The following is a 144179-nucleotide window of genomic DNA, read 5'->3' on the forward strand; positions in this document are numbered from 1 at the left end:
ACTCATTTGTTTGTTGTTGTTATACCCGAGTGATCATTCATGTCATTTTGATGCATATTTTATGACTAGTATATGTTTGACCTTATTATTTTGGTTATTGTATCGTATATTATATTTTTGCAGTTTTCCTTTGATTATTATATTATTATACACAAATGTTTACACATTTGTTCCCCAAGGAGGGAAGAATGTAGGAAAACTGGTTTTTGTTCAGCCAAATTACTTACCTCAATTAACTTTACATCTTTATACTTAATAATTATTGGTTTACACTTAATTAATTTGGTACTAATAAATCATATTCAACTTAAACACAACGCGAAGTTAAACACATCTTACCCGGTTCTCCATTTGTAAACAATATTTGTCACTTCCTGTATTGTGTATTCACATACCTTTGTAAAGTCCGCTCTGATTAGCTAATCGGCGTTATGTGAATCCAATAGTTCAGTTTGATATAAACTTATCGATTCATTGATTTTCTATTGTTCAATAAAGTATAAAAGGGCTGTCTTGTCCTTTTCTTACTGGAGTCGTCCGGCAGAACACTCCGTACAGGTACTGTTTCAGCACCTCACCTGGAAAAACCCCTACATAAACAAATACATGGGCGCAGACATTTTGGACACCCAATGTTGTGCGGAGGAGAACATGCTAGCTGGCGCGTGATTGCTCAATAAGAGAAAAGACTTGTTATGTTTTTGACAAGTGAAATAAAGTTGATAAAAATCTCATGTCAAGACTTGGGTTTCTCTGAGGTATATAGGAGTTACAGGTAAAAATTTGAAGGGAGGGATGCACTTTGGTTAGAGATTTTCATTTGGTGTCAAACGCACCTAGTTGTAAACAAATGGAAATTGAAAGTAAAATTGCAACGGCACGGTATATTTTTTCTGGCATATTTTGTTTTCCAATATCTCGAACTTTCACGACAAAAAGGTCATTTGCCCGAAATTCAATACATGTATCAGTGAGAGGGGCTAAATTTTGTATGGAAGTCTATGGGAAAACATTTGGTGCTGTTTATCCACCTTTTCTCTGCTACTTTCACTTTGAAACGTATTTTGATAACTGAGCCCTTGACTCATTCGGAATTTATTTCCTAAAAAGTTTATTTTTGGACATCAATTAAATTTCTTATTTAAAGTAAATATTTTTGTATTATCTTTCTTCTAAAATTAATAAGATATTTTTTGAAGTATTTTTCAACTAAAACTTGAATTTAGGAGAACTGGGAAAATTATTTATTAATTCATTAATAATAATTCATTTATTAATTTATTTCTGGAAAATATTTATATTTTCCAATTTAATTTATTTTGGTACTTTTTGATAAAGTATTCATATTTTTGAGATTATTTTTGTATAGATATTTCATATAATATATTTTTCCTTTGATGGAGTTTGTTGTTTCAATTTCATGTTCATTATTCCCATTTTCTCTCATTGTTGTTACCGGTAATTCATCTTATCATTTTTGTTATCATCTCTCAATATTCGATAATCTTGTGATGTATATTCAAAATCTTGTGATGTATGTTCGAAATCTTGTGATGTATATTCAAAATCTTGTGATGTATATTCAAAATCTTGTGATGTATGTTCGAAATCTTGTGATGTATATTCAAAATCTTGTGATGTATATTCAAAATCTTGTGATGTATGTTCGAAATCTTGTGATGTATATTCAAAATCTTGTGATGTATATTCAAAATCTTGTGATGTATGCTCAAAATCTTGTGATGTATATTCAATATCTTGTGATGTATATTCTTAAACTTGTGATGTATATTCTATAATCTTGTGATGTATGTTCGAAATCTTGTGATGTATATTCGAAATCTTGTGATGTATGTTTGATAATCTTGTGATGTATATTCGAAATCTTGTGATGTATGTTCGATATCTTGTGATGTATATTCGAAATCTTGTGATGTATATTCTATAATCTTGTGATGTATGTTCGAAATCTTGTGATGTATATTCGAAATCTTGTGATGTATATTCTATAATCTTGTGATGTATATTCAATATCTTGTGATGTATGTTCAAAATCTTGTGATGTATATTCAATATCTTGTGATGTATATTCGAAATCTTGTGATGTATATTCTATAATCTTGTGATGTATGTTCGAAATCTTGTGATGTATATTCGAAATCTTGTGATGTATGTTTGATAATCTTGTGATGTATATTCGAAATCTTGTGATGCATGTTCGATAATCTTGTGATGTATATTCGAAATCTTGTGATGTGTGTTCTACAATTCAGTGATGCGTGCAATAAAATTGCATGACGCAACAGAAAAGTAAGGACAATTTTCATTGGTTAGAAATAACGAAAGTAGCTGAAGCGTCGGGAAAACCATGCAGGTGAGAAAAAACACATCAGTTTGTTTATTGCAGCACTAATTACGAGATGCACGAGTGTTGTTCCTGGTGACATGATGGAGATATTTCGGCCTGCTAGGGAAAAAACTCAGTAAACGTAGATGTATTGACAAAATTTGTAGGTACTTGTAACGATATGTCACGATGCTGCATTGTCAGATACAGTATTTATACATGCATGCTAAAAAGTTAAATCTCGTAGTAATCAATATAGCAGAAGAATAATGAAGAGTACATACTACAAAAACTGTGCAATTTGTAGCAAGATTAATTTTTGTTTAACAGCTGTTTTTATGACATTTTATTTCGTATTATTACTACCAAATACTGTTACCGTTTGTTAATGTTTAATCCGAGATTCCTCTGACTCTAACCCCCGCTTTTATATTGTGACTTGTGCGCACAAGTCACAATATAAAAGCGGGGGTTAGAGTCAGAGGAATCTCGGATTAGTTAATGTTATGCACATGGTTATCTTGTACTTGCAAGTAAATGTAACATTTAAAAAAAAAAATAATGAAAAAATAAGTCATTTAGGCTATTTGATAATAACATGCTAAATGAACATGTTTTGCTTTTTAATTCTCCTTCACTCAGTCTTTGTATAATGTATATTTTTAGATGAGCTGATCGCCAACCAGGAGATCAGAATGATCGCATCTGCTCCTGCCACTTTAAGGATGGTAAGAAGGAGGGGGACCCTGCATATTTTGCATGGAATGAAGGAAAGGCCATGGATTTCTCTGATCCTGAATGTACAAAAAGGTGAAATTATTTTTCAAAATATGACCGACATCTTGTTTTTGGATGGTGGGTGGGTGGAGTTTAATTGAGAATATTTTACTAAAAATCTTTAAAAGGGTACATGTATAAACAGAGTAGCTTACAACTGAATAAAAAAATAATTCAAGTTTAATTATTTTACAAAGGAGGAAAAAACTCAAAAGTGAGGAGTCCCTGTCATCTTCACAGATGGACCAGTTGCAGATTCCACAAGCACCAAAATGTCAATATCAAGAAAAAGTAAAGCTCATTTAAAACACCAATGATGACAAATGACCAACACTGAAACATTTTCAATAATTTTTAATAATATATAAAGTTCTTTTAACTGTACATGATTTACAATATATTTTCAGTTGATATCAGAGCACAACTACTCAGCATCCTGCACATTTAACTGTACTCAAGAAATGCAGCGCCTCTCAACAGAAATACAACTGGAAAAGGAATTGCTTGCCCTAAAAATAGAGTCTAGTAAAAGGAAGCCAATATCAATCCACGATATTAAATACAACGAAGAGAAGGTACATTTAAAGGAATTCCAATTGTGATTTCCTATTTCCTAACAATTTCAGTTACTGTAATAAAAACTTGTTGCCATTGAGGGATGAACATCTTAGATTGACTGTTATGTTAACATATTTTGTTATTATTTGGGAGTTTAGGTCTCTGATCAGCAGGGGCATTTTCTCTATATAAGAAGAAAATGGAGACTCCCTACCCACCCGATGTATTTTGTCGGACAGTTTTCTGTACATTGCAGGTAAAAATTTTATTTATTAACTTTCCAGCCTCTTATTGTAAAGTACATTTTGGGTTCAGTTTTTGCTTTTCTTTAATTTTTAAAAAAAATTATTTAAATTCTCCTTTTCTTAGAATAAAATTCAAAAAGTAGCTTCTGATTGTAATGTATAAGACTACAGACATTGAACTTTGATTTGTTATCAAAAGGATTGATTTAAACTTGTCTAAATTAATTGTAAACAAAAATAAAAGGGGGCACCTGCTATTTCTTTAAGTGTTTTTCACTGGGGGGTGGGGAAACTTTTTTGTACATACTTAAGCAATAGGAGGGATTAGATAAGAATCAATTAGTATATCAGAGTCTTAAAAAATATACTTTGCATAAGCATAAAAAAATTCTATATCAGTCTTTTTAAAACCTTTGAATTTTGCTTAATTAACTATGATTTATCCAATTTTGGAGCTTTTTACCTAATTCTGGGTAGAATCCACCCTTATGAAATTATTGACTCAATTTTGACTTAATATCACTTTATTAACATCAAAGCACAAAAACAATTCATTGTACAAATATTTTATTTATTACAGTCACCAATATATCCAAATATCATCACCGGCCCAGACGTCATTCACTCCTTTGAATTGTGCTGGTAGCAGTAAGGTGTCATCATTTGAGATGGTCACAGTATCCAATACACTGAAGTCACAGGACTCAAATTTCATACATGTTCACAGGTAGGTGTATAGTCTTTGAAATTACCACAATTGACTAATTCTGGGACAGGTAAGTATGTAAGTATAGGAATGAGAGCACCAAATCCCCGGATGCACACATGGCTTTGTTTGTTATGGAACATTAAACCGAATACTGAATGGGTAGGCGTTACGCCATTGGCTGAAATCAGGTATTTAATTGTTTTCATTTTAAAGTAAAATTAATGACCTTTGAAATAAATGATGGGATGAGGGAATATTACAGAAACTATAGAAATGCCAGGGAAGATTTTAGGAGTGGGGGTTAATTTTTTATGCCGCGTGTTATTTACTGCGAATCTCTATAAGTTGAAAATAACTGCAATTTTGACCTATAAACGCCATGGGACCATATATTTTTTTCAGTATTTTTTGTTAGGGCTTAGAACAAAGTTTGAAATGATGCTAAAGATTTTTCTGAAATTGTCATAGTAAAGTACTGAGAGGGCCTAAGGTTTGTATGGAGTTCTATGGGAAAATAATTAGTGGTCTTTTCCCTATACAAGATGCTGTCTGATGGCGTAGTGTAGAATGTAGCGTAGAATGTTTTCCAAGTCGGCTTAAATGCAAAGGTTTGTTTTAAAATTTATCATAATGACTTGCAAAAATTTAATGCAGTTAAATTTATTGTATTCTTGAAAGATTGACTGTAACACAATTTTTTTACACAATTACAAATAATCAAATTAATTTTTTTCCAACTTTTTTTCAGGGTCTCTGCCAAAATCTTTTGAGGATTTTTCCTCTGCTAGAGCATCCATGGATGCAAATGAAACAACCCAGGACATCCCAACACATATGGATAATCAGGCCATGGCCTACAGTATGTACAAAAGTTGCCATACTTTTAAAGCAGTAACTTGCGTGCCTCCAAATGGTGCACTTACATTTTGCTCCATGCTGTACCCAGGTTCTACTTCTGATGTAGCTATTGTACGTCACAGCCAAGTTTTACGAAAGTTCAAAGCTGGAGACCTTATTTTGGTGGTCAAAGGTTTCACCATTCATGACCAGTTGCCCCAGGGTGTCTGCTTAATTATAAAAGCTCTTTTATCGACACGAGGCCAGTTTACCATACAAGAAGCAGCACTGTTACAAGATTGCTAAAGCACTTATTCATGTGGAAAGAGCCAACGAGAGGATAAAGAATTACGAGATTCTCCGTCACATACCATCTACTTACAGACCAATCTCAACAAAAATATTTCAACTCTGTTCTTGTCTTGTAAACTTGCAAGCTCCACTTTTGAAAGAAATTACTTAAAGATACATGTACTTATTATAAATTTGCATTGGCGTGTGACAGTATACACTAAACAGTGAAGATATTCATACCAAAGTGCAAGGGATAAGCAAATTTTGATTTGTTATCAATGTCAATGGTTATATTTGTTAACTTTGTAGTATGTTGTAATACATGTACTTCAGAAAATGAAAATCCCTTTTGTTTAGCATGGATTTATTACAAGAATGTTTGGCAATTCGATTCTTCATTTGACAATATAATTTGGAAGAGGGTTTACTTATAATTTTAAATCTCTAGTTTAAAGTATATTTACCTTTAAAGCACAACTCAACAAATTCATGTTTTCAACAATTTATCTATTAAGAAAGACAAAAATGTTACATTTTCACTTTGAGAATAACATCTTCAATTCATTAATAAAATGATTCTAAATTTTGATATTCTTTTTTTATGTAGTACATAGATTTTATTAATCATCATTGCTATTTAAAATAGTCTTATAAGCCAGAAGTTTTATGATGGATTCATTGGATTGTGACATATCATATCATACATTTATGAGACTTGGGAACATTCAACACATTTAACATGATTACCCATTTTCCATTGTTAGAAAATTCTAGAGGTACAAAACTAAGTGTCAAGAAGTTCAAACCAGAACTCAGTTTTCCATCAGTGCTGGAATGAAAATGTTAATGTAGAAATCTATCAGCTTTGGAACATTTGCTGTCCATTCAATGTCTTTTACTATTCTAATCACAATGCAGTCTACTCTTGTCCACACAATTAAGTCGCAGAATGTTTTGTTACATATGTGTAGCTGGCCTTGAATTTGATGATAGTACGGGTGACTGGTTTTCAGGCACAGGGTATCTTGTTTAAGATCTAAAAAAAAATCAAAAAACACTTAAGTTGTGTCATACCAGTACATATCCCCTCCTTTTTCAATATCTTCATACCATATTGAACAGCTGCACTTGTAAATTAATACATGTTTTGAAATCATTTACTCAAAGTGCAAGGGATGAAATGAAAACCTACAAGATTTTTAATTTCAAAGTACTGGACAATACAGATTTTTAATGTTATTTACCTATGAAAAATCCTTCAAATTTTGTGCCCCATCTGCTACTGTTGAAGACGATGCTGTATATGGACACTTCACCTCTACAATATCAGGAATGGCGTCTTTGGCTTCTGGAGTTTGATAAAATACACTGCATGTTGGTGGTCGAACAACTAAGCCATCAGGTGAAGCTCCCAACACTCCGGATTCATGCAACCATATCCTTTCCAGAAAAAATTATAATACTACTGAATGCAAACAAACCATAATACAATTGATTTTGTAATGCAAACAAAGTCTAAGTAGAGCTTTTATAATCCTTCTACTTCAAAAAGCAAATTTTCTGGAATATGTTGGTAACTATATTTATGCCCCGCCATGAAAATATGGCCGGGGCATATAGTGTTTGTCATGTCTTTTACTATTCTAATCACAATCTGTCTACTTTGTCCACACAATTAAGTCGCAGAATGTTTTGTTACATATGTGTAGTGGCCTTGACTTTGTGTTTAGCTCTGTTCAAAGCTAAGTTTCAAAAAAACTATCCAAGATATTTTCATCAAACTTTCATATGCTGCATAAATTAATATTGAAATCATGAGAGCTATGCAAGATTTTTAATTTCTGCATGGACAATACATTTTTTGACCTTGAAAAACCTTTCAAATTTTTGACCTTGCTACCTGACTGTATATGGACACTTCACCTCTACAATATCAGGAATGGTCTTTGGCTTTGGAGTTTGATAAAATACACTGCATGTTTTAAACAACTAAGCCATCATTCAACACTCCGGATTCATGCAACCATATCCTTTCCAGAAAAAATTATAATACTACTGAATGCAAACAAACCATAATACAATTGATTTTGTAATGCAAACAAAGTCTAAGTAGAGCTTTTATAATCCTTCTACTTCAAAAAGCAAATTTTCTGGAATATGTTGGTAACTGAATATTTATGCCCCGCCATGAATATGGCCGGGGCATATAGTGTTTGTCATGTCCGTCTTCTGTCCTTCTGTTTCCGTCCCACTTTGTGTTTAGCTCTGTTCAAAGCTAAGTTTCAAAGAAACTATCCAAGATATTTTCATCAAACTTCATATGCTGATAGATATTGATGAGAGCTATGCAACTGCATCAACATTTTTTGACCTTGACCTTTCCTTTGACCTTGACCTGACTTTTCTTAAATAGTGTTTAGCTCTGTTTTAAACATACCATTCAAGATGGTGTTATCAAACTTTACATGTTGATACAAACTTGCATAGATGATGCATCTAGAGATGAACACTATCGGACTTGCTTCGGATGCTGGATCTGACCTAAATTTTCCAGATGAGTGACCAAATTAAAGTTTTTGGAGCAGGTCCATTCTTAAGGAACTATAAGCCCTACTTAGACCAAACTTGCTTGGATGATGCATCTAAGGATGGACACTACCAGACTTGCTTCGGATGCTGGATCTGACCTACATTTTCCAGATGAGTGACCAGGTTGAAGTTTTTGGAGCAGATTTATTCCTAAGGAACTATCAGCCCTACTTAGACCAAACTTGCATGGATGATGCATCTAGGGATGGACACTACCAGACTTGCTTCGGATGCTGGATCTGACTCACATTTTCATTCCCAAGTAACTATAAGCCCTACCTAAACCAAACTTGCATGGATGATGCAGCTAGGGATGGACACTACCAGACTTGCTTCGGATGCTGGATCTGACCTATATTTTCATTCCCAAGTAACTATAAACCCTACCTGAACCAAACTTGCATGGATGATGTATCTAGGGATGGACACTACCAGACTTGCTTTGGATGCTGGACCTACATTTTTATTCCCAACTAACTATAAGCCCTGCCTGAACCAAACTGATCAAATTTTATACATGTACAAATTTCATGTTGCTTTACTAATATATCCTCGGCGGGGCATTCATGTCCTATGGACATATTTCTAGTTTTTTTTTTACAATTAGACTTCAGTAATTGATTTCTGTTTTTTTACCAGGATAAGTCCTGTTATTTGTTTTGACACATTGAATGTTAACATGTCAGAGGTTGAATGAATGTTATTTTGTGCTGTATACCTGACTGCTCTACAGCTGCATCAAAGTCCTTTTCATACTTTCTCAAAGCATCATCTTCATGAGTGATACCCCATGCAACAGCCTTGATGGACTCCAGATTGTAAGCCGACATCAGCTGTTTCTTCAGTGACAATGTCAATCTGGAGAAGAAAATATGATTTTTGGTTATTAATCTTATATTTCCTGCATCTTTATGTACAAATATCTAGTCATTACAGTCGAACCTCATTATCTCAAACTCAATGAGACCAAGAAAAATGTTGGAAATATCCGTGGATTCAAGAATAATACATAAAGAGTTATCAAGAATAAAATGTCCCAGTCTTTTATAAATGGTTTGGACTTCAAAATTACTTTGACATATCCATGAAATATGAGATAATGGGTTTGAGATAACAAAGTTTGACTGTAATTTTAAAAGTCTATTTCGCAAAAATTTAATCACACGTCTTACCGCCTTTGCTTAGAACTGAGAACTGCACCAAAGTTGGAAGCTGATATGCTATGTTTCCTTACAATCGACCACATTGGGTTGTTTCATTGCCAATGCAGCTCTTTTAATGGATTCAGGGATAATGCATGCTGTAACCATACCATAGGGGTATCAGAATGAACATACTCTGGTGATGTTAACAGGTCTTCAATGAGAGGTACAGGTGGACCAGGTTCACATGGCTCTGGTTCAAGAATCCAATTCAATGCTGAAAAATTTCATTACTTGTGTCATTCTCAAAAATATCATCCATAATATCCATATCACATATACCAAGTATTTATATAAGAGTCCATACATTTCATTTTAGTGAACACTGTCATGGGTTTTTGTAATGTATGCATTACATATCAAATTTACAACTCACTTGCATATATTTGTTCAGAATTGTTCCTGTATATAATTTTGCACGTGGCATTCTTAGTGTGAAAATGCCATGTAAAAATTGGTGCAAATGTACAATTAATATTTACTTAATTATTAACAAGGTTTCATAATGACAGAGTATTTAAATAATAGAAGAATGATCTGATAATTCGCAAGAATATGAAACAAAATATTTTTTTTAATGCAATTGAATAATTTATTTTTCCTTTCAAAAATGTATGCTCATGTACAAAAATGCTATCATATTTATAATATTGTCTTTCCAATTATTCAAAGGTTGTTATTAATATTTATTACATAGTATGTTCAAAAATTGGGCATTATACATAGCCAACTATATTATACTCCTCATCTTTGTACATTTGTTCACAATTAAAATTAACCATCGGTCAGTAACAAAATAACAGTTTCATAATACTCGTAATATAAAAATCGAATCAAACTTAAATAACAACAATAGTAACACCAAAATCATAACTTCCTTCTTATATTTTACCAATAAACCTTCCAAGGTGCAAAAAACACTGGTCACTTTCATCAGAGGGTCGGTTTAAGGCACTTCAAATATGAAGCAAATTTTTTAACAACTGATTTATTTATATTTAATGATTGATCATTTTTAAAAAAAAAAAAAAAACAAGAGGCCCATGGGCCACATCGCTCACCTGAGCACTGTGGCTAGGAAAAAGTAAAAATTGGTTTTTTATTGAAAAGTTTAAATCCAAAAGTAGTCCCTTGACCAATCATGGCTTTGCTTTTCTTGAGAAGGTTATTTTTAAAGAATTTTCCTATATATTTCTATATAAAATTTGATCATCCTTTGTGGCCCCGTCCTACCCCCGAGGACATGATTTGAACAAACTTGAATCTACACTACCTAAGGATGCTTCCATATAAATATGATCAATCAGGGTTTTGCTGTTCTTGAGAAGAAGATTTTTAAAGATTTTTCCTTTATATTTCTATGTAAAACTTTGATCTTCCATTGTGGCCCCGCCCTACCCCGGGGGTTATGATTTGAACAAACTTGAATCGACACTACCTGAGGATGCTTCCATATAAATAGGATCAATTATGGCTTTGTCATTCTTGAGAAGAAGATTTTTAAAGAATTTTCCTATATATATTTTTATGTTAAACTTTGGTCAGCCATTGTGGCTCCGCCCTCCCCCCGGTGGTCATGATTTGAACAAATTTAAATCTACACTACCTGAGGATGTTTCTCCATAAGTTTCATTTTTCCTGGCACAGTGGTTCTTGAGAACAAGATTTTTAAAACATACCATCAAATTTACATTCATTCCCAATTATCTCCCCTTGAATGAGGGTGTGGCCCTTTATTTGAACAAACTTGAATCCCCTTCACTCAAGGATGCTTTGTGGCAAGTTTGGTTGAAATTGGTCCATGGGTTCTAGAGAAGAAGTCGAAAATATGAAAAGTTTACAGACAGACAGATGGACAGACAGACAGACAAACAGCTAGATAGACAAAATGTGATCAGAAAAGAGCTAGAAATGAAACATTCCTCACCACAAAAGCCAGAAGAATATAGGGACCACCACCAGTAACATGTTTCTGGGAAGAACCAAACCAAGCAGAGATAAATATCAATAGTCCTGAATCTTCGATGCAGGACCAAGTACGAGAATTGCTACAAACACTACTCCGGAGACTTACCTATTATCCTATGATGTAACATACTTTGTCCACTGCAGCTGGTTCCCTCATAAGCTGGTAGCGAAGACAGTTCAGGATGTCCTGTCAACTTTGTTCCTCAACTTCCTGTCTTGGACAGAAAAGCAATAAGTGGAAATCTTTAGTGTTGCCTAGTGACTTTGAATTAAAAAGAAAGTTGCAAGATTGTGAGGGGGGGGGGGGGGGGGGGTTCTGATGCTGTGCATTTTAATTAAATGTACGAAATCTGTATTTCACAGTTTAATGCATTCATGTATTTTGTGAATTGTCTTAGGATTCGTGTAATAATTGTTGCTATGTATTATTAAGCACTAAATCTATTCAACTGCATGTGTAAATGGGGAAAATGTGAATATGTAAATGATGTATAATTGCAATGTGTAAAATGTGACATTTTCTTATATGAGGGAGTCAGTGTTCATGTAATTTTTTTTTCATTAATTATTTTATTTATCTTGATAAAATTATTTCAATTAACAATATTGTTTTTCTTACCAGTCTGATGAACTCAACAAAGGTTACAGAGGTGAATGGTAGAAATATGGGTATTACAGGTGTCAAAACTCTTCGTTGAAGACCAGACTGCATGCCGCACTGTAAAATCACCATTTTTGATCTTTAAAAGGGGAGGCTACTCCTGAAATCAAAGAAATTGTCATAAAAATGAGTAACCTGATTTTCTTTAGGTCTCACACAAGGAAATAATTTCACTATATGTTACTATATAGCTTTAATTAAATAAATTAATTAACTAGACTCTCAGCAGATAATTCATGAATGAGAAAAAAGATTAATGCTTAGACAAAATTTGAGATCAGAAAAAATATACCCCTTATGCGGCTTTTAAGAAAGAAAATTGAGACTAAACATACCTATACCCCGAAATACACATGGGCAAACAGCCAACACACCATCGAGGAAGTTACATCGATCATGCGTACCTAAAAAAAAAGAGTTCCCTTTGATTCAGTGGCACAATTCTGCTGATATGATATTCCTAGTGCATGAGTCCAAAATTAAAACTGTAGACCTACGTAAAGTTCCTGAAAATGAAAAAAGAAAAGAAATATTATTCTCTATATACTATTGTCTCTATATACATCATACATAGAACTACATTTGTTCATTTTAATTAGCTATCTCCTTGCATAAGACCTTTAAGGGTAATTTTATGCTATTTACCATGTGCACTGATTGCCATAAAACTAAAGAAAAAATACCAGCCTTACAAAGTCACTTAACCATGACCTTTGACATACCTTACTAAGAATACCCTGGACAATTTGGTTTAACTTAAGACTTCTGAATTTTTAAATGCAGGTTTTGATAAATTAACCATTTAATATACTTATGAGCTCATAAAACTGTTCTTTAAAACTGTATGATAAAGAGTGTAAAAACTTTGAAACATGTTTGGAAAGTATTATCACACATGTGATATTATGGGATAAATTATCACCACAGAAAGATCAAAGAAAATCACTGCAGATATGCAACAATAATTCTTATCATTGTTTATTGTATGTCAAGTCTAGAATATGATATATCATTACAAATATTATGATTTTTAGCCGGGCACATTGCTCGTAGAGCAATGCTCAGCTATTGCGACGGTGAGCAACAGAAAATGCTGCTTCTTCACCGCCAAATTGAGTTTACGAGTAAAAGTATGGTACGTGCACCAGCCGCTGTTGAGAAAACAAAATCCATTCAACACCTTAAGAAATAGTAAATCGAATGTTTTTATCAAATTATTAAATTGTTTAATATTTTTCCTGGCTCCTTTGACTAATATTTTACAAAGTATAATTCAACGGGTGCGAAAGGTTTTCACCAGGTATCCCTGTCTGCATCATATTCTATAAACAATATAATTAAAATTAGATGTTAGATCTGCTCGCATACTCGCCACACTAACATCTAACAAGTCATCCCATTGAGGGTCACGTAAGAGGTTAAATTCGGAACGCCTCAAGATTTATTCGCTTCAACAATATATGATGATTTTGCCAGCTGCGATTTGATTAATTGATAGAATTTGACCTCTGACGTGACCCTCAACGGGATGTTGTTAGATGTTAGTGTAGCGAGTATGCAAGCGGATCTAACATCTAATTTGAATTAGATTGATTCTATAAATAAAGGTTGTACTATCAGGCTAACACAAATGCAGGGAACATCATTAATGACTTAATGCAAATCTCCCCGCTGAGGACACATCAGTGCAGAGACGTTTGACCTTAATCTTGCTGCATCGGTGTTTATTTACTTCTGTTTGTATATAAAGCCGGATTACCCCGACACAATACGTGATAAATATTTTTCGCTGTTAATTTCTAGCTATATTTTATTTTATTTTTAAAACTATTTAATATTATACATGCCATTGAGATATTTTTGTGTGTATTACATATTCTCTAAACGTCTGAACGTGATTTTAAACTGTCACCACAGTCCTTGTTCATTATCCTGTAAATGAGCCCGGCTCAATACATTTACTATAAAAATAATTGGACAAATTTGTGAATGACAATATTCAATGATGCATAGCAATTAATCTTTTCCAGACATTCCCCTTCTCCTAAAAATTTGTCGTGTTATTTATTTATTTATTGCAAAGTCGTCCCTGGACTAGGGCTACGGTCAATGCAGCTGCAATGGGCCATGCAATTTCGAACCCTGCGTGGTGAGAGTTTGTCCCGAGACACAGTTAGATTATTCTAACTAGCACCAATATAGAATAAATCATACCGATTAATCAACATCACTACAATATGAGGACGTAAAAATAGGATAAAACATCCTTTAGCTGTTTAGTCCAGCAATAAGCCACTAAATTGTTTTTGATGTACCTTCAAACAAATCAAATTAATGTTCTTGATTCCCACTTTTCACGTTATGACTGACTTAGTGCTTCTTGATACCAAAACAATTTTTCTATTACCTATAATTTTGACTTTAGGTTGAATTCGTCAATTTCATGCTTGCGAAGTTGTGTCAATGTGTGCATTACGACCGCTCCGGCTACTTTCGTTATTTCTAACCAATGAAAATTGTCCTTACTTTTCTGTTGCGTCATGCAATTTTATTGCACGCATCACTGAATTGTAGAACACACATCACAAGATTTCGAATATACATCACAAGATTATCGAACATACATCACAAGATTTCGAATATACATCACAAGATTATCAAACATACATCACAAGATTTCGAATATACATCACAAGATTTCGAACATACATCACAAGATTATAGAATATACATCACAAGATTTCGAATATACATCACAAGATATTGAATATACATCACAAGATTTTGAACATACATCACAAGATATTGAATATACATCACAAGATTATAGAATATACATCACAAGATTTCGAATATACATCACAAGATTTCGAACATACATCACAAGATTATAGAATATACATCACAAGATTTCGAATATACATCACAAGATATCGAACATACATCACAAGATTTCGAATATACATCACAAGATTATCAAACATACATCACAAGATTTCGAATATACATCACAAGATTTCGAACATACATCACAAGATTATAGAATATACATCACAAGTTTAAGAATATACATCACAAGATATTGAATATACATCACAAGATTTTGAACATACATCACAAGATTTTGAATATACATCACAAGATTTCGAACATACATCACAAGATTTTGAATATACATCACAAGATTTTGAATATACATCACAAGATTTCGAACATACATCACAAGATTTTGAATATACATCACAAGATTTTGAATATACATCACAAGATTTCGAACATACATCACAAGATTTTGAATATACATCACAAGATTATCAAATATTGCAACGTTTGACATGCCTAATAGAATCAGATGAGATGGTGACCACTTCTGTACTCGTTGACTCCAGTCTTGATAATGCATCTGCTGCTGCGTTCTTCTTCCCTGGTCTGTATTTTATGTCGAAATTGTAGGCGGATAATGCTGCAACCCATCTGTGAACTGTCGCGTCTTATTTGGCATTGGAAAGGATGTAGGTTAATGGGTTGTTGTCTGTAATGGCAGTACATTTGGATCCGTATAAATAATCTTTGAACTTCTCGGTGATGGACCATTTCAAGGCTAGGAACTCAAGCTTATGGGCCGGGTAGATCCGTTCTGCAGGTATAAGTCCTCTGCTCGCATATCCAATGACTCGCTTCATCCCGTGCTGTTCTTGGTAAAGAATGGCACCGAGTCCTCTGGAGCTTGCATCGGTGTGAAGTTCAAATGGCAATGTCATATCTGGATAGCCAAGTATTGGTGGTGATATCAAATGCTGGCGTAGAACATCAAAAGCCTCTTGTTGATCTTTACCTCATTTCCAGTCGACTGTTGACTGTTGTTTTCCTCTTTTCTTTGATGATTGTGGACAAGGTGTTAAGTCTGTTAGAGGTCTGGCAATCTTTGAAAAGTTCTTTATAAATTTAAGGTAGTAACCAATGAATCCTAAAAAATTGCATACTTCTTCGGGTGTTCTTGGTACTGGCCATGACTTCACTTTATCCACTTTGTCAGGGTCTGGTGATAATCCCTCCGCTGACATAATATGTCCAACATATTTAACCTTAGTCTGGAAGAACTGGCATTTAGATGGAGAAAGTTTCAATCCAGAATTCCGTATTCTTTGTTAAACTTTGTCTAGCCTCTCGAGATGTTCCTAAAATGTCCTTGAAAACACGATGATGTCGTCCAAGTAGACCAGGCAAATACTAAGGTTAAGGTCTGAAAATATGTCCTCCATCATTCGTTGATAGGTGGCGGGGGCATTGGCTAATCCAAATGGCATCCGCTCATACTCAAAGAATCCAAGTGGACCCACGGTAAAGGCTGTGCGCTGCTTGTGCTTTTCCTCTATCTCTATTTGATGATAACCACTCTTCATGTCAAGGACGGTGAAGTATTTGTTTCCATGAAGAGAATCTAAGATGTCATCAATTCTAGGAGGACCATACGCATTCTTTACTGTCCTTTGGTTTAATTGCCTGTAGTCAATGCACACCCTAAGCTGCCCATTCTTCTTTCTAACTAAAACCACATTACTGGCCCATGGCGACTTTGACCTCCTGATAACTCCGCTTGTAAGAAGTTGCTGTATGTGGTTCCTCACTTCATCAATCATGTTGATGGGAATTTTTCTATGGCGTTGTTTAAATGGCACTGTATTGGTAAGTTCTATCTGATGTTTCACTCTGGCTGTAAGTCCAATTTCCTCATCATTCTTGGAAAATATATCATTGTAGGACTTAATGAACTGAACGTTTGTATTTAAAGTTGATATGCTAACAGTCTCAAGTTTTTTAAATCTGTGAGACTATAATCACCCCTACTAATGTCATTGTGATTTAAATTCACGACACGTGGTTTAGGTTGATCTATTCAAAGGTTATAGGGTAGAACCGGTTTTATAAATAAAATTGGCAGTAAACAGGATATTGCTATAGTCTGTTTCTTTTGAAAAACATGTCCTGTAATAAATGTTTCCAGACCTTTCTGGAAGACTTTCATGATTTTTCAACAGAAAAGGGATGGCTAAAGGAGGGGGTGTTAAAATGACAATATATCTTATACTTTTTGGCGAAAATTAGAGCTCCCTAGTGAAAGATTCGCTGGTAAAAATGTGTATTATCATCTACACTGACAAACCCTTGTTTGCCTTACTAGTATATGGCTATTATTATAAATGCGCACAGAGGATATCTTACAACGAGCAACTGACCAATCGTTAAATGAATAGCAACGTTGACGCCAAATACATGTTTTCATTTTACTTCGAACACGTGGTTCAGGTCAATCTATGATCATGTCAATGGACTGCAAAATAAAAATGTTCTTACGAACAAAATACAAAGATAAGAAACTATGAAAGATGTTACGGGCATTTTTAATTTGTTGTTAATTGGAAAAAAAAGGTTTAATAAAATATAGTTTGTGTCTAGTTCAGAAAACCAGTGCTTTTAGGGTAAGGAAAACGAGCAGCATCTCATGCATTTAAATGGACAAAACTTTGTTTACGTTCGTTATCAAGTGTTCGGCCAGGGAATCTACCTGGCCATTGTATTCACCGATAGTACAACAAAGGAATTAATACAGACGCAAACCGCTTTTGAAGTATAACTCTCAGATAACTAGACTTCCACCGTTTATTTAACAAATGAATTGTTTGTCATTATAAGCATGAAAATGATATTTTTTAAAAGCTTTACATTTACAAAAAGATTTTCCATTTCTTTCAAGCGTAAAATCCCTGTAGTATTCGTAGTAACCCATAATGCAATACTCATTCAGCTGATTGGTCAGTTAAATTCATGCTGATGCCTCATTTGCTAATCTGACGCCAAAAAATATAGTCCCGGTTCCCATGCAAAAATATTTGTCCAAAAAGAAATTTTAATTCATGAATGCAGAAAATTGCATTATTTAGAATACTTATTTAAGATTGAATGAATGTAAGAGAGATCGATTGATTGAAGTACATTTCTACAGCTAGACATTAATTATCAGCTGATTCTAGGGTGGTGAAAAATGAAACGCAACATAACTTTTCTGTTTACCATTTCTCCACGTGCAAGTCACTTCCTAGCCACATTTCCGTGAATAATTTACCCCTATCTCGCTGAAATCTCGCGAACTCTCGCCAGAGCCAATGCCAGAGCTACTCTGAACTCATCGGGTTTTATAATTTGCAGAACACCGAAAAATAAAAGGTTCCGAACACATTAGTAGGGGTGATAATGCTTTATGCGAATCGGTTTTTTAGACCTTGTTTCAAATCCCTATTGTCGTTAAAATCAGTGTTTATTTTTAAATGTTATCTAAAAGATGTAAAGCTTGTCATCTAAGTGCATGATTGTACTTTTTTGAAATACATGTATATGTATAGTATTCGCTAACAAAACCAAGTCGGAGAATGAATTTGTTTTTCTCTAATTTGCCTATGAAACCTTGATAAATTTACAATAATAAAAACTTGGTAGCTTTAATTAAAGTGAAAACTTTGGAACTTTGATTTAATTTAGTGAAAATTTTGATTTACTACACTTCTAATGTAATATCTTTGGTCATTTGATTCACTATTGTAAAATCTTTGGCATTTTGATTTACTATACTAAAATCTTGGAACTCTCATTTTAGTTAAAACTTTGGAACTTTGATTTACTGTAGTAAAATTGTTTGAAACAATGACTGAATAAAGTTAAAACTTTGATTAAGTATGATAAAACTCGCCAGGTGGAACAATGTTTTTTATTTTCATTTTTTACATTCCATGATATTTTAAGCTAAAGATCTTTGGGTAAAGTTTGTCTATTGCGCTGATAATATTCAACTCTGTCTATTATTTTCTATTTAATTTCACACAGAAGTAACGTAAGTCTTATTTATGAAAAAATAAGATTTGCTTCATTTGCAAATATCTGCTTAATCAACTTCAATCAACATGTTTTTTATTTACTAATCTTAATGTTAATATTGTATTTTAATTAACTACTTTGTTAATCTAAAATTAAAATGTGCACATAGAATAACCAAAAATATCTCTACATCAATCCCTTTAACAGGTCGGAGAGAATACTCGAAATCGGGTATTATCCTTGAAATCGCGTATAATACTATATATTAGGGTATCGTTGAATCCGCGAAATCGGGTATTCCGTGCAACTTTCTATAAAAACTAAAGAATAAAGCAACGACGCATTATGCCAGTTACTGTTACTTGTACATCAGTATCTTGTGGATTTATTTTTATTAAACCTAATTTATACGGTTGTCAAGTAAGCTTAAAATCACACGACAAACACTGCTTGGGTAACAAAGAGGACACAATGGCGTTATTATTTTTCAATATAATTTCTAAAAACAAATAAATACACTTCGTTTGTCTTTATTTCCCATTAAAGTATTCCAAATACTTAATTTTCTAATTTGTGCACTGTTCACAAAATGTTAAACTTTAAAGAAATTAAACGACTAACGCCGTGTTATGTAGTAGTTATACAATAGGTTTTAGTTGGTTATGTACAGAAGGACGAAGGTGGGGAAAAAATGTTACGAGGACGCGCAGCGTCCGAGTGACATTTTTGCCGCGCCTTCGTCCTTCTGTACATAACCAGTTAAAAACCTATTGTTTAAGTCATATGTATCAAAGCCATGCGAGGTATCTTTCACGTGCACAAAAATAATTTCGGTGCTTCATTTCCCGCTTCTGTCATTTGATGCGGACGGCGATAAAGCAGTGAAATGGAAATGGACGATACGTGCCAGGGTTTATTTCATTTGGGGAGCCTTTGGGACACGACAATTGACGACATTACTCTTTCGGAAGCAACTGAGCAGCTATGTGAAACTACAATTGACGACATTACTCTCTCGCAAGCAACTGAGCAGATAGAAAAGGAGATCGAGTGCGAAAATTTGCTAGAGAACATCACCTTATCTCAGGCGATCAACTTGTACAACCCTGGCCATGATGACATGGAATTGGACTACACGGTTGATTTTGATCTGCTCCCAAAAAAGAAGGGAGGATCTAAGATGCCGGTTGGTCGTTATGAACATTTTGTAAATGACAGTGATTTAAAAGAGTTGCACAATTCGACAGAAAGCAAGAACACCCGCAAGAACACAAATTGGTCTGTAACTACGTTAAACGACTGGCGTTCCGCTCGGATGTTGAATGTTGACAACGGGCGACCAGATTCCGGATATTCTGTCTTTCTCTGCAGAGGAACTTCATTTTTGGTTGTCAAGATTTGTTGTTGAAACGCGACGCGAAGATGGCAAAGCGTACCCTCCCAAAACACTTTACATGCTTTGCACTGGACTTTTAAGACATTTACGAGAAAACGGTGTGCATTTGAATTTTCTTGATGAAAAGAATTCCCAATTTTACGAATTCCGGAAGACTCTTAGCGCAAGAATAGCAGAACTTTTTACCGCACAAGGAGTGGGGACGTCTACAAAGCAGGCCGAGCCGATTTCTGAAGAGGCAGAAAACGTTCTTTGGGAAAAGGGTCTCCTCGGCAACAATACGGGAGAATCTATGTTAAATACTGTCTTTTTCTACAATTGCAAACTGTTCGGACTGAGGGCGGTGGACGAGCACAAAACATTATCTGTTGACCAGTTTGAGTTAGGTGAGGACCAGAAGGGCAAGTTTATAAATTTCACAGGAAGGGCAAATAAGACATACAAAGGTAAGTTGATTTACTTATTAAAAAACACTACAAATTGGTTAGGCCTATCAGGTTTGTAAATGCATGGACCGCAAATTTGCTGAAAAATGGTTAAATAAATCCCTGTATCGATCTGTTAATTTGTATTTTGACCTTGTATAGAATTTATATCAATAATCAAAAACAACCGACAAATACATATTTGTGGGAAAAAAACTATCGATAGAAGTAAACTGTGTAATTTTTTTTAGGAAAGTTATAATTTGAATGTACAGTCCTTGTTTGTATATTTTTTGAAGGTGGATTGTATCAAAGACACGTGAGCGCGAAATAGATAAGACATCACTTTCAGGTTGAAAAAGTCTACAATATCTACCAGGAATACTTCAATCTGGTGGTGATTAATTCAGAAAATAACCGATTTTACCGGTGACCATTGGCAAATGGAGAGAACAACGAAGTCCGTTTCAGTGTACAACCCATCGGAATCAACAAATTATCTACAATTATGAAAATTATGTGTGACAAAGCCGGAATTCCCGGATTCTTTTCTAATCATTCCGGTAAGCGCACTTGCGCAACCGCTCTCTACCAAGCCGGGGTACCGAAACCGGAAATCATGGAACGTACAGGCCACATATCTATTGAGAGTGTCCGCAAATACAAGCGTCCGAGTGAGGAGATGCTACGTGATATTTCCAATGCGTTGGAACCAGATGAACCGGTCAGCAAAACGGCAAAATCCTTGGACAAAATTGAAAATCCAAAGCATGGAGATTGCGAGTGTAAAAACACATTTAACAACTGTCAAGTATTTTTCAACCGTTGAAAAGGATGTTGTTTTAAATGTTGAGATGAAGTATTAATTTTTCATTTTATTTCGTGGAGTGGAATAAAAGTGTATGTGAATTTTGTTAATTAATGTTCAGGAAAATGTACCTTTTCAATGATTATTAAAATGGGAAATTTATGCAAATGATTTACGTCATTTTTTTGTAGCAGTTTTACCACGCCCATTGGGTATCAGTGGTTATGTATAGATACCCACAGTTAAGATCAAAAGAAAATTACCGCTGCTAGGTACATGTATTTTTACTGTAAAATGTATGGCGTCCCTTTCACGTGAAATATGAATTATTCCTAACAATTAGAGAGTACAGTATAAGCGAGTCATAATTGTATATCTCTGCCATAAAAGAATACCAACCATATTATAAAGAGGAAAATAAAATAAGATTAAATAAATAACCACTGGAAAACAGGATGAAAATAGCTAATTGAAGGTGAGTATGTTTTTTATGTCAATTTAGCATGAAAAATTTTATTTAAAGACACCATAAATTTGTTGGTTGCATTTTATCGATACAAGATATGCTATTTTACCTTTATTTAATGCATTTGTTTGAAAATTGAGAGCGAGAAGACATGTGAAGAGGATTTTCTTGTTTTTTTTAGGGGGGGGGGGATAAAAGTCAAATGATGAGTTATAATACATCATCTTCGCTAGCCAAGGGTTTTCGGTCCGAAACGCTCCCCATAAACCCTTGGCCGATATGCATTGAAAAACGCCGGTCAATTTTGATTGGAGAGTTGTAGCCGACCGTGGACCAATGAAAAAATTGTTTTCAATTTACGGCCTACGCCTTTTGAGAAGTTTTCGACAAAATTATAACACATGTGTAAACCTGTTTTCGTTCCTATGAACACACCACGTCTATCCGTTAAGGCATATATCGCTTCTCGTTGGAAAGAATTTAAATTTTTGTACTCCAAATGTTGTTTTAATAGAAGTCGCCATATTCTGTATCATTTTCTACCAAAACGTACATAAAAGCTATCATTTCATTGGCTATTTGCTTCAACCAGGATTACCGTTCTTTCTGAAAATTTACAGATGGCGCTATGTGTGACCGGCGTTTTTCAATGCATATCGGCCAAGGGTTTTTGGGGGAGCGTTGCGGACCGAAAACCCATGGCTAGCGAAGATGTAATACATTGACTTTCTCAATATAGATCGAGGTACAGTCATATTAGAATATGAATTAAGTGTATAGTCAAGTATTCACATTTTTTATAGTTTTTACGTTTATGAAGATGTTAATGAACAAACTCAAATAATGGAGTGATCAATTGCGCCTTGGAACTCTTGTCTTACTATTTTGGAATATAAATCCTCATCGGACATTAAAATTTCATAAAAATTGTAGCCACTTTCTGTATTATACTAAATGATAGTCAGGGTAAATTTTACCTTCTGTTGTCTATTTTACGCAATTTTTTAATATCGCTCTCTTTGAACTGCATTATAATATGCTATACAACTCAATATATGATTGGTTGTAAACAATATGTCACACTTTTCTATTAGTTATTTTATCTATGATAATTATTTCTAATGGCAATAATTTTCCCAATATTAATACTCTATAATGAACAAAATGTGTTAAGAAAGTAAAGATGAATTCTAGTAACGTGTAGTATCATATTGTGTTAGAAAATAACAGGTTGCTTTTTGTTTACCTACTGAGTATATGATATTTATTTGATGAACAAATCTTTCCCTACAATTAAAAATATATAAGCGAGTTTAACCGACCGTGACATTCAAAGACAAGTCTCTTGGACACATGCAGAAGACAGTCGAGGTTGTTTTGTAAGAGGTGGTCAAGAGGTCTCTTTAGCCCCCCCCCTTTTTTTTAAATCGTCAAGAAATGGTAAAATATTGATGACTTTGGGAAATTAAACGATCGACAGTTATGTCATAAGCTGTATTCCTGAAACTATCAATGATATTCTGCAAATATGTATGAATGATAAAAATAAAAGATTTTAAAAAGAGAGAGAGGGGGGTTTTAGCCGAAATTTTAGACATTTTTATCATTATTTTATTTATACATTCATAAATAAATTTGATTTTATGCACAAGATAAATGTGAAAGTAATTAATGACGCATAATTAGATGCGACAGACAATCCCTAGTTGATACATGGCATTATATCTTGTGTGTGAAATGTGTTTCCGTATAATTTCTTTTATTTACAAATTGTTCATGTTTGTCGTGTTGATGTGGAATTATTATAGATTCCCGAATTCTGATACTTTACAATTCTGTTGTTTAGGGAATGAAGATGAGGGAGATGCATATACTTTCAACATTATGAAAAATATAAAGCAAAGCGAACGCCATTTTGTGTGCAGATCATGACATGTACTGAGCTCCACGGGTATTTGTTGTCCTGAGCGCATTTATCTTGACGTCCAAATTCTTACTTGGCTAGTTATACCTTTAGAAAGCATGTGTATCTAGATGAAAGTTAACTCGGCAACATGCGCCATCCCATTGTTTAAGTTTTATTAGGTGATTACACCTCCTATACCCGATTTCACGGATTCAACGATACCCTAATATCGAGTATTATACGCGATTTCACGGATAATACCCGATTTCGAGTATTCTCTCCGACCTGTTTAAAACGTCTAATAATCAAAAACAAATTAAATTACGTAAGACGTTAAACTAATGAAAAAACTTACAACTTTGATTTACTATAATGATCAAGAAAACTTTAATTAACTAAAGTGAAAACGTTGGAGCATCGATTTACTATAATGTAGTAAAATATCGGAAACTCTACTTTACTAATTTATTTTTGGGAAGAACCATTCAAATGGTATTTAAAAAATGGGGGAAGATAATTCTATTTTCATTATAAACAAATTCTAATGGTGTTACAAATTCTGAATAATTATTTTTCTAGTACATTGGCAAGACATTATTTTTATATGTATCTTTTGTTCATTGCGAAATTACGTTTTATGCACAGTTGGATTATCCAGATGATAGACAGTGTATTCGTTTGTTGTTTAACTGCCCTCTCAAAATTTGTTTTACTCATACGGAAACACTACCACTTGCTGGTGATGGGCTGTAGATTTTTATATATTCTCGACTCTCAGGGATAATGAAAAGTGAGTCTTTGTTTTTTTTTCGTGCGAGCATCTACTGTCACACAGGACCACGTTTTATTCGGTTTTATCAGAAGGACCTGTCTGTACATCCCACAGTGGGAATTCGAACTGCGACGTAAGAATAAAGTCCTGACTCATCGATTCTAAAGCAGACGATCTAACCACTGCGTCACGTCATAGACAATGCTTGACAGTTAAATCTAAAAATTGACCCATATAAAAAATCAAACAAAACAAAATTAACCTTGGTAATAACCATTGAATAGTTAGTGTGTGGGCTTCTGTTGCTCGTATGATTTTTAGACAGTTATTTCCTTTTTGTAACAACAATATCCATCTCTTGACCGTAGGGTTTGACCGACATTTTAATAACGTCGATTTCTACAGAAAAAAATGCGATGGTATCAGTGCGTTGCAAATATGTTTTACATGTAACTTGTTAAATTAAGAAATGGTTATATTTCATGGAAAACTTATGGAAAACTTATTATGTTGTATATTTTCAGTTCAACATCACGAATACAAATCGGACACAAGATGCTTGCTGTACTGTATACTTCTTGTTGACGAGTATACACTACATATCGATGAAGATACATATAGAGTGACGCTAAACAGGCTAAGAGAAAGATACTTTAACGAATATGTCAAGTCTGATGTCATAATGACTACAGACATCCCTGATGGAATCATACATAAACTGGACAATAAGATAACCTTTGCATCAGATTCAATCCGACATGACGTCATGTATGCCTTTGTTACGGAATGTTTGTTGGATAACAGTGATCTGGAGTTTTTCCTGACCACGGCGTCCCGTGACGTGATATCAGAATACTGCAGGTCCTGGGAATATGAGAGGAGGGAAGGAGAGAGATGTCTTTTTGTACCCAACATACCAGAAAATATGTACGACCTCTTCATAGACAAACTACAGCTTGACATCATCACACACTGTACCGTGTCTGACCAAAATATCCATGGCAGGATCAATAAACACTGTAATTATAATGCTTTCTAATTTTAATATGGTGTATTTTGGTCAAGACTTGATTAATTATCAAAGTTTTTAAGCTTGTTTTGTGCCAGAATTAACAAATGAATAGCGGGTATCTGTTTTGTAATTTATATAAAAACTATAGTAAATTCACTTTCTAATTCGAGTTCTCTCACCTGTAAACTGCTACTGTTATTTGCAATTTTTATTTAAACAAAGCCTTGGTTAAAAGATATTTACGCATTGAAGTACTACTTACTCAAAGTTGGCATTTTCTCAATGGTACTGTTATACACCATATTGAGTTTTTATTCTCGTTCTATATAGTTGGTGTACCTAGTGAAGTATTGCAATGGGACCGGGAGGCAAGAGAGCGATACGTAGGGTACATAAAGAGAGGAACACAGACAGTCCACCATGCCCGGGGGATGATCGTAGGATGTGCTGGGGCGGGCAAAACCACGCTACTTCAACGTTTACTAAATCCAGAAGAAAAGGAGATACCGAAAGTGAGAACAACAGTAGGCCTAGAAGTACATGAGGAAATATTCGAAATTTGTGATGGAAAATTAAAAGGTTAACAAGTACATTGTTGGCTAATACACATGTTTAAATTGGAAAATGTAATTGAAAACAATGTAATTAATACGTGTATACTATTATTGCTCTGGTCATTTTTAAGTTTTTCAATATCTTTTCCTATATACTTGTAAATCTAATAGAAAAAATTCAGCGCGAGGAAGGACATGAGGTGTTTGTAATACAGCTTCGGGTTTGACGTTTTGCTAAAGTTAAAAATGTTAATTTTTATTAAATGCACAAGAGGAATATTACCTTAATTTATGCACAAACCCATGTGAGCTTTTAAATGCAGGGAGCTGTAGATCTGTACGGTTTGAATTACGATAATAGACTACTTTCACATTTACACACGTTATTCCCCTTTTTGGGGTCAATCTGGGGTCAAGCGGCGTAAGACGCTGTTTTCATTCTATAACCTTATCAACTTTATGGGTCAGTATCCTAGAAATAAATTCGTTATGAATATGCTCATTATGATTTTCATGCTGTGTCATACTCTGGCAATACAGGTACAGATCGAAATTGTCCTATAAAGTTTGAATTTTAAAAATATTAACAGGTAACTTACAAAAGGACAAAGTGGGGAAAACGAGGTTTTGGCGACAACGGGAGAAAACTCTTAAGAATGTGAAATTCGTCTATGAACTTTGAACTATTACCATGGATAGAGGAAGCTATATTTTGATAATTCAGAGACATTCTTTTGAATATTTTCAATAACTTTACGTCAAGTCTTACTTTGAAGGTTTTCATATCTCCCTTTTCTTTATTTTTACAATTACAGTTAAATCAAGCACAGACAAGCATATTTCCGAAAACAAGAAGAGGCCGGGAGATTCAAATCATTCTTTGGAAGAGGAAATAACCAAAACAGTCAGTTTTTTTGACTTTGGGGGACAATGTGCGTACTACGCCTGTCACCAGATATACCTGACCAGGAGAGCTTTCTACATACTGGTAGTAGATGCCTCCAAAGATCTATACAAAGAAGTGGATAAGAATGCATGCGACCAGGGTGATACTGTTTTTAATGGTTGGACATACAAAGGTTTGTTTCTCGTACACACAGGGTATATATTCAAAATCGTGTATGAAAAGGTAATTATGCTGAATTCATTCAATGTCTAAATTTTGAATACAGTAATACGTATGCCACGCAAATCTAGAAAATTATTTCACCTTAGGACACAGGAATGCATAAAAAAGTTCTTGTTATCAAATAAGCTGTCCATTAAAGCTAAAAAAATGTTTTTATGTTCAACAGATTACTTTGAATTCTGGTTGAAGTCGATTCACACGTACTGTTCGCAGCCAACTGAAAAAGATGAGAATATTGATGTAATTACAGTTGTGACGCATTGGGAAAAGCGAGTTGACCAGGTACAGTGCACCAAAGTAAAGTGTATTTTTGAACATAGATATTTAAAATTTTAAAACACAAAAATTATTACCTCAACATTTTAAGAGGCCGTGTCAGTAACCATTGAGATTTACATGGAAAGTCAAAAATTTTGAATTGGGCAAAAACCACCCTAAAACATTTGAAGAACAACAAAAAACACATTTAAGACAAATTTTACAAATTTATTCATCATCATTGGTTTCCATGGCAACAAATGTGATTTGCATAGTAAATTCTCAATGAAACATTGTAAAATAATACAAATTTAGACATATTTAAATGCAGAGGGGGGAACAATTGGAATGTCTAAATTTGTTTTCTTATACTGAAATAATGAAAGATGCATCAGAAGAAAATATCTTTATGTCTGTAAGTATTTTAAAAAATTTTGATATGGTTGCTATGGCAACCGAAAAATGACAAGGTTTTCATGATGGGAATATCCGTGGAAAATTAAGTTTTTCAAAAGTTGAATACATAAAAACGCAACAACCGTAGATATTGTATGTCATACAAAGTTAAAGATATATCCCAATACTTTGAAATAATAAAATAAAAATTGGTAGTCGGATGTCCCAATTTTTTTTTTCAGAAATCAAAATTTGCATTTTTTTCAAAACACTTTCAGTGGATTTTCGCATGTTTTGGCAATTTTTTTTTAATATTACAACAGATATTTAACAGTTAGATGCCATATCTACAGAAACATAGTACTTTAGAAAAACCTCCATAAAATGTACGACTTTTTTACAAAACAATAGGAAAAGAAATCTCCATAGCAACGGAATTTATACCCTAGCAACTGACTTGACTAGGATCGGCAAAACATGAAACATATACCCAGGAAATTAAAGCCTTGTAGCAACCTCTAATGATAAAACGCCGCTTAATGATACAAATAGCATTAAGCGTTGCAATAGCAACGCTTAATGCCATAAATTATTGCATTAATAGCTGACATCATTAACCGCTAATGCTAAATCGCCGCTTAATGAGAAAATTATATCATTAAGCGTCACAAATGCAGTGCAACACCGACGCTTAATGAAACAAGCAAATATCGACATATTCGACGCTTAATGATACACACTTGTGTATCATTAAGCGTTGCAGTTTCAACCCTTAATGATATAAAATTTAGAAATCGCTCGTAATATCTAAGAGAAACACACATCCACCTTTCCTGAACAATGAGATATCACTTGTAAAAATATCTATATATGACCTTGTGCTATATTAATGGTAATTATAGAAGTTTTACTGTGTTTTCTATTTAGTCAAGGAAACATCTTTAAGCCCCGGATGTTTAAGAGACAGACAGTCAGATAGCTGGAAGAAAGAGATACAAACAAAGGGATAAATAAAATGATATTCAAATCCTTTAAAAGAACCATTTTTTTACTGAAAATACAGAAGCAAACAAGCAATAAAATTCTTTTTAATTTGATACAATGATTTGAATAGTCAAACTGAAATGTATACACATATATAATATTTGAATACTTTTATCGAAACTTTGTATTTTAAATTTGATACAGGTTAACACATGTCACTGTTAACGTTTCAGATATACGTATCGAGATTTTCACTAAAGTGTTTTTAATCTGCTTCGTTTCTCCAAATTCCGAAAAAGAGAGACATCATAGTCACATCAATATTAACAACTTATGTTTAAGGATATATTACAAAGAAAACAAGTAATACATAGAATAATATATATTGTGTTGAAAAAAAGATTCATTTATGCTTTATTTGTGAACAGTGTTACTTGAATACATCACCGTTGCATCACTGCATGATTATTTTAAAATAAATTTTGAATTCTAGTATGTATCAAATTACAATATACATACAGACTGAGGTTGAAGAGTTTTTTTTTATTTTTAAATTCTAAATGACGCATATTTCATTTGTAGTATTTTTTTCTTTCGATATATTAGACTAAGTTTACATCTGACTAATATTAAAATGAAATAGATTAAAATTTATAGTTCTTTTTTCGGTACAAGAGAGACCCTCTCTATTAATACTAGTATTCATCAGAAGTATTTCGCTCACTGCGAATGGGTATTAAAAGGTCGCATGAAAGGTCCGACTATGCTTTTCTTGCATTGGTTAATTAGTACTTTAATGAGCTACAAAATATTCTCGTCTCATGCAACTACGGCTAGAATTGGAGAGGATCGTACGTTTTGACCGTGGTTTGCGACGTTCCAAAGTTTCACTATAGCAAATCAAAGATCCAAAGTTTTTACTTTGCTTCTCTAGTCAATTATATTAAACTATAGTAAACTATATAGTTTTCTATAGTATTATTTTTTGTTAGGGATTTTCCGCTATTTAACGTCAGCCGTGAGTGAAAAAAACTGTCTAAATTTCAGACTTAAAAGCAGAACCGACTAAAAGGCGAGTATAAATGATACATGTATACCGAAATAGATCACTATTTACTGACAATTGCGGTGGAGACAGACTGAAATCTTTCTAGTTAGCTAAGCATATAATTAACCACTTTTGAATAATATAAGAAATCATTGTTTCTAATTATTACAAACATAAAGTACAATGCTTTGATATGCTTGACTTTTGGTATTTAAGGCATGGCATTCTTGGCGCTATATAATTAGATTTTAAATTGATTCCACTTGGTTACTAGCTCATCTGATTCTATAGCTCATCTGATTCTATACATATAAAGTAGCACAAATGTAAGGAAAGAAAGAAACACAGAAGTCTTTCTGTGTGCTGTCTAAATGGCAAAAATAAGCATGAGTTAGAGTTCTCATTGCAATGACATTTATTTAATTTCCTTTTTTTTTTCGATATAAAAAAAACAATTCTTTCATTTCTTTGATAAAATAATGCATCAGTTTTTAATTTCAATGTTGTCATGGTTACTAAAAAAAAATTTTCTGTGAAATTCCTTTAAAACGCTACTTCTTCTACAGTTTTGGTTTGATGACAAAGGCTTCATTTCTCATCCTTTGTTATAAGTACAAACCAGTAGAGCTACAGTCTCGAGATAGACTTCTGGTTTAATGTTAAGGTCAGATGACACGTTCCTCAAAAATATATATACGAGGGTTGTCCCAAAAAGTCGTAGACAGGTAAAAGAGTTATGTTTCTCTTTGCTTTATTAAATTTCTTTCCTTCTCATAGCAAAGAGTAACATTTTAAGATCACGCACTTCAAGTTTCATGATGATATCACATCTTATAAGAAAATTATGAAAAAATAATTTAATTTTAGTTGTAACGCATCATTTGATTGGATAATAAATTTATCTAAATTGTATAATCTTGTTTGCTTACGTCACAATGACTTACGTCAAAATCGTATCAATCCGCTTGACGTTACGTTTAAAAAATGAACAATCTGAAGGCGTTTTAAAGAGAGAAATTGTCTTGTTTTATATTCTTAATGATTGAAAATTAAATTATAAGGAATGATTTAAATAGCAACCAAAATTATACTGCTATAACCTGGGTTGGAGCAGTTTACGCTTTTTTAGCTCACCTGAGCCAAAGGCTCAAGTGAGCTTTTCTGATCACAATTTGTCCGTTGTCTGTCGTTGTTGTCGTCGTTGTCGTCGTTGTCGTCGTCGTCGTCGTTGTAAACTTTTCACATTTTCATCTTCTTCTCAAGAACCACTGGGCCAATTTCAACCAAACTTGGCACAAAGCATCCTTGGGTGAAGGGGATTCAAGTTTGTTCAAATGAAGGGCAACACCCTTTTCCAAGGGGAGATAATCATGAATTTGTTAAAAATTAATGGCATTTTTAAAAAATCTTCTTCTCCAGAACCGCTGGGCCAGGAAAGATGAAACTCATGTGGAATCATCCTCAGGTAGTGCAGATTCAAGTTTGTTCAAATCATGACCCCCGGGGCAAGGGTGGGGCCAAAATGGCCGACCCAAGTTTTACATAGGAATATATAGGAAAAATCTTTAAAAATCTTCTTCTCCAGAACCACTGGGCCAGGAAAGATGAAACTCATGTGGAATCATCCTCAGGTAGTGTAGATTCAAGTTTGTTCAAATCATGACCCCCGGGGCTAGGGTGGGGCCAAAATGGCCGACCAAGTTTTACATAGGAATATATTAGAAAAATCTTTAAAAATCTTCTTCTCCAGAACAACTGGGCCAGGAAAGATGAAACTCATGTGGAATCATCCTCAGGTAGTGCAGATTCAAGTTTGTTCAAATTGTGACCCCCGGGGCAAGGTTTGGGACCAAAATGGCCGACCCAAGTTTTACATAGGAATATATAGGAAAAATCTTTAAAAATCTTCTTCTCCAGAACCACTGGGCCAGGAAAGATGAAACTCATATGGAATCATCCTCAGGTAGTGTAGATTCAAGTTTGTTCAAATCATGACCCCCGGGGCTAGGATGGGGCCAAAATGGCCGACCCAAGTTTTACATAGGAATATATTAGAAAAATCTTTAAAAATCTTCTTCTCCAGAACCACAGGGCCAGGAAAGATGAAACTCATATGGAATCATCCTCAGGTAGTGCAGATTCAAGTTTGTTCAAATCATGACCCCCGGGTCTAGGGTGGGGCCAAAATGGCCGACCAAAGTTTTACATAAGGATATACAGGGAAACCTTTTAAAATCTTCTTTTCAAGTATTTCAAAGCTATGATTAGTGATATTTATATGGAATCATCTTCAGGTAGTGCAGATTTTAGTTTGTTCAAATGTTGACCGCCTGGAGGGGGGGGGGGGAGTAAATTCAAGCTCGACGTGCTCAGGTGAGCGCTGTGGCCCCTGGGCCTCTTGTTATAAACCGCTTTGGGTTGCTTTTTAATTCATTCCTTAAATAATGAAGGAATATAAGTGTACACCGGCGCACGAAAGCAAGCGTAAATTACGTCTCTTATAACGTCATGATCTCTTTGTCTGCTTCAATAGCAGGTATTAACATTCAATATTTTTTTTAAGTGAAAGACCACTCTTGATTAACGGACATATTTAAATTCACTACTGTCCGTTTGTTTTTACTTGTTTTTTTTTTTTAAAGCAGATTTAAATTTTAGTAGAAATTTAGTCGAAAGATCGCCTTACATTGTAGGCAACATAGAATACAAATTGTTTGACGTCGTCCGAGGTCCAGATTTTTCCAAATTGCCTGCGTTTATCAAACAGTACTCTACTTCTTACATGCCGTAATTAACTATTTTCAAAACAGAAGAAAAACTCTCATTGAATAACGTGCAATTTAAAAATAACTTCTTTATTAAAATCTGGCGTGTAATGTCACTTCTGTACTGTTTTTTCCCATCTCTGATGCATATAAACAATATCCAACACAATATATGACATCTCCGTGCGCCGACTACGCGTTTGACGACGTCATTTTCATCAAACTAAATTTCAACGATACTATGAAAAATCAAGACACCAATCGTCTGTTTCTAATGCTATTTATATGAAATTTTGACATAATATTAAGTTTTTTATTCTGGTTTCAGTGTTTAATTTCGAGTTCAATGTATTATATACATGCAGTACGAAAGAATTAAAAGCAAATGTAATAATTATATGCTTAAATTATTCCGAATTTTGTCCGTGCGCCGACAGGCCTTATCGGCCTTCATATAAATCGTTCTTATATTATTAATATAAAAGATATAAATTTAAAAATTCACAATTTTAAAGAACATTGACTATATTATGTCTTTGCAAAATTTGGTGAGTATTGGTTGCATGATTAAAAAATTATTAACATTGTCTACGACTTTTTGGGACAACCCTCGTATATATATATTTTTTAAAGAGATTGTCATTGAAGAATAGGTACTTAAACAAAATTCCTCGCAAAAAATAAGGGTACCTTAACAGCCATTTGGACAAGATACCAAAAGGTTCATATTTCTTATATAACCCTTATAGGTAATCTTTCTGAACGGCCTATCTCACTATTTTTTGTGTACCTATATTTAAAAACATTTTTAAAAAACAATGTTGAAATCAGAAAAGAATGCCAAATATGAATATTTTTTTATCTTATTCCAAGAGATACAAAACATATTATTCAGGAACGTGTCGTCTGACCTTAATGTCAATTATGTCTCATTACTTCTCCCTTAATTGAAAACCTCTATTAACAACAGTGTAATTTGATCTGCTTTTTGTTTTATTTCGATGAGAAAGTCTGTGATATTACATTGGACGACAAAATGAAATTTAGAGGGTTTTTTTTTCACGACTGGTGTAAAAAAAAATAAGGTGGTATATTTAGGACACGCAGTTATTTTTTTTAAATACCAAGGAAAAAAAATTATCTTGTAAAACCGACATAATTATCTTGTGAAAACGATATAATATCTTCTGAAAACGACATAATATCTTGTGAAAACGACATAATATCTTGTGAAAACGAGAAATTATCTTGTGAAGACAAGAAATTACCTTGTGAAAACGAGAAATTATCTTGTGAAAACGACATAATATCTTGTGAAAAACGACATATTATCTTGAAAAAACGAGATAATATCTTGTGAAAATGAGATATTATCTTTGAAAACGAGATATTACATGTTTCACATGATAATATCTCTTTTTCACAAGATAATAAATCGTTTTCATCAGATAATATCTCGTTTTCACAAGATACTAGTAATAAGTCGTTTTCACAAGATATTTATATCTCGTTTTTCACAAGATAATATCTCGTTTTCACAAGATAGAAAGTCGTTTTCACAAGATAATATCTCGTTTTCACAAGATAATAAGTCGTTTTCACACGATAATAATGTCGTTTTTCACAAGACAACTTTTTTCCAGTATTTCTAAAAAAAATTATTGTTTGTCCTAAATATACCAACGTAAAAACGAACATATCCTTTAAAAGATACTATAGTTAACTATAATACTAAAGTACCAAAGTAAACATTTAGAAACTTAAATTTACTATTTATAGTGAAAACTTTTGAACTTTGATTTGCTATTGTAAAAACTTTGAAACATTGATTTACAACCGTTAAAACTTTGGAACTTAATAAACACTAGTAAAGTCCCAGAAACTTTGATGTAGTGATGTTTTGATTCCTATTCTTAATATTTTAATATATTTCAAGGTTAAGATTCAGAAAAGGGTGGACAACATTTTTTTAGGAACTGGACCATTTCTCTTAATGAATAATGTAAAAGGAATGAATACTAGGGTCTCTCTTGGACCGAAAAAAACTATTCATTTAAATCTATTTCATTTTAATATTAGTCAGATGTAAACTTATTTTTATATATCGAAAGAAAAAAATATATCTCTGTCGAGACTGTAGCTCTAATCGTTTGTACTTACTTATAATAAAGGAAGAAAAAAGTAGCAGTAATGTTGGTGCTTAAAACTTTACCTTAACAAAAGCAATAAAAAGAATGACGGTCCTTAATTAAGTCTATTTTTATGGCAAGATTGCAATAAAACTACAACTGTAACAATAGCTTTCAATAAAATTTTACAGAATTTCCAATTTTAGTTACCATGACAACATCAATCAACAAAATCAAAATAATAGTGTATGCCTGTATAGTCTACTTGCATGCCAAATTATATAACAATCTGACTAAAACTGTAGGAGAATAAGCATATTGAAAGTATTTCAAAGAAATTTCTATTTTAGTAACCACGGCAACACCGTTCATCGAAATCAAAAACCGATATCTTAAAGTTTAGTCTACATGTGAGCTTAGTTATTTTGAAATCAGACAAAACATGTTGGATAAGTAGCATTTTATTATATCATTTTAGTAACTAACGCAACACCGTTCACAGAAATCGAAAATCGATACAGAAATTAAGAATCTTAGTGTAGTCTATTTGTGTGCCAAGTTGTATTGAAATCAGACCAAAGCTGCAGGAGGAGTAGCATTTTGAAAAACTGTTTACAGACAGACAGGCAAATATATTACAAAATGAAGTATGTAAACTTCTTTCGACGTGATTTTTATAATTTGGTAACTATATATATGTACTAGTTTTCAAAATAGATTCTAAAATAATCATACCACAGTAATGTTTTCACGTTTAACAGAGTACAAATAAAGGATAAATGAACCTTTTTCTCAAAATGATATATTATTCAATATATTGCATTCATTTGTATTCTTTGTGTTTTATATACTTAAACATAATTTTGTCAATATTGATGTCTCTCCTTTTCGAAATTTGAAGAAACAAAGCAGATTAAAAATACAATTATAGTGAAAATAAATTTATTTCTCAATACGTACATGTATATCTGAAACGTTAACAATGACATGTGTTAACCTGTATCAAATCTAAAATACAAAGTTGGGTATATTTAAATATATTCTATATATTTAAGGGTTGAGTAATAAAATCATTGTATCGAATTAAAAGAAATTTAATTGCTTGTTTGCTTTTGTATTTTCAGTAAAAATGGTTCTTTTAAAATGATTTGAATATCATTTTATTTATTCCTTTGTTTGTATCTCTTTCTTCCAGCTATCTGACTGTCTGTCTCTTAAGCATCCCTGGCTTAAAGACGTTCCCTTGACTAGATAGAAAACACAGTAAAACTTCTTTAATTACAATTTATATAGCACGAGGGCATATATAAATATTTAGACAAGTGATATCTCATTGTTCAGGAAAGGTGGATGTGTGTTTCTCTTAGATATTACAAGCGATTTCTAAATTTTATATCATTTAGGGTTGCAACTGCAACGCTTAATGATACACAAGTGTGTATCATTAAGCGTCGAATATGTCGATAGTTGCTTGTTTCATTAAGCGTCGGTGTTGCACTGCATTTGTGACGCTTAATGATATAATTCTGTCATTAAGCGGCAATTTAGCATTAGCGGTTGATGATGTCAGCTATTAATGCAATAATTTATGGCATTAAGCGTTGCAATTGCAACGCTTAACGCTATTTGTATCATTAAGCGGCGTTTTATCATTAGAGGTTGCTACAAAGCCTCTCAAGTGGAATATTTGGGTCATGGCATCCCAATCAACTGTCAACCCTGTTGAACTTACCCCATCATATAAGTAATAATAAGTACCATTGCTCTACAATGTCTAATAGTTATACAATATAGTCAGAATGTGGACCAAATACGCAAAAACTTGACCATATATGACATAACAAAAGCCGAAGTTATATGTCAAAATGACGCAATGTTCAACCCAAAGGGACTCCAATGCTCTGTCTACTGGCTAATTTACATTGCTGTACCATGTTTATTATTCAAGTTATCAACCTAAAAACAACTAGAACTGTCCAAATGGGACAAAATACCCCCTGCTGGGTTTTTCAGAAGTGCTAAATCATGAATATTTCCATTTCTAATTTTTTTTTCTCTGTGATAACTCTTTGAAAGTTGTCGGAGTTTATTTCTTGATAATTCTGCCGGAATGTAAATTAGGCAGGTCGATAGGTCAGGAGCTAAGGAGGCCAAATACGCATGCAAATCTCGTGCGCATCTGTCTCTGTGTCTGGCGCTAAGGAGGCCAAAGATGCATGTAAATCTCGTGCGGCTGCCTTTGTGTTTGACGTCAGTGGGCGAGGACTATTGAAATTGGCATGGAAGTCCTTGTGTGATTTAAGTCTATGTCTACATTTTTATATTAATTAAAGTCTAAATCTACAATTTTATTTCACAATGAAATGGAAATATAAGGAACCACTGTCTAGTTTTGAGAGTATGCCAGGGTCATCAACAATAGTGGGAAACATGGGATAATTTAAGCATAACGGGCTTCGCCCGTTATGCAAATTATCCCATGTTTCCCACTATTGTTGATGCCCTGGCATACTCTCAAAACTAGACAGTGATTCCTTAAATATTTTAGGGATCTAAGAGAAGAGAGAAATGCTTAAACATTTTAGTGCAAATGTAATTGCTCATTAATTTTTTTTATAAATGAAATGAAGGTGCAGCCTAAAAAAAAGACTGAATGTATGGATCACACATGAATTATGATTTTTTTGTCAGAGACCTTGAACTTACATAAATGACCTTGGTTTAAAGTCATGACAAGTTCTCAGGTCAAAGCAATGTTTGTGTAAAATGAGAACCTTCCAAGTTTATCCATAAGAAAGATATGGACCATACATGAATTATAATTTTTTTACTGTCTGTGCCCTTGAACTTGGACAATTGACCTTGGGTCAAAGTCATGACACACCCTTATGTCATAAGTAATCTTTGTGTAAACAAGAAAGTATCCAAGTTTATCAATAAGAATGATATGGACCAGGCACAAATTATGAAGTTTTTCCTTTCAGTGACATTAAACTTACACAAAGAACCTTGAGTCAAGGTCATGACACATCCTCAAGACAATAAGCGATTTTTTGTAAAACAGGAACTTAACAAGTTTTTCCATAAGATAGATATGTACAAAACATGAATTATGAACTTGTTGCTTTTATAACCTTGAACTTGCATAGATATCCTTGCATCAAGGTAATGATACACCCTTAGGTTATAAGGAATCTTTGTGTGAAATAGGAACTAACCAGTTTATCCATAAGCAATATATGGACCATGCACATACATGTATTAAGAAATTTTCCTTTCAGTGACCTTGAACTTAAATAACCTTTGCTGAAGGTCATTACACACCAGGTCATAAACCCTCTTTATGTGAAGTAGTAGATTCAAGTTTATCCAAAATAAAGATATGTACCAAACAATTTTTCTTTTAGTGACCTTGAACATGTACAGATGACCTTGGGTCAAGGTCATGACACACCCTTAGGTCATGAGGAATCTTTTTGTAAAATGGGAACTTACCGAGTTAATTACTAAGAAGGATATGGAACGGACACAAATGATGAAATTTTTCTTCCAGTGACCTTGAACTTCCCCAAATGACCTTGAGTCAAGATCATGACACACTCTTAGGTCATGAGCAATCTTTGTATGGAGTAGTAGATTCTAATGTTTCTCCGTAAGAAAGATATGGACCGTACATGTTTGCACAGCTAGACAGACGGACGGACGGATAGTCAGACAAGCTGATTCATATATACACCCCCCCAAACTTCGTTTACAGTGGGTATAATGAGAAGTCGTGTCTGTTAAACACAAGACGACCTTATACTTATTCAAACGAAAATAAACCTTAACATCAGCAAGGCTTGTAAAAATGTAGTTTACAGCAACTTTATATTTCAAGTTTTATCTTATTTTACTATCTAAGACCAATCAACTGGTCAAATATCAATGCTCACTCAAAGTATCACAGATATGAACGTAAAACAAGAGTTTTCCATTGAAAATGTGTGTCTCAGGTATGACATATCAAATTGTGACAGACAGATAGACTGATGGTCAGCTAGTCAGACTGACAGACAATGGAGAAGTGATCCCTAAGAGTCCCCTTGCTATGCAGGCGACACAACTAGGCACCATTACAGCATATCTTGTACCTGATTCTGAGACTGAATTTTTTCTGAAGTGTACAGTCAAATATTTTACAGAAATATTTTGCTAAAAATAATAATATATCGTATAAGTGGAAATTTTAGCGAGATGCAAATTTAGTGATTTCTACCAAAGTCTGGTATTTTATTTTTAGCCAGAAGTAATTTTAGCGATTTTAAAATGTTTACTAAAGAAGCTATTACAAATAATAAGACATTAATTTTTAGCAATATTCAATTTTAGCGATGTCAGCACCCTCTCTAATAATGCCAAAATTAAATCCTCGCTAAAAATTCTACTTATACAGTATGTTCTTCAAAGTACATTTATGCACAGTAAACAAGAAGTATGACACATTTGATTTTAGATATTATCTATTTTAACCAACTAGAGCTAGAGCAGTATAATCCAAGTGTTGTCCACAGACAGATGGACAATCAAACAGGGTGATTCTTATATCCCCCTTCCAAAAACTTTGATATCAAAATCTTAAACTTAGTAAGAAAATGTTTTTTAGTTCACTGCTTTAAGAGCCATATCAGAAATCTGATTCAAATTGTTCATGTTCCCATCAGCTGTTAAGTCATTTTCTTCACAGTCAGTGTTAGACCTCTGCCTTTTCACCAATGGCATCAAGATACATAATCAAGGTCTTCCTTCTATGTAATGGACTATTTTCATTCTCTTGAGAATCCTGGCATTCAGATGACTTTCACAAGGTGTTGGGAAAAGTTGTCGTCTGAAGTTGATTCCACCTACAAAAGAAAGATACAAAATCAATCCAACTAACAACTTCATTTAAAACAAGTTCATTTTGACACAAATGTTACTCATGCTGAGACAGTGTTTCACAGCCCTGAGCCAAAGTCACACCTTCAATGTCAAGGTCAAGGTAAAATTTGATGGAGTTTTCAGGTCTGTATTTCTATATGCCTCATGGAACAGCTTCATACTTGGCATACAATGCTCCTAATGATAAGGTGGTGTGCCATGACCCTAACTCAATGTCAAACTTCAATGAAATTGTCTTATCTGAAATGCATTTCATACCTGCCTCAAAAGCTCAGCTTACATGACACAAATGTGCCTCATGATATCAGTCTTTAACAACCTTTGACAGAAGACCAGGTGAGCAATATGGGCCCATTTTAGGCTTCTTGTCTGGGTTTAAAATATGAAGTTCATAGGTCAAATGGATTTAAGTTATTGAGTCACAATCCTTTCAAGTTTAAAGTTTCCAGGACATATAGCATTTGAGTTATCTCTCGACAAAGAAATGGATGAACAAAGTGATTACCGGTACTCTTTGAGGCTGGGCTCTTATGAACAAGCTGATGCTCAAAGTAGTTCTAAACAATTCAGTACATGTAAAAATTTCAGTACAAACCTCTATTTGTTCCATATGCTTTGAATCTGGTTGTACTTCATGGTTATTTGGTAGTTCACATAGCAGCTCATCATCATCATGATTCTCCTGAAAGTATTTCATATCTGTTTACAAATTTACATGACCCTACTGCATATAGTTGCTGATTCTTTATAATAAACAAGCTGATGCTAAAAGTAACTTAACGCAAGATAAGTTTGTGAAACAGTATGCCCCCAGCGTCAACAAATATAGAAAAGCTAGTTTTAGCAAAAAGATCAAGGTCTAAAGGTTACTGACGTTGGTGTAATTTAAAAGAACTTAATTAGTGGATTATGTATACCAAATATGATCTCACAGTTCAAAAGTCATGGTAAAGGCTAAAGCTGACGACAGATAGACAGAAAGGACAAACAAAAATATGTTCATGCTCTTTGGGCATAATAATTCAGTACATGTAAAAATTTCAATACAAACCTTTATTTGTTCCACACTAACTGGATCTGCTTTTACTTAATGGTTATTTGGTAGTTCACATTGCAACTGATTATCATCATGATTCTCCTGAAAATATTTTAGACCTGTTTACAAACTTACTTGAGCCTATAGCATATATAGTGACTGGGATATGATATAAGACATTAAACTGGACAAAGGGGATACTCCAATTTAGTCTCACATTTTCAGAATTATCGTATTCAGAAATTGTGCCCAACCTGATCAAGGGCTTAGGAGGAATAGCACCCCACCCACTCCTTACTTTTTTGGGAGGTCAAAATTTCCTGTAGTTAAAATTTATAAATCCTGGTTCCCCTCCACTTTAAGGGCCAGGAGCAAATTTTGAAACCAGAGTTGAGTCTGTTATCCTAGTTTCCCTTCCCCTTTTTAAATCAATATTAGCAACCTCAAGTTTTGTCATCTTGTTTTAGTGTAGCTGCAGAACTGTAGCTCTCCGAAAAAAATATATATTGATAGACCTGATATAATGAGCTGAGGTATAGCGGGTATGGCTATGAATTTTATGAAATATTGTTTGAAATATTACTTATCAAAAGAACACTAATATGCAGACATACAAGAGTTTGAAATATGGTGTAGGGTGGTTTCGCGCCGATTACGTGTTCGCGCCGAGTGGTATCGCGCCGGGTGGTTTCGCCCCAATTATCTACAGGTAAGATATGGGTTAGTATGCAGTATGCCTTCCCCCTGATTACCTGTAATTATATAACTTAGTACTTTGTAGTTAATGAACCCCAAGCATTAATGTCGTGTTATTTCGGATAATAATCCCATTTTGTATTAATATTTATACATGTAGTGAGGCCATTTTTAGCCAAATTATGACTTTACATTGGAACATTTTTGATTGTCAAATTTAGAATAATTTAATATTGGATGCTAAAATAAATATTTTTATCACTAATCTTGCTGACTTTTCAATGAAGGTTGTCATTGTTTTTCGTTTGATTTACGATATTAAATTATGTAGAACAAGGATTCTTCTGCATGAATACGATTATTCTTATACTTAGGGACTTCCCATCTCATTGCAATTACCTTTTCTTTATAATATTTTAATATATATTTTATTTAAACGACTATCCAATAAGAGGTATCTTCAGTTATACAGTAGAAACCAATAGGGGCGAATCCACTCGGCGCGAACAAGTGATAGGAGCGAAACCACTCGGCGCGAACACGTAATCGGAGCGAAACCACCCGCATTCTGAAATATTACTTATCAAAGGAACACTAATATGCAGACATACACGAGTGGAAATATACCAATTTGACCTTATCAGTGATTGATGAATATGCTCTAAATAATAAAGTCTGAAATATCTGGCATTTTTCAGTTTTTTTTTAAAATATTTTCTGTGCCAGGAAAACGTCAGAACCAGCGCGCCATTACGAAAACTGGAAATTTCGCCATTTCCAGTCAGAGTTGATTTCCCATACCTGGGAACCGCATTAAATGCCGTTGTCACAATTTATCAATGGCACAATGCTTTTAGTACTTGACAATATCAATGAAAAGAAAATAATCACTCATCATTTCGATACAGGACTTGTATATTTTTTTTTATTTGTAAACGCACGAAATGAAAACAAATCTCGACAGTCAGAGAAAATGTTTCCATCGGATCATATATTTACAAACAAACCATAAAAACTATATTGGTTAGTACTACAGGCATTGTACTATTGATACAATACAATACAATTGTGAGTTTGACAAGTAATTGCAAGTATCGAAAATACACCCGAGAATGCCGCCTCTGCTTGGAATTTTAGTTTTCGTAAAGGCGCCGGTTCTGGCGTTTTCCTCGCCCGTAAAATATAGAAATAGTTAAAAAGCCAGGAAAACGTCAGATATTTCGGACTATAAATAGTACTTTTCAGTCACCTACAAACTTTTGATGCTGTCATGTCCTCTGTAACCGCACAAGACCTGCTTTATACATCTTTACATGGTGTTTTTCTTCTCCGACTTCTGCTGCAACAGCAACTTTCTGTTCTTTATCAGCAGGAGAGTTCCACAAAAGGGAGATAATCGTTCACGCGTTTTCATATTTGTGGTACATTCTAAATCAAATTATTTGCTATAGAGTATCCAACTACCATTTTTTATTATTGGATTTATAACTTCAAAGCTCGTAGTTTCTATTGCATGTATGATTATGATAGAGTTTGGTTGCGTTTTCGTGTAATATATATATATAAATCATGTTGATTTTACAGCATTTGGTAGAAACAAAGCAAAGTAGGCCCCAATGCTTTAAAATAAACATGGGAAAAATTAAATCTCCCATATATATTGAAATTAAGAAAAACATAGTTTGAGTCTGTAATTAATTTTGACAGGGTTATCAATAATCAAATTTCACACTTTTCAAGCATTAAAATCACCGTTGCTATGGTAACAAGGAAGATGTGACCCAAATAACTCATGTTTGATAGGACATTCATCTATACTTCCATGCACCCAAATATTAAAGCAAAATATTTTTTTTCACATTCCACTCACTTTATATACAATACTCAATGGTTACTGACACGGCCTCTTAAGTGTAAGAGTTCTCTTTTTTGTACAATGTAAGTCTATTTGTGTAAATTAGTCTAGGGAATATTGACTGAATAATCATTGTTCACAATCCGTGCAGAGTAAAACGGTACATGCACATGTAAAATAATGTAATAAGAATAAAAAGCGTTGATATGTTGGGGTTTGAAAAGTGTGCAAATTGTTAATTTAAATTCAAAAATGTGATACACTAAAGAACAGCATGTATTACACGCCTGATCTGATATGTTTTACTTTGAGATACTTAAGCGATTGTAATTAACAAATTTATGTTCTTTACGACAGGACACAAAGGCCTTCGGTAGAATTTTACGCAACACATTGTCGCCTCATTCAAATCTGGGACAGTATATCGGAGCAAACTCTTTGTTCTATGCACAGTTTCCGTTGGAACCTTTGGCGGAACTTGAAAACTTCATTGTAGACCTTGCTTTGTCAAGAAAATGGAGTGAAAAAATACCACACGAATGGGAGTTTTTGAATCAAGAGATAGAGGAAAATAGAAAGATCAAGCGTATCTTGCCTTTTCCTGAGGTGTGCAAAAGAATGCCAGTTAATGAAAGTGAAAAAAATGAGAGCACAAAGGACATGTTGCGATATTATCACGACGCTGGAAAAGTTCTTTACTTTAATGAAGAAGGTCTGCAAGAGACAGATATAATTGATGTCCAATGGTTTGTCGATGCCTTTAAAAACATCATAACTGATGCAAATCACACACAAGGGATAAATATTGTTAAACATATATGGGATGAATACTACAGCACAGGAAACTTACAAGCAGAACTTTTAAGCAGAATTTGGGAAAACGAAGATGAAAAATTGATGAAATCCTTGAGAAAGGAAAACGCATCATTTGAAAAGAATGGTCCTCGTTTTGTCATGTATCACAGAGAGGCTCTGCTGTCATATATGCAGAGGCTTGGTTTGATAGCGATTGGCGAGACCTGCCATTACGTGCCTTGCATGAACAAAAAACCGTTTGCTGAGCAACAGATGGCTATCATCAAGGAAGCACCTATGACGTCCTCTGTTTTAGTGTTCTTGTTCGATTTTTTACCTTTCTTTCTTTTCTATCGGCTTGTCGTCAAAATTATGGTCAATGGAACCTTTCAAGTTCTAAAAAACAACGATATTAGTTGTTTGTAGAAAAATGCTGCCTTGTTTAGTTATAAAAATCACAATATTGCCGTAGCAGTGACATCAACCACGATTCAGCTGCAAGTTTATCAGCCCGAGTCAAGGCTCAAATTAAAGAAGAAAGTCGCAGTGTTTATTAGAGAAAGTATTGAGCAGGTGATGGAAGATATTACCACAACTTTTCATAAACACCTATCATATAGAATGGGATATATCTGTAACGAAGAGAAAGACCAAATACTGGGTAAAGAGATAACAGACAACTTCCTTGATGAAACGGGACTGAAAACAAGGGAAAAGATGACGTGTCCTAATCATCAAATGGAAAATCGCCACAAGATCAATCCAGAATATCTGCAAGGTTACTGGACGTTAAGCACCCCCGGAGGTCATCTGTGTGCATGCGTAGTACAGGGGCACACTTCACAGGAACCCTTCTAATTCCATAATTATCATTCTGACCGCTACACTTGTTCTGTAGGTTAGACTTAGAATGCCGTGTGCCTTCTCCACCAAAAAGGAAAGGATCATCAGTCATCATGGTGATCATCAGTCATCATTTTTCAGAATCATTCGTATTTGGCATCGAGCGGGTGTGAGAAAACTTTGAGGACTTTTAATGTTTTCTTTACTCCTAGTCATCCTTTCAAGTTGCCTTTTGAACTGACATGGAATGTTTTTGATAAATGGATTTAAATTCTATAAAAGAACATCCATAGTTATTGCAAAACATAACAAATGATATTTTACCGTTTTCAATACCTTTCTGAACACTCGATTGAGACAGATAAATTCCTGCCTTTGTGGCAATCCCCTCTGATTCCGTAAGGGTCCATATCATGTGGGCCCTAAATAAGGTGACAAATGGTAATATTGGCGACCTCATTTAAAAATAAAAAAGTACATTCTTTACAAATATGCAAAAAGTTATTGGTGTGTAATTCACGTGATGAGCACACTACATGTTGATGTAGAAATGTCAAAAATGAGTTGATTCCATGCAAATCGATTCGTGAACTACCTGTTCTAATTAAGGTAGTGGTCAGTTAGTATTGCAGACTGTAAGCCCTAAATATAGCACATTATCAATTGACAAATATCCAATTTTAAATCAAAAAACTTATAATTAGTAAATCTACATTTTGTCAAATGCAAATTATTCTGGACTCCATGACCATAAAACTTAAGATCTCTCATTTACAACTGAAATTTACTGTGGAAAAGTGGCAGTGACCTCAAAATTGACAATTACTTAATTTTACTGCCCTGGAGCAATAGCCGGCAATTTAGAAATAATGATTATTATTTCAATTCAGATGACACTTACTAGTTTTGTATGAGACATATGGGGAATTATCGAGTAATAAAACAAGAGACCCATATCATGAAGAAGACCTTTTGTATGACATTCTTAACGTTGCAATGAATGAATATTTCCGTTAAAATTGAATGTTTTTTAAATATATTGTAAAAATCTCCATTAGAATTGTGTAACTCTTATTTGTATCATATGATTTTTCATTTGTATACTATATTTTACATTTAAATTGTAAAACATTTATTTGTAATCTATCCTTTCCATTGGTATTAAAAAAGATTTCTATTCCATACTTTTTATTTGTTTTTTATGCGTTCCATTTGCATTGTATATAGTTTTTCAAATGTTTTTAGCTCACCTGAGCCAAAGGATAAAGTGAGCTTTTCTGATCAAACTTTGTCCGTTGTCTGTCGTCGTCGTTGTAAACTTTTCACATTTTCATCTTCTTCTCAAGAACCACTGGACCAATTTCAACCAAACTTGCTACAAAGTATCCTTGGGTAAAAGGGATTCAAGTTTGTCCAAATGAAGGGCCAGGCCCTTTTCCAATGGGAGATGATTATGAATTAGAGAGAAATTAATGGCATTTTTAAAAAATCTTCTTCTCAAGAACCACTGGCCCAGATAAGATGAAACTCATGTGATATCATCCTCAGGTAGTGTAGATTCAAGTTTGTTCAAATCATGACCCCCCGGGGTAGGGTGGGGCCAAAATGGCCGATCAAAGTTTTACATAGGAATATATAGAAAAAATCTTTAAAAATCTTTTTTTCAAGAACCACTGGGCCAGGAAAGATGAACTATCATGACCCCCGGGGGTAGGGTGGGGCCAAAATGGCCGATCAAAGTTTTACATAGGAATATATAGGAAAAATCTTTAAAAATCTTCTTCTCAAGAACCACTGGGTCAGGAAAGATGAAACTTATGTGGATTCATCCTCAGGTAGTGTAGATTCATGTTTGTTCAAAGCATGACCCCCGGGGGTAGGGTGGGGCCAAAATGGCCGATCAAAGTTTTACATAGGAATATATAGGAAAAATCTTTTTCTCAAGAACCACTTGGCCAGGAAAAATGAAACTTATGTCTATTCATCCTCAGGTAGTGTAGATTCAAGTTTGTTCAAGTCATGACCCCCAGGGGTAGGGTGGGGCCAAAATGGCCGATCAAAGTTTTACATAGGTATATATAGGGAAATTAACCTTTCAAAATCTTCTTTTCAACTTCAAAGCCATGCTTAGGGAATCATCCTCAAGTAGTGTAGATTCTAGTTTGTTGAAATCATGACCCCCTGAGGGGTTTAAATTCAAGCCCCCTCCCCCCCCCCAAGTAAACTTTCAGTTCTGATCTGATCTCTGCTTTTTCCTAGCCAATTGCTCAGGTGAGCGATGTGGCCCCTGGGCCTCTTGTTTATCTGAGGGAATGTTTATTTATTTCGTTACGCTCTCGGGTGCCCCAAAACAACTGGGACTGTTATTGGAATTTTGGAGGTGGGTGTCGAATCAGATTATTGTTTTTCATGCCCTTGCAAGAATATCTAATGTTCAAACTGACCAGAGACAAGGAGAAGATTATTTACTAAAACATCCCATTTCGTATGTGTGTATGGGGGGGGGGGGGTAGGTTAAGAACCACAAGGTTCAATAATTTTTTTTTTTATTTTCTCAGTTATCATTTCTCAGAATGAATTATTTATTTTGATCACCCAGAAAATCTAGCTCCTAATCAACACCATACAGGCTAAAACGTCGAATCCTTTCAAAAAAAAAATGAAAAAACAAACATAGAATGCCATCTCTGATGTTTTGCAAGTAAGTAAATAAGTAAGTAAATTTTATCCAAAGTCGGCATTTTTACATGGCATAACAATAAGCATGAGCTCTGTGGAGCACATTAACCAACTATCACAGTTCAAATATCACAGGAAAACATTTACAACATAAATTAACATACAAAATCACATGTATTTATATACACACAAGCAGATAAAACAATTTAAAAATTGATCAGAGAGAAAAAAACAACAAAAACATTATAAACTTGAAAAGCAAAATAACTGCAAAATAATTGCATTAAGAAGAACAACAAAAGTAAATAAATAAGATAAAAATGAAGCAAATTTATTTAAATAAACACTAAAGAATGGGTGGAGTTAACTAGCCAGAATAAATGGTGCAAATTTAAGTTCCATAAAATGTTATTTTTTTTCCATCATATAAACCCCCCGATACCTTAACTGTGTATTTATGAATTTAAAATGCTCTTTTCGAGGTAAACTAAATAAATATCGAAGGCATGGTGCCTGAAGATTTGTTGAATATCAATAGAATACCCTGGTATATGTAGATAATCAGGGTCACGCATTTTTCATCGTCTGAATACATAGTCAGCGCATGTTTGTCGGCTGTTCTTACGAAAACTGTGGTTGTATATTGAACAAAATAATGTCATATTAAAAGGAGAAGAGTCGACAAACGTGCGCTCACACTTTATTTAACAAAAAACATGTTCCAAACAAACTTCTCGCTTCCATTGTTACGACTTCGATGACCTGTTAAATAATACAATTCGTCACGTGATGTCCACCTGCGAGATTGTACTCGTTGAAACTTTGTATTCTTCAACCTGACCTAGATGTAAATCACTATGTTTGGTGCCGTTTTCAGAATTTAGCACATTAAATGTTGTTTAATTTTGCGTGTCCTCACATTTTTTTTCTTAAAAAATCATAATGACATCGCTGTAATATTCCAAACACGTATTCGAATTTCTAGAGAGAGAGATGGAGAGAGAGAGGGGGAAATGTCAACAATGACACCGATCGAGAGCCCCGTCTCCTATTAGTATTGATAGCGCCACCTAAAACCACTCTGGGTACATGTCAAATTTCGGAAGACGACACTAATGTATCCTTTTTTTAATTTTGATTCATGGCAATAAGGCATTGCTTTTGTACATATGTTCTAGCTAAAATAACCAAGTATACGTCGCTCTTCCCAGTGGTTGTAGTATATTTTGGATTCACTTTATTTTCAACTTGTTAGAGTAGTCTCAAAAAGATCCAAAATAGGGCGCTAAGTCCACCCATTTTTTAACATGTAAAGTCAGATTTAAAAGCACTAATTGTATTAAATATAGAAAAATAAATTTGATAGCTTAAAAATTGAAAACTTACACAGATATAGCTTCACCAGCTTGAAAACGAAAATTTTTTTAAGTTTTTCATCAAAACACTTCCTGCCTAGTAATTCCAGGTCCATGATTGCTCAGTTCCAAAGTTGTATTGTTTAATGGAATTTTGATTCTGAATGCTGTTCGGTATCTCCATATATTTCATACAATACAAATGAAAATAATATTGTATACAAATAAGGAATTTTAGAATACATGCAAGAAATTATAAATCGCAAATGAAAAATATAGAATTGTAGAAGGCATCTACAATAGTCTATGACAATTCAACTGCACAAAAAAGATTTTTTTTTATTTTAAAAGGATGCAACTCATCAGTCGTACATATGTATGGTATCAAACAAAAGAGACCTCTGGTTTTCTTTTGTGGTGCTCTTGAACACATTATTCAAAGAGGACAAAAAAAAAATCCTGATCTCTTCTTTTAACAAAACCTGTCGATATGCGTAAGCCTTCTCTCTATTTTTTCAAAAGTAAATCCTAAAAGATTGCAGAAGAATATACATTTTTAGGTTTGCAAAACATGGAGCAAAGACCCACCATACCTCAAAAGTATACTTTTAGGATAAAACATCCGCATCTTTCTGAAAAATACGATTGCTGGACGACACGCCATACAATCGAGATTGTTGAAGGAGGCCCATAGTCGGAATTTTCTCTCCGTTACACTATTTCTTCAATGTAGTTTAACGTAGAAAAATAAGATTTATAATTTTGTTTTAAGAACGAATAAGACAGAAATCGATCTCTACGTGGTTTGATAATGAATTACTTTTTTATAGTACTTTTATTTGGAAGTAACGAATGGTTTTAAAGTAATAAAATCACATGAGGTCTGATGAAAAGAGAGGTAACGTTAGGATGTTAAAAAGAACGTGAATGTTGAGTGTTGGAGTAGTCTCACTTTGTGCTTGAGTAAAAAAGTTTTTAAGTATTTGCAGATGTCATTGTAATTTTTTTCATATTTGTTCCAATAGAAAGAAACCATTTAAATGTACTTTCTTTGCAAATTGGAATGCATTTAGTTCACATTTGCTTGCCTTCTTTTTAAATAATGTCAGTTTACATGTTGTTTACTGCAGTTATCTGTTAAGTCCAAGAAAATGAATATACATGTATATATATCTGTATATGATGTTTTTAGGTTGCAATGATCTGGATATTTTCTACTTGATACATTTTTTTAAAATCAAAACACTTTTTACTGAGGTTTGCAATAATTTCATCAAGAAAATTGATTGTAATAATAAAAATCATGCATTTAAAAAAAAAATACTCATACTTCAATGGATATTGCTGATGTGAATTACAAATACAAAATTATGTATATAGACAATGGAATATTGATAATCGGTAACCGTTTATAATACACCTTTATCCCCAATTTCCTATTACACATATGAAGAAAAACGTACAACTAGTCTCAGTTTTATTCATTGACAATCAGTAACATGCTAAAGAATAACTACAGAAATGTAGAATTAGAATTTTAAATTTCAGTCTTTGGCCATAATTCAAAATATTTTATTATTGCGCCTGGCCAAGGACAAAAACATTAACTATAATGTTATAGTTCTGCAGGTGTTCAAGCAAAAAATCCTAATTATCTAAATTTTCTGTGCTATATAAGTATGCATGCACAATCAAGAATTACAGATGGTTGAAAATGAGTACAGGATGCCTTCATCAGCTTCAGATTCATAAAAATCGCATTTATTTTGTGAATATTACGTATTTAGAGGTCTCATTATTAAAATTTATATTAAGTTATGCTAATTTTGTGAATTGTTAAAATTTATAAAGTTATGGAAAAGCTTTTCTCGCCAAAAATTTTCTGTTATTATATTTTTTTTAAGTGTGGTTTTGGTTGTATGTCTGTTAATTAATGAATTTCGTGTGTCTATGCTCCAAGTTTCTGTTAACCAAATGATGCATTTATCGACGAAAAATTTGAAGATAAACTTTTTTTACAAATGGAGCAAAGACCCACCCATATCGAAAAATAATGTTATACTTAGAGATAGTGATTCTGCTTTGTCCTCCTTAGTGTGTGTATGCTATTTCATGGGCAAATAATTTCATTTTTTGTTAGATTTTTGCAAATGTTGACGATTTTACATAAAGTGTATTTTAATTTTAGATGAAATATCAAAGAAAAATTTAATATAATTAAGATTTTATTTGTCTCTTCAAGTTTGTTGTACTATGGGCATTCTGGACTCTATATTCACCCACCTCCTTTGACCTGATAATACCCAAAAAAAATACTTACATGTATAGTTGAAAATCTTTTACTTATTTACCCATTGAAAAAAAAATACTAAGTCTCCAAATCAGAGGCAGGGACAGTCGTGTGCCGATATTTCCACAAACATATTCACAAAAAAAAAAGATAATAATAATAATACTGAATTGCATTTTCATTTTTTTTTTATTTGTAACTTTGTTTTTAAAATTTAAAACATGGATTTTATTTATCTTTTACTGTCAAATCAAATATTTTCAAGGGGTAAATTTTTTTGTCGTTTGAGGAAAATCTATTTGATTCCATGCCTGAAGAATTGTTTTTTAATAAAATATGCGAAAAAAAATCATTTCGTAATGGACATAAATTCGCCTGTCTCTTCATACCTTCAAAACCTCATAAAATAAACCTCCATGAAAAAATTGTGATTTCACGGTAACTATCAATTTTAGAATTCGTTTTTTTTATCCCTCACATGATGAAGATCGTCTTTGGGATACAGATCCAATCAGCGCATGTGCAAACCAGCCAAACATATCTGATTCTGTTCCTGCACAGACGTACCAGTTGTTCTGATTGTTGACACACAACGATAACCAACAAATCGCCATCAGATCAAAGTCACACAGAGGCTTTAATATTTTCCACAAATATTGAACCCGACTGTATACCAATGACTAGAGTTACTACTTCACACCGATTTCTATTGACCTTAGTTGTTTTGAATGGTGGAGATCCGCTTAGTGCTCTATTATTGAGGTGTTTGTTTTCAAAATAAAGACCTTATGGTGGTCAACCGGCGTCCGTAGATCTGTACAAAATCCCAGCTAATCACTGATGTAGTACCGTTGAATTTATTTACCTTTTTAAATTGTTTAAGTACACTATACATACTTTGCAAGATTCTATCGTGATGTTTGCAGTTCATATATTGCTTCTAATTGAAAATTCAAATTATTTAATTATTACAATATAATACAAGCGTGTGTAGTTTTTAAATTTGATTCAGAATTGTGCGTTGAGGATACTGTAAACGTATTACATTTGGCTGTGTATTCTTTTTAGCGCCTTTCGCGGAAAGCAGCCTCCGCTAAATCAAGTACATTGCTAAATGCTTGTGTATAAAGGTTTATGTAACGCACATTCAAAAAGCGCTAAATCAAATCTACGCCAACTTGTTGAAAATTCAATTTCCGCCAAATATCGTACACGCCAAATATAATACGTTTACAGTATTTCTTAAATAAATCTTTTTTTCTTTTTTTTCTTTTATTATCAAGTACAATGTATATCAAATTATTTCCATTTCTATTTTTTTTTTCTCTGTGATACCTCCTTGAAAGTTAGCGAAGTTGATTTTTTGATAATTCTACCGGTATGTAAATTAGGGAGGTCGATAGGTCAGGAGCTACCTAATACGCATGCAATTCTCGTGCGCATCTGTGTGTGTCTGATCCTAAGGAGGCCAAATATGTATGTAAATCTCGTGCGGCTGCCTTTGTGTTTGACGTCAGTGGGCGAGGACTATTGAAATTGGCATGGGAGTCCTCGTGTAATTTCAATCTATTAGTCTACATTTAAAAAGTCTAAATCTACAATTTTATTTCACAATGAAACGGAAATATAAGGAACCTCTGTCTAGTTAGTATAGTATGCCAGGGACATCAACGATAGTGGTTCCTTAAACAGGTCTGGGCGATTTCTAAATATGGAAGTCAAGAACGATAACCGAAAGTTGCTATAAATGTACATGAAGTACACGTAATTATTTTTCTGTCCAATCAGACAACAGCATTTTTACACATATTAAATTTAAAGCATATTTTAAAACATATTTTAAAAGAACAAAAAGATAAAACGTGCTTTTGTTTTTTTCCTCAAAAAGATTTTTTAACCAAAAAATCTGTAGAAGTAAGATGAAAACTTTTGAAGAATAAGGTATTCCCCACATTTTTACCGTGAACAACCTTGACATTTTTATCTCGGTAAAGAAAAAAAATAATGCACAATAGAATGTAATCGTTTACAGAGGTATAGATCGCACCAACAAGTTTTATCAAGTTTAATTAGGGTACCTGTGAAGTGCGAAACGAAATAGAAACGAAACGAACTGAAACGAAACGAAATCTGCCGAAACGAAACGAAACCTACCGAAACGAAACGAAATCAAGACGAAACGAAACGAAATCAAAACGAAACCTGCGGAAACGAAACGAAACGAAACAAAACTTTCTAGAATGTTTATATGGTCTATTTTTACTTCATATTAAATTTATATAGTTCAAGCACCACAGGCCATTGTTTCGCTTCAAGCTCATACACCGGCGTCGAAAGGTAATTGAAAAGGGGGGGGGAGGCTTTACCAACAAAAAAAGGTAAAACTCAATTTTCAATGCCTATATAATATATATCTTTGCAAAAAAAGTAGGGGGACTAACACCTAAAACTAGGACCGTATGTACGTAGAAAGGATACATAAGATTCCGGTTGGAGTTACATTTGGGGCGCCGTTTTGGTATTTACTGGCAAAAAGTTATATCACCTATTCGAATAGGTGATATTACCTTTGTTACATGTATAATTGAACGATAAAATCAGACATATCGGAATGGAATACTAGATACTCTATACCTCTGGGTTTTCCTATGTTTTAAGACATTCGCAAGGGGGGTGGGGGGGTTAGGGGGGTTAGCCCCCCCCCCCCTCCCCGTCTTTTTCTTATACTTAACCCCCGCTTTCAGTTTGCTTTCGACGCCAATGAACAGTACAGTGACTTTACTTCTACCCGTACATAAACGAGCCTTTACATGTAACACATCAATTTTGATAGATATGGTGTATCTAGATAAATAAGGACTGAAAATTAGAGTAAGGTATAAAAATTAGAAAATACTGCACATATTAAAACTATACATGCTTAGTACGCTCGTGCATTTTTGAAGCTGTCAAACATGTCAATACATCATTAGACTGAGAAGGGAGCATAGTTTATCGGTAATTGAATTTTGTATTAACAAGTACTTGAACTATATAAATTTTATTTGAAGTAAAAAAAAGTCCATATGCAGTTACACATATATAATAATATACACGTACCTTGATTTGAAAAAAAAATGATAGTTTTGTTTCGTTTCGTTTCGGCAGGTTTCGTTTTGTTTCGTCTTGATTTCGTTTCGTTTAGGTAGATTTCGTATCCTTTCGGTAGATTTCGTTTCGTTTCGGCAGATTTCGTTTCGTTTCGGTTCGTTTCGTTTCGTTTCGTTTCTATTTCGTTTCGCACTTTACAGGTACCCGTTCTATTATAGTATTTACCAGAAAATATTATATGATGGTAAATATAATTTTGCTTAGCCGTCCGATTTTCATCGATAATGCTTAAATTCCATGTGTATAGATCAACTCATACAAGTGTTTATCGTATGGACACATATAATTTTGAATTATCACGGGTTTCATGAGCGCCGAATACTTAGCTATGCAGACTTTAAATGGGCATAAGGAAAGGCGTATAACGTGGAGAAAAGAGCATCCTGTAATTATACATGAATGTGTTTTATTCCCGGCCAATATCTTACCTCGCATATCAGAAACAGCATGGACTACTAGTATTCTGTTATAAACACTCAAAAATAATAAGGACTGATATCTTATCGAAAAGATTTTTATGTCAGGTTCTAAAAAATGAAAGTTTACCGTATTTATATCAATTTTTTCACGTAAGTAAACCTTTGGGATTGCTACCTCCTAGAGACAGATTTTTATATCCCACTTAAGATGCATTCTAAGCTATAATTCAAGTCGTGTTTGTTCACAATAGAATTATCATAAATATTATATCATTTGCATAAATTTTACAAAAAGTTTGTTCTAAAAAATCTTATGAGCAAAAAACATAAAAATCACGTGTTTTATCTTGTATCTTCTCAAGTGTTTGTCTAAATGCTGTTATCTGAATGGTCAGAAGGATAAGTGCCTTGTTTATTCTGAGTATTTGATAATAGCAATTCACGATTATCGTTCTTGACTTCCTTATTTAGAAATCGTCCAGTCCTGTTAAATATACCCATTTCATTTTGTTAAGAGGGCATAAAAAATGTTAAAACATGCACAAAAAGTTATCTTGAATACATGATGTATTGGCACTGAATGATCGGAATAACTTTTATGAACTTTATTACATTTTTACTGATAAAATATACACTTTTTGCTATTTTTGAAAACGCATGATAAGTAAGGAAAAACCTGTATAAGTTAAATAAAGTTTACTTTTTTTACGCATAGCCATAATGTCATCTCAACGTAAAATTTTGATTATACTGAATATATATTGCATAGGTTTTATACTTTTCGTAAAGTAATACACGCTAAACACAGTGGCGTACATGTAGCATCTTTTTTGAAAGTGGGTGGGCCAGCCAGAGAAAAAAAAATTTTTTACTTACCTGCAAAAGCTGACAAGCAAAAAAAAAAAGTTGCCCAAAGTCGAAAATCCTACTTCTTGGGGGGGGAGGGGGGAGGGAGGGGGTGGGTGGGTTAGGTTAACTTTTTTTAGTGTCAACTATTTTCAGTACCAATTCTAATACTACATTTTCGGTACATCACTAAAAGTCTAATTGTGTGTGTGTGTGTGTTGGGGGGGGGGGGGGGGCAGCCAGGTATTCAATTAACATTTCCTAAAGTATAAGTAAGGTTGGCCCCCCTGTTGCTACGCCCCTGATACGAACGCCGCTTAATGTGTAAAACAAAAATAATTAAATGATTTGAAACACAGGAAGTGTAATGCAAAAAAATAATACTTTCCACAAAATTTTACTTTAGACGTCGTTGTAATAACAAAACAATTAAGCAATATCTGGCAATTAAGAATCCAGTCTTTTCATGAATATTGATGGAGGAAAAGCGTAAATAGTAGGCCTATATATAGACACGCATGTCCACGGGAAATCACAGACAACAAGGTATGTTGTATTTAGACAACATTATTCATAAAAGGTTAATATGCGTCATAACAGAGTATATGGTTAATACTGATTTCACTAAAAGATTATAATCATTAAGAGTAAGACTCTTGCCATCCAAGTCAAAAATGAATATTATCTCAAACGACCTACCTTGTTTTCTTCACGCCATGTTTGTTTATCAATCTAAAAGTAGCGACGGCGTCAGGTGATGTAGCGGGGTCATAAATAATTATATTTGATAATATTAAAACGCGTTTAATTTCAATCGTGTAATTTGCAGTATTTTCGTAACTTTTATTGATTAACAAAATATATAAATTTCACATCTTATTTAAACTAGCGCAAGTTATAACGTGTATACTTTTAACAAACATGAATATAACTAGAGCCGAGCTCGTTGCAGAGCAACGAGTAGGTCTTCCGTTGGAGCTATGGACAGGAAGTACCGACCTTGGGTCAAGGTCACTGCACTTTCTTATGTAAACAACCTTTTCTTCTCATCATGAGCCTCCAGTGAATCTTAATTACAAAGTTATGCTTAAACATTTTTTCTCTCTCATTGACCTTGATTTGCCAGAAAGACCTTTGATCAGGGTGACATGACACAACCTCCAATCATAAGTAATCTATGTTTCAAGTAAGAGCCTCCAATGATTTTCACTTACTAGTTCATAGGTTGGAAAAGAACAGATTTCTTCTGTCAGTGACCTTGATTTTAACAGAATAACCTTGGCTCTTTGTCAAGACAAACCCTCAATCTGAAACAACTTTTAGAAATTCATAACTCTGACAGGTGTTTTACAACTTTTCTGTCATTGGCCCTGAATTTGTTAAAATGACCTTATTTTAAGTCATCTGAAAACGGCAGACTTTAAGCAATTTGTATCAAGTATGAACTTGAACAAATATAGTCAGAATGAAAAAATATTATTTTCTGAGTCAAAATCGTAAAAAAAACCTCTTTATCACAAGCAATCTCTGTATCAAGTATGAGCTTACAGATATTCTCGATTACATATAAATGAATGCAACAAAACATTAATTCTTTCTCCAGTGATCTTGAATTTCCCGTAATATTGCCTTGAATAAATACAATGACACATCCTAGGATCATTTGAAATCTTTGTATCTAGTACAAGCTTCTGGTTTCTTTATGTTATAGCCTGGCCTTCTGGGAAAAACTTTCAGGGACAGACAGACATATGGACAGTTAAACAGACCGTTTCATTCCCGTCCCATCCAGACTACCCCCCAAAATACACAATCACTTTGCAAGGGAAAACTCTAGTCATGATTTGAAAAAAATTAATCTTTTTTTATATCAGGAAGCTTTCATAAATATGGTTTCTCATACTTGCCCTGAAGTTCGTAAGAATAATATTTCAAAACGACCCCTTCTTTTTTTTATCTGACCGTTTTCTTCATTGTTTTCATTTTATATCCCCAAGGTTGCCCGCATAGCGCAGTGATTAGAGAGACTGCTCTATAGTCGCAAGGTAAGGATCAGCTCCTTACGTCGTGGTTTCGAATCCCACTGTGGGACGTGGGGACCTGTTCTTCCGATGAGTCCGTATAAAACATGCAAGGTCCTGTGTCGCTTTAGGTGCTGGCACAAAAAAGATCCCTCCCTGCTCAAAGGCCCTAAGTGCCGATTATAAGACAATTAATGTTTAACTATGGTGCCGGTTATGATTTTAACAGTTTAAATTTGGAAATAAAAGTGTGTAATTACATGATAAATTTCTGATATTCAGTACATGTAGCTGCAGATTGTTATATAAGTTCTTAAATTTTCGATTCAGTACATACGATGCGGGTTTATTTCTACTTACATGTTCATTGTATAACCTGCTACTGATATTTTTAAAATCACGGAACAAATTTAAAATGTTAGCACACTTATTCTGTACTAATCATTTACAGGTTTTGAATAAATTATTACACAAATTAAATTCATTGGTTTAAAATCTTGAATTATTTTTTCAACTTGACTATTCAACCTGTAATAAAAATGGGCATTGTGCAAGCACAGAAGTCACTTATGAAGTTTACAGGTGCGGAGATACTTATCGATGTTTAGTCCATTTCATTGAGTATAATTCTAATTAGATCCTTATGATTCGGAAGATTATCTTTAAAAGTTTAAAACTGAAATAGCCATGGTAAAAATCTGTGATGAAAAAAAAAATGTGTTTGGGAAAATTTGTGTTGAAAACAGATTTATTTGTGGGTTAAAAGCACAAATTAAGCTTGTGCATTTAAATCAATATTGGTTGAAGTTAAGTAACCGCAGATCGCCAGTCCTTATGCTATGAATCGTCAAAATGAAAAGTAAAATTACACATTGAACTAACGAACTTTAAAAATTGAAGATTGATTAATGTACATATAAAATAAATACCCCAGCGTTTTGTTCTAAAGTCTAACCTAAGATATTTTAAAATATTTTTGAAAGATTCGATTTACTGACAGAAAATAATGTTTTCCGTAAGTTTGTAAAATTAGATTTAACATTCGACCACGCTGTGTAAATTAATGTCAACAAGCGATGGAAGGAATGATTGGTCGCGTAATTGTAAACAAACACAAAGCCTAGATAGCTGTTTTAGATAAACATGTATCACGATCAAATTTAAAACAAAGATAAGCCAACATATTAATCTCAAATATCCGACAATAATAATTTTCCATTAATTGTAAAATAGTTTTAATACACCAACTATTTTGTCTATGACTACGGGGTCAATGGTTCGCCGCGGTGTGTCGCTTTAGATTTTCTTGGACACGTGTAATCGTAAGATTACGCAATGGTACACACGCTTAAAATCTGGGTTCCAGGTGAATGTGAGAATCGCGCGGTAAATAATTTTTGTATTATTTGACTCTTTAAAAGTTCTTTTTACGAGATCCGGGCGTTTATCGTTTTCGTTCATTTTGTTTGTGTTCAAATTTAAACGAAGAAAAGATACTAGCTCGTGCTTTTTCTATAACTCTTTCTCTTGGAAAGATCTTGATTAATAAAATTAAAATGATGCCATTGAATACTCTGAACGGGAACCAAAGAACACGTTTAAAACCTAATTTAAAAAAAAGAGATATGATACAGCGTTGTAAAATATTTATTACTTACGGCAAGTTTACTGCAATTCTACGCATAGAGACTAAAGAGTTTTCCTTCAATAGCAAGAAGAGAACTGTCTAGCTTTCTTTCCTATTTATACGTAAAACTCGAACAAAATAATATTTTCATAGGACAGAGATAGTATTAAGGAACGATTTAATATATTTAAAAAAATGAATTTAACCATTCTGTGTTTTTATTTGTGTAAAACTGTGGGTCGCTGGATTACCCGCCGATTGATTCCCGGTGACCGACTTTGCCCCGCGTTATCGAGGGAGGCGCGTTATATGATTGTAAACAAACATTACAAGACGAATGTAAAGGCGTGCGCTTAGTAAATAAGCATGACAATTTGGGGGGAAAAAAAACACAAAACACTTCAAGAACTTTATTCTAAAGAATATTAGCATCCAATGAAGCCATGATTTTTATTTAAAGTAAGTTTGTTTTATACACACGCATGAGAAGCTCTCATTTACGAGCTGAGCGAAAAGAATTACCTGTACATATATAGGTCATGCATCTAGCTCATTTTAAACAAGACTAGAACAAAATAACAATTTCATAAGATCAGTAAGATGTTAAAGCACAACTTTATTATCAAAAGTCATTCGAAATATTAATCGTTTTTGAGATATTTAGCAAAAAATTTCAAGGGCAATAGATCCCTAATTTTAGGGGCCAGCCCCTTTTTAATGATATCAAATGAAAGCTCTTGAAATTATGCACAACTTTTATACAACATGTCTTAACAAAATATTTTTAGTTTTCAAGAAAAAAAAAGGAAAATATGTGTAAATTTTCGCTCTTTTAGGCGTTCTAATTTTTGACCCCTGTAAAGTACCATTTTGAATACAGAAATCGAAAAACAAAAACCGATGTGCACAACTTCAATCCTTCTGTTATCTAAAACCAGTAAAATTTCTGCTCCAGCTTTTGTGGTCTTTGAGCCTTTATCCGGAAACGAAAGCCTATACTTTTTCTTATAAAGGGAAATAACTCATAAGCGGAAGTAAATTTTTAAAATATTAGACATCATTCTGATAGAGTTTATTACCATCTATAATGTCTGAAAATTTGAGCAAAATCTATTAAGAAATGAGTGAGATATGAGGCCTCAAAGTTGGCGTCTAGGAAGTAGAAGAAAAAAAAAAGAATAATAATCTTTACCAACAGAATCAGTAGAAGGTCTTCCGTTGGAAACGGAAGACCTTAACCAGTGTGTTATTTCACACACATACTCAAATTCTTTCTGTTGCCATAAATGCTTTGAGAAAAATAATAAGAAGATTTATAAAAACCGATGGTAACCCTGGATACATTATATATAAGAAATATCTAAGTATTCAATAATGCTAAGTATAACATGAAAAGGGCATTTTATATTTAGTGAGAAATAATTTAAGCGATATAAAAAAAAAACTCACTTAAGAAGCCATTACAATTACTCAAACGCAATTAATTTTCAAACTATTGGCATTTAATTTTAGCGATCTCAGTGCCCTCGCTAATAATGTCAAAATGATTTCGTCTCTAAAAATTCCCCCAACACGGTATCTATTTGAAGTGCACCGGGGGGGGGGCATTCACTTAACTCTAGGAAAAAAAACTACAAAAATATTTTTACTCTAGTGCATGTTACTGGAACATTTGAAGAAATAATGTGCAGTTTGTTCATGAGGTTGCTCCAAGGTGATTTACTTCTCATAAATATTCATAAAATCTTACTAGAACTCAAAATATACCATTTCTTTAATTTATAAAAATTAAACATGCAAGACCATTTAATTTTTTTTTCTTTAAGCCCGTCATAGTTTTAAGGGTTGAATTTACCACTCAGCAACCAATGAAACTATTTCTTTTAATAATGAGTAGGCCACACGGATGCAAAAAAAATTATCAGCCATATATCGTATTAGCGAGGATTTAATTTTGGCATTATTAGCGAGCGTGTTGAGAAAGCTAAAATTGAATATCACCAAAAATTAATTGTGTTGTATTTGTAATGGCTTCTCTAGTGAGCTTTTGGATATCGCTAAAATTACTTCTCTCTAAAAATAAATTGCCAATTTTATAGGCCGAATCGCAAAATTTCTCTTGCTAAAATTTCCACTTGTACGGTAGACAAAGAAAATTTCCTAAGGTATTGTAGATTTAAATATGTTCCAAAGAAGGTCCCTTGGGATTAGAGAGGGACCACAACCGACATCATGTTTATACAAAAAATATAAAGGATATGCATTTAAAAGCTTGATTACAGCAAAATCAAAATCAATCATATTGATGAAGAAACATATTCAATACATCGTTCGACTAGCACAACTAAAAAATTGACATTGCATCACAGGGTTATCTCTTTAAACTACTGAACACGTGTATAAAACGCTCCTAATGATAAATCTGCATATTTAATTTGATTATTTAAACAATAAAATGCTTTCTTTGTTTGTTGTTACTGGAATGAACGGAAGCAGCTGTTGCAGAAAAAATACATAACCCGCGTAAGCGGGTTATGTAAATTTTTTCTGCAATAGCTGCGACCGTTCATTCCAGTAACAACAAACAAAGAAAGACATTTTATTGTTTTTATTTATATCTGTATAAAATACCATTTTTAGTAGGATTAAAAATATTAGTTATTGTGTCAATGATGCGAACGTCTTTGTACGTTTCATTGATGGAATGGCCACTGATCAAGAAATCTGTACAGGTGATATGCCTAATGTAGTTTATGCAGGGATGAATGCAATGGGTTTTCTTAAGAAATAAAGAAGAAAATATTCAGTGAATGTAAATATATAATAATGAATATAAAGGAAAACAAGTGATGAAACGCTAATAAATTCAATTAAATACATATGTAATCAATAAATTCCGAGAAAAAAATCGTATGTTTACATTTCATACCTAAACGTTGTTTATTTCAATATTCACAAACAGAGATTTTATACTTCAAAAATCGAGCTTACAGAAGTATTCTATAGCTTATTATTTATGTTTATAATATTTTGACAATTTTGATAATGTTTAGAAAGAACATTCTCTGTGAATATTCAAGCCGGAACTTTATACATATATCATTTTCTCTCATCTTAAAAAGAAATTTACAATTCTATACAATTTTCTTCAGGAAATTTTGCTTTACTATTGAACATTCTGAGATTATGTATAATCTAATATCTAAATATGTCATAAAAATGTAATTTACTCCCCGAAACTCTATTTTCTAGGTGTGTCTTCGATATGTTATATTGAATATAGACATGTACACTCGAAAATCGGAGTAAATATGTTCTTTATAGATACGTAGAAGTTCTTTCTCTATCCCTTGGATGAATCTTCCAATATTTTGCCATATTTTCTGTATCTAAAGAATGCAAATCTCTACCATGATGAATTGGACAAGCCACTTCTTCGCCAAGTACAATTTCTTTTTCCGGAATGAAACGTCCTTCAATTTCTATGCCTATTGATTGGCTGTTTTCATGACTACAAATTAAACCCTTCTCAAAGTGAATTTTTCTATCAAATGTAGCTGCAATTTTGTGTAACATGTTTTCGACAGAACTTTGAATATCTTGAGTAATTTGAACATCTAAAGGGAGACTGGGTATTGGCTGGTACACCTGAAGCTGAATTGACGAAACCGTAACGAAAAGGGCAATATGATGAAAATCAAAAGAAAACAGAGCAGCATTTCTGTATAGACAAGGCATATTGTGGTTTTTGCATGCGATCCACCCTTCTTTGTGCAAGCAGGCAACAACTAAACGAAAGAATAAGAAGTAAGGCAGAAAAGGATACCGAAAAACTAAAATAGAAGATTTGTTTTTTATGCCAAAGAGTTTTCTTTGAGTTTCTTCATCAAATTCTTTACGGTTCATGCAGGGAATATAGTGAGATTCCGAGCCAGCGGCTAATAAACCAAGTCTATCCATGAAATTAAGTAGACTTTTACGATGGTATAAGAAATGACACATGATATTGAGTGTGCCTCCCTTATTTTGACCAGAAGATTGACTGTTATCTTTTACTATGAAAAATACTTCATCATTCGGAAAATCAAAGATTTCGGAATTTTCAGGGTTTGCGTCCCCTCGAAAATTCAGTTGATTATCTAAAATCTCATCTTTATGTTTCCAGATTTCTTCAAGAACATTATCTTTTAGATGTCCTGTGTTATAATACTCGTCCCAATCTTGTTGCAACAATTCCATCTAGATGTAATTTATCTGTAATGATGTTCTTAAAGGCGTCAACAAACCATTGTACGTCGATAATTATAGAATCATCTAAACCTTTTTCATTGAAATAAAGTACTTTTCCTGTGTCATGAAAGTATCGTAACATAGTTCTCTTATGTTTTTGTGTTTGTGTGTTATCTAGAAAATCCGAATTTTGAGTATTCTGAATATTCATTTGAATATCCATTTCGTTCAAAATCTTTTTTTCGGCTTTTCTTTGGTGGATTTTTATATCAAATAACGCCCATTCTCTTGGTATCTTTTCCACCCAATTTTCCTCCAATACAATGTCTATGATCTTTCTTTCTATCTCATCTAGAGGTTCTAGGATAAACTCTTTTGAAACACAGCATTGGTTTCTTCTTAACGAAAACTGTATGAAAAAACAGTTATGTGTGCCTACATACTGTAACAAGTGGGAGTTTCTTGGAATTTTTCTTTGAAGAGCCTCTATAAATTGAACCTTGCTCTGACAAAAAATAACAACATATTAATAACGACTGTTCAATTCTAATTCATTTCATTGCTTAATGCTTATTTAAAACAATTTCATAGTTTTAAGGACAGATAATAGACATGGATGCCTGGATTGGTATATACTTCTGGCCTAGTTTCATTGCAAATGATGGAAATAATAGATTAATGTAAAGAAATTATAAATCTTCTTTGATGTTCACAACTCTGCCCTTCTAAAACCATCCATATTACATGTAATGTATACGAATATTTTTTTTCACTCCAAATACTATTTTTGTAAAAAAGTAAAAGCTACGCGGTGTAACTTACACATTAGACCATGACCATGTTAGTTATTTTCAATTAATTTGACAAAAGTGTGTTTATATTATTTGTCCTTAAAAGTATTGTATCGCGGTCTCTATCTAAAGCTTCCGATACCTAGGCATTATCTGCAGCATGCATATGTAAGAGAGAGAGAGAGAGAGAGATTATACCTTGTAATATTTGTTATCCCAGTGTGTCGCCACTATAATTAATCGTTGTCGAAGTGTATTTTCAATTTCTGTGGCACAATATGTGTGAACTGACTTTATCCAGAAGACGAAGTAGTCTAAAAAATTAAAAAAAAATAAATAAATAAAGCAGACTATTATCATGATTATACTTAAAAATTACTGTGGACATTAAAATTATATCAAGGAACACTTAAGGTAGGATTCTTCTCTGGTTTTTGACTAAATGAATATATTTGCTAATGTGTCTTACATATTTAGGTGTAAGAGAGTAAAAGCCTTTTTTTTCTTTCCTCGTCATAATTGTACAACTTTACATTAAAATTTTAAATGATCAACTGCATTTAAAAAATAGCAGGGACTAATTTTTTGGCGGAATGGTGGCGTATGAAATTATCTTCTTAAGTTTTCTGCCTGTCAAAATTATTATAGAGCAATGAATTTAGTTATAATTTTTACACAATCAAGGATCAAGCCATAGACAGGCAGATCGATATGCAATGTTCATCATCGACTGCATAGATGAGGAAGAGAGTGCAATGCATGCGATGTCATCTGCAAGAGCTGGAGAGTGGTAATTGTTGTCGAATATAACAGCACTGGTGTGGTTTGAGTTCTTGGATTGTAGTTCATTTAACAAGTCGTTAATGAAAACAAGATAGAGAAAAGTTGAAAAAACACCTCCTTGTCTGACACCTTGTTGTACGGGGAACCAACGAGACATATATTGATTAACAATTACAGTGCTTTCAGTGTTGATATGACAGTCGTAGATGATTTTCCAGATTTGACCTGATATGCCTAACTTATGTAATTTTAACATCAAACCTTGTCTCGTGCGTGTATCCCACTCAATCGTTTGCGGTTTTAATCGTGCGAGATCGTGCGTTTAGAATCGTGTAAATTTCGTTCTGTAAATTTTTAACGCAACGTACTTTGTAAAATATGCATTTCTCTTGGTTTTGCTTTTATTTATTTATTTAAATGCAATTAAAATGAATGAAGCGCAATTTACATTATTTAATGCAGAAAAAACTAATTATTGCTCGTAAACAAGCGATATAGTAAGTCGTACAATATTAAGTTCTCGACAAATAGATCGATCAATATTGTAATTACCATACTTTATTAACTTTTTTAAAAATCTGATTTGCATTCTTGTTTACTGCGAATTGTACTTCAAAAATAAATATTTGTTTACAAATACATAAAGTTAACATTTCTCAACGCTTACATAAATATTTAGTTGACGAATATCGTGCACACGACATGATTTTCGGGGGTTTTGATTATCCGTGTTTATCTCTGGAGCTTACTTTTAATTAATTTTTTAACTTCTGCAAATAAAAAAAGGAAAATAATTGGCAAGTTCATTTTTAGAGATTCACAAACATTTTAGGGATATAATTTGTAATTTAAGTCATTTTATGATGCCCCGGCCCCTTTTTTTTAATTGTATCCACCTTTCTGCATATCATAAAATCCGAATCAATCATATTTGGCCCAAATACATCTTCTGATAGAACGAAAGAAATCACTTTTCTTAGGTTGGAGAATTACTTAAATGATTATTTATAATTTAAAATATTAAGTCTTACATGTATTTAGTTACAGAATAATATTGATAATTCTTTCAAATCTTAAATAAGTATTAAGCCGCACATGTATATCGTTTTGAAAATATCGATTCCTAAATATTTTGAACTATTTTGAGTGAAGAATCGTGCGTTTGCGTTAGCAATCGTGTAAGATCGTGTAACGTGTGTGTGTGTGTGGATCGTTCATGTAACAGGTTTAATCGTGTAGAATTGTTCGTGTAACGTGATCGTTCGTGTAAGTTGTCAACAATAACGTTTCAGCCACTGTATCAACCTATCCCTAAGAGGAGGGGTATGATTTGAACTTCAATTTAATCTATGTTACCATATTTCTTCGACAAGTCATGGCTTTAAAAGTTTGAAAAAAAAAGATTTTCCCTATAAGCTTTGTTCTCAGTTTTGGCCTCAAGCCTACCCCTGGGGTCTTAATTGTAGACACATTTGAATCTACACTACCGAAGGGACTTGCATATATATATTAACCAATTATTGCTCTGCTGTTGTTAAGAAGATTTTAAAACAGAAATCCTAAGTACTCTTAGGTAGATTTTTTATTGTTCATAGTTGCCCCATCCCAACCCCACGGATTGTGATTTGAAAACAAACTTATATCCATATAACCAGTAGATGTTTCCATATGAGTTTCATTTTTCCTGGCCCAGTCATTTTGGGGAAAATGGATTTTTCCAATCAAAAAATCATATATATTTCTATGTAAAACTTTGATCATCCCTTCTAGTCCCGCCTTACTCATGGGGGCCATGATTTGAACAAATTTCAATCTACACTACCTGAGAATTCTGCCATATAAATATTATCACTCAAGGTTTTGCCGTTAATGAGTAGAATATTTTAAATATTTTTCCTATATATTTATATTTAAAACTTTGATCGTTCCTTGTGACCCCAGGGATCATAATTGGAACAAATTTCAATCTATACTACGTGAGGAAGCTACAAAAATATGACCAATCATGGTTTTGCTGTTCTTGAGGAGAAGATTTTAAAATATTTTCCCCATATATTTCTGAATAAAACCTCGATCGTCCGTTATGCCGCCACCCTACCCCGGGTGGTCATGATATGAAGAATCTTGAAACAACACTACCTGAGGAGATTTCCAAATAAGTTTCAACTTTCTTGATACATTGGTTCTTGGGAAGATTTTTTTTTAATTATACCACTAATTTTGACTTTTTCTAAATTATCTCCCCTTGAATAGAGGCTATGCCCTTCACTTGAACAAACTTGAATCCCCTTTACCCAAGAATGCTTTGTGGCAATTTCGTTAAAATTGGCCCAGTGGTTCTTGAGATGAAGTCGAAATTGTAAAAAGTTTACAGACAGACAGACCCTTAGACGGACAGACTGCAGACAAAATGGGATCTGAAAAGCTTATTTGAGCTTTAAGCTCAGGTGAGCTAATAATACAACTATGGACACTGGGTGTCGATTATGGTTTGTTATTAACCAGAAAAAATATCAATATTGACCAAAGTGAAGCATGATATAATAATTGTATAACATATTCTGTTTGTTTCTGATCGTTTCTAAATGCTGCAAATATATGCTATTATAAAATATAGGTTTACGGATTATTAAATGCGGGTAATAAAGCTATTAACCTTTGTTTTGGTGTAATTGTTCCTATTGAAATAGATTTCATTGGAATTTCGGAGAAATAAAATATATGTTCGACTAACCACCATAGGTCCATTCAGAAAACAAGGTCCCACTTTGATTACAGACTTTTTCATTCACTTTTTCATCCAGATTCTTTGAAGCATCTACAACCACTACATAGAAAGCTCTCCTGGTAAGATAGATCTGATGACAGGCGTAGTATGCACATTGCCCTCCAAAGTCAAAGAAACTCAAAGTTTTCTTGTGCTGATCTATTTTATTTCTACTGGTCCAATTTTCCAACAATGATGTCGCTTTGATTAAATTTGAAAATAAAATTATTCAAAATACTTGTAACACGCTAACAACAGTGGGTATAGTGGAAAATATCGTTATTACTATTAAAAAAAAATTGGAATTGGTATTCCTTTCCTGAAAAATATAGGCTTTACATGTACAGGCGATTTTACATCTGTTTCAGAATGTACTTGGAAAGAAATGTAAGCTACAATACAAGCTAATGCAGAGAATTTGTGTCCCCCGCTTAGGGAACATTTCAACCATGCGCAGTCGGGGGGCAAGGGGGGGGGGGCGGGGGAGGGCGGGGGGGGGGGGCGGGGGTCGGATCCCCTTGACTGAATTTGTAGAATTATTAAATGTATACTGAAGCAAATTAAATATGCCAATATGGATATAAAAGTCTGATTGATTATTCCTTATTATGTGTGTAAGAGATTCTTTTTTTATATGGAATATTTATCACACTGTAATGGTGATTTTATGAATTTGTACAAGTCAGACCTCATAAATTTTCCATTTCATATGCTGAATACTATCATTTAGTAACAAAAAAAGTATTTCGAAATAAAAAATGCGATGCGAACCCTGGCCCTCTCACATGCGAAACGAGGGACGGACCACTAGCCGCTTTAATATGGTGACAATTACATGTATGTACAAACACAAAGTCACATACATGTTTATATTCACGTTCGATATATTGTCAAAATTTTACACAATGCATGGTGTCTTATTTAACCTTTATTAAACAGTTCTTATAGATGTAATAAGAATATAAAGTCCGACTAGAACCTGTTTTATACGTAATGACTCTCCTTCATGCCCCTGTGCTAAAAAATAGCGACATGTAATACCAGAAATACTAATAAAACAAACGGGGTGGGACACTTTGAGAGGGGTGAGAGAGGTTCTAGGGACTTCTGGTTAAATGTATACATGTATACATTTATGACCTTGAACTATGACCTTTTGACATCAAAATCAACAGAGGTCTTTGTTTAGCCACAGGAAGTTGTTATGTAAAATTTCATTGCAAAAACTCAAAGGATTCTCGAGACATCGTGCAGAAACGAAAGTGTTATAACAGAGAGAATTTGCAAATTTATTACCTGACCTTTGACCTTTTGATCTCAAAATCAATAGGGTTCTTTTTTAGTCCATAGGGAGTCGCTATGCAAAATTGGGTTGCAAAAACTCAAAGGGTTCTTGAGATATCGTGTGGAAACGAAAGCGTTACAGACAGACAGAAAGACGGACGGACGGACAGACCCAAATTAATATCCCCCACTTTCCAAGCGGGGAACAAAGAATTGCGATATCTCTTGATGATGATTCATGTATGATTTTTTTCTAAAAGAGAGTAAAAAATGTTAAAAAATGAACATTTTTTTTTACTTTCCAATACATATGAATCATACTTTTCAGAGAATTAAAATCCTCAGAAATTTCAAAAATTTCTTCATGAACTTCCAGTCCTTCAGTTGGAGTGACATTTAGAATCTCCCTCTTGCTACATCGCAGAAGACGTTTCAGAAATGTAGTCTTTCCGGCCTCGGCACAGCCCACAATCATTCCTCTGGCATGATGAACCCTTTGTGTTCCTCTTTTGGCACACTCAACGTACTGTTCTCGTGCTTCTTGGTCCCAATTCAAAACTTCTTTCGGAACTTTCACTGACAAAACAAGAAGTTACTTTATACTGAAACTTTTTGATCGCTCAATACAAAAGGAAAGTATGATTTTGAAAACGAAATACACAAAAGAGAAGCATTGTAGCCGTCATTAGGAAACCGGGCATTCGTTCGACGTTTGAATGACATTATTATTGTAGACCGTCGACATTATTTGTGAAATTCAGCTTGTTTTTATCAGAATCTGCATACTCTTATTAACCTCATAAATAAGGAAACCCCAATAATAGACTTAATTGTACTTATTTTCCATTTAAAAATCTTTTTTGTAGATTAATGACAGAAATCATTAATTTCTACATATAAAAAGTATAAAAACCATACTCACAACATTCATTTATCTTATTGTGAATATTTTTATCCGACACAGTGCAGTGTTTGATGATGTCAAGCTGTAGTTTTTCAATAAAATAATTGTACATTTCTCTTGGCCTGTTTGGAATGTAAATACATCTTTCATTTTCCGTCCTCTTATAATGCCAGGACCTACAATATTCTGAGAGTACCCCACTACATGCCGTTGTCAGGAAAAACTCAAGATCACTATCAACAATAAGACACTCAGTCGCAAATGCGTACATGACGTCATGTCGGATTTTGTCCGATAAAAATGCTACAATGTTGCCCTCTACACGCACACAATTTTGAGGAAGGCGTGTTACATCGAAATTGTTACACATTTCTATAGCACTATATCGCTCTCTGATCTTTTTCAGTACAGTTTGATGAGAATCGTCACAGACATTAAAGGAGTAGCTGTCAATTAACAGAAGACAGTAGAGGAAACTTTTGATATCCCACGAAAGCTTGTGATAGTCACCTAAAAATGCAATTTGAATGTATGAAAACGAAACCACCTGATTCGTGGTGGGTATTTTTTTATTTTTAGATTATCCTACAACTATTGCATACAACCTTTTTAATTCGATGTAACTTCATACCTTATAACAGACGGAAAATTACTTGATCATGAATACATACGATGCGATTGACCCTATATAACAGTCAGCAAACAAATGATCTTAATTCCAAAGTTAATCACAACAAAAGCCGAATGTCTACTCAAAGTTGTGGTTCGCTTTGCTGCAATACCTCTGTCAACGTCTAAATGCAAAGATTCTTGGCAAAACTTACTTTTACCTAGTGTATCATAAATTGTAAATGTAAAACGTCTATATTCTTGCTTAACATGTTAAATGAAGGTTTATTTATGAGAATATCGCTTTCTAAACATATTTTATACAGGATTATTTTTCGACAGGATGTTGCAAACGTGGAAAATTTAAAACACATTGCCGATAAATATGAACATGGTTTAGTTTTTATGGACAAACAACTTGCAGCATTGACACATATATAGAAATGTACAGATGTTAATCTTCATCTTTAAACAACATTTGATAAAAATCAAGTCCCTCCGCTTCCGTACTACTTTTTAGACATTGAAAGAGGTATAAGTGGAACGATAACTCTGGGTAGAGATTGATAAAGGCCACCTAGAATTTTTTAAAGAAGGAAATTGTAAATTTACTGGAATATTTTGAAATCTGAATATTGTTACAGTGTTATTTAGCTATAAATCACGCTCTGAATAAATGAAACACTTATATGTAGACAGCTTAAAAAAGTATTGATTTTCTTACTTTGCTCTCTGTAAGCCTTGTTATTGATTATGTAAATATCCATATGCTGGTGAAGCCCTATGCATGATCGCACTATGTCAGGCCTCCAGAATCTTGGAATCCAGTTGACAAGTACATCGGTGTCTGCTTTCCTCGTATCACGAACAAGCTTGTTTTCATCCTCTAGATACTTCAAAAACGTCGTTCTCGTATCAAGGTCTTGATTTAACACAAAGTCAGGAATATTCACTATAAAATAGGAAACATTAATTTACATACTGTTGCATTTCCGTAATAATGATACCAGTATGTTTTATGTAAGATGGACTCCCCCACGATAAGAGAGATCAGTTTGCAAGAAAAATACTGCAAAACATTGTAGTAATTATGATTTATGAAGCAATGTTTCATTTTGTTTAATATCAATGACAGTAAAATATAATTTTCATATAATCCTCATATCTTTTATTTAGGTCGTAAAAAATTCTTTCTCTCTCTTGAAAGTTTTAAATTTCTTCGTATCATTATTGGACATAATATTTATTTCATTAAAGAAGAAGTTAGCGACGTTTTATACATAAAACTATTGTCCATTTTTAGTAAAATGCCAGAAGACTGTTGTAGAAGAAAATCAAAATTGAGAGTTTTAGAAAATAAGGTGAGATGAAGAGATGAGGGAAAATCCACAGTAAAAGCATTTCAACATACATATCTGAAACACAAGAGGAAAAATGGCCGTGTCCTCCATAGTAACATGTGTCAGGATGTTCATCTGTAGACGGTGAATGATGATAGAATCAGAGACTACAGTGGGACTAATGACACATTTTTCGTTAGGCTTCCTACAGTATCCATGTGATCTGAAGTATTTTAGTGTTGTGAGAAAGCTGAATAAAAACAAATTATAGTCACTAATTACAGGGGAACGCTCTATTGCACAGTACATAGTTTCATCAGCAGCATCATCAGAAATGTGAATTCCATCAAGATCAAGACGAAGAAATTCGGTTTCTTTAAGTTTGAGAAGCGTCTCGCATGCTTCCAAACTTGTTAGATTCTTTTTCTCTATGCTTTTATGACGTGTCACTTTAAGTGTAACATTGGGTTCTGTCTCCTGATCGCAGTATAACCTTATCCGATTGAACATATCTAACCAATTTTTGTTATTGAAGTCAGGACATCCCACATCAGAACACATAAAACAGTACAGCACGGATACCTCTTCACCAGACATTGCTTGGAAAGCATCTAAAAAAATGGTAACCAGTTAAAATGTCTTAGTATATATTCAATCAAGAAATTTGCATCATAGGTTTAATTACCTATTACCTTCATTTTCATTCAAGGATGAGATTTTTTACCATAAGTACAAACCACACCTTACTCTTGATCAAATTCATTCTAGTTTTTATAGAAAAAAGCAGAATCTGCTCAAGGAGGATTTTTTGAAACATAGAAGTATAGGAGTGAATATTCTACATGAACTGCACCCACAACGCTATTTGGGAGAATTTATTAGCTCCTATACTGCATTTACTTGTATTCTATCGTATCATGCATGTAACTTATTAGATACAATAATACGTTTATCGATCATTTCATGCTAAATAGTGTACACGTAAATACATTGGATTCAGAGAACAAACCTAAAGCTTTCATTTATTTGTTGATAAATGGATTGAATTAATACTGTTTAACGTCTTTTTAAAGAATGTTTTATCATAAAGTTACGTCATATATGTATAACGGGGAAAAAATCAAAGAAAAAGAAAATGCGTGAGGGAAACACTTGTTCCCTCTTATAATACTTGCAAGTCAATGTGTGAGTTCTTTTTATAACATAGGTTATAAGACAAATAAATTGAAATAAACATCTTGTCACCCCCCCCCTCCCAAAAAAAAAAAAAACGTCAAGTGAAATATTGAATGGCCTTTTATAAAATTTGACAGAGGCTTGTTATTTCAATTAAGTAATTAAATTTACTCCAAGTCCAATGCAAAAAAAAAAAGATACCAAAGAGAAATTCGATTCGAAATAGGCGGAATTTATTTAAAACTCAATAGAGTCCATGACCAGTGACAACCCCCCCCCCCCCCCATTTTCATGATTTCTACATGATTGATAGAAGGCTGTCACGTTAAGAAAGTGAAATACATTTACATCTTCACATGAAAGATCAATGGCTGTTGACAATTTAGATTCTTTTACATCAGTAAGGAGCACGAGTTCTAAAACCTTTTTTCTCTTGACTAATTCTTCAAAACCAACTTTCGCTTTTCAAAGCAATAAAAAAAGTATTAACAGAATATCATCTTGTACCTGGTCACTACAAAAGAATGTAATCGTAATATAGATACTGTGCTAGCTCCACAGGGTGCACACTAAACGTTATTAAAAAAAACTTTAAAATGATTTTTACACTTTTAAGGCGTATACTTAAACATGGCACTACTATATGGCAGGGCTACACTTTAAAAAACCATATATAGCTGGTTTCTATAATATGTTGTTTGTTAATAAAATCTGATTGTACTTATACATATCACAATTTGGAAAAACAGAGACTCAGAGAAAAAAAGATAGTGCAAAGCAAAAATCTTACCCTTTTGTATAATTTTTAATTATAATTTGTTGGAAATTACCTTTAACTCCTCTTCTCAAAAATTGATTATGCACTCATAATTATTTTTAGATACCTGATAATCTTGTTTGCCATACACTGTAGTCTCCGAGATATTGAAAAACAATATCGTCTAAAACATAAATGCAAAAAAAATTTAATTATTGAAATGAAAAAAAAGAGAAAGAATAATACACACAGTAATGGACTTTTGCGAGGAGCGCTGACTTTAAAGTTGACAACATACTTAAAATTACACTAAGCAAATGTACGGAAGCATTTAACGATATAAATATTTGGCGCAATTTAAAAATTCAACGAAAAGTCTTTGAATCAAAATCAAAGACTTTTCGTTGAATTATTTGATTTTGTAGATTATAACTATATTGTGACGTTAATAATGATATTAAATATTATATATAAAGACGTTCACATCATTAATACAATAATTAAACTTTATAATTTTTCTTTAAATGATTATTTAAACAGATATAAAAATAAACAATAAAATGTCTTTCTCTGTTTGTTATAACTGAAATTAACGGTCGCAGGCATTGCAGAAAAAAATTACATGACAAGCTTACGCATGTTATGTATTTTTTCTGCAACAGCTGCTTCTGTTAATTCCAGTAATAACAAACAAAGAAAGCATTTAATTGTTTAAATATTTTATATTATTTTGTAAATGGAACATAGTTCTCAGGTCACCTGCGTAAACTAACCCTCGGTCAGGGTGCCCATAGTGTGGAAATAAATTTATGCTTTAAAATATCACTTTGGTATTTATGAACAGTTTATGATAAAATTTCCAAAATTCTGAAATATGTAGACTTATGGTCAGTGGTCCCTAAGTGTATGATTATAATAGCAATGGTTCCCCTTTAAAAATTGTGAATCACATGACCTCTGTTTTAAACACGAACCTAATTCAATTGTAGGAAAGTTGTTACTTAATACTATAGTGATCTCTCAGGTCCGTGAGACTCTTCTTTGTTTTTTTAAAACTTGAATCAAGCTATCGAAAATTTTGTAATATTTGGAGATTATATGGATTCAAAACATAATATTATTTTTCTAAAATAAATTCATAATTGGGTTATCTTCCCTAAAAAATGTAGATTTTGTCTATTGCATTTTAAAGAAGTTTTCCTGAACTTACCCAAACTTTCGGCATGGATTTCTCTTTGGCTTTTATGATCATTTTCATTACGCTCAGTCGAAGAAATAAGTAGCTCCATTTCATGCAATACTTGAATAAAGCATATGTTTGATTTAAATAGCATAAATACACTTGGCATTAACTTTAAGATACAGTAAAACTCGCTTAGTACGAACACAGATATGGCAAATTCACTAATATAGAGAAGTTATCTTGGATCCCCAGCTATATAATCTTAACAAATGCTTATACAGATATAACAAATAACGGATATACATTGTAGCAAAGTAATTTCATAGGTCCAAGTAACTTCGTTATGATTTAGTTTCACTGTATCCAATACAATTGGAATACGAATGCTTATCAAAATATTTTTGATTAGCGCCATAAAATAATCACCGCTCGAAGTACTCTCAATAATGAATTTAACACATTTAGTCAAAATATATTTCACTTTTGATATTAAGTAAAAATTCATATGTTTTATCTTAAAATTGAATTGTTAATGCTTGTGTAAGCAATAGTTTGTGTCTAAGGAAGAAAAATTTTATTATTATGAGCATTTTAGCGTCCAGTGATAACAATAATTCAATCACGTAAATTGACAATTTTATTTTATAACTAAGCTGTTATTTTCAAAGAGCTTGTTAAATTTAAACTTAGAATACAATTGTATAATAAAGGCATTTAAAAAGTTGAAAAGTGTATCAGTTCAGGTTTAGGCTAATTCTGCTCCCCTATTCTCCTCAAGATATGCTGTGACAGTTTCACAAATAGATAAATAGACTTTTACACACTCGGCTAAATGAACTGTTAATGTTGCACTATTTTATATGGGAGAAAGAAGATCGGTGGATAAGGCGGGCGAAGTACCTAAAGTGCGACAGATAAGAAGTGAAAATTTTAATCTCAATTAAATTCAAATTTTATTTGATATTTCACCTAGTATTAAAGTATTCTTTATAAAAAAAAATTTACAATTTAAAAAAAAAAATCACAAAGACAGAAAATATTTGCCTATGCAAAAGCTTACACACAATAAAAAGTACAAAAATGATCATTTTCTTGTACTTCAACAAAATTTTTCAATGTGAGTGGGTCTTTGCTGCATCTTTTTTGAAAGATAATCCTAAAAGTTGGCAATAAAAAAAACATTTTTTGGTTTACAAAAACAAAGAGCGATGACCCACTACACCTTAAAAGAACACTTTTATAACACAACATTCGCATCTTTTCGAGAAATACTTCAACTCCATTAAGTCGCAGGTCATATCACAAACATGATCTAAATGCCCAAAATCACTATGGGTGATGTAGCATAGTGGTTAACGCGTTAGTCTCAAAGCAGTATGCTATTGATACGTCGGATTTTTATTGCTTGGATTCGAATCCCACGAATACCATCTATCAATTTTATGAAAAAAAAAATTTTGCAAGATTTTTTTTCCTCTCAGAAAAGTTTTTTCTCAAAATTTCAAAAACTCAATAATTAGAAGTTAATTGAAATACTCAATTCACATACTGAATATGATTTCTTAATATCGACGCTATAGGCTGTCTGTCAGCCTTGTTCACCCATCTTTTTTATAATTAAGCCTGTTTTACATGAAATAAGAATACCTCCCGTATTTTGTGTTGAATTCCCTTTCCTCTTCTTAAAAACAAGTAACAGTACAGCAATCAGAATTAAAACAGAAATAAGCAAACCAACTATGATTGCCACAATAGTTGAAGATGGGGATTCTGCATCATTTGAAACTGCTGAAGTTCTAGATTAGTGGAAAGAAAAAAAATAAAGGACACACAAAATATCCACAGCTGTAAAATCAAGGATCTTTAGATGAAGTTATATAGTTGTTAATTTATTTACGTTTAAATTTACATCCCAATTTTACCCCTTCACAAACATTACATAACTAAACATGTATTAAAGACAAATATTGTAAAAAAAAAAATGGTATTAAAAATTCCAATCGAAATTCAAGACAATATTCATGTTGGCTATGGATGATATTCGTATATTTTATGACATTATCGACTTGTAATAAGATATTACTTGATCATGTATACTAATATCATATAAAAATACTCCTTTGTCCTAAACATACATGTTTGGACATGCAGGATCCGCGGAGAAACATTTGTCCAGTTGATTTATCTCATGACAAGCGGGAACTGAAAAAAAAGATAAATTGATAATTTTTTTTCTGATATTTAGATAAGGTCTAAATACTGAATGAAGGATATTGAGATAACGAATAGTATTTAATATAAAAGTCCTGAAAACAATACAAAATAGGAGCAGAGCAAACACGGACCTCCAAATTATCAGGGGTTGGTCCAGATGCTATTGAGGAGTGACCATCCACTGCTGACCGGTCACACCCGCCGTGTGTTCCTTGTCATGATCGGAAAATAACGGAAAATTCGGTCATCAACAGATGTGTAAATAATCGACAAATAATTTGTACATATATGGAACACGTCAGTCAACATTTGACTTAAAGGTAAATTGTATTTGCTGACAAGGCCATTGTATCTACCATAGAACTTACGAAATGATGACTAACGATACATGTTTGTACTGCTGATATTCTTGTTTCATAAACTCTTGCTTGTCAAAAATTTACCTCTTTTAGAAATTGTTCATACCCAGAGCATGCTCTTGTGTATAGAATCAATTGAAATATATACTCTCCGCATGCAGGTGATGAAGCTATATTGCTTTTTAAGTAAGGGTAACTGATGATAGAACAGTTAAAGTTATCACGTTTATCATAGAGTTTGGTTGTTAGATTACCATTAATATCATTTTCAAGTAAAATATCTATGTATGAAACAGTTGTGTCAGACTCTGTGATATCATTTATCTCAACCTCTCATGGAAAATCGTATCGATGTTGGAATGGAAATTACCATTGTTAATTGACATTTCGTCGTCGATATAGCTAAATGTCGACTTGAATGCCACAGTAAGTGTTTTCTTCTTTTCACACATAATAGTTTGCACAAATTCTGCTTCATATGAATACAAATATAGGTTTGCTAATAACGGAGCGCAATTGGTAATCATAGGAATTCCAATAAATTGCTTGAAAAACTAGTCTCTAAAAACAACATCTTCGGATTTTTCCGTTACCCCTCTGTCATGACACGGAGTACATGGCGGGTGGGACCGTTCAACAATAGATGTTCAATCCTCCATGGCACCTGATTCCACCTCTGATGTTTTGGAGGCCCATGTTTGCTCTGCTACTATTTTGAATTGTTTTATGCACTTTTGATTTTTAACACTGTTTGTTTTTTCAATACGTTTCTATGAATATCATGTACGGGGGTTTTCCAAAAAGTTCATTGACCTTTTTGTTAAAATAAATGGTTTTATTTACATTGTATATCTAATCTATATCAAAATATTTTCTTATGAAAAACCAAGTCAAAAAGATTTAAATTTTACTGATGGAATTTTATAGTTTTGTAAAATTCAGAGTCTTTAAAGGTCACAGATATTGCGGACAGACCAGTCTGATGTTAATTTAATTTTATTTTAATGTCAAGCATTTGGATTTTGAATTTTTAATACATGTACAATGTTCATGGACACATACTACATTTTCTTTTATTATGTCACACTGCAAAGTGCTAGTAATATTAAATATAGATTATATTTTATTTGATTTTTTTTTAATTTGATACTATACACAATAATTTACGAGGGCCATCAAAATAGATATTCATATACGCAGTCTGATGTTGCGCTAGATTTATAACAAAATCATGAAAAGAAATATCCATTTTCATCAAACAACATGTGTTTTAAAATCCTTGTATTGTCTTCGAATTTGTACGCACCATTGAAAAACCGTATCTCAAATCAAGAAACATAAAAAAAATATATTATAATAAATTTGAGTTCTTTGAATATTAATTTGTTTAGATGAACTCTCCATACCGACTTGATAAAAATGGCTTGATTTAATTTTTTTTTACCCCTGAAAATAATTCATATTTTGTCTGCATTACGGAATATAGATTTTAAAAATTAAGGATTGATTAAATTTTTTCTGTGAACATGAGGGATACATGTATTTAGGCTAGAGTCGAAAACGTGATGATGGGGTTAGCAAACCTCACACTCTATTACGATTTTTTTACCCTCGCCAATATATAGTGTTTATTTTGAAAAACGGTAACTCTGTATTTAATATCTTAAAGTCAATTCTAGCTAATGTACCCAGCGCAGAGCGTAGGGTTCCCTGAGTATAATAAAACTCAAAAGAATTTAACTTTCAAAATGTTGTTTTAAGTCTCGACACATAATGTGTTTTAGTATAAGTAACAAAAAGTTGCGGCACTAGTCTTCTCTTCCTATTATATCTAGGTAATATTTTAATGCAATTTGAATACAAAATATCCCTTTTCCCATAACAAAATGTCCAGATTTTAAATTTTGACCCTTGATTTCAAGAATATACTCTAAATTTTGGAATCCAAGTTACTTACATTACTGGTAACAATTTTTTTAAACAATTTAAGCGCATATTTATGTTGCATACAAAAAAAAAATAAAAACCCATACATTTGAAGAGGTCAGAAATGAAGAAATGGTCTTCAGGACATCCTTCTGTAAAGTTTAGACAGCTTACTTGGTTTAGATAACCATTATCCAAAACTTCCAGACAATGACCTTAATAAAAAGACAGAAGTGTAAGTTGAGATGTATAAAAAAATAAGATACAATATTATATGATTGAATAATTTCCTTCTTCCTGGCTAATATCCAATAATGTTAGAAAAATACTACGTTGTTGACCTTCACGTGCCGATGCAGGTCAGTACAGAGAATTATTGCAGGTCAATATAAAGGACTATTTACCTGTTCATTTTTTTCTGTTACAATGTGATCTTGTTGAAATTTCTTGTTAAAACTTTGAATTAAAGAGAGGAAAAAGTCTTGTAGGAATTTGCTATCATTTAATCAATGACATATAATAAAAGAGTTATTGCTGTTTTTGCGGTCAATACGATGATTTAGCCACCTTCGAAGTACAAAATTTACAAATTTAGACATGTACTCGGCACTCAGCCTGGGGGTTCTTTATCGTGCCTACGCCTACTGTGACATGGTACGTACCTTTTCAAGGTCATATTCAAATTACCGGTGACTTTCACTTCTACATGTAATACCCAGCGCTTGGAAAAGGAACAGTCATTTTCAATGTAAAACTCTTAGATTTGACGCGTCGATGCATACGAGAATCGAACCAAGGCCTCCCGATCGCGAAGCAAACCTATAAAACTAGGATACTGTGACCGGTGGGCTCATTTGAATACGCAACAATATATTTTACATAAAGCCCTTAATGCAGATTCCTCATTTTTCGTGAGTACTAATGATGAGTCCTAGATGACTCTTTAACGTCAAATCGCGAGAAAAATAATTTTCGAATGGTCAGATGATCAAGATTAAAGGAATTTACATTGATTTATCAACATATAAATAAAAGCGAGTACATGTATTTCGCAAATGATGTTTCTTGCAAAATTATGCGACAATTGAACTTATGAATCTACAGTATATCCCTAGTGATAAAGATGTAAACCTATGGATGGGTGTTAGACTAATTTTATCGCTCAAATAGTATGCAATAACTAACTTAAGTTCGTTTTATTTCGCTCTAGAAAGAGCAACCCTTATTTGTTAAAAAAAATGTGCAATAAGGGTTGTATATTTTGTAAGTCTGAGATTTACACTATTCTGTCGAATAAATTAGCGAGAACTAACTTAAATTCAACTGGTTGGGTGCTCAAACATACAAATGTACATTGACTACCCTAATCAGTGGAGAAGTGTTCAAGATTTAATTTAAATTAATTTTAAAGGAGGATTAAAGCACTCCTCAAAGATGTCAAACATTAGGACTTTTATTTCCATTGAGTTACCAACGACGTCCTCAAAAATTGACATCCTATCATTGTGACGTCACTTAAGTTGGTGAGAATTTGATTCCCCTTACCATAAGACCGGAGTTTTCAAGCATGAAAGCGACGCGATCCATAGAACTTTGGTGTGACATTGAAGATTGTGATATATTAAACCATTGAAGTTTAGCGCATAGCTCTAAACTTTGATGCGATCTGTGGCCTTTGGGGTCCAATCACACTTTGGAGTAAAATAGTAACTAATGTATATCTATTTCGGCTGTTGTGTATTGCTCTTGATAGTTCAATACTTTTTTTTTTGTACTCTTGTAGCATACAATGTATTAGTCTAAAATAATTGTGTGTCATAAATAATTTATTTGTCCAATTAAAAAAAATGATTGGTTTTCAAAACACTGATGCCCTCTTGTGGACGCTTTTGGTAAAGGCCAGTTTCTCAAGTGCATGTTAAAATCAAAGGACAAGTGATGAATAGGTCGTAACACCCCCCCCCCCCGAAAAAAAATTCTCTCAGTAAATATACCTGTTAAATTTAACGTCAAAACCAACCTTTCAAAAGTAATGGCAAAGATTAACATTTTTAAAATTTGGTCAAATTCAAAGGTCAATGTCATAGAGTCCAGTTTAAGGTACCCATCTGAAGGCCTTGTTAAAAGAAAAGTAATAAAAATTAATATTAAACATACAAGCCTTAGCACAAACTGTTGAAAAGTTATTACTAAGATTAAACATTTTCAGTACAAGGTGAAAAAGACAATTTGCTGGTAAAGAATTCGTATTTTTTTTCAAGCTATACCTTTTTCATAAAGGCCAACTAGACGGTTGTAACAGAATTCTACAAGGGTCGACCGCTCCCTATTTGAAACGCAGATATACTGATTGCGTCCGTTTTCGTCCACTCCACAGGAAAGTCTTGTGGCCGATTCCTTGAATTCCGTCTCATTACGAGGACAGGAGTGCACCGTGTATCCAAAGTTCTGGTACTTCATTTCTAAAAACTCTGTAAATGAAATGATTAATGCTTATCTTATGCAATGTATTTACATTATTCTGCAGTCATGCATCAAACTTGTCGGAGATCCTGAGGTATGGAAGACCGAAATTCTTCAAAATCTAGTGACTTTTATTTATTTTTTTATTATTATTACCAGCAATCAAATTGAATTTCAATGCTAATATCTATATTGGATTTGTAAATTTCATAAAACCTTTACATATATAACTTAAAATAAAACATACAACAGAGTCTTACTCATCAAACTTGGATAGAAAAAGACGTTCATTGCAATTAAGCAAACAACAAACCTTTCTGATGAACATGGGTGATGATTTAAAATGTTCTACCATCAAATTCGCTCATTTATTTAGCAATATACTTTATCGACTGCATATGGAATGGACATCTCCAAGTGAATTCGATACATAAGAGTACACGTACGCTCTATATAAAACACTTTCTGAAAAAAAGGAAGCTACATATACTAATGAATCAATGATATAAACAGTCTCATTTAAATTTATCATTTTGCAAATAAGATGGAAGATACTTGGGAGGAAATACAAACTCTCATTAAATCGAAATGTCTTTTTTATACAAGCTGTTTTTCCATTTTTTCACTCTAAATTTCCGTTTACCTATAAAGGAATACAGTACAGCTGCTTAGTCTGTGGTTGCTTTATTCATGGGGGTTGTAACATGATTAGCAATATTTAAAAAACACTTTGAGCATGACTATACTGTTTATTATCTTCAAAGTCCACGTTGAGAAGTATGAAACAATGTTCAACAACCTCGTATGTTAATTTTTTGTTTACATCACTTGAGGTGCAGAAAGGTTATTTTTGGATATGTACCAGGGTTGTCCAAAAAGTTCGTGGACAATGACGTTTTCGTCAAAAAAAAGGTTCTATATGCATTTATTGTATATCAAAATATTTCTTATGAAAAACCAAGTCAGAATGGTTTAATTTTTATTGATGAAACTTAATATTTTTGTAAGAATCGGGGTCTTAAAAGATCGCATATTGTGCGCACGGACCAGTGTGACGTTAAGCTAATTTGATTATAACGTTAAATATTTGGATTTTAACTTGAAACACATGTTCATGGACATACACTTCATTTCATTTTTAAGGCGCAACGCACTTCCAAGTGCTGGCAATAATCTTTAAGTATATATTATAATTTATTCAAATTTTAAAATTCAAAAAAATTCACGAAACGAGCGTCACATACTGCACAGCCCAGTCCGACGCTGCGCTGGATTTATAACAACGTCCCGAATAGAAACCTCCATTTTCAGTAAATTACATATGTTTATAAATTCTTGTAGTGTCTTCGAATTTGTACAAACCGTCGAAAAATTGTATATACCAATCTGAAATTGATACACTAAATATATTTCAATAATATTGAGTTGTTTTATCAAAGAGTTTGTCTCTTATATAAATACATATTTTTTTTTATCGGACGCTGCCCCGTGCTGACGGCCGACGTTGCTTTTTTGGTCTAGTTTTGACACATATTTTATAAAGTTTTTGTTTAGCATTTGTACTGTCTATATAGTAAGCGATACTTAAGATATCATAAAATGATTATAGACTCTTTATTTGTGTAATATAAAATTTTTATCAATTTTTGACTAGTCTTACATGTATATAGAAAATAATCATTTTAATCCAAACACTTTATATCAGAGTAAAGTTATTGTCATATTAACCTTGGTCCGTGCGCACTATCCGCGACCTTTAAAGACCACGATTTTTACAAAAATATTACATTCCATCAATAAAAATCAAATCATTTTGATTTGTTTTTTTTTCATAAGGAATATTTTGATATACAACAGATTTATATAGAACCATTTATTTTCACAAAAACGTCATTGTCCACGAGCTTTTTGGACAGCCCTCGTAAATGCAATTATGTCAAAATAAGTTGTATATATATGTAAACTTTATTCAAGCGTATCATTTGAATGACTGTACATATATATCTTTCTGATTTGAGGCGTCGCACAAAAAAAACTAAGTTCATGTAAAACGGTTTCAAAATGTTTGACATTTTGACATTTTTGTAAACTATATTACCAATAAGGTTTAAATTTCGTTCCATTTGTGGCAGTGGCGGATATGGGGTTGGCTTATGTAGGCGGGTAAATAAATGCAGGTGTAACACACTTTTAACTCACTAATGAGAGAGAGAGAGAGTTTCAGAATATTTGAGAGAGAGAGAGAGAGAGGTTCAGAATGTTTTTTTTTTAATCAAGATTATTATATTTTATATAAAATAGTAAATTTTTAATTTAAGACAGTATTTTTTTATGCTTTACTAGTCTAGATAAAGTGTACACAATAAATCAAAATGTCAAAGTTATCACTAAAGTGAATTAAAATTGTTATAGTGATAACTCTAGTGCCACATCGAACACTATTACTATAGAAAATCAAAGTTTTCACCATATTAAATCAAAATTGGCATAATTATAAATATTGTGTCATAGTGATCACTTTAGTAAATCAAAGGGTCAAAGTGAACTACAGATTTTATAGTTTTGATTTCACAGTAGCTAACTATGGTATTTTTTGTACATGGGGAGTACATAGTTTTGTGACAAAATATTTTTTTTAAGTTTATACATATGATTCAGACTATATAAAGTTCTTTTAACTACAATTTTAGGATATCACGTTTGATCTATATTTGACTTCTTTTGACTTTATTCCTTCTTGAATTCACGGTTAAAGTCGTAAACAACAATCACTGTTAAGTATAAAACTAGGACGTTAACAATAAAGTCAGATCCTCAACTGATTTTAAAAAAAACGTTTCCCCTTGTTTATTGTTAAACATGTGTTTTGCACGTGCTTGGAGATTCTTTAATGATAGAATAATTATTATTATGAATTATCATTATTCCTTTTCATTAGCATATTAGAATATAGTGGTCTTTACCTACCTGCCTACCTGTGTATGGGCCTTTGGAATGTGAATCACCATGACTGAAACCATGTCTATTAATTTTTATCAATGTTTGTGCAACAAAGTTTACCTAATGATAAAGACAGGTATATCACAATGCAAAAATTATTTGATTGAGATGATTTATATCTTTAGGTAGCTTTAAATTTTAAAGTACGTGTAAAGGGGAACATATTTTGTATAGTATTACTCATCAAATATCATAGTTTGAACAAAATGTCTATTGTAGTATTTGTATAATTTGTTTCAAAGTCCTAAAAATTGGCATTTTCGTATATAATCCTATAGTATTTCTACCTGTATTTTGATATGGTCCCTCAAAAATACCTGGAGGGTAGATTTCCCCTTAAATTTTACATGTACACGGAAGTTAATGTAAGTCATATATGCTATAAAACGAAGAGTTTCGCTATTGTAGTTTTCACAAAAAAAACTATAGTCGGCCCCCTTAAACTACCACAGTTTTAATTCAAAGCTAAATCAAGATGAAATAAACGAAAAGAATGGTTTCTATTTTATTCATACTTGTATCAATAAAACAATGTAGAAATATGAAAAATTTGCTTAATTCTCCAATATAGTTTTATCATTTCAGGTTCATTACATCTTTTATACAGACACATAATTATACCACACACCAACATGCTATCAATGTGTTCCTTCAAGTAATATGAAAAAAAGATATTACTTTTCAGAAGTACATCTACCAGTTTAAATAAGAAATGCCCCATTGTATGCTCTAGTGTGAGAGATAAAAAATATAATATTACACATTAAATATTAACTTACTAAAATTATCATCGTTTTGTTTAGGATTGGGGTTTAATAATTCTTGTAAAAAATCAATATGAACGGGTTTTCCTCCTTTCCGAGCCGCATAATTTAAATTTACGTGTAAATGTGAAGGTAGAGTACGGTGTTATTGAGTAAAGGTAAGTTTGTTCTTATACTTCTTTTTCTTAACTATTGTTTAATTTTTGAAAATGACGGCATTTAAAAAAAAGAAAAGGATACATACTTGAAAAATGAATATTAGCAGTAAGTAGAAATATTACTAAATAAATTAACTTCGATTTTACATATTAATACTTTTAGATACCAATACCAAATATCAAAGGCGGTGCTTTTAAATGGGTCCAAAATGGCTGATTTAGAGCTTCTTTAAATTGTGCAATCATACAAATACATATAGTAATTGCATGTTACCTTTCTTTCATTGCTATATTAACTGTAAATAAACTTTGATATTCTGAATTTTATTGTAATCGAGACCCACTTTTTCCGCTCTTTAACCCATAAAATAAATTCCTTTATGTTAAATGTGATCAGTTAAAGAGAGCGAAAAAGCGACCCTGTTATTGATATGTAATTATCTAATATAACGAAATACCCTAAAACATTGAAATAAGCCATGGCTTCTTTTAAGTTATGATAAAAAAGTGGGGGTTTATTTTTAAAACCGTTTTTTTCTAACCGCAGCTTATTATCAATACAAAAAACCGGGTAACGAACGAGAGCATAATCACGACTTTCAATCTATAAAATAAATGGTAATCGATAGATTGAGAACTACTTGTTCGTTCTAAAATTAGAATATCCAGGTAAACACCCGTAAGAGTTAAATGAAAAGTGTTGAAGTGGTGTAATTTTGTGCTCCCGTTTTTAAAACGGCGCGCTTTTAGCAATGAAGACTGCTAGACGTATTTTGTGAATATATAGAAATTTTTTGACCGTCTTTTTTTTAAAACAAGCTTATTGTCGAGTAATTTTCAATGCAAGAATTGAAATATGTGCATTATTTTTAAAACCGGTGTAAAGACGAATTATGACCCCCATCGAATAATGACCGGGAGGTCATTTTTCAACGACGAAAAATGACCCCCCACCCGTAGGAAAAAATCATTTTTTGTAGAAAAAGAGTCATAAGGGTCATAATTTTTTATGCTAGTCCTATAAAAATTAACCCCCATTGAAAAATGACCCCTTTAACAGGTCTGGACGATTTCTAAATATGGAAGTCAAGAACGATAACCGAAAGTTGCTATAAATATACATCAAGTACACGTAATTATTTTTCTGTCCAATCAGACAACAGCATTTTTACACACCCCAAAACATATTTCAAAAGAACAAAAAGATAACACGTGCTTTTGTTTTTTTCCTCAAAAAGATTTTTTTAACAAAAAATCTGTAGAAGTAAGATGAAAACTTTTGAAGAATAAGGTATTCCCCACATTTTTACCGTGAACAACCTTGACATTTTTATCTCGGTAAAGAAAAAAAAAATAATGCACAATAGAATGTAATCGTTTACAGGGGTATAGATCGCACCAGCAAGTTTTTATCAAGTTCAATTATAACATTTACCAGAATATATTATATGACGGTAAATATAATTTTGCTTAGCAGTCCGATTTTCATCGATAATGCTTAAATTCCATGTGTATAGATCAACTCACACAAGTGTTTATCGTGTGGAGTATACACATATAGTTTTGCATTATCACGGGTTTCTTGAGCGCCGAATATTTAGCTATGCAGACTTTAAATGGGCATAAGGAAAGGCGTTTAACGTGGAGAAAAGAGAATCTGTTATTATACACGAATGCGTTTTATCCCAATATCTTACCTCGCATATCAGAAACTGCATGGACTACCAGTACTGTGTAATAAACACTCAAAAATAATAAAGACTGTTATCTTTTCGAAAAGATTTTTAAGTCAGGCTCTAAAAACTGAAAATTTACCGTATTTATATCAATTTTATAACGTAGGTAAACTTTTGAAATTGCTAACTCCTAGATACAGATTTTTTAATCCCACTTAAAACGTATTCCAAGCTCTCAAGTCGTGTTTGTTTATGGTAGAATTGTCATAAATATTATATTATTCCCAAATTCGCATAAAGTTTACAAAGAGTTTGTTTTAAAAAAATCTTTTGAGCAAAAAACTTAAAAAACCACGTGTTTTATTTATTCTCTCATGGGTTTGTCTTAATGCTGTTATCTGATTGGTCAGAAGGATTAGTGCCTTGTTTATTCTGTGTATTAATAGCAATTCACGGTTATCGTTCTTGACTTCCTTATTTAGAAATCGTCCAGACCTGTTTAAAGTGATACAAAATTTATAACAGGTGATAGGGGAAAATATGCTGTACACTGAACTAAACTTCTAAGTGTTCACCTGACATTTCTGAAGTTTTAAAAAACAAATGCAAACAATTAATAATTTCTTTAATTCTCGGTTAATGATGCATATTTAATTTGGATGTTGCGTAAATTTCATGTAAATATCTCTTCAGAATTTTAAGCAAAGTGTCAAGGAAATGATGTACCTTAAAAATGAAAATTCAAACAAAAAATCTCGATTGAGTAAAACCTACTACTCGCTCTAAATACTACAAGACAATCTTTATTGTTAGATACCATGTACCCCTGAATAGTAGATTGGCCCATCTGCTGCCACACCTACATGTACTGCATAGATCTTTCCAAACAGTTGAATCTGTTAGGAAAAGGGGGTGGGGGTGGGGGGGGGGGGGGCTTTGACATTTCTTTTAAAAATCCCAAATGTGTTCAATGCCCCAATTTATGGGATTCAGGTACAGGAATTTGACAGTGTATTGTCACACAAATGCCTTTTGGTCAATATCCTAGGATGTTTAGCACGTAAGTGCGCCGCTTTAAGGATAATTCAGACTGCTTGAACTGATATAAGACTGCAACGAGAACCGATTTCTTATCATTTTCGTACAAATGAAATGATTTGTTTTCATGTTTCTAAGATTTTTTCAGGACATTTTAACACTCTTTTAACCTGGTGTGACGCGAAATTTTCTCCTAAGAAGACGATCAAGGTCACTTCCGGTGTGGTTAAATTTTGTCAAAAACTTTCAAATTGTGATAAATTAGTGATGAAAAATGAGCACAACCTATAGAAAAATGTGTTCAAATGGGTTTTGATACTGTTTGATAATTTTTAAAAGTAATATCAAGTACAATTACGCACTAAAATAAAAGTGAGTAAAACGTGGTGCAAAGATGGTCCAGATATCAACATTCTAACGGCTCTACCTTCTTTCTGAATTGTCATTTTGTCAATGTTTTATTTTTTAGTGAAACCAGCTTTTAAAATTTGATAATGATCACAAAATGATGCTTGTTACACAAAACACGTGCCGCAAAGTACAGATTTATTGTTTTTTAAGCTTCATCACGGAACATTGGTTTTCATCGGTAATATTTTATTTTCTTTCTACAATTGTTGAGAAGACTCATTTATTGTAATAATTTGAAAATATCATACCATTCTATAAAGTAGTTTTAAAATAAATACATTTATTAAAGTAAACACTTAGAAGTTTTGTTAAGTGTATATTATAATTGTTCTTCCTTTGAGTAATGCATTTGTTCGAATAGATTTGATCTTTGTTCTTCTTAACACGTAATGGTAATGAAGAAAGAGAGAGAGGCATAACTTTTCCATAATTTTAAATGTATCATGAATAAACTTTATTAAGAAATAAACTTCTTAATTTTTTTTTCACAATAAACACTCTTTGATATCTTTTTTACAGTGAAACTAATTTTTACAATTTCTGTAACCAGAAAAGTACAAACAGTCGTATGGAATAATTAAGAGATTGACGAAGTATTTCATTGGTAAGATTGTGTTTGAAAAGAGATGCTTTGATTGTCAAGTTAATAAAATTTCTTTGTAATATTCCTCCTTAAAATGTTTCCTTAAAGAATAATATTCCACTTGTTTTAGTAATCAAACCATGCAACAATCAATTTTAAATACTCTTTATTAGGAAAAATAAATTTTTCCTTCATTTCAACTTTTAGCTTGTATAAGTTTGGCAAATCCTATTTGACAATGAAAGCGAGGGAAATTTTTCACCCCCATCCCCCCCCCCCCCCCCCCCAAAAAAAAGAACATTACGTAAATCAAAACAAAAAAATGAAAAGTAAAAATATAAATAAAACTCTATACCTTTCAATAATACTGAAAGAGGCTCTAGATAAAAAAGTCAAATAAAGTTAAGCCTTCACATAAGTACTATTATATCATAATTTACTTCGCCATGATTAAAGCATACTTTAAATGTTGGTTGGGATATACTTGAAAGTATTGTGGCAAAGCAACAGTTGAAAATAAGTTTAATAGTAGATTATTTTAAGCTTATTTTTAGTCCCTCCTTATAGAAAAATAAAGGTAGGATGGTTTTTTGGTTGCTCTTTTTGATAATCGACCTCCTCCTAAATATAAGGGGGTGGGTTGGGTAAAACACCTTAAAATATGCTCTGTAAAGCTATGAGCTAGTGTAATATACACATTCCAATGCAAAAACTGTACATGTAGACATAACGTTTTGATTTAACACACAGTATTCATTACATTTCTTAATTCTTGTTTTACTCAACCCTTTTACTCAGTTCTGAGTATATTTTTCAGAGAATTTAATATGAAAAATTGGAACAAACATTTTCATTTTTGTAAAGTCTTTATCATAATATGAAAAGTTAATTGAAGACCATTTCTTTTTATGTCCTTGTAATCGACGATTCTGGGGTATATTGTTTTATCGTGTCCGTCTGTATGTCTGTCTGTCTATCTGGCGGTCTGTTCGTCCGCAAAAACTTTAACCTTGACCATAATTTTTCATTTATTGGAGCTATGACTTTCATATCTAATATCTAATATGAGCCTTTGATCTTTACCTTGGAGATTGTCCAATTGTACACAAAAAATGTCATTTTTTTTTTTACTTTGGCCATAACTTTTAAACGGTAGATACTAGTAATCTCATACTTCACATATGTATTATTGGCATTACCTTTCATTTGATACTAAAAACTTTGACCTTTTGACCTTGACCTTGGAGATTTCCGTACTTATGAAAAAGGTTTAACCTTGGCCACAACTTTTGAACGGTAAGGGTTGGGGTTTTCATACTTCACATACGCAATCCTTGTTACATTAGACCTTTTTAAGAAACCATCAACTTTGACCCTTTGACCTTTGAGTTTGACCTATTTTTCAAAAACTTATTATTTGCCATTACTTTTGAACAAGTGGTGCTAGAGCTTTCCTATTTTGCAATTGTATTTCTTGTAAGAAGACCTTAAATTGGCTATCAATATATTTAAATTGCATTTGAAAAAGTTTAATCTTTGCTATGTTGCCATACAGGTGCATAGTTGTTTCACAAACACATCTTTTTATATATAAGAGGAGTTGGGTATAAGAGATGGATACTCCAAAGCGTAACAGACGGACGGACTGACTTCCCGATCACTATTATATATCCTCCCGCTTTTCAAGAGGAGTATATAATAAATATAATATTAATGATTTTTTTCTGTCAGTATATGATTTCCACCATCGATAAGCAATGCTTACCTAATCCTTTAGGCTCAATAAGTCTTTTACTCCTTAAGATTCCGAATCGTCGCATTGACCTTAAAATATAGCTATAATTGTATAATGTTATGAGATCAACATATCATCAATTTATTCCAAATTAGCTCAGGTGCGTATTTTGGCCAAAATGCTTCTTTATCTAACATTTTTTGTCCCCTTAAAATTTAAGCTTTAATCCACAAAGAGTCATTTTTCTACGGGGGTCATTTTTCTTCACGTGGGTTTTGCAAATTTTTGGGGTGGTGACAATTTTTTTAACGGGCAAAAGGGTTATTTTTCGACGTCTAATATTGAACGGGGGTCATTTTTCGCTGTCGAGAAATTTCTCCCGGTTATTATTCGATGGGGGTCATTATTCGTTTTTACACCGGCTTATTATCAAATCTGTCTTTTTTTTTTTTAGGTTTTAGGGTGTATGTGGATATAACGAACAGTAAACGGGTCTACCTTTTCTTTTTTATCTGAATTTAAGATGACTTGTATAAAGCTCTGAATATATCTTTCAACAAATGTACATTTCATGTTGCCTGTTTTATATTAAATGTTATATCCAGTTCTAATAAAATATTTAATAAGTTTAATGAATTATTTTGTGTCATTTATCCAGGTATTCAACTACATGACCACCGTACTTTGTATCTTTTTAAATTTTAAACAATTACTATGCAAGTAAATTCTAAATATAACTCAGGGATATTTCTTTCAAATTATACATTATTTGGGGAGTAAGTATGATTGAAGACCTACCCCTTATTTAATATGTTTATAAAATGTTTATAAATTCAAATTATGGAAATAACGAACGGTATTCAAGATTGAAAGTCCACAAAGCAATACAAGATAGGAACAGATCATATAAATAGGAGTTTAATTCGATGCATAATACAAGTATTAGGTAAATAAAGAAGTTATCGATAATTTCATATTTTCAGTACAGAAAATATATCTTGGAGGGGAAAAAGCTAGGGGTGGGAACAGGTGCCCAGGAGGAGTAAGCACTCCCTGTCGATCACTTATATATCGTAATTACCTCTGTTCTGATTACATGTAGTGTATAAATGATACCTTAGCTGTTGATATATAAAAAAAGTCACACAAAATATGAACCAATGAATTATCTAAATATGCAATTAGGATCATTATGACGACAATAGGTTCAATACTTTGTACAAATAATATATGACTAAAAATAATTTATTGTGTTGCTTACGAGTGAAGATAAAATTTCATACCAAAAAATGTATATGTTACAGTAAATATGTGTAACCAGGAATTTCACGTATTTCTTGAATTTTAGGAAATACATGAAATTCTTATTCTGCTTAGGGAATACATGTATTTAATAACTTCAGTTAGAAAATACACGTATTTACTGAACTTTTCAATACTTTTTTACATATATTTACTGACTGCGATTTCGTGGGATAATTTAACATTTGAATCATAGAATATGAATAGATGCACTGTATAATCAATGTTCATATCAATGAGCATACCATATTTGAATAAATGATATTTGAAATAAACTTTTATTCATGTATAAATTTTGAAAATGTATTAGTTGTAAATATTAACTTAAAATATAACTTTACTCTGCTTTCATTTTTACTAGAATGTGTTTTCTATATCACAAAATACTTTAACTAACTTTCAATTATTTTTATATCATTATTATCTAAAAAACAAAAATCGCTTTCTGGCATTTCTTATTTTATTAGATATTCATACAATGCTACAGTTTTAACAGTAAATTTAAAACCCTGAAGCATCTTATTTACAAATAAAACAATTTTTATGCTTTCTCTACAAAAATGCAACAAACCATCCCCCTCCCCTTGTAAAATACACATAATGTAACAAAATTAAAGTCAGGAATTAAAATTAAATTTTGAGGCATTTTTCGCCCTAACAATTCTTATAGTTCAAAATAAAAAAAATAAAAAATTGAGTTTGAATTAACTGAAAATTTCAAAACATTTCTATTTTACCATAATTTTAAAGATGTGAGACTCGAATCAACAGAAGAACCCATTATATCGTCATTTACAATTCGTACATTTTTTTTTTATAAATGTTATAATAGAAATTATTTTAAAAACTATTTCAAATACATTATTCTGATGCTAAGTGATCTAAATTCATAGCTTCTTTAGGAATTCAAAATTAAAACATATCGTCAGCTTTGTAGAATCAATTGTTATCAAATGCTGCTTTAAAAAAAAGAATTTTAATATTTGTATGTTTACTGAATGTTTTAAAGGATATGCATATATTATTCATTCTGCTTTGTTCAGTAAAATGTGTAAAATTGACTATAATTTTCAGTAAATACACGAATTTCCTAGCTATTCAGTATTTACATGTATTTCCTAAAACATATATGATTTCTCAAATATGCGTGCTAAAAGTGTCTTAATTTTCTTAACTTTTACTGTTAACTAAACCTACATGTATCGGGACCTTTGCAATTTGTTAGTGTTATTGGTATGCTAATCACACAGAGATTTGTCTCGTAAAAACAGTCAACTGAAGGTAAAATGAAGGTCAACTGATTATTTTCTCAAAAAAAGAAGAATGCATTCATCTCGAAGCGGTAATATGCAGTTTTAGGTAATGAAGTTAAACGCATGTTTATTGCTAGTTGACGGTCAGCTATTTCCTATCAAAATCAGCAAGTTACTTGTAGGAAAAGTAAAAAAAAAAAGAAATATATCCATCGGAAAATTTAATTTACTATATTTAACTTAATGTATATAGTTACAGGTCCTTCCTCTATTAACATCTTTTAAGTCAAGTTAATCAAACTTTAGAACAAGCAAACAATACTCAATATTTGAATTTGTTGCTGCCCCTCATCTTTTAACGTTTTAATACTATGATGTCTTAATAGAGAAACACTGACATCTTACGAACGAATGTAACTCTCCCTAACTTCCGTATCTCGATAGTTTTCTCGGAACCAATGATTGTACCCATATAAAGTTTAAAATCGGAAGAAATAAGTATATGTGTAAAATAGAACGGATAGTGTTTTAACCAATTTGTATTTGAAAATTGCTCATGTCATAATTTTTATTATCATTTACAATGTTTTTAAAAAGGGAACAAATAGAAGAAAATACACTATAATACTTTAGACGGATTAGGAAACACGTTTGTCATGCGTCAGTGATTAAACTTATACAAACTACTCACTGTGTGCGCCTTGTTCATAGTGGGGAAGGTTACTTTTAAGGTTTCATCAAAGGTCAAATGTCCAAAAAATTATTTTTACAATAGCCCCAAAACTATCGGGGGTATAAAGTTAAAACTTTTACATTTTATAATTTTTTCATTGATTAACAGATAGAAAGTATAACTTGATAAAGAAAAATACCTAAAATAATATTAATTTAGAAAAATTCTGCTTAAAAATGCATATATTTTCAAAAAAATACATCTAATTAATTCCGTGCTTTTAGAGAAAACCATCATTGCAGACACAATATATATGTTAATCAATGAAGGGCAAGTTGGACTTGGATAGCCTCTGAAAAGTTGTTCTTCCTGTTTACTGTAGATGTCTTTAATTTCACGTGTCTAAATTTTCACGGCTTGTTAGAAAGTTACCTTTCACGGTGGATTTAATTTCACGTGTCTAAATTTTCACGGCTTGTTAGAAAGTTACCTTTCACAGTGGATTTAATTTTACGGAGAATATTCAGGTACTATGACTGTTTCTATGTAGAAATGACGTAAAATAATAATCACGATTGTTTAAAGTTCGCGGAAAATTCTTAAATCGTGAACATAGTGAAATTAAAAACACCGTGATGTTTTCCACTTCTACAGTATTTTGTCCAAATGTTAAGACTTGAAAGAGAAAGTACATTGTAAATGGCGGATTCCATAGGGATACATGTCATGCTTTCAATAACAGCCTTTCAGAGACCATTCACGACCAACTTGCCCTTCAATGTAAAACATATATTATTTCTTCAATGTTGGATTTCACAAAAAGGACAGAATTAAGCAGGTGCATCTGTCTTGAAATGTGCATATTATCTGATACATTTTTTTCTCTCCAAAAATATCTTCTTTTTTTTTTAAATATTTGTTATCAAGTGATACTTTCTATCTATAATCAATGATATATTTAGAAATTTTAAAAACTGTAAACCTTTTGACTTTATACTACACATAGTTTTGGAGCTATTGTAAAAATAATATTTTAGACATGTTGACATTTGACGAAACCTTAACAGCTTGAAAAAAATAATAAATCCGTGCAATCAAATAATAGGTAGTGCGCTTTATAAAGTGTCTTATTGTATTGAGAGAGAGAGAGATTCTTTTTTTTAAATTTATTAAAATATCACTTCAAATAAATAATCGAGCATTCATGGCAGACAGTATCTTCTTAGATGATGTATTAAATGGTGATCTTAACTGAAATATCTTGGGCTGCTTTTATTATATATATATGTAACAGGCCTGATGCAAGCAATTTCAGTTGGGGGAGGGGCGCAACCAAATGTTTAGAAAATAGAAAATATGAATTTATGAAGAGTGGTGTATTTTTCTTAGTAAAGTTCTTTTCTTTGTCTTAAAGAAATATCATACGAACGAACGTAACCGAAAACGGGGATCAGTCATTGTAGTCTATTGTATTCAGGGTTGGATTATTGAATTCTCCAATTTTATTGGGATTTCGATGGAATCTATTTTCTCATATTATTCCAGAAATGACTTACCGAGGGTTTGGTTACGTGGTGGATTCCTGTCCTACCAGTCAGACAGAGTATATTACAGCAGCTACCAGACTGAACTGTAGTGAGGACCAGTATGGACGTAATCAGTATACATGTGTCCCTAACGAAGACACATCATCTCTTGTAGAATTCTGTTACAGCAAAATTGTCGGGTTATATCAAAAGGGTAAAGCAGAGATATTAAAACTTCACAATTGCCTATCTGATGAAAATTTTTGGGATCTATAAATTTCAAAAACATAGAAATTTTTTTTAATTGGCCAAGTTAATTTGAGGCAAAAGGAATCTTAAAAGAACTATATGCGGTATTAACCAACATTTGCCCCCCAAAATCAAACTCTGATGGAGTAATATTTAATTAAGTCCTTAAACAGGGGAGTATATGCTGACTTCAAAGCACTGATAATTTCATAAGTAATGACGTCATATGTACGTAATGACGTCACAAATATGACGTAAATTTCAGTTTTTTATGAATTTTGCAGAAAAATGTACATATTTCGTCGATATTTTAAATAAAAATCACCGAGCGCATGTGTGTTCAGGATTAATATTTTGATATAATGTGTAGAATGATAATATCAATGAAATATGTCAATATTGTTCCTGAACACTCATGCGCTCTATAAATTCTAAAGCTTTAATTGTTGAAATTTTGTCCATTTTGTCCTCTTTCTGAAAAAGGATATAAAATCGGACTAGTTTGTGACGTCATAAAAACAGAAATTGTGAATACACTGCTCTGGAACTATAATATTTTCTGTTAACATATTTCTCGTACAATTTATTGAATTCAGCACATTTCAGGAAGTTTTCAAAATTTGACTTTTATGGGGGCAAACATATGCAATATACCGCATATAGTTCTTTATGATTTATTTTTCCCAAATGAGTATCTTGTTTAATCTATGTATATTTTTGTGATAATATTTTTGAACACAGTCGGCATTTATGCATAATTTTATCCCACAAAAAAACCTGACTGATCTGCTATGATATTAAAATCGAGACAGTTTTTGTTCTATTCAATGAGAAAGTTAGGGAAAATAGAGAGAGAGGAGGGAGGGGAGAGAGAAAGTATTGGTATTATCTCGTGATATTTGATATCAAGTTAGGGCAGTTTCTTTTATATTTCTTGAAATTGGTCATTTAATGTCTTAAGTGTTTTAACATGTAAGGAATCAGGTAACAAAGGAGTAATACATGCATAAATTAGAAACATGTCCCAGGAAAACATTACATTTCTTCAATTTTGATACAAAATACTGGGATTTTTTTTAGATTTACAATGAAATATTTGATTCCAGAACACTTTATCCTATGTGGTGAATATCGTGTTAAAAGCCTTTACTATTTGTGAGTTGTCGAAGTAAGACGGATTACTTTTGTTCTATTAAGGACATTGCCTAGAGACAATCGGAGATGGATTCTTGGATCAGATCAGTTGTGATCATTTTCAAGCCGGCTGTCCAGAAGAAAATTTCAGAGGAACCGACTTATACAGATGTATTTATTTTATAATTCAGTGGCCAGATATGACAATTAGAAATAATTTTGTTCAAAGAATAATTTTCACATTCAGTGTAATTTTCTTTATAAAATCAATTAGAAATGCACGACGTTCAAATCTCTATAACACATGCAAAACCTTGTCACTGTGCGTTAGAATACACGGTAGGAACTAAACATATAGGTCTTTCAGTTGATGATTATAAAGGTTTTAAGTAAAATAAACACATACAATGAATGGAAACAAAGCTCTCGTGAACTTCGACCAACATGACCCATTTCTACTTTACTTCGCTGAATAGTTATATGGACATACACTGCATTTAATTTTTTTTTCTCTTTTTCATAAAAATTTAAGATGAAGAACGAATGGAAATAAAAGCAATATTAAAAAAATACACCGAAAAAATATATGGCACTCGAATTTCATGTTTTTTTACGGTCACTATAGAGAAATTACACATTCAATTACAATTTGTTTTTTGCCTTGAAAGGTAAACATTGCAAATTAAATGCAAATTTGTAAGCAACTAGAAAACTGATGTTAAGGTTTTTAACGTTTTGAAAATAGAAATGGGGACTTTGACTAGTATAAATTTATGCATTTTCAATACACCAGGAACACCAAAATATACATTGCTTTGACACAATTTGAATAAAAAAAATTACCCTGTTAAAGAAAGGTGAAAATACAACAAATGTGCCTTTAAAATTCACTTTTTTTACACGTAATGTTCGTTTGCGTTATTTAACTTTTCAACGTCACAAACAACTCTTACGTCTATAGGGTACACCAGTTTTGAAGGGTGCTACATTACAATTAAAGATTATCAAAATAAACAAGTATGAAGGGGAAAATTGGAGAATGTAAATTAATTAAGCGGTATTCAATTTGTCGACACGGCCGGTTGTGTTATAGGACCGAAGACATCCACAAAAATGAATTCAATGCTTAATTAGTTTTACTTCAATGTGTAGTTTCAGCATGCAGCAGGATCAACACTGAGAATCGATGTTTATATGCAGATCCCTCTTGTCCGAAAAGGTAACCTCTCTCTTTACTTACATATATATTCTGAAAAAGATCAATTTTAGATTGTTACGGTTTATGTTCTTCGTTTTATTATATACTTAAATGTAAACGTTTTGCTTGTAAAGCGTATTTCTTATCAGCTCCAGCAATGAAAATACATGTATTAAAGTTAATAATATAGTAACATTCAAACAATTGTCATTTAAAATGTGAATTACATCTGTATCTAATTATATAATTACAGTGTACATGAAATATATATGTACGAGGGTTGTCCCGTAAAATCGTGGACAAGTTGTCTAGTGTGAAAAATAAACATCACTGCGTTCTGAAATTTTCACTACTCTTCAGTACTTATAATATGAATATATGTAGCAAATTTCAAATAGATACATGCATAAATAAACAAATTTTGATATTTTATGTTATGTACTGTATCGCCCTACGGCGCACGGATTATAACGTCAAGTTGTCTAAAACAACGTCACGTTTCATGTTTGCTAAAAATAAAGTTGGATAAGCCCTTCATAAATTTAGATATTTTACTGATTTAAATACGTGAGTTTTTATATCCAGTTAAGGAACCAATGTGGCACACTCGTGCGATCTACTGAAGATTTATTAGCAAGTTATGGACAGTATTCTCACCATTATTCAACTAACAGAGAATCTCATATCGACGGTCGACAGTGACAGCGTCTTTTGCTACTACAATGGCAGTCTGTCCGTATGTTTTGTACTACCTGGGGACTCGATAAAGAGACCTTCGCTAAGAAAACTTCCATTTAATTCATATTTTAAAGATCTGGTGATATTTGTCATATTTTCATTCCTCTGTATTTATTTAAAGTCTCTTGAGGTGTCATTACAACATCCTAATCTAACTTAACTGTTCTCCGGTGCGCCGTAACGTCATTAAACATCGCCATTTTTCGTGTATTGTTTTTATCACTTTCCCATTTCGAATGCTCGGGAAAATGCCAAAAATTAACCAAATGCCTTGAAATTTTCAAAAAGAAGACAGAATTGATTAAGGAATCTAATTAGGACAATTTTCATCCTAGTCTTATGTATTGAAAACTTTTATTACGAAATAATACTTGTATATTCTCTAATAAAACCTTGTTATTTTTACCGTGCGCCGTAGGACCGTACCCTGTGCATATTCAAGCAGAATAAAATCTTTATTTTTGCATATATATAATCAAAAACATTATGATACACTTAAATATGATGAATAAACATTTACTGAAAATTTCAGCTTAGTGCACCCATTACTTTTCGAGAAAAGCGCTTTGTCCACGATTTTATGGGACAACCCTCGTATTTAGACTTATGATTGCTTTTGGAACAATACCAGTACCAGTTCCAATGTAAATGAAATCAGAGAACTGTTCTTTAACAAATAAAATAAGAAAACTTTTTTTTTATAATTGCAGAACAGAATTTAATCCTAACAACTCAAGTGCAGCGGTTGGTGGCAAATTCAATTCCACAATGAGCATATTGACCACGGAGACCGGTATTGTAGATGAAAAATCAAGCAATATAGGAGTGATTATTGGAAGTACCCTTTGTCTAGTATTCATACTTTTCTTAGTCTTTGCCATTATTTTCTGGAAAAGGAGGATGTCAAGAAAGAGAAATTACACAGAAATTTTACTAAGCATAGGTATTTACGAAAGCCCTGGTGGGACATTGACTTACTTGACATGACTTTCTTGTTTTGACTTATTAATTATGAAGTATGTTGTTAATTATAATTAAGCGTAAAGCAGATATGGAGAACGTAGTACTTTAGCTTAAAAATATATAAAATAAAATGTTTAGTTCAAATTTTACTTTTTCTGGATGAATTGTAGCAAGCAAACCTGCATGTATCATATGTCCCAGGGAAAACAAAGATCGACATTAATATTATTTGTGCTCTGAGCTATTTCATTTTTGGTATCTGGAGATTATTTAAACCAAACAACGTGACGTGAGGGAAAGAGGCTATTTGTAGTTTCAGAAAAGAAAACAAGTAATATTTTGATCTTTTTTATTTATCCGAAACGACAAGATGTAAAAAAGGTATTTATATTCATGTCTTCAATCATTATGCAAGCTGGAAGTTTTAAAAGAAAATTAAGTAACAACTATATATTATTTTAAAAGAATTAACATTTAGCACATGCATGTGACAATCAACTTATAACGAAATAAAACATAACAGCAGAAAAGAATTAAGTACTCACATGTTTATTAGATATTAAACTACTAAGATTAAATCTAAACATACCATTTTAAGCCAAGCTGCGCGTTCTACATGCTACATCCGTACATTACACTTATTTTTAACTAGCAAGAATTCATTACAATTAAGGATATCCGATCCTCAGCCAGGAAGGATAACTCCAAAAATACATATTAAATTTGAAATGCATCATAATGAAACTTGAAAATGATTTCTTTTTTCATGCAACAATTCTCATTATATTCATCTTTATAAGATTCAAAGTTTTTGGAAGTTTTAGAATATGTCTTAAAAAAGTTGACATCTGTACCCTATAAAGGTATTTTAAAAAAATAATACAGTTTAAAAACTATAATAAATAAGTCATGATAAGTAAGTCTACGTCCCTCCAGGGCATTTGTTGGTATGTGGCCAATAAATATTTACATCAGGATTAATAAAAAGTACCCTTTCTATTATTCTTGCTTTAAAATTACAGAAAAGGTACTATGTTTTCTGAGTGTAAAGGAGATGTTTGAGGATAAAGATTTGTCCCATTTAGTTATCCCATTTACGACCAGTGTATAGTATTCTGTACTTTACACATTTCCATCAAAGCCATAAATGATTAATTGTGTAGCATAACTTATTATACCCCCAGCTTTAGAAATAGGAGAGACGGAGACGTAACGTCAGGAATTACTACTAATAGGAAATAATACGCTTAATCTGTTTTCAACTTACATTTGTATAACAGTCTTGAAAATAAACATTGAAGTGTTTTATATGAAAATAATGGTTTTAGATCACCAATTAAGTTGTGATGAAAATAAGTAGTATTACAAGGTACAGTTGTACGTACACATTGAGAGACTACTATATTTCGAAATAACGTCGATTTTCGTCTTGTCCCAGAGTAACAGAAAAATACCTTCAACAGAGTTTATTGTAGAAAAAAATTTAAAAAATCTTTTAGGATCTCTTTGATATTTCACGGGATCGTTCTTTTACATCATATTTAGACATAATATGTGTGTTGACAATCTCTGTTAATAGAATAGATACCCACGTCGTTTGAGATAAAAGTCCTTATGATGTCCCATTCAATGAAAAATTAATGTAACGCATTTTCCATGTGGACACACATTTTTCGGTAAAATTTACAAATTTGAATAGACATGCAATGAGTACTCTTAAACAACAACTTGTTTTAAAAAGATAATGAAAAGAGCAAGAGCCACATTGGGCCTTATTTGGCCCTGAGAATTTCTGAAAAATCAAAACCGCCCAGTTTAGGTTGCAAATGCAGTATTTATCACTTGGAATGTTGGTGACCACGTATCTATTAATTGTGACGTAATTTCTCATCTAGTCAATGTATTATGACATCATAAAATGCGTCATTTTCCTCATATCCTGTAAATTCCTTTGAAAATGACCTAAAGTTAAAGCATTTTTTTCAATATTTCATATAGAGCACAACCTCTGATCCAAAATATGCAAATAAATAATGAAAGCTCTGTTTCTGAAAATCAAAAAACATGTTTTATTTTTTGGATCGTGGGCTGTGCTCATATTTTAATTCTTTGCTGAAAGTAGTCAAATACGCATGTTTTGGGCAAATTTCAAGAACATTGCAATTTCTCAAACCTGTATTCCAATATCTGGATTCCCAAAACGAAATTTTATTACAGAAAATGAAAGCATGAAATGTCTACTTTACTTTGATATGTGAAATGGGAAAGAGGGTGATAGTTAATCAATTGATATAAGAACAGGGCCATTTTATGCATAAGATGGCTCTTGCTCTTTTCCAGGCGCTAAGGTATTAAATCAAACATCATCTGTGTCTTGCAAACATGTCTCCGTGTGTAAATGACGTCATGTCAAATATGCATTAGTAAATAGCCTAGCTTATTGATTTATTCCGAATTCAAGAGGCAATATTTATCAAAATTTATGTCAGTGGAAAGTACTGAAAAATTACTTTTGATACAAATCAGATCTTATCTGTCAATAAAGAAATTACTAAAGAATCGAAATGTCTTGCGGAAATCTCCCCCAGCTGCTTAAAATGACGTAAGTCGTTATTAGGATGCACGATTTGGGACATACATCAATGTGTATTTCCTATTATTTTGTTTACGTATTGTTGTACCCTTCATTATAAACAATTGTCATGTTTATCTTTGATTATCCCCTTAAATTGTCTTTTCTGTTGAATTTTATTTAAAAAGATGATACCCATGAAATGAATATCGCATACAAATGTAGTTACAATTTTTAAATTCATGCAATTGCAGAATATTCTTTCCAAATACGAGAGAGAAAATAATGATAGAAAATTTAGAATACAGTGTAATTTTGGTTTGTTTTATTGAAACATTTACGCAAGGTTCTGTCAACAAATTACTGTTTATAATTACTTCAATGGGATCCATTATTCTTAAAAAACATATTTTACACTGCACATAAACAATTCATATTGACGTCGTTTTCACCTTACAACGTTGAGTAGCTATTCCTGACGTTTCATCAGAGTATATACTGATCGGGATGTCCGTCCGTCTGTTACGCTTTGGGGTACCAATCTGCAATTACTCTTTTTACTATTGAATGAAATTTAATGTCGCAGTGCAGTTAAGGCAACATGCAAAAAAAAAATGTGTAATAAGATCATAATGAAGCCTGACGCCACGACAGTTGTCCCGCCCTAATTGATCCATGTAAGGAAATAGAGCTCAAAATAACTATTTCCCGATATTTGCGCAAGAATTTGTAATAAACGGCAATATTTTCAGGTTTAAATAGAAAATAATTAGTGATTTCCTCGTATATAAAAAGCATGTCTTTAAAATAATTCTCTTTGTAATGTTTCGTTTGGCTGCATTCGGCTTCAGCCAAGCGCTTGCACTCGTTGACACGGAATGTCGTTTACATTTAAAAACGCGGCGACATCAGCTGAAATTTGCGCTGGATTGAAATTGATAACAACGCAATCTTTAAAGAAAATATTGATAAAATAAGAGGCAAGGCATTTTCTATCCCTTCTTTGAGAATATGAGACCGATATTTTGGAAAATAATGGAAAACTGAGACGATCTGCACAAGCTCCGTACATCCATCACTGGAATTTCAGGTCAGGTATGTTTGTGAATGTAGGTAGACTGTATATGTGTCTACTATATGTAGACAGTCATGCTTTTGTTAACAATGAAAGAAGAAAACCTGAGTGTGTACATGTTCATTTAGATTTATTATCACTGTCAGTGAGAAATTGTAATGCAGTGCCTTCTGTATAACACCCCCAACAACCCCCTTTCTATACTAAGTTGCACACCTTTTAGAATTACTGTATTAAGATTTAATTGCACTAAATACGAGCGTATATGCTGAGTTCTTGTCAATTAGCTCAATTTCCTTTAAACAATATGTGTAGTAATGGAGGTCATCTGAGTAGAACAAATTAAATTAAATTAAATGTTTTCTTTGTTTCAGTCAATGATTTACTAGGCCTTAACAAGTAATGATGTTGTCTTTTGACATACAAACATGCTACACAATATAAAAAATATCAGTATAATTATGTTAAAAAAATTAAAGAACCTCCACTTCAAATCTATGGTGGTTGTAATTTTATAGAATTTCTAAATTAATAAAAAAAGAATATTCGTTTTTATTTAGATTACATGCACATTAAAAATACTCATACCGGTATATATAACACTTTCATCGTTGTAGCTGTCAAAATTTCCAAACTTTAAGAATGAATAAATAAAAAAATGCATCAATTTTTCCAGAGTCTGTATACCTTTTAAAGTATTTCACATTTTTAATTTATGCATTTGCTATATAATTTTGCTTCTTTCATTTTGGTAAACTTAAGGTGAAACATAACATCACAGTATACATATAGAATGTAGTATGGTTTGTTTTGTCAAATGTCCTGCCATTTTGTTATTAAATGTATATTTAGTAATCTCATAGCATATTATTCCCAAAAATTGGACAAATGGATTCATTCAGGCAGCTAGTTAATGAATCATTTAAGGAAAATGGTATGCCCAATATCAGCTATAAACCATACAATATTCCTGGCAAGATTATTGAATTGTTTTGATCATAAAACTAACAGTAGAATTGCAAACTTATATGCATTCTATGTTAAATGTCTCGATGCATTCTTTATTTCACTTTTTTAAAAACAATTTTCTTTCAATGATGGTATTTCCCGATTTTCTCATTTTCAGAATTCATTTTATCCTCAAGAACATGAAGTGATTGAAAGAATTTGCCCAGCATTCCTAGTCTGAAAGTCCTTGAATTAAAAAAAAAATGTTTATTAAAGTGACAATACGGCGCTTTTTTTCAAAAACAGACTCATTAAAAATTTTCCTGCAAGATTCGGATTTTTTTTTCATACTCATAAATGTAAACACTTTCAGAAAAATACAAATTTCATAAGTAAATAATTCTGATTGTTTTATTTTAAAAATATTATAAAAATTAATAATTATTTATTACCGTCTTCTTTTGAAGACGGTATTGTATAGTTGAAGTTTTTTACGGACTATGCACATCCTCTCTTTTGTGATAAGGAGAAATTGCATGATGAGAAAATTTTGAATTATTTCATTGGCTGAAAGGCTGTTCAAGGCAAGGGAGATAACTTTCTGATGATCTAATTTTCGTACGACTTAACAATTTTGCAAGATTTTCAATCTTAAAAAATTGACAAAACGAAATACAAAATCAGCAGTAATTAAATTCTTAATAACGTGATTCTTTTTATAGCAATAACTTAAAAGGTCTCTTTAATTTCATTGTAAATAGATTTTATTTTTATTGCTAGCAAGCTTCACATTTTCTCATTTATTATTCTTTTCCCCCTTTCTCGTTTGAAGAAGGTAACGGAATCAGCCGAGGTTTTGCTAAAAGCTCTCTGCCAGTCAAAGTTCACGGAGATGACCGATCGACAACCGTGGTAGGGCTAATGCCAGTAAAAAGCTAATGTAGAAATACAAAATCAAGAAATTAAAAAGAATTATACGGCCTGATAGGTGTAAATCAGTTTACTATTTAAGGTTATTGCTAAAGACGGTAAGCTTTTTTGAAAAGCTCTTCTTGTATAAATATATACATCTCAACGTGTTCGAGGTTCTACATTCCATGCTTATCACGCATTCGTATAGTTTTCATAAATTAAACAGCATGGCAAGAGAGAAAGCGCGGTAGGCCTGCTACATTGACAAAGTCGACAAAAACGAAAAGCAAAACCAAAAAGGGCTTGAAAATAAAAAGCAACTTTCCTGACAAAAATTTATTTGGGAGATTAATATAATCATTGGATTAAGAAGAAACGAGACCTCTGCGACATTCACGTGGGGCTCCCGAAGGTTCTATCCTACATATTTGTTGAAACATGCTATCATTCTCGTATCTCCATGGCTTTAAAAAAAAACAACAAAGTAATGTAAACTCAACAAAAAAATGCACTTATGACATATAAAAATGATTGCCATTTGAAGTGCAAATTGTATTGGACTGCTAAAAATATTTTGTTTGACATTTTGCCGCGATGACGTATGATTTGGTGGATTTTCTTTCCTGCACCCCAATACAGTGGACCCTCATTTATCCGGACGCTTTGGTTCCCAGTCAATTTGTCCGGATATGTGAAGCATCCGGATATCTGAATCACCAGTTAAAGAAGACAAAATAACATTTAAAAATTTCGTTCCGATGAAAAATCGTCCGGATACTGAAGCATCCGGATATCTGGCGTCCGGATATCTGAGGGTTCACTGTACACAAAACGTCAACAATTGTACTTATTCATGTTGAATAAGTCTGAATGCAGACTAAATTGTTAACTATTATTGATTTACCGGAAAGTTATAGCCAAATGCAAGGAATCTTTTTTAAAAAAAAAAACCTATTCATTTGTACTGGCAGATGTACATATAGAGCGGGAAGGGGTTTCTTGACAATTATATTACGATACTGTTCCATGCAAATCAACAGCATTGTAGACAAGCAAAAACAAAACTCTCTCTCTCTCTCTCTCTCTCTCTCTCTCTCTCTCTCTCTCTCTCTCTCTCTCTCTCTTGTCCATAGTAACAGAATGATAAACACACGAAGTAAGAACCCCAACCTATCAAGTCAAGTCATGTCTGAGCTTATAATACAACATAAAATTATTGTTTTATATGCTTGTAATGAAAGTTCAGGTATAATATCATTTCATAAAATTTGTGCAATATTCAATTTTAATATATATTGTATAATTTGGAAATGTTTTTGGAATAATTTTATTATTAATGAAAATTTTGCAGAGAAAAGATGTTCAAAAAAAATTCGGGATTAATATTTTCTAAATAGATCCACTCTTTTTTTCTGAAACTTGGACTCATTGATTGATTATTGTCATATTTCATGTAAAACCTATGCAACTTTTTGTTTCCATTACTCTGCATGTAGTAACGTATTGATGAGGATTCATATCTCCCATATCTAACTGTTAGTCAATGGACAATATAGCTGGCATTGTAAGGATGTACATCGTGAAACATTAACTTTATTTCTTTTTTTATTTTAAAAATGAAAGTTGTTCAGGTAATTTATAGATCATAAAAATTGTGCCATGTTCATTTTTTATTTAGATTGTTTTTTTTAAATATAAATGATTTGAGAGAAGTCGTAAGCATGAAAATTTTGCAGAAAAAAAAGCTGATCATAGGAAATTCGGGCTAAATGTTTTCAAAATGGCTTCACTCTTTTATCTGAAACTTGGGCACAATAATTAATTTTTGTTATATTTCATGTAAAACCTAAACATTTTTTGTTATTTCCATTACTCTGCATATTGTAAAATATAATATATAATTCATATATTTCTCATATGTCAGTGTTTCGAATCATTGGACAGTATAGATGGCCATGGAGGACATTTAATGAACAAACTTTTTTTTTACAAATGAATGTTGTTTAGGTAATATATAGTTCATAGAATATTGTACCGTGTCCATTTTCCATTTCAGTTGTTTTTATTGAATTATAAACGAAAACAAATTTAGAGCAGTTGTTAACACAAGAATTTTGCAGTGAAAAGCTGATCAGAGGAAATTTGGGTTAAATATTTTCAAAATAGCTTCACTCTTTTTTTCTGAAATTTGGACAAATTGATTGATTGTTGTTATGTTTTATGAAAATAAATAGTTTTTTTCTGATTTCATTACTCTGTCTATGTTTTATAATTTGATTGAGATCCACAACTTATGTGTCTTGGTGAGAAAAATTAGACGTCATAGGTGGCGCTGCAAGCACAGTTTAGAATCTGTTTAAAAAAAGTTATTGTTTTAAGATTTTAGAACATATGTTCCATGTTTAATAAAAAGATATTTTTAAATTTTACATAATCTTTGACATATTTTTTAAGTTGGTGTTCGAACTATATTTTTAAGGAAAATATCACACAGAGTTACCTCCCTTAGTTTGGCATCCACTAGGGGCAAACAGCTAAACTCTTTTTCTTTATATTATAATCATGCATTGCTTATACAAATGTGTATCCGTTAATACCAAATTCATTTGTTTTCCATTACTTTGATCTCACACTCGTACTACCTTAAATTTTCATTGAAAATCGTCGCTTTTTAAAGCTTAGAAAATAATATAAGCTTTCCTTATTTGACAATCTACTATTTGGAATTCAATTCTTGGCACTCATTGTACTTTCGGAATAAAATTGTTCAAATCTTTCAATTGTCACTTCTGTAAACAATGCCATGTGCCCCAGTTATCTCGGGAGATTTGAGCTTTCTCGACTCCCCCGCAAAAGAGCGGTAGTAAGTTAGATAACTGCGAGGTAACCGCGATATTACGTATTAGACTGATTTTAATTTTTAATCAAAACGTGCAAGGGCAAGGCGACGATCAAAAAAGTATGTTTTTATTTTGATTTATTTATTTTATTGTACCATTTTCAAAAAGTGATGCCAATTTAGAATTCCCGATGAAATTAGGAAAATATCCTATTTTTCATATACTTCTGTCTGTTTTAGTTGAATAACTTAATTATTTCGGAAAACTAGCTGAAAAAGCTTCAATATTAAGAAAGTATAGATACATAGGGACAAATTAAAATATTGTGCAGTTAATTTTTTGTTTGCCTTGCCCTTGCACTTTTTGATTAAATTTAACATTTCATTTTTGGACCTAAAATCGGAGCCCATGTAACTTTAAAGGGCCACATGATGTAAAAAAAAAAAAGCAGATTCGAAGAGCGATGGACATCCTCTTCAAGATAACAAGTAGCTTTTTAAGGTAGAGTGTCTTGCTAAAAAAACAAAGTGTTATTTAAACATTAAATGTATCGGATTCCGAGAGTTTTTATAGAAAATGTTGCCTTTACTGTTCTGCGGTACTTGATTGTCAGCAGGAGATGGCTTACCATCTTCTCCGTTTTCTAACGCCAAATTGTCCAAAACTACACAACGGATACAACGACTGTACATGGATTTTAACATATTATTATTTTCTGTGTTATGTTTGTGTATTTTAGATCAATTCTCCGAACTAACTGATGACAAGGTGTCGGTGTTATTCTGTTTTCTGTGTTCTGACTCCGGTCCTCCTGACTTCACTGACACAGAGTGGCTAGACATGCTGAATGAGATAAGACAGAGCGTATTTAAAATACGTCTTCCTGTAACATGTGAAGAAGCAAAGCAGATAAAGGATCAAGTGTCATTTTATTTACTTAGGGATGTACGGACAGACCTCCTTTCTGAGACAGAGAAGGATACCATGCATTCAATATTGCATCGCATCGATACTCCTGACGCCATGTTTTATTTATTTAGTTTTATGAACACATGGGGATACCTGAGATCACTGAGATACAACAAATCTCCTGGAGAAAAGTGTGTCATCGGTAAAACCCATTACTGTGATTCCCTATTGATCCAGCGTCTGCAGTTGAACATACTGATTCACGTTACCATGGAGGACACAGAGATTTTTAATGAAATATCCAAGTTCTGTTAGTATATATTAAGAATTATAGCATATTTTTACAAATTCAAAAGTGTGATTTATTGCAGTCACGATAAAATCTACTCTTACGTTTTTCCATACATGATGCCTTATTGGTTTTTCGACGTCATGTTGAAACTATGCTGATCTCTCATCAAAGTCACAAATGCTTAAAAGAAAACTTGTGCATTCTATTTGACGAGCATACTCTTTATAGTGAAAGATTTTTATTAAAGTCATTATATATTATCATTTAAAATACTTTTTCAGACAAATATGAAATAAGTGAACAAATATGCTTTACTTCAAAATCCAATTATTTTAATCTATCGGTTATCGGTAATTGGCATGCCAAAAGTAAAACAATAAATGTCTAGAGTCATAAGTTTATAAAAAATTCTTTTGTAGTGTATCATAATTAATTATTGACCTATTGATTGATAAACAAAAAATAATTAATCATTCATTTAAATAAGTAAAAATAAAACAATATGATTTATAGCAAAAATCACTAAAGATAAATTTTAATGATTGTAATTTTGAAATGACAGTAATTGGCAACATAACAATACTCATCCTACGTTACAATATATTATCTACTAATGTCGATTGATATTTATCATATCAATATGGTGATAAATAATTATTTGGTTGACATTAATATGCCACCAAAGAATATTAATAATATCTAAATAAATTACGATGATTTAATGAATGTAGAAGATAATAAAATATTTTGGTATCTTTGTTCGTATTAATTTCTAAATCGTTGCAACCAATTTGTGAAAAATGCACAAAGTATAAAAGTGTAATACATATATAATAAACAATAACTTATTTATATCATGTAAAATTTTAGTGATGGTTCCCATGGATATCATACGAGGAACAGAAAATGAACGTAGAGAATTCTTAAAGAATTTAGTACAAATAGAAGCGAGGATACAGAGACGATCAGACAGTTCTCAACATGTGAAATGGTTGTGGAGATACAAATCCGACGCTAGACCTGACATCGTGAGATCCTGTATAGGCCTCCATCCTCACACTGATATTTACGTTATAAATAACAAGGCATATAGAAAATCAAGTAAGTCGGAAAGTAATTTTTCTTGATCTTTCAAAAGGGCAGTCCACCGAAAAAAAAAAGCAAGGCAGTATTGTATTGATAGGTGGAAATTCGAAAAATATTTTATTATATTAATTATACTTCCATGTAAATAAGTTGAATCTGATTGGTCGACAATCATTTGTAAAAAAAAAAAAAAAAAAAAAAAAAAAACACTATTACCCGCTGGATATCGAAGCCACACCCTCCAGCGTAGCTCAGTCAACATTGCTTAACGACTGGTGATATTCCAAAAAATAGCCACTGCGGAGAATTTATGATCGCACGGTTCATTTATATATGTTTTTGTATCAAACATTCAGTAAAATATTATAAATATTACATGTATAGTTGAGTGAAAAATTGAAAATTTTCACCCTTCGAAAACCACTGTCAACCTCGGCTGCGCCTCGGTTGACAATGGTTTTCTTGGGTGGAAATTTCAAATGTTATATTGAACTACATGCAATATTTATATAATATTATACTTTATGTAAATTAGTTGAATCTGATTGGTCGAAAAACAATTGCTGAAAAACACTATTACCCGCTGAATAATAAAGCCACGCCCTCCAGCGAAACAACAGTCAACATTGCTTGACGACGGGTGGTATTACAAAAAATAGCGACTACGCAGAATTTATGCGCGCACGGTTCACTTTTATATGTATTTGTATAAAACATTCAGTATAATATAATAAATATTGCATGTAGTTGAGTGTAAAATTGAAAATTTTCACCCCAAGAAAACCATTGTCAACCGAGGCGCCGCCTCGGTTGACAATGGTTTTCTTGGGGTGAAAAGTTTCATTGTTACACTCAACTACATGCAGTATTAATATATTATTACATACTTGGTAATAAATAAAGGATTTTTGCATGCGCGATATGCCTGACATCACAATAGCCATATCAGCCCTGCAGGGCTTATATGGATTTTTATGGCTGATATGGATCAATATCACACACCTACAAAATTAAACTTCAAAAACAGTACATGTGATCATACACGTATTTTGAAGGTTACATATTCTTTTGATTTTTACTTTTTGAATGTAAGGAAAATCTAATTGACAAATAATTGATTAATTTCAAATTACATATTAAGCGCATTTGAAATAGAATTACATGCAGAAACAAACCCAAGGTGTTTCAGACAATAGATCATGAAAGAAGTCCGTGCATGATTATTTACTTTTTTTTCTTCACATCTTAATGTGTTCTGTATTTTATTACTAAGTATCGTAATAAACATAATTAAACATACCCTTTCCACATCATATCCTGTATCAACCCGAGACATCAATATCAGCCCGAGGGCCGAAGGCTCGGGAATAAAAATCACACAACTCGTTGGATAAAAATCATATCCAAAAACAAACCATGGGATATCCTATATGAAAACAATATCAATGTATTCAAATGGAAAAATGTAAAGACCCACATTTTTAAACTAACTTTGTCTAAACTTAAGAATGGTAATTGCGTTGGCCTTCCTTTTTCACGGGTATATTATTGGATTAGGTCTTTCCTTTGAAAAATAATATTTTTCACCCTTTGACCCTGGATTTCGTTTCGAAAAAGTCAACTTTTACGAAAACCTTCCATACACGAAGGCATCAGATGATTACATATATGTTTAAATTTATATTTTTACTCAGAATTGATTTTGTTAGATGGAAAACGTTTTATATTGTGTATTTGCAGTTAAATACCACAAATACAAATCGGACACCAGGTGTCTGTTGTACTGTTTACTGCTGGCTGACGATTACTTACTAAATGCAAATGAAGATGCCTTTAGGACCATGCTTAACAGGCTTAGAGAAAGATACTTTAACAATGAGGTCAATTTTGATGTAATAAGAACTGCAGACTTCCCTGATGAAATCGTTCATAAAGTGGGCGATATGATCAATTTCAAATCAGATTCAATCCGACATGACGTCATGTACGCCTTTGTTACGGAGTGTCTGGTGGAGGACAGTGATCTAGAGTTTTTCCTGACCACGGCGTCACGTGACGTGGTCTCAGAATACTGCAGGTCGTGGGAGTATGAAAGGAGTGAAGGAGAGAGATGTCTGTTTGTACCGAGCATGCCCGAGAAGATGTACGACCTCTTTATAGACAAACTACAGCTGGACATCATCACACACTGTACCGTGTCTGACCAAAATATTCATGATAGGATCAATAAACACTGTAATTGTCAAACTTCCTAATTTGAACATAGAGCTTGAGGATCAAGATCTACTAAATGAAAGATGATATAAATTTCTTGAATTTCAGAAATGAATCCCTTTAAAGATGCTTCACAACAATATAAAAAAGGTCATAAGATGTGTCGGGAAAAAAACAAAATTTTAACGTTCACTTTCAAAAAGATATCAAAAATCGATAAAAAAGTTCTTCCCATAACTAAAAAAATAATTATAAAGAAATCTACCCTTAGTACCTATAGTGTCTTCAAAAACGCTATTGACATACTCCTCGCATTTTCTTTGAAATCATATTTGATTTAATATATAGATATTAGGTATCGAAATTACTTTTGACATGGTCTCATTTTTTTCCATCAAAATCTTTTTATTTCTGAATCATTTTAATATTTAGGTAAAGTTTACGAAAAAGTAAACTTGAATTATTTAAATACGTCATAATTCATCTAAATCCCCCCTCCAAACGAAATAAAAAGAAAACAGTCCAACTAGATCTACACCTTAATTAATGTCGCCAAATCCTTAATAATTTCGGCTCGATTAATAATTAAGTTTCATTCATTTGCATCAGGAAAAGGCACGATACCCTTTTTTTAGTATTTTTTTCTGTGTCAGAATGAATATTACGTGATTAGCAGGTATTTTGTTTCTTGTATCTTGTTTTTGTATCTAATTTGAATAATATTTAGTTCACTTTCTAACTCAAGTGCTCGCAACTACGAAAGCCTATAAAGATCAATCTAGAGAGAAAAAAAATTAAAAGGCGTTATAACCTTTCAAAAAGGAGTAATGAAGCGGAAAAAGGCGTTATAACGCCTTTATATAAGGCGTTATTACGCCTTACTAAAAGGCTTTATTACGCCTTTTGAAAAGGCGTTATTACGCCTATCCAAAAGGCGTTATTTCGCCTTGTAAAAAGGCCTACTTGAAAAGGAAAATGGAATGGGGTTATTTTATGTTAATATATATATGAAAATTTTAATTTAAACCATCTTTATTTATGCAGTTTTCTATATTCTTGCACGTCTCACTGACAACTTTTTGCATTCGTATTAAGAGAAGGCAACACTCAACTTGTGAAAATACTATATAGGCAGATGTATCTTGAAGCTTTGCTTGGCATGTATTAAAATTCAGGTCATTTGAAGATATTTTTCGCTCTTCTAAGAAAAAAAGCAGGCAAACTATTTGCATAGGTATAATGAGCAGTTGATATCAATGATCTTTAGTAGAGGTGTGTATTTAAGAAGAACCTAGTTGGTTCAACATTGAAAATATATGACGCATTAAAAAATCTTTTTTCCTGGAAATCTAAATGTTATCTGTTTCAATTATTTTTTGAAAAATCAGTCCTATTTCAAATTGTAAAATTCATGTCCCAAAAGAAAGATTTCTGCACCCCCTCCCCCACTCCTCGGTTGGGCTAGATATGTTTAGTCATGTCTTCAAAATAAAGACGTAAAAACGCCTTTTAGACGTTAGGCGTAATAACGTTTTTTTTAAAGGCGTAATAACGCCATTTGGAAAGACGTCATAACGCTTTTAAGACAGGCGTAATTATGCGTTTTATAAAGGCGTATTAACGCCTTAAAGAAATGCGTAATAACCCCTTTTCGAATGGAAAGTAGTAATAACGCCTTTGTGGAATAGAAAGGCGTAAAAAAGCCTTTTCAAAAGGCTTTTTTCGCGTTATTACGCCTTTTCGAAAGGCGTTTTAACGCCTTTTATTTTTTTTCTCTAGATTGATCATAATAGGCTTTCGTAGTACTTTTTAATTAAAGTTCGCATTGTTTCAATTTTACTGTTATACACCATTTTGAGTTTTTATTCGCATTCTGTACAGTTGGTGTCCCTAGAGAAGTATTGCAATGGGACTGGAAGGCCAGAGAGCGATACGTGAAATACACAAAGCGAGGAACAGAGACAGTACACCATGCCCGGGGGATGATCGTAGGATGTGCTAGGGCGGGGAAAACCACACTTCTTAAACGTTTACTAAATCCAGAAAGCAAGGAGATACCGAACATGCCATCAACACAAGGCCTAGAAGTACACGAGGAAATATTCGAAATTTGTGATGGAAAATTGAAAGGTTAACAAAAAATTGGAAAATGCAATTGCAATATCATATGAATATACTATTACTGCTTTGATAGTGTTTACATTTTGCAATATTGTTTCCTATGTACATGCATATTTACGAGTATATCGTATTAGAGAAAAAATACGTTCAAGCGCAAGGAAAGACATGATATGTATTTTATCTTATTAGACATCTTAGATTAATATGTCGTCGTGCTGAAGTTTGCTGAAGTAATGTTTCTTACAAGAAAATATTACCTTAATTTATGCAAAAAACACGTGAGCGTTAATGCCATGAGCGAATGCTGGACAAGTTACTCGCCCCAAGACAGGTCGTCCCCGAGACAATTCGTCCCCTATTTATGGGCAACTAGCCCCAAATTTAGGATAACTCTCCCCTGTTTAGGAAACCAACACAAATTAAATACATTATATAGACATTTATTTGAATTCTAATTGTTTAGTATAGTAGCTGTATAGATGTAGTATGATAAACAATCATGATGAACTTTGAAATAATACCATGGTAAGAAGAAAATGCATTTGTTCTTTCAAAGACATTCATTCTTTTGAATTTTAAAAAAAAATTACATACAATATCCCTTTATGTTTACAATAACAGTTAAATCAGATACGGACAACCATATTTCGAAAAAGAAGAAGCATGGGAAAACAAAAAATTCATTGGAAGAGGAAATAACCAAAACAGTCAGCTTTTTTGACTTCGCTGGACAGTGTGCGTACTACGCCTGTCACCAGATTTACCTGACCAGGAGAGCTTTCTATGTTGTGGTGGTGGACGCCTCTAAATGTCTGGACCAGAAGGTGGATAAGGAAGTGTGTGACCAGGAAGATACTGTTTTTAATGGTTGGAGATACAAAGGTTTGTTACTCGCAAATATATATTGAAATTGCTGACGAAGGCTTCATTTACTGACTGTACTTTGTAAATTTAAGGCCTTTTGAAATCATTTAATGTATAAAGTTCGAATACACTGACAAAAAGGCCACCTAAATCTAGTAAGTTATTTCACCTTAGAATACAGGAATGAATCAATAAAAAAGCAGGCAACATTGCTTGACATACAGCTCTATATATATTTCAGTGTCACTTTTTATTGGTTCAAAGTGAACTTTTTAGGACTAGTAGATCCGGCGTCAAAAACTGTCAGTTGATATACCAGTGTTGTACTGTATATCAGAAGATTGTTTCTAAGAAATTAAACGTTTTGTTACTATTACATGTAGTTGTCAATTTAAGATAAAACTAAAACAAAAATGTTTTCAACAGATTACTTTGAATTCTGGTTGAAGTCGATTCACACGTATTGTTCGCAGCCACCTGAAAAAGAGAATATTGACGTAATGATAGTTTTGACGCATTGGGAAAATCGTACCGACCAGGTACAGTGAAAGTATTTGGTATTTCAAATTATATAACATAGCATCATTTTAAATTTGATACGTACTTCTTTGTTAGCTCTAATTGTCAAAGACCAGAAGTGCTTATGCGATGGTAATGCGTCCTGCGTCTGTCTGTCTGTCTGTCTAGCTGTCCGTCTGTCTGTAAACATTTTTTCAAAATGCTACACCTACTACAGTTTTGGTCTAATTTCAGTATAACTTGGCACATAAGTAAACAACAAAAAGATACATAATTCTGTGTATCGGTTTCTGATTTTGATAAATGGTGTTACCGTGGTTACTAAAAATAGAAATTTCTGTGAAAATTCTTTAAAAATGCTACTCATCCTTCAGTTTTAGTCTGATTTCAATAAAACTTGGTACAGAAGTAGACTACATTAAGATACATAATTCTGTGTATCGGTTTTTGATTTCGATGAACGCCGTTGCCGTGGTTGCTAAAAATAGAAATTTCTTTGAAATTCTTTCAAAATGCTACTCCTCCTACAGTTTTGGTCTGATTTCAATATAACTTGGCACACAAATAGACTACACTAAGATACATAATTCTTTATATTGGGATTTGATTTCGATAAATGGGGTTGCTGTGGTTACTAAAAATAGAATTTTCTGTAAAATTGTTTCAAAACAATTGCTACTTCTCCTTCAGTTTTGCTCTGATTTCAATATATAACTTGGAACAGAAGAAGACTACACTAAGAACATAAAAAGACTTTATCAAGGATCATTATTCTATTTATTGCTGTAACAGTTGTAAAGTTTCAATTTCCAACCGCATATGTTTATTTCTCTTCCTTTGCTATAAGTACAATCAAGTAGAGCTTCAGTCTCGACAGAGTCTTCTGGTTTTTTGTGTGTTGCAAGTCTACAGTACCGACCAGACCCAACCTGACACAAAGCAGTCCCAGAGCAGTCCCGGGGACTGCTTTCTGGGACTGCTAAAGCAGTCCCGCAGCGGTCCCAGAGCAGTCCCAGAGCGGTCCCAGAGCAGTCCCACAGCAGTCCCAGAGCGGTCCCAGCAGTCCCAGCGGTCCCAGAAAGCAGTCCCAGTGGGCGGGGTTTATTAATTTAATGGGCGGTGCTAACTCAGAAATGAGATCTCCAATAAACAATGGAAATATAAAAGGCAGCTGAATTTTTGTTTAGCAATATGCCAGGAATCCTTACAATGCAAAGGTCATTTACATGTATGGGCAGTACCGCATAGATTTGAAACAGTTTGAAATAATATTTATTGAAGGAAGAAAGCTTACACACCTACATAAATGAATTACACTGAAATTGAATATTTAATCACAATTATCTTGTCACTGGCTCCCTTATTTATTTTTTATACAGAAAATTAAAATTGAATTAATTATATTTCACCAGAATTAGTTTTAAATAGGTCTAATCATTATAGATCATGGCCGATTTCAATACTATCGGGATACTCTAAAGGCATTTTTTTATTAGGGCTTTTGAAAAATTCATTGCTAACTTTGCCAAGTAATATTTTTCAGTATTGATTATTCTTTACTGACATTTTAATTTAAAAATTATTGTTTTATTTGTAAATTTTGTTAGTGACCAGTATAGAATCATAAGATTACATGTATGTTCAACATTTATTAATCTTGAAAGAAATTTATACGCATTTCATTAATCTTTTTTTTTTTTGCATTACAATTTTTACATAGATTGAAATTAGGGTCATTGTTAATTGAGCAGCATGTTCAATGATGTGTAACACTGATACGTGTACCCAAATAACATGCATGATTGATTTTCTGCCCAAAGGCAATTGAAACCGCGGGTGTTTATACCATTTTATTTATACAAATTATCGGCCAGCTGGTAAACAAAAGCAAAACAAAAAAGAAATAAATCACAATTCCCGGTATTTTTAACTGCTAATTTATTTTTTTTAAATTTACTTTTTTAATAACTTATTTATAAATTAAAAACTAATCCATCTGTAAATTCCCGTATAATTGTTCACATTGCTTATGTTACGGAAGAATGGTGGCATAATTTTATTTCATGTCATAAAATAAATTGTTAGATTTTTATTTGAGGGTTGCATGGAATACTCTTTTAGCGTGGTACTTGTAAAAGGTGTTGCCTTTTCAATTAAAATATCTTATATCTAAATGCAATGATTTTTTTAAACAGTGCCAAATGCAATTTTTGAGTATTTAATTTTAGATTTAATAATAAAATAAATCTACATGTAGATAAATTTTCTCATGAGTCTGAAGTTTTATACATTTTAGAAATAAAAATCTCCTCCTGACTTCCTTATTTAACAACATTATTTTTAAAAATATTCTATATTACATTTGTCTAAATATATAGTCCCTTGAACTATAAATTAACTATAATAAATATAATCTCAAGTTATTTAAAGATTATAAGAAATCCTTGCTTATTAAACAGTTTAAACTCCTCTCTGCTGCAAGTAAACAAAACAACAGGGAGCCTGCAAATTCAGAATACACAAGGGGGCGGAGCTATCTTGTCACTCAGAACCCTTGTCACACATGAGTGAACAAAGCAGTCCCAGAAAGCAGTCCCAGGGGCAGCTGGGACTGCTGGGACTGCTTTTCATAGCAGTCCCATAGCGGTCCCAGAGCAGTCCCACAGCGGTCCCAGAGCAGTCCCACAGCAGTCCCAGAGCGGTCCCAAAGCAGTCCCGGGGACTGCTTTCTGGGACTGCTTTGGTGTCAGGTTGGGTCTGGTCGGTACTGTATCTTGTTAAATTGTCCTAGGAAATCTTAATATGATAATCATTTTTCAGAACTTTGCAAAGGTGCGTGTGCATGAACATATAAAGTTATATAGTGATTATTTAGAAAAGGATATAGTACTTTTTTTATTTGTATGCATTTTGTTAATTTAAATTGATACATGTGCTATATTCAACATCCTGTATTAAGAAGCCTGGTCTGATATGATTTTGAATAACCTAAGTGATTGTAAATAACAAAAATTTACTCTCTGCAACAGGGCACAAAGACCTTCGATAAAATTCTACGCAACACATTGTCGCCTCATTCAAATCTGGGACAGTATATCAGTGAAAACAATTTGTTCTATACACAGTTTCCGTAAGAGCCGTTAGAGGAACTTGAAAAATTCATTGTAGACCTTGCAATGTCGAGAAAATGGAGTGAAAAAATACCATACGAATGGAAATTTATGAATCAAGAGATAGAGGACAATAGAATGATCAAGCGTATCTTGCCTTTTCGTGATGTTTGCAAAAGAATGCCAGTCAATGAAACTGAAAAAAATGAGAGCACAAAGGACATGTTGCGATACTATCACGACGCCGGAAAAGTGCTTTACTTTAACGAAGAAGGTCTAAACGAGACAGTTATTATTGATGTCCAATGGTTTGTTGATGCGTTTAAAATCATCATAACAGATGCAAATCACGTGAAAGGGATAAATACAGTAAAACGTGTATGGGATGAGTACTACACCACGGGAAATTTACAGGCAGAACTTTTAAGCAGAATTTGGGGAAAAGAAGATGAAAAATTGATGAAATCCTTGCTTGAGGAAAACGCATCATTTGAAAAGGACGGTCCTCGTTTTCTCATGTATCACAAAAAAGTTCTGCTCTCATACATGCAAAGGCTTGGTTTGATAGCGATTGGTGAAACCTCACATTACGTGCCTTGCATGAACAAAAAGTCCTTTGCTGACCAACAGATGGATATCATTAAGAAAGCACCTCTGAGGTCCTCTGTTTTAGTGTTTTTGTTCGATTTTTTACCTTTCTTCCTTTTCTATCGGCTTGTCGTAAAACTAATGGTCAATAGAACCTTCCGAGTTCTAAAGAACAAAGACATTAGTTGTTTGTATAAAAATGCTGCCCTGTTTAGTTACAAAAATCACAATATTGCTGTAGCAGTGACATCAACCACGATTCAAGTGCAAGTTTATCAGCCCGAGTCAAGTCTCACATTAAAGAAGAAAGTCACATTGTTTATAAGACAAAGTATAGAGCAGGCAATGGAAGACATAACCACAACTTTTCACAAACACCTATCATATAGAATAGGATATATCTGTAACGAAAAAGAAGACCAAATACTGGGTAAGGAGGTAACACACAACTTTCTTGATGAAACGGGACTGAAAACAAGGGGAAAGATGACGTGTCCTAATCATCAAATGGAAAATCGCCACAGGATAAAACCTGAATATTTACGAGGTTACTGGAAGTAAACACATAAGATAAGGGGTTTTAAGATAGTTCGTTCCATGATGAAATACTTTTTTAAATATTTCAAAGTGATGCATAACTTAAACGATGAATTTTTCAAGGCTGACAAAATCACAATATTGTGCATTAGATTTTTGGCAATTCATTTATAGCAAGAAGCTATAAAGTTTTTCTATAACATTTTTAAAGTACCCGAATGACACAAATGCTGGTCATTTCTATTGAAAAAATATAAGGATAATTTACTTTTGTTTCTTCATAGCTTATCTTGCATTAAAAAAACTGATGAGCGTGGGTATACGGACGAACGATAAATCACTCAAAAAAATAGGTTTGTCAATTTGAAATTGTTCACTGACCTGATAGTTTTTATATAGTATTTGAAAGGATGTTTTGATCTGTTTGCTTAATACATGTTATAAATATGCGCCATCCTTAATTTTACTGAACAGACATCATCTGTTTTGATACCTGCCCTTCCCTTATTGATTCAACAAAAAACTGTTAAAATCTTATCAGTAGCAAGACGGGACTCCGTGATCATAAAATATCACAAAAAAGACTTGTCACGTGATTTAAGAGTGACATGATTTTTGCAAATTACCATTTTTATTGTATTGAAGTCATCTATAGTTTCAAATATTGCAAGGGCATAACCACTTTAAATATTTAAGTTTAATAAATAATTTTTTTTCAACAATACATGTACTTTGTGAAAATTTCTGCAAACCCTTATAGATTCCATTTTAATTGCTATAATTGCAGTTGTTAGATCGCAAGTGGAAATACTTTGCTAGTCAGATTCATTAGTTATAGGTATACATGTAATAAATTCATTTGAAAGATTTCATCATGTTCGCAGCACTTTTTAAATATCTTCATGCTTCTTGAGTTTAGCAAAAACTTGACATTGAGAATATGCCCTTGCAATAAATCGATTTATAAGGACCCTTCTATTACTTTTGCAATGAATTTTTTTACAAATATACCACAAAATGACTTGCCTAGAGAATATGCGGGCAGTATATAAATACAATGGTAAAATATATATATATAAAAAAAAAAAAAAAAAAAAAAAAAAAAAACATCGCATGCAAGTTAATGGTATTTTATATTTCTGTAAATGACATATTATTTGATAGCAAAAGACATTTTTTTTGTATAAGATAAAGCTTTATTAGCCTCTAACTGCGTACAGAGTAAGACTGTGTCATTTGTAACGATATGACGTCACATTGATTAGTGCATTGTAAATAATGAATCGTTTATATCTTGCTGTGTATGATAAAGCAATAAAAAAGTGTATTCATGTGTTTTTTGTAATTATAATTAATAGTGATTCAGTTGCAAATTTGCGAATTTTTAGTGCTTTGTGTAAACTCGGCAACACAGTAAAATTTCAAATGATGGAGAACCCTTCAACCCTTACGATTACATTGTAACCCACAACAGATGGGAATTGACACCTTTTCTGAATGAAGTAACGAACAGTATTCAATATTAAAGTCCATAAAACAATATGAGAATTAAGAGAAGAGAAAACACGGACCTATTAAACATCAGAGGTAGGATCAGGTGCCATGGAGGAGTGAGCATTCCCTGCTCACCGGTCAAACCCGCCGTGTGCTTCAGTCATGATCGGGAAATAACAACAAAAACCAGACATCAATTCAGTTTATAAATAATGGACTAACAGTTCGTATGAAAAACATCAGTCAGAGTTTGACTCAATGATACATCTTAATATAAATTGTATCAACCAAAGAACCTCCAAAATGATGACTTTCAACAAGACTTCTGAAATTCTTGTTCCATCAACTTGTTTATCAATGATTTACCTCGCTTTAAAAATTGTTCATACGTATAGTATGCTCTTGCAAATCCAGTCAACGTTATCTGAGATATATATATATGCCGTATGCAGGTGAAGGTAAATTGCTGCATAAGTAAGCTAAGCTGGCGATAGTAAAGTCCAAGTCATCACGTTTATCATAGAGCTTGGTTGTTAGATCAATATTAACGTCTTTTCAAGTTAAATATCCAAGTTTGAAAGAGTTGTTCAGACTTTGTGATATCTTGTATCTCAAGCTCCCGCGGATATTATATCTTATTATATCGACATAGGAATGGAAATCGTCATTATTAATTGACAATACGTCGTCAATTTGGTGAATGTTGATTTGAAGACCACAGCAAGTGTTTTCTACTTTTCATGCATGATTCTGCACAAATTCTGCTTCATATATGAAAACTAAAATACGCCTGCTAATGACGGAAGAAATCTGGAAAATAGATCTGATTATAGTATACGTGTAGCAGATTTCTTTTAAAGGTTCCCCGTCCACGACATTTCAAAATGCTTGTGCCATAGAATCGATGTCTAGTTTGTATAAAAAGGTACGGGTATAAGAGAGAAAGTAGGATCCGCCAATGAATATATAATTATAAATATACGATATGCATATTTTAAAGCGAGGTTTGCCAATGAATAGGGCGAATTATTCTACCGGCAATTTGTCTTTGGGGCGATCTCTCTAGCATTCTCGCGCATGATTATCCTGACAATTGCCCATGGTATCTGGTTTAACTTCGCTTTTAATTTTCTGCGTGGAACTCAGGGTCCACGCAATAAAGTGTCAAATTCTATCCACGTATCTCTACTGACTATGTTGAAGACGGATGTTACCCTCTTTTAAAAATCTTTTTCACGAAAAATTGAAGTCCAGGCTTTTTTATATCATCAACAGCTGCTTTTTTAATAAAAATGGACTCGCAAATCTATTTCTCTAGTCATTGGTCATTTGCAAAATTATTTTGTTAAAACACACTTTGATTGCACACGCAAGTACTCTAAGCTGACATCAAAAAGACGCTTGAGTTTCTGATTGACAATATCTATGTGGTTTTTGTAGACCAGGTTTTCCAACAATCTATTGAAATTCCCATGGGTACCAATTGCTCTCCGTTATTTGCAGACCTATTTTTTATATTCATATGAAGCAGATTTTTTTTTTCAAAACTCATGCGTTTAAAGAAGAAAACATTTGCTGTAGCCTTCAACCCGACTTTTAGATATATCGACAACGTATTGTCAATTAACAATGGTTATTTCCATTCCGACGTCGATACAATATATTCTGGTGAGCTTGAGATACCGCAGAGTCGGACACATCTGTTTCAAACTTTGGATTTTACTTGAAAAATACGTTAATGATAATCTAACAACCAAGCTATACGATAAACATAAGGACTTTAATTTTTAACTCTTCAACATCCCTTACTCATGCAGCAATATATACTATTTTAATTCAGATAAAACTTGTATTACATGTAAAATTTTGTATGAGCTATATTAAAAAATCACAGGAAAACATTTACAACATAGATTAACATGCATAACAAATATACATATATACACACACAGCAGATAATACAATTAAAGAATTAATTAAGGAGAGAGATTGTTGATTGATTGCATATTGTTTAACGTCCCTCACGAGAATTATTCACTTATATGGAGACGTCACCGTTTGCCGGCGAAGGGCGTGAAATTTTGACCTTTACTCGGCACTCAGGGCCATCGAGCAGTAAGGGATCTTTATCGTGCCAACCCCTGCCGCTGACACGGGGCCTCGGTTTTTAAGGTCTCATCCGAAGGACCCGCAACTTTCGATCACTTCATAGTGCCCAGCGCATGGCAAAGGAACTGTTTCTACCCATTTTTTATCGACTGGGTCAGTCGCGGCCGAGGTACGAATTCACGACCTCCCGATCACGGAGCGAGCGCTCTACCGACTGAGCTACCGTGAACGGTAGGGAGAGAGAAAAAGTACAACAAAAACATAAACCTGAAATGCAAAATAATAAAAAAAAATTGTATTGATTAAGACCCCCCCCCCCAAGAAAAAAAATTAATAAATAAAATAAAAATGAATGAATAAACATCATCATGAAAGCAAATTAAATTTAACACTACATTTTAACACATGCGAATAGAGTCAGATTTAAAAACACTAATTGTATTAATAGTAAAATAAATTTGATAGCTAAAAAATTTAAAATTTACACAGATAATACTTTTATAACTAACTTGAAAACGAAAAATAATTTAAGTTTGTCATCAAAACACATCCTGCCTGGTTATTGCAGGTCCATGATTGCTCAGTTCCAAAGTTGTATTGTTTAATGGAATTTTGATTTTGAACGCTGTTCGTTATCTCCATATATTTCATACAATACAAATTAAAATAATATTATATACAAATAAGGAATTTTAGAATACCTGCAAGAAATTATAAATTGCAAATGAAAAATATGGAATTGTAGAAGGCATCTACAATAGTCTATGACAATTCAACTGCACAAAAAAGATTTTTTTTTATTTTAAAAGGATGCAACTCATCAGTCGTACATATGTATGATATCAAACAAAAGAGACCTCTGGTTTTCTTTTGTGGTGCTCTAGAACACATTATTCAAAGAGGACAAAAAAAAATCCTGATCTCTTCTTTTAACAAAACCTGTCGATATGCGTAAGCCTTCTCTCTATTTTTTCAAAAGTAAATCCTAAAAGATTGCAGAAGAATATACATTTTTAGGTTTACAAAACATGGAGCAAAGACCCACCATACCTCAAAGTATACTTTTAGGATAAAACATCCGCATCTTTCTGAAAAATACGATTGCTGGACGACACGTAATAAATCGAGGTTGTTGAAGGAGGCTCATAGTCGGAATTTTCTCTCCGTTACACTATGTCTTCAATGTAGTTTAACGGAGAAAAATAAGATTTATAATTTTGTTTTAAGAACGAATAAGACTGAAATCGATCTCTACGTGGTTTGATAATGAATTACTTTTTATAGTACTTTTATTTGGAAGAAACGAATGGATTTAAAGTAATAAAATCACATGAGGTCCGATGAAAAGAGAGGTAACGTTTGGATGTTAAATAGAACGTGTATGTTGAGTGTTGGAGTAGTCTCACTTTGTGCTTGAGTAAAAAAGTTTTTAAGTATTTGCAGATGTCATTGTATTTTTTTAAATATTTGTTCCAATAGAAAGAAACTATTAAAATGTACTTTCTTTGCAAAATGGAATGTATTTAGTTCACATTTGTTGGCCTTCTTTTTAAATTATGTCAGTTTACATGTTGCTAACTGCAGTTATCTGTTGAGTCCAAGAAAATGAATATATCTGTATATGATGTTTATAGGTTGTAGTGATCTGGATATTTTCTAATTGATACATTATTTCGAATCAAAACACTTTTTTATTGAGGTGTGCAATAATTTCATCAAGAAAATTCATAGTAATAAGACCGCGGAACATTAACTGGCAAAATAGGAAATATACAGCTTACGTCATTTCTATCTGTTACAATCAAAACATTCACATGATTCAGTGATAGACAACGAAATGGGCGGGTGCAATTCGACGCGGACGTTTGGAAAACATGGGATTGAAATTGCAGATCGAAATTCATTTTCAATCCACCTGAGCTGTTTTCAAAGCAAAGAGTGAATGTATGATCCAAAAATCAACTATCTTTCAACTCCCAAATAAATATTGTTTGAAGTTCACATTAATATGAGTTTTAGCTTATAATTTTAAGAACGCGAAAGATCATACAAGACAATTATTTTTCAGGAGATATTTGATTCTAGAAGGAGGGGGGTAAAAATTGTCGAGTCAGGTCATGGTTTAACATGACAATATATTTTATTTCTAGGATTATAAGAGTTTTAAACTTATTTTCACTGAAAACTGTTGGACAACTTTATTTAAAAATCGTCCAACCCCCCCCCCCCCCAAACCCACCACCAACACAAAGACATACATATATTTACCAAACAAAAATGAAATATTTGTCCCTTAAATATTTATTCATTTAAAACACTGGACAAAAAAATTAAACTGTACCAAAAATGAAATTATTTGTCTTCTGGGTCAATCAGTAATAATGTGCATTATAGCGTAGCGAGGTGGATTGAAAATGAATTTCGATATGCAGTTTCAATCCCATGTTTTCCAAACGTCCGCGTCGAATTGTACCCGCCCATTTCATTGTCTATCACTGAATGTTTTGATTGTTACAGATAGAAATGACGTAAGCTGTATATTTCCAATTTTGCAAGTTAATGTTCCGCGGTCTTAATAAAAATTATGAATTAAAAAAAAATACTCATACTTCAATGAATATTGCTAATGTGCATTACAAATACAAAATTATGTATATGTACATTGTATATAGACAACTGAATTTTGATAATCTTTAGCCGTTTATAATACACTTTTATCCCCAATTTCCTAATACATATAGAAGAAAAATGTACGATTAGTCTCACTTTTATTCATTGACAAACAGTAACATGCTAAAGAATAACTGCAGAAATGTAGAATTAGAATCTTAAATATCAGTCTTTGGCCATAATTCAAAATATTTTATTATTGCGCCTGGCCAAAGACTAAAATATTAACTATAATGTTACAGTTCTGCAGGAGTTAAAGCAAAAAATCCAAATTATCTAAATTGTCTGTGCTAAACAATTAAGAATTACAGGTGGTTGAAAATGAGTACAAGATGCCTTCATCAGCTTTAGATTCATAAAAAGCGCATTTATTTTGTAACTATTACGTACTAGTATTTAGAATTCTCATTATTAACATTTAAAATTAAAGTTATGGTAATTTTGTGAATTGTTAAAATTTATAAAGTTATGGTAAAGCTTTTCTCGCCAAAAATGTTCTGTTATTATATTTTTTAAAAAGTGTGGTTTGGTTGTGTGACTGTTAATTAATGAATTTCGTGTGTCTATGCTTCATGTTTCTGTTAACCAAATGATGTATTTATCGGCGAAAAATTTTACAAATGGAACGAAGACCCACCCATATCGAAATATAATGTTATACATAGAGATGGTGATTCTGTTTTGTCCTCCCTAGTGTGTGTTTGCTATTTCATGGGCAAATAATTTCAATTTTTGTGAGATTTTTGCAAAAAAACGATGACGATTTTACATAAAGTGTATTTTAATTTTAGATGAATTATTAAAGAAAATTTTACTTGTCGCTTCAAGTTTGTTGTTCTATGGACATTCTGGACTCTATGTTCACCACCTCCTTTGACCTGATAATACCCAAAGAAATACTTACATGCATAGTTGAAAATATTTTCCTTATTTACCGATTGAAAATGAAATACTAAGTCTCTAAAGCAGAAGCACGGATAGCTGTGTGGCAGTATCTCCACATATATATTAACAAAAAAATGATACTGAATTGCATTTTCATTAAATCTTTTTATTAGTAACTCTATTCCATATTTTAATTTTAAAACATTATTTTTATTTTATTTGTCTCTTACTGTAAAATCACATATTCTCAAGAGGTCAATTTTTTGTGGTTTGAGGAAAATCTATTGGTTCATGGGAATTTGATTTCGTGGCTGTAGAATTGTTTAGTAATAAAATACTGGGTATGTGGAAAAAAATAATTTCGTAACGGACATAAATTCGCGACTCTCTTCATACCTTGAAAACCACAAAAAAATAAACCTCCGCGAAAAATTGTGATTTCACAGTCTCTATCAATTTTAGAATTTGTTTTTTTTTCCTCAAATGATGAAGATCGTCTTTGGGATACAGCACCAATCAGCGCATATGCAAACCAGCCAAACATATCTGATTCTGTTCTTGCACAGACGTACCAGTTGTTCTGATTGTTGACATACAACGATAACCAACAAATCACCATCAGATCAAAGTCAGACAGAGGCTTTAATATTTTCCACAAATATTGAACCCGACTGTATACAGATGACTAGAGTTACTACTTCACACCGATTTTTATTGACCTTAGTTGTTTTGAATGGTGTAGATCCGCTTAGTGCTCTATTATTGAGGTGTTTGTTTTCAAAATAAAGACCTTATGGTGGTCAACCGGCGTCCGTAGATCTGTATAAAATCCCAGCTAATCACTGATGTAGTACCATTGAATTTATTTACCTTTTTAAATTGCTTAAGTAACACTATACATACTTTGCAAAATTTTATCTGGATGTTTGCAGTTCATATATTGATCCTAATTGATAGTTCAAATTATTTAATTCTAGAAATTATTATTACAAAGTAATACAAACGTGTTTAGTTTATAAACTTGATTCAGAATTGTGCGTATATGGAAGGGAATTACCGCCAAAAGTCTATGTATCTTATTTTTATTCTTATTCTGCCTACTTCTTTATGCTTTGTTATTATTGTGATTATATGTCACTTTATTGTTTACATATTCGTCTTTATTACATTTCACTTTGACTTTTATCCTTCTTCATTTTGCCCTTACTTCTATGTTGCTTTATTTTTGTAAATTCATTTTACTTTCTTTTAAATTGATACAGTTTCTTAAATGATTATTTCTATTACGAACGTGAATTCAATCACAAAAAGAATGAAGCATATTCAATGAAGACGAATACAGTTGTCAAAATTTAGTGCCGCATTATAACGCTAGGTGGCAGGGGTGTTCGCTACGAGTGTTGGTAAAACTAGGTAAGCAAACCCGGGCCGGAGTTATTCGAGATTTTTCAATTTTCTGCCTTAATACTTTACAAGTATAGCTTTTAAAAAAGCTTAGAGAGTCAGCCAGTGGATTTTTCTTCTCTGTGATAATGTTTTGAAGAACACATGTACTACGGTACTGAAAAAAATGCATTATACCGGTATTGCATTTTAGTATATTAATCAATAGAAAATATAATGTAGTAAAAATTTAAGTTCAATTTCACAAAACATTATTCCATGAAATTATAAAACAATCTCATCGGATCTAAAGGAGTTTAATTTATGAGGATGGGGGGGGGGGGGGGGGCATGGCAGTTTTAACAATCCCACGGCCACCAAACGGAACCTCGTAAGCTTCACTATCACCCAGTCCCTGTTAGAGTTTGTCATGTTGCAGGTTGAATCACTCAGTGCTTCTGTGTTTAGACAACAAAGACGCCCTTGCCCCTGCTATCAAGTAACAGCCATACTGAACCCTTAATTGAGAATATCAATAAAGGTCCAGTTAAATACAGTACATGTAACCAGTACGTACATTTTCTAGTACTTTTAGATTAGAAAAAATTCATTCAAACAGGTGACATGTACATGTAAGCTTTGTTTAGCCTAATATTTGCATAATTTAAGACATATGTATTTTATACTTAAGTTTGTTAACTATCCTACTTTAATTTGACCTAGCTAGCTGAATTTAAACTTGAAACTTTAAAAAAGTAGAATTGAAACAAAATAAACAACACAATGACTGGTAAACAAATTCATTTAGCAAAACTCTATAACGTAAGAAAACTATAAATCCATAAATATGATTGCCACAACATAAATGGTCTCATTCACTAAACGAGCTAATTCAGAGAATCTGCGTCTTCCACTTAGGTAAAAAAGCATGCACAGATCTTTAAAAAAAAAAGGGAGGGGGGGGGGGGGGGAGTCACCCGGCCATATGGTTGATCGATGTTATAAAATTTGATTGTAAAACGCAAATATGTTTCTTTTGATAATGACTAGATATGAAAGTTTTACACACACTCACACAAAGATGTGAATTTATTACCTTGCATGAACTTTGAACGTCAAAATAAATCTATATAGGTGTCTTCCTTTCAGCATAGGTTGTTGTGGTGTAAAATGTCATTTCTAAAGCTCAAGGGCTTATCGAGATATTGCACGGACACAAAAGTGTTCAAACAAACATGAGTCTGATTTCATTACCTTGACCATTGACATTTTTACCTCAAAATCAATAGGGATTGTGTAAAATTTCACAACAAAAGCTCAAAGGCTTCTCGAAATATTTCACGGAATTGAAAGTGTTACAGACAGAACTACAGACAGGGGCACGGAAGGACAAGCAGATATCGAAATAAAATAATACCCACCACTTCCAGCGGGGAACATTGCAAACGAGCAAGCTAGCCAGTCGTGTCTCTTCTCGAAGTATCCGTTGCATGATTTAACAAGTCAGTTCGCTAAATTGCATCGGGATCGAAATGATGTAATGAAAACGAAAGTAAAACTCATAAGAAATTGAATTACTTCAAAATCTCTATTGAACAATGTTTATGTCATAGATTTTAATACATAAATAAAATACCTTCAAAATACTTTACAAAAGACCTTCAATTAACGCGTCTAACACTGTGCGATATGAGTTCATACAATTGTATGCTTAACTGCGTAGAACACATTTCACGATCAGATGCGAACCAGTTTAATTACTGCGAACCAAGTTTTGAAAACTGTTTGAAACTGTTAAGTAGGATATTGTATATAGCTTCTAGATATAAATAAGCTTTCTTATTTAAGTTGAATTTAAATTTACAGATTAAATTAGCTAGAGTGATTTGCTGCAGAACTACACCCAGAATTCCAAAACGCGCAAGCGCATTTGAAGTTCTCCGTACCATAACTAGTCAGCCCGCGGGCTGACTAATCAATTGAACTTCTGAAGATCTGATCCGATTACCTATCCAATTATGGAAACTCCATATTTATTTTCTCTGGGAACATAGGAATAGCGGCCTCTTTTTTCAGACATAACTTTATATACTTTACTGAATATGTTCATTGAAAGACCGACCCACTTTTTGTAAGGGTAAGGGTCAAATAAGGTTAATGTAGTATAGTAGGGAGAAATTTTAAATTTGATACCCAAAACCCACCCCGTCCCGAAATAGGATTTCATTGGCGTCGGAAGCAAAGTGAAAGTCGGGGGGGGGGGGGGCAAAGTGTAAGAAATATTTGTTAGATCTTCAAAAAAAAACTTGACAAGCAAAAAAAAAAAAAATGTCCACTGTCCAAACACAAAAATCCTATTTCGGGGGGGGGGGGGGGGGGAAGGTTCGAACTTCAGTGTCAATTTCTTTTCAAAACACCACCACTTTCCCCATTTTAAACCCTATACTGCATCGTGTCCATGGAAAGTGGGGGGGGGGGCTAAACCTACGCACCAATGTTCAATATCTATACTAAGTCTCCCTTTGGAAAAAAAGTGGGGGCTAAGCCCCCTTCCCCTCCCCGGTTCTGACGCCTATGTATTTTCAAGTTTGGACAATTTCCTTGTTTTTAATTTTTTTTTGCATGTCAAGATGTTTTCAGCCTGGTAACTTGAATTTTCAAAAACGATTCTACGTCACTGTTCTCTCGCCTGAAAAATATAACTCTATTAAAGTTATTTGTTGGATAATTGAATTCCAGTTTAATTGACATAAAATGTTAAATATTTTGATACTGGTTACCCCTTATAAATTGAGTTGTTTTTCAGGACCTTCCACTGAACTGAACTTTATTTCACGACAGATACATGTGTAGTAACTGCTCATGCTTGTGATTCTAGGGACGGGACTTTGCAAAGGAATGAGGAGTTTTATGGGTAGGCGAAGTCGGAACCAGGCTACACCCCATGCATACTAGAAACTCCCCAGTCTTTTTTCTGCTATAATATTTTATATTGAAATAGCACTTTTCAATAAAGAAAAAAAATATCTTTAGTACGCACCGTATTTTACATCAGCAAGGAGAGCTAAAAAAAATCTTAAAACTTGAAAATTCTATTTGGTTGTGTTGGGGGGGGGGGGTGTCAACTTTTTTCAATACCAAATTTTACTCATATGCTACTAAGTACATGACTTTTAATATTTAATATATAAATTGACTATTAGTACTGCAACATAAAGTGTAAGGGATGGGGGCAACAAGCCTTTCACTGAACTTTTCCAGTAGTAGAAAGTCTGTAATTTAAGTTACGTTTAGGAAAATGTTTCTTGGACACCCTCCCCTCTACCAGTAAAACTTACCCCATAGGAGGTCGTACAGACGGAAGTCAGTATACTTATTGAGACTTGAGGGTGTGATAATGATTGTACATTGTATAACGTCCCTTTTTTTTTTTAACTAAAATGGAGAAGCCACCTCTTGCCGGTGGAAAGCTACAAATTTGTCCTATATACTCGGCACTTATAGCCATTGAGCAGTGAGGGATCTTTTTTCGTGCCAGCACCTACTGCGATATGAGACCTCGGATAATACGGTCTAGATCTCATTCAAAAGACCTAACCCCACGTCCCTTAGTGGTATTGATTGACTCCTTACTACTGTGTTTCGTGACTCTAGAGCAGATGCTGTAACCACAGTGCCACGCAGCGACTGTACCCGGGGGTGGGGGTGCATCCAGGGGGGGGGGGGGGGGGGGGGGGCGGAGAAGGAAGTCATTATCCATTTGTACTCGTGAGGATTATCTATGTTTAACTAAATGGTTCAAATGATTTAATTATAAACCACTATTAAAATGATATCATTTAAATATTTATTCATATAGGACGGATAAGTTTTCTTTTTAAAAACTGAAAACGTTATTATACATTGTTTTACGATTTAAAAAAAAAACTATTCGGGGGAGGGGTTGCTATGAAAGCGGACGAATTGCTTTATACAGCGAGATTTCCTACGGAAGACTAGCTATATATTGAAACTTCCCCGGGGGAAGTCTCACTGTATAGTCTTCCGAAGGAAGCACCACTATGTAGTCAGTCTTCCAGGGGAAATCTTACCATCTTCCGAGGGAATGGCATTATCAGGTACATACCTGAACTTATAACAAACATCATTTGAAAATTTTAGTTCGATTGATAAAGTATTAAGGCAGAAAATTGAAAAAACTCGAATAACTCCGGCCCGAGTTTGCTTACCTAGTTTTACCAACACTCGTAGCGAACACCCCTGCCACCTAGCGTTATAATGCGGCACTAAATTTTGACAACTGTATTCGTCTTCATTGAATATGCTTCATTCCTTGTGTGATTGAATTCACGTTCGTAATAAAAATAATTATTTAAGAAACTGTATCAATTTAAAAGAAAGTAAAATGAATATACAAGAATAAAGCAACATAGAAGTAAGGGCAAAATGAAGAAGGATAAAAGTCAAAGTGAAATGTAATAAAGACGAATAAGAAAACAATAAAGTGACATATAATTACAATAATAACAAAGCATAAAGAAGTAGGCAGAATAAGAATAAAAGCAAGATACATAGGCTTTTGGCGGTAATTCCCTTCCATGTGCGTAGAGGATATATTTCTTTGGTCGGTTCTATTTAATTTTATTTTTAACTAAGTACACTATATATACCCAATTTATTTTGTTGGGAAGGCATTAAAATTGAATGTGAAAACATGCACAAAGTTCTGTTTGTGAAACACTATGGTATTTGTAGCATATAGTTCAAAGTCAAGCTCAAAAGGTCATTGACCTTGGTGTACGTCATTTGTAAGAGCTTAGTGTAGAAAGCATACCAAATATAAAGTCTCTATCTCTCATGGTTCAAAAGTTATGGCGTAGGTTCAAGGAGACAACAGACAGACAAACACATAAACAGACAAACAGGCGGGACAAAAACAGTATATGCCGCGGATCTATCGAAAGTTATTCCTTGCATACATTATAGATGGACTCTATATGATTGGGAGGGAATAGTCTTTCATTAACATTTTATTACCTGATTATACACTTTGCAATTACTGAAAATGATAAGTAAGGAAAACCTGTATGTGTATAAAGTTTACTTGTAAAACATGTGGTCATAATTGTAATGTCTGCCAATCACAACGTAAAATTTTCATTGAACTGAATATATTGTATACCGGTAGGTTATTCATTTCTGAAAATGTAACTGGAGGATATACTAATATGATGTTTTTTTTTCAAATTGGATAAATTTTATGCAAATTACAATATGAATTTGTTTGGTGCAATTTTTGTTTCTTCAAATTCCTCACGACATATAATATGCTCTATTTTCTTTTATGTTCTAGACTAGGTACATGTATAATATACTATAAAACAGGCATTGGGCTTCATGAACAGGCCCCATGATCATAAACTGAGAACATACTTAAGTCAAAATTTTTAATCTGCATAACTTAAGTTTTATTCATTATATGTTCTTAAAATTTTGCAGTTATGAATAATATTTAAATTCCAACAAATGGTGCAAATTTAGTTTTATTTTCAATTTTTTTTTTTTTTCAAAAGTTATACTGATTTGAAATTTTGACTTGTTAAGTCTATTCTCAGTTTATGGTCATGGGCCTGTGTAGTGGTGTTAAAATTTATACCATCATATTTTAATTTTAAAAAAAAAGTATAATATAATTTGTATATATTACAAGACGGATTTTGAAACGAGGAAAAAATTATCATAGAGAAATTCATTTTTGTAGTGCAGCGGTTCATATTAATGGAATGCGCTTAACATACCAAAATTCAGCAAAAAGGTAGTGAAATCTCATACGAAATTCCGGACCTCTTATTCATATGTGCATAGAGGTCAAAGATCTAATGGTTTACAGTCCGGCAAAGGAGTAAATTAACTAGTAATATCATTGATAACTGCCGAGGGCACTCGAATGGTGTTTGCGGAGGATTATTTTTCTTTTATCTTTTGGTGGAAAAAGCGCCGAACTGATGGCGGACGGTGTTTCTGTACAAGAACTCAGACTCCATTTAATTTATACCGTCTAGCACGAGTATGAAAATCAGCAAAAAATCTCTATGCAAATATTTGATATAAATTGCTATTAGAAAGAATATATTTAATACATCAGTAGCGAATAATCTTCAAATACAGTTCGCTCTTTTTAGTTTGTTTTCGCACTCTTCTGTGCGAGATTTCGTACATTTCTTGATAACTTAAAAAAGGACCAAATGAAAGTTATACGACATATAGAGGATTAGCACCGCCATTAATTATAAACCCATTAGATTGTCTATCAACGTGCACGGAAGCATTATCTGGTAAAGAACAGCAGGCAAGCAGTTTATTTTAGCTAAAGAGAAAAACCAGATACGGGGGTTCTTTTGTAATATTATATGACACTTAAAGAATAGAAATAAAGTACATGTGATAGCTAAATTTGTTTTTAAAGGGTTAATACTCGTATATACACGAATTTTCAATAACATCGAGAAACATAAAATGTTGTAATCACATATTCATCTGATTAATTTGATTATTCATTTCAGGCATTCATTTTTTGTATCCATATTTTTCTTTTTACAAAAATACTGCATTTTTCAATATAAGAAAAGTTGCATTTGATACTTTGCATCATTTTAAAGTAAAATTTTGTCTATATTTTTTCGTATCGATATCTTTTCTGTAATCTTGTTTGTGAAATATATCAATAAGCATGGTTATTCTTTGTTAGCATGTTGAAATTCGATACACGTATTTGAATATTTTTCTTCTGTTCATGCAATTGTTATTTTTTAAAAAAAGAAAGTATTTTTATTTTTAATTTTTCTTTCAAACAACGTGTAATTTTGTGAATGATACAGACCCTCTACTATAATGTTAAACTATAATCAACAGTTTTGAGTAATACACAAATTCATTTGGGACTACAGAACAAAAGCATTCAAATTATTTTTTTACCAGTTCCAACAAAAAGATTAAATTTTTGAAAAAGGCTAGGATAAAGTATTAAACAATATTATCGTGAATTAGTATTTTGCGTCATTTTATTCCCGAAGCGTCCAGTGTGTCACCTGTTTCTAAACATAGAGAGGACCATGACATTAATGGCGACTCGTTTAAGAGGGGATGAAGAAAAAGAGATCATTGTGACGAGAAGTTTGAATGACTAAATGCTGATCAATGTGTAATTGACTACCAGGCAAGCAGATATAGCCGCCATTTGCTCTTTGTCGTCAAGCGCTTAACTGAAGAAGATTAAACACCCAGTTGAATTCTACTTGACTAATGAGGCAGACGTTTGAAGCACATTGAAGAGTGGACAATGAGTAGCCATGAATACCGAGGGTGCTGAGATTTCTATGTTTTTCTAATCAGCCATATAATTGCTCAATTTTGGGGAACATTTCGATAATTCATTGAACCATAAATCTAGTTTAGGAATAATTATGTTTGCCGTATTCATTTTGTTATACAATCATGATGTTTATTTTTCTCCTGAATTTGAAGAAGAGAACATTCTGTTTCCCTGTGATTGGAAAATGGTCAGCCTTGTCACCTGCTTTAGATGCCAAAACTATGACAATTTATCACAAGACAATGAGTAGTTTCAACGTCATAAATATGCATGTCTGATTCTTTGCTGATCACAATTTCGTGCGATATGTTACTAGCTGTTTTTCAGGCGTCTTCATAATTTTAAGTCTCCATGCAGTTCGTTTAAAATGGATACCAATATTTTATTTTCAGAATATTTTTCTTCCGTTTTAAAATATACGTTCCTTCGGAAATTTCAAAATAAGACTTGAATTAGAGCGAATCCTTTGGGGAAATGTAGGTAAAATAGACCTGTACTACATGAATTGTATAAATGAGGTGTAGTAATATGAAATAAAAGAGATCATTATGCAGTGACAAATAAATATCAGAGTGTTCTTGGTTTTTGCTAATAAAAAATCAACATTGCAGCCCCGTACAAAAATTCGTTTTTCTTGTATTAAATTTTTTTTTGAGGGGGGGGGGATCCAATTTTTGAGGACACAGGTCCGATTACTGTTCAGTTGAACGAGTTTACGGAATAAATTTTTCATGCTTGAAGAATTAAAAGAAAAGAACGAATAAGTACAAAAGAATTTGGATTGAGCTTCTGTTCCCTTGAATTTTAGTATGATTTTTAAATTTCTCGACAAATGAAGCGAAACATTATAAATATTGTGTCAAAAGTATATTACCACAGCAATTAGCTACAGAACTCTAGCTCTCCGAAAAAAAATATATATGTGTGTGTATTTTGACAGACTAGAGAGCTACATGTACAGTGCCACCCATTGAAAAAAATAAAACTTTATAATTATTGTGAACAAAAAGTTGTGTTGGGTTTTAGATGAATCCTCCAAATTATAACTGTAATTGCATAAGAGCTAGATTTAAAAAATTCCTTACTAGGAAGTTACTCCTCTTTCAAATATTCTCATAATTAACATCTGCACAAAGCTTATTGGACCAAATTATACAAGTATTGCAAACAAAAATGGCAGTATAAATAGGTGGAATTTTCGATGGCCTAAATTTCTGGGTTATTAATTATATTTAAAAAAGTGTTGTGTTTGTTTTTTTCGGAAACAGTGAAAGAAATTATTAGGAACACACGGTTATTTATATTTTGAGATCATGACAGTTTTAAAATATGGAAAAATAATAGAAAAATAGCATTTTTGTGCGTAATAAATACTGGCAGCATACTGTTTTTTTTTTTTTCAATGGGTGGCACTGTAGCTCTCGGGTCTGTCAATATATATTTTTCTAATTTTGTAAAGTATGAAAATGATTCAATTTTGCTGACTTTTTGAGCTTCGATTTACTTATAGAGAATGTCATATACATGGAGCCAGTTTTTTGTTTAAAGTTGTAATATCTTTACATTTTTTTAAATATTTTTTTCTAGGTTTATTTGTTTTTCATTTTATTATTTATTTATTTATTAATATATTTTTTGTTTATGCATGTGAACATTTTATAGAACACATCCCATTTTATATGAGAAATAATACACTTTTCTTATATTGCTGGCCTAATACTTAAAGATAACGGGGCATTGTTACATATATACTTATCAAATTAGATAAGGCATGTAAGCTTCGGTCAAGAATCTAAAGATAATGTGTTCCAAAGAACAGAATCGGACCCATCTTGGAATTTCGATTTGTTCTGTGTTTCTTTTTCATTTCTGGAAAATATTTATTTTAATATTTCTTAATTCTGTTTCATTTTATTCTTTAAAATACTATATATCTATTTCTCCAATTACAAATTTAGACGATCTGTGTGTAATATTTTCAAAGCATCTTCATCCAATATAATTTTTTTCCTTCGAATTTGTTTAATTAAATTAACAATAGTTAAATTGACTTAAACGCAACTGTAATTTTGTATTGTAAAAACGCTATCTTTTATTTTGATAATAATGGAATTACACTTCAGGTTGTAATAAATCCCGTGCTAAAAATCAATCCGAGGGTCACCAATCAAACAAAAGATCCACAATGATTGACATCTGAAGGTGTTATCACACGCCACGTTGGGCGGAACCTAATATGCAAATCACAACGTAGATATCCAGTTTCCTCCTTATATTTGCATACGTTATAAAGTAAATTTTATCTCTCATTCACAAGACTTTTAAAAAACACTCGTCAAAGAATCACACCGAAAGAGAAAGGGAAAAAATACGAAACACCTCGAATATTCCAAGATTCATTCAAAAATTGGACACAGAAAAAATATTTTTCCCCCATATGTAAGATGGTGACGGTTTGAAGCATCTAAAGGAACTACGAGAGATTGGAAGGGCCCTGAGACGAAATATAAACTCTTCTGCGTGCTTAATCGCGAGTCTGTGACACGATTTGCGGGAGTTTCATTTACACTTCTTCAGGAGCTAAAAGCACGTTCCTATGTGTGTATTCCTGGGTTTGAACAATAACTTCACGGTTTGAGCAATACCAATAGACTCTTAACTGTGCGTGATTTTTCCGTTTAATCCGTAAGCCGGTAATTTTGGGTTTCAACTTTTGACTTGTTTCTCTGGGAACCAATACCACAATCATGACGTAAAATTAATTTCAAGGATTTCCTCTGTCACGTGGTTTTCTGCAGCAATGCATCCCTTTTTCGGTAAGATTTAAGTTGGAAATCTTTTTAAAATCTTCCTTTACTTTGCAATGTATTGATATTATCTGAAAATAAATTTTCTTTACATAGTAAATATTTAATCAATCCCTGTATTCAAATATGAACTAAAACCCGAACTCTGAGACGTTGATGAGGCATTGCAGTGTGGCCCAATTAATGACATTTCACGAGGAAGTGTCTAAGAATTTCTCATCTCCTAGAAAGCTTTGAATTAAAGAAAATTATATTTCATTTTTTTTTTAAATATTATTTTTGTTTCACTGTTTTCCAAATTTCTTAAATAATTGTAAATTGTAAAATTATGAATATTATGTTATTTCAAATTATTTCTTTTACATAGATTAAAATAGCTATAGGATAATAATTGTATATGTCTGTTTAAAGATTAATGCAATTATATTTTGATTCATTTTCTTTTAATTTTTAAATATTCACCAATTCACAACTAAAAAGTACAATCCCCCTTTTCCCTCTCTCTCTCTCTCTCTAATTTTTTTCTATTAAAAAAAATTCGGCTACAGTTTTCTGTAAAACTTTCCACTTGAAGAGACACATTTCCCCCTATATATACATTGTACATCTAAAATCCACACACACCTGGGCTATGAGGGACCGATACACGTGATTTGGTCCATTCGTTAAAGTGGGAAAAAATTGGCATACAAAGCATTTAATTATTCTATCACAGGGAAAACCAAGATTCAATCTATCCTGTCTTTTCCATTAAAGAAATTTCTTGTAAGTTTTTCTCTTGTAGAAAATTGTATGGTCAACTTGTCATTTTAGTCGGATGCAGGGCTACGAGTTTTATTAAGCAATTTTATAGATTTTTCTAAGTTCATTTTTTTTAAACATGCAGCACATGAGATGATTTTCAATTTAATACTATATAGCACTGTAATATACTCCATCTAACAGAGAAATTAGTTGATTAATGATACCGGTACATATATTGGATAACTATGGGGAAAATAATTGAAAATCGTCTTAATTCAAACTTAAAAAAAAATGATTAATTTTTTTTTTACCCTGCCTTCTTATTATAAATGTAAAATTCTAAAGAAAAAACTAAATTTTATTTGTAAATTTGCGTTGACTCTTCAATTAAGAATGAATAATTTTTGCAGGAAAAAAATCATGTACAGTAACAAAGAAAACTGACGCGTTTAACTATTATTCATTTTTGTGCTGGAAAAGGAGCACTATCAAAATTGCTTCTTAATAGGGAAATAATAAATCACAAGAAATTCCCTTCCAATTAAACTCTTCATAAATAAACTCCATTTATTTATATAAAGAGTATAGAGAATCTCTTAACCCGTTAAACTTCACAAGAACCCTTATCAGTCGGTGCTTGTGTTCGAAATCATCTACACATAGTTATCGTGTTATAATTTTGGACTCTTAGATAAAGAGGGGTGAAACTTATTGTAGAATTATTAACCCTAGTGTATAGGTCACCTCAATAAACGATAACCTAACATAAATACTGCTCGGAGACCAATCTTATTAAAACCGGCTTTTTCTGATCCGCGCGAAAACCCCGTCAGGTTTCCGGAATTCGGTTTCCTCTTTCAAGAAACGATGAAAAATTAATTACTAATAAAATGATGGACCCTAACTCTTCCTCTCATTTATCAAGCGATCTTTACTTCAATCCCAATATTTCACGCGCATTATTGAAGCGAATTAGTGTTTATTTATGCATGTAGCGACGCACGTGCATCGGGGAATTTACTGATAACGTTCTGTGTATTAAGTGTCTGTACTTAAAACAAAGCGTGTCACTTGTTCATTATCGTACCTTGATATTTAATTCATGATTGTATATTCACAAGCTGAAAGACAGATCTAATTTTATACATTTTAAGAATTCCCCTCTCTTTAGAGAAATTGTATCTAAAATCAATAAAATGGTGGTATATTTCAAAGAAAATTTATAACTTTAATTTTTGAAAGAATTTCGTGTTTTTTTTTTCTTTGAATGGGACAGTACATATAAGAAATAAATCCTGCATTGTTAGTCTGTCTATACGATTTTATGTACTTGTAAAATTAGCCGAAAATTGTTGTTATTTTTTTTAAATGTTATAAACTCTCAAAGTAGAAAAACAGACAGAGATTCCGAAAATAAAAAGACTACGAATGATAAATATTAAAAAAAATGTGACAAGTCGTACAGGGGTTATCTGCGGTCACGAATGAGTTGAAGAATGACTGATACAAGATATTTGAAGAGCCACTCCAAAGATCACTTGAAAAGAAGGGGGACCTAGCGATCGAGGAAACTGCAGTCCAGTGTTTGTAATGATATTCTAAATGTATTAGAAATAAATAACAAAGAAATTCAAACCCACCAACCATTTCCTGTTCCCACTCTCCTTACACTAAAACACACGCCTTTTTTAAAAAAAATCTTTTTAAAATCAAACATTTTATAATAAACCAAATTTAGTTATGGAATAAATTACAAGGTAGATACAATTATAAGGGATTTCTAAATTCACCAAAGTATATATTTATTTATAAATTGAAATATTTCAAAATGCACTCTCAGTATAGGCCTATAAACTTTGATTATTGGATAACAGGGGTAATGAGTATGATGCTACAGTTTTAACATGGCAGTATTAATATTTTTGAAGTAAAACACATAATCTAGATAGAAATTATGAAGATGCTTCAACGCGTTTGGAGGAGAGGGGGGCATATGGACAAACAATTTCCTCTTTCAATTTTATTTCCCTCATATATTGAGTTAGAGCGTTTAAATTGACGACAAGTTTATGTATATAAAACTTATTAAAACTCTCCGAAAATGTGTAAACTACCAAACTCTAAGGTAGATAATCTGGTGATTAAATAACAATACCCGAGATCTTAGGAGCGAAAATAACCAACCTTTGTGGACATACTGATAATAGCTTTGTCAACGACTTCAAACGCTCCGGCTACTTGAAAGCGAAAATTGATGCATCCGATAGGTCTATTGTTTAGATAAATTTTTACCAGTAAACTGATAGAAATTGAGCTCTCTAGAGATGTTCGGCAACTCATTTGACACTCGGAGCAATAGAGGGATTATTTCTTAAATCAATTTTTTGTCTGGGGCGAGATAAAGAGAGCGAGGGGGTTATTTATTGATATGTAAATATAGCCGTGATTGAAGGTTAGGGGTTAGCGTGTACAGAGGTCTCGGTTAGATGTATATTGGAGAAGTTCAGTGAATTAAAAAGTGTAATTACTTCGACATATATCATGTTTGTTTGTTTAATTTGCCATTTAAATGAATTCGTTTATTTTCTTTTTTATATGAATTGTATACCTCAGCTAGGTTTAAGATGAACGAGAAAGCGAGATGATGAACGAATAAGGTTCACGTGAAGTATTACGACTTTGTTGTAAACATGTAGCTAAAATGATATGAAACATACTTAAATAGTTTTGTATGAAATAATTAAGACTTTCAAGAAATAAGTCGTTAGTTTACTAACAATGTATACATGAAAACATACTAAATTTAAGTTTTTGTTAAAATATTGTTTAAAAAATTCTTTGTGCATGTTTTGTTTAGTATTTCAAAATTTATTCCGGACCAATCCTCGAAATGTTGTTCTCTTTATAATATATATCAAAATGGACTCGCATTCTTCCTTCGACTCGTAGAAGGGACCTTTCTTGAAATCTTTGCACCCCTATCCTTTTTTCTATCGTATTGTCAAATTCAGCCAGATTTTTAAGAAATGAATCAGATATACATGTAGATCTTTAATTTTATATTTTAAAAATTTCGACTCATAATAAGGTTTGCTCAATATGTTATTTTTAACATACAAAGTTTTTTTTAAATATATATATATATATAAGTTCTAGAGAGAAAAAAAAGAAAAACAATTGCAAATGTAAAAAAAAAAAGTTCTATTTAAGTCTCACTAAAGTTATAAACCTGCTTATATTACCATGTATATTTTTTTCCTCTAAAACTAAATTGACCATTTAAAAAATCCAATCCCTTGAGAGT

At 32.6% G+C, this 144179-nt stretch overlaps 4 protein-coding genes and 2 long non-coding RNA genes across 16 annotated transcripts in view; 4 read left to right on the forward strand and 2 right to left on the reverse strand.

Annotated features, from left to right (window-relative positions):
• Positions 1 to 2203: 2203 nt before the first annotated feature.
• Positions 2204 to 6354, forward strand: LOC134230302 (uncharacterized). Of its 3 annotated transcripts, none has more exons than XM_062712071.1 (7): positions 2204 to 2514; positions 3014 to 3157; positions 3322 to 3415; positions 3532 to 3699; positions 3841 to 3938; positions 4508 to 4654; positions 5385 to 6354. In XM_062712071.1, the coding sequence occupies exons 2-7, from the start codon at positions 3126 to 3128 to the stop codon at positions 5404 to 5406; spliced, it is 561 nt and encodes a 186-aa protein (XP_062568055.1). In that variant the 5' UTR covers positions 2204 to 2514; positions 3014 to 3125; the 3' UTR covers positions 5407 to 6354. The 3 variants fall into 3 exon arrangements, with proteins under 3 accessions (XP_062568055.1, XP_062568057.1, XP_062568056.1); XM_062712073.1 differs by having other exon boundaries at positions 2204 to 2489; XM_062712072.1 differs by having other exon boundaries at positions 2204 to 2374.
• Positions 6254 to 14884, reverse strand: LOC134230304 (uncharacterized). Of its 5 annotated transcripts, none has more exons than XR_009984321.1 (8): positions 14595 to 14884; positions 12523 to 12693; positions 12146 to 12287; positions 11633 to 11788; positions 9529 to 9775; positions 9075 to 9214; positions 7012 to 7207; positions 6254 to 6803 (listed from the first exon to the last, which is right to left on the reverse strand). It is a non-coding gene; the product is annotated as an uncharacterized LOC134230304 (long non-coding RNA). The 5 variants fall into 5 exon arrangements; XR_009984318.1 differs by having other exon boundaries at positions 11633 to 11741; positions 14595 to 14880; XR_009984317.1 differs by having other exon boundaries at positions 11633 to 11737; positions 14595 to 14874.
• A 10476-nt stretch (positions 14885 to 25360) lies between these two features.
• Positions 25361 to 120760, forward strand: LOC134230305 (probable serine/threonine-protein kinase pats1). 2 transcript variants are annotated; one of them, XM_062712075.1, is made up of 5 exons: positions 25361 to 25849; positions 26173 to 26421; positions 27212 to 27475; positions 27692 to 27807; positions 120206 to 120760. In XM_062712075.1, exons 1-5 carry the CDS (start codon positions 25513 to 25515, stop codon positions 120308 to 120310), a joined length of 1071 nt encoding a protein of 356 aa, XP_062568059.1. In that variant the 5' UTR covers positions 25361 to 25512; the 3' UTR covers positions 120311 to 120760. The 2 variants fall into 2 exon arrangements, with proteins under 2 accessions (XP_062568059.1, XP_062568058.1); XM_062712074.1 differs by lacking the exon at positions 120206 to 120760 and adding an exon at positions 43970 to 45738.
• Positions 39916 to 43202, reverse strand: LOC134230298 (uncharacterized). Of its 2 annotated transcripts, none has more exons than XR_009984315.1 (4): positions 43011 to 43202; positions 41077 to 41163; positions 40621 to 40704; positions 39916 to 39988 (listed from the first exon to the last, which is right to left on the reverse strand). It is a non-coding gene; the product is annotated as an uncharacterized LOC134230298 (long non-coding RNA). The 2 variants fall into 2 exon arrangements; XR_009984314.1 differs by having other exon boundaries at positions 40621 to 40707.
• On the forward strand, positions 113339 to 115807 carry LOC134230299 (uncharacterized). Its single transcript, XM_062712069.1, has 2 exons — positions 113339 to 113693; positions 115554 to 115807. Exons 1-2 carry the CDS (start codon positions 113402 to 113404, stop codon positions 115805 to 115807), a joined length of 546 nt encoding a protein of 181 aa, XP_062568053.1. The 5' UTR covers positions 113339 to 113401.
• An 18914-nt stretch (positions 120761 to 139674) lies between the features above and the next one.
• Positions 139675 to 144179, forward strand: part of LOC134230306 (single-minded homolog 2-like) — a 22419-nt gene continuing 17914 nt past the window's right edge. For 2 of the 3 annotated variants that reach the window (XM_062712076.1, XM_062712078.1), the window contains exon 1: positions 139678 to 140140. The gene's annotated coding sequence lies outside the window, so the exon portion shown is untranslated. Of the gene's footprint in view, positions 140141 to 144179 lie in introns of all 3 variants that reach the window. The other variant, XM_062712077.1, reaches the window with a different exon arrangement.

The sequence above is a fragment of the Saccostrea cucullata genome, unplaced genomic scaffold (genome assembly GCF_032062105.1).
Source record: "Saccostrea cucullata isolate Sc308-1 unplaced genomic scaffold, CSIRO_AGI_Scuc_v1 ctg362, whole genome shotgun sequence".
NCBI lineage: Eukaryota > Metazoa > Mollusca > Bivalvia > Ostreida > Ostreidae > Saccostrea > Saccostrea cuccullata.

Bases quoted from the DNA above. Each gene is read 5' to 3' on its own strand.
- LOC134230302 (XM_062712071.1), top strand. From the start codon at position 3,126: ATGGATTTCTCTGATCCTGAATGTACAAAAAG. The intron at 3,700-3,840 runs GTACATTTAAAG...TTGGGAGTTTAG, and splicing joins TTAAATACAACGAAGAGAAG to GTCTCTGATCAGCAGGGGCA. The intron at 3,939-4,507 runs GTAAAAATTTTA...TATTTATTACAG, and splicing joins CAGTTTTCTGTACATTGCAG to TCACCAATATATCCAAATAT.
- LOC134230305 (XM_062712074.1), top strand. From the start codon at position 25,513: ATGACTACAGACATCCCTGATGGAATCATACATAAACTGGACAATAAG. The intron at 25,850-26,172 runs GTAATTATAATG...CGTTCTATATAG, and splicing joins TGGCAGGATCAATAAACACT to TTGGTGTACCTAGTGAAGTA. The intron at 27,808-43,969 runs GTACAGTGCACC...TCTTTACGACAG, and splicing joins GGGAAAAGCGAGTTGACCAG to GACACAAAGGCCTTCGGTAG.
- LOC134230299 (XM_062712069.1), top strand. From the start codon at position 113,402: ATGATCAATTTCAAATCAGATTCAATCCGACATGACGTCATGTACGCC. The intron at 113,694-115,553 runs GTAATTGTCAAA...CATTCTGTACAG, and splicing joins TGATAGGATCAATAAACACT to TTGGTGTCCCTAGAGAAGTA.